Consider the following 144,179-nt stretch of genomic DNA (forward strand, 5'->3'; position numbering starts at 1 on the left):
TCATAGTTGTAATCATCATCATCATCGCCGCAGGGCGTTCGGAGGCTGCTCCTCGTCCTCTTCCTTCCGGGGTAGTGAGGGTGCGCCCGCCGCTGCCACTGCTCTTCTTGCTCCGGTGCGTCCTGCAGGCGGCGGGGCGGGAGCTGCAGTTGCTGATCGCAGCATGTGAGCTCCGGGCGTGGAAGGCTGCAAGAGGGGCAAAGGCGCTGTCACTCCGGAGACGGGTCCCGGGGTAGGAGCTGAGGGGGTGCAGCATCTATGCTGTAGGATCGTTTCGCTGGATTTTTATTTTACGGTTATTATGTTCGCTTCCGTTTCAGGGTTTCTTTGTAGTATGTACAGTGTATAGTCCCCCCCCCCCCACACATCTTTCCTAGAACGTGTGAGCGGTTTTCTCGTTTGTGCAACGCGATAAAAATTCAGAAACGTCTCCCCCCCCCCCCCCCAATACGCTGCGGGGTTCGGGTTTTATAGCTCGGTGTGTCTGCTATATGTTTCTGTATATACAGAAGAAAATAATAACAATAGTAAAAAAAAAATCAGGGATAGGAGGGGAAAGTAAATATTAGGGGGGGAGGGGATAGGGGGGTGAAGAAGAGGGATCCGGAGAAGGTGGTGATAGAAAGGGAAAACGAGAGACCATGAAGAAATTTAAGAAGGTGCTGGACGGCCTGACAGCCGTCTCATCCTCGTCATCCACGGCTTCATCGCAGCCTACCAACAGGGAGACAGACATACAGGAGACACTCCAGTCCGAGCACTTCCAGCTCTGCAAGGTGAAGTAGTGCTATTGTCATTATCTTAGGTAACTTGCCGCCTGCACCAGCCAGCCATCGCTGCCACCATCCCTCTTTCCCATCCCTCTCACCCGATGGCTGCCACTGGCTCTTTCCCGGTGGAGATGGTTGCATCTGTTTCATACCACTTTACTTTCTTGCCTGTCCTGGAAAGATGGAAAGGATTGTAATTTGCCTTTGAACGATGGCTTTTAACCTTCTCACTACCACCCCTTCCACTTTTATTTTTTAATTTCAAACCATTTGACATACGATGGCTTCTTGCCCTTTCCAACTCTCGCCTTTTTAAGGCGTTTAGCAGTTTGTACGGGCTCCATAAGGATTTATAGTGTGTACACCGGCCTGGCTGTTTTGTTGTGAATATAATGGTCAATGGAAGTACGGAATTGATTGGCTTTCAGTTTGGGTAGAAATGCTAGCCCTGGCTATGGAGAGAGGCAACAAGCGCAGCTGGTGTGAATAGTATGGCTCTTTTTCTCCTGCTGGAAGCCAGCTGCCGATCCTCCTCTGGCTGGAACTGCGGGATCCGATAATGCTCAGATGGCATCCCGGCTTTTCAAGTTTAAAGACCTAGATTGAATTTTCTGCTTTCTGCTAATTGGTGGCGCTTGATGGGCGCAGCAACATCTTAACACTGAAAACAGATGATGCGGCTCATTCGTGCACCAGCTGCAGCAAGAAGAATGAAGCTAATCTCGATGTTAATTTTAATTTTTTTGCGTAACCCTTCCCCCTTGCAAATACAAACACCTGTGGCCTAGCTGGTTATTTTTTTTCCCGGACTTCCCAGTGGGTGTGTGCTCTTTTCATCAATATGTGCAGCTTAATTTATTGAGCAAAATCCCACTATTGCTTAGACGAATTTGGATTAGGAGCCATGTTTGAAAAAAAAAAATGCAGACCGATTTCCCATTTAGTTTTTGGTAGGGTTGATATTTATCTGCAACGTAACCTTGCCCGCACCTCCCTTCTCTGGTCAGTTGCCAGCATGCTGGAGCTGCGATTGTACCGTGGCAGCTTGTAGGCATTAGGCCCAACGCTTGTGTGTTATAATGGTGTTTATCCACTCCTTCCCTCACTGTCTGTAAAGCACCAGATCGCACACCACTAACAGCCAGAACTTTTTAACATACCCAGCTCTGATGTGGATTCTCTTCATGGGGAACTTGAGAAAGTGGCTTTGTGTATCTTGTAAGAAGGAGGACAAATGTATTACTTGATAATATCAGTGTACTCCCATTGCTGCAGTTGTAGGATTGATTACAGCAATCTGAATATTAGGGAGGGGGATGGAAGTTTAAAAAGGATGCAGGGTCCTAAAGTAAATTCAAGCAGGAAGAGCCAATGAAGAATATGATTAACATTTTTTTAGACGTTATGTAGATTCTTACTGTAAATATATTATTCTTAATTTGCAAATTGCTATCTGTTCAGTGGGAGTTGTCAGGGAATCACACGTGTGTATATACAGCAACTAATCTGGAAGATTTAGTAAATTTTTATTTGTATGCTTGTTTCCCACATGAGTGAGTTAAGTAACACAAATGCAAAAGGATATACCTAGGCAGAATCTTTAGTATGACATAAGTAGCGTTATGGTTTCTGTTGCACTTGTGTAACTTTCTATCACAATTTTTTTGATGGGAGTGTTCACCTGCCAGCGTTGATGCATTGATATGAGGCAGAATGAAGGTAATTGTGAAGTGTAAATAGAATGTTTAAAATAAGATGCTAATGCATTTTTCCTTATGTTTTATTTCCATCCTCTTCCTTGTTGGGTTACCACGGTATGTTTAGACTGTCCGCCATGGATTTCCCTATCAGCCATCAGCATTGGCATTTGATCCTGTGCAGAAGATTCTAGCAGTTGGGACCCAGACTGGAGCTTTGAGGTTGTATCCTTTCCTTATAGATCTAAATCAGCATTGGGCTGAGTTGTGACCTCATCTGACTTCACACGTTGGAGCCGTTCAGACAAAGGCCAGGTATGGAAGTGTGGAGGGGGGTCCAGCGGTGGCAGCACTAGCATGCCACTGGGGTGAAGGAGGCTGGTAGTATTGACACTGATCCCTATTCTTGATGCTTTGATTACCTGCTGCACAGTCTCTTCAGAAAGGCTTCGGAACATGACTCACTGCCTTTTATTTCAGATTTTACGGCAATTAAACACAGCAAAGTAGGGCGATCATGGCTGTATTTTAACTTCTGTTTAGATACAGACTTGCAGGCTAAATTGAAGAGTCTGGAGTGTCTCACCTTGAGAGAGGTTGTGGGTCAATTCTTTGTTTTAAAACCCACAAAAGGTGACTGGCTCACCTTTGTTGAGAATATCAGAATAAAGGGGAAGATGCATTTCAGAAATGTGTCTGTATTTTTAACATTATCCTTTGTTTAGCGTTAAAACCTGTGACCCACTGATATTTAGTGAGGTTTAATAAATCAGTGTTCTGGTGTATTGCTTGTACTATAACAACTTATCCTAAGCTTAGCTATATTTCCCTTGCTCTAAGTAGATTGACACAGATGCTAAGATTTTGACAGAGACAGTTGATAGTGTACTTACGGAACAGATTTCTTAATATTGTGATTAAAAGCTTTTTGCATTGTCTTCTGCGTGCTTTTAAATAAAGGAAACTGCTGACATGGGCTTTCATAGAGGGTCTAAGCCAGTGGTTCCCAAACCTGGTCCTGGAGGCATCTCAGCCAGTCAGGTTTTCAGGATCTCCACAATGAATATTGTTGAGAGATTTGCATGCACTGCCTCCACTATGTTCAAATCTCTCTTATGAATATTTATTGTGGATATCCTGAAAACCTGAGTGGCTGAGATGCCTCCAGGACCAGGTTTGGGAACCCCTGGTCTATTCCAAGAGCTTTTCCAGTCTCAGCCTTGTGGATTTAGTGCTGTGAAGTTCTGATTCTTGTCAACGCTCCCCCCCCCCAAATGTATTACCTTTGTAGTGAATTAGGCCCCAAAGAACCATATTCAAATGCAGTTATCTTTTTCTTTTTTTCATTATATGCCTTAATTCTCTTTCATTATTTAATGTGAAAAGTGGTGTATAGCTAAACTGAAAGTCTGAGAGATCCATGTGCAATTTCTAAATTGCAGATGAAATGTTATTGTCAGAATATTTAATATTTTCATATGGCATTCTTTGTCTGTGGTGGTTGGGCTATATAAGCTAGAACAGGCTTGTCCAAGTTCAATTTTTGAGGGCTGCAAGCAGACCAGGTTTTCAGGATATCTCTACCGATACATCCATTGTATGGAGATCGATGTCTTACATATTCATTAAGGATATCCTGAAAACCTGGTCTCTACCGATACATCCATTTTTATGGAGATCGATGTCTTACATATTCATTAAGGATATCCTGAAAACCTGGTCTGCTTGCTGCCCTCGTGGACTGAACCTTGGGCAAGCCTGAGCTAGAAGCTAGTTCTCACAAAAACAGCCACCTATCCCCTCCCCAACAACAAATCCTTAAATTTGTTTTTCTGTCTACAGTTTACTTCCATAGTACTTGAATGGGGAGTATGTTGGTTAGTGAAGAAATACTTTGATGAATCTCACATACAATATGTCATGCATTCTGATAGTTCTGTTTTTTTTTTCAGAGGTCTTGAAAGACTCATTTCTGTATGAATTTTCTTGTAACATTGCTAATTATAGATGTGCATCTGCATTTTTGGTAGAAACTGTAAACTTTTAAAGCATGGTTTAGTATATTCTAATCGGCAGAAGGAGTAGTGAATGTAGCAGGGCTCTTCCACAAAATAACAGAAGGACAAGAGATGTTTCACTGCATGTCTGCTAGGATTGTGTCTTTTTAAAGACTGTTATCCTGACACCCAATCCTCATCAGTGATTCTACGTACAGACCCCTGATGTAGGCTTCACGCCGAAACACAGTACCGTGTTGGGCCTTGAAGAATAAAGATTTTATTCATTACATCTCTCGTCCTTCTGTTATTTTGTGGAAGAGCACTAAGTACATAAGTATTGCCACACTGGGACAGACCAAAGGCCAATCAAACCCAGCATCCTGTTTCCAACAGTGGCCAATCCAGGTCACAAATACCTGGCAAGATCACGAAAAAGTTCACACATTTTATGCTGCTTATCCCAGACATAGCAGTGGATCTTCCTCAAGTCAATTTAATAATGGTCTATGGACTTTTCCTTTAGGAAGCCAGCCAGACCTTTTTTTAAACCCCGCTAAGCTAACCGCCTTTCTCTGGCAACGAATTCCAGAGTTTAATTACACGTTGAGTGAAGAAAAATTTTCTCCGATTCGTATTAAATTTACTACTTTGTAGCTTCATCGCATGCCCCCTAGTCCTAGTATTTTTGGAAAAAGTAAACAAATGATTCATGTTTACCCGTTACACTCCACTCATTATTTTATAGACCTCTATCATATCTTCCCTCAGCCGTCTTTTCTCCAAGCTGAAGAGCCCTAGACGCTTCAGCCTTTCCTCTTAAGGAAGTCGTCCCATCCCCTTTATCATTTCCGTCACCCTTCTCTGTACCTTTTTTAATTCTACTGTATCTTTTTTGAGCTGCGGCGACCAGAATTGAACACAATATTTGAGGTGCGGTTGCACCATGGACCAATGCAAAAGCATTCTAACGTCCTCACTGCTACCTTCACTACTCCTTCTGCTGGTTTCCTCTTACATAGTGTCCCGTCTTATTGTAACTCCTCTTTGTTGAACCATGGTAAAAACCACACCTTGACTACTCTGTGCAGTTCTGGTCTCCCATCTCAGAAAGTAAATAGCAAAATTATTATTTGGAATGGAATAGAATATAAAATGGAGAGTATTGTAACTCCTCTCTGTTGAACCATGGTAAAAACCACACCTTGACCACCCTGTGCAGTTCTGGTCTTCCAGTCTCAGAAAGTAAATAGCAAAATTATTATTTGGAATGGAATAGAATATAAAATGGAGAGTATTGTAACTCCTCTCTGTTGAACCATGGTAAAAACCACACCTTGACCACCCTGTGCCGTTCTGGTCTTCCAGTCTCAGAAAATAAATAGCAAACTTAGAGAAGATACAAAGAAGACAATCAAAATGGTAAAAGGGGTGGAATGGCTTTCCTTGAAGAAGGCAGAGATGCTATGGTAAAAACATATAGGGGCCCTTTGTCTAAGTTGCGCTAAACAAAGTGGCCTGCTCTATGACTAGTGTGGGTTTCACGTGAGCTGAGGCCACTTTTAGCATTGCTGTAAAATGGCTGCATTTTCAATTTCCTCAATTAATGGTCTTGTTGTTATTTACCAATTAGTGTGTGGCCATTAGTGTGGGAGCCCTTACCGACACCTATTTTCCAGGTGGTAAGAGCCCCCATGTTAACCATGTGTTGGAGGTGATGGAGATAAAAATGGTAACAGAATTCAAACATGAGTGAGATAAACACAAAGGAATCCTGTTTAGAGGGAATGGATCCACGGAATCATAGTGGAGATTGGGTGGCAACACCAGTAATTGGGAATCAAAACCAGTGCTGGGCACACTTCTACGGTCTGTGCCCTGATCGTGACTGAATAGATATGGATGGGCTGGAGTGTAAATGTTAAGGAGCTTCGACGTTAACTTCAGAAATTTTAGTACAAGAATAGTGCTGGGCAGACTTCTATGGTCTGTGCCCTAAGAATGGCAAGGATAAATCAAACTCGGGTATACATATAAAGTGTCGCATACCATGTAAAATGAGTTTATCTTCTTGGGCAGACTGGATGGACCGTACAGGTCTTTATCTGCCGTCATTTACTATGTTACTATGTGCTAATCGGTTAGTGCGAGGTGATGTAGCAGCGCTACCTGATCAGCGCTGGGCATGCCTACTCTCTGCCCCTAAATGTGCCCCCCCCTCAATGCTAAAAAAAAATAAAAAGTATTTAGCAGGTGGGGGAAGCAAGCAAAGATCCGAAAACTACAGCAGGATGCCTGAGTGTGCCTCGCAGTAATGGATTTTAACCTGCGGTAAGCGCGCATTAATGCTTACCACAGCTCAGTAAAAGGGCCGCATAGAATCCTGTGTGTGTGTGGGGGGGGGGGGGGGGATAGCAAAATCTGAGAGAGTGTTTTTTTCAGTCAGTGCACGGTTAAGCTATGTACAGTAGTTTATGGTCAGAGATTTTTTCGACAGCACAGCTGGTTTTGAAAGGGTTTAGACAAGTTCCTGGAGGAAAAGTTCACAAACGATTAGCCGTGTAGATTGGCGAAAACCACTGCTTTCCATTTGAATAAACAACAATGGATCCTGCCAGGTGTTTGACCTGGACTGGCTATTGTTGGGCACAGGATGCTGGGCTTCATGCACCTTTGGTCTGATTCAGTATGGCACGTGATCTTATGTTCCGAAATGATTTAGAGAATAAAATGTGCAGATGACAGCATGTTTTCTGGTTTGAGTCTGTTGCTCCTTTTAATTTTCTTTTGCTGCTGAAGTTTCCACATGTTCTGCAACCAGGTGTTTGGACAAATGTATTATACATTTTATTGACTGCTTGTGAATGGAAGCTGTTTGAATTCACTGTACAATTTCATTGTCATTAAAGAAGTGGCCTTTTGTAGTTTATGAATTGACTTCCCAGGATGTCTTAAATGAGACCATGTTAATCCTTAAATATTTGCAGGAAGCTGCTATTTCAATTGAAATGTTTGGAAGGCATGTTGTAGAATTAAATCATTGCAGGCCATCCTTAGTCAAAGGTGTGGAGTGTGATGAAAATACATGGGTAAGGCCTATCCTGTGATTTGGTAGTTATTGCTTCATATATGACAAGGGTAGGCAATCTGCAACCTGCAGGCTGAATGTAGCCCGTTAATTTTACGAGGCCTATGAGACTGTAGGAAGCATAGGCGCTAGCTCTGTGGATGGTTGAGTACCCCCAATATTGAACAAACTCCTTGACTATGTCCAGGGATAGGTAATTTCTATTGGGTTTAGCACCCCCAATAGTTTTGAAACGTTGGCTTGTATGGTGGGAAGTAGACACAGAAAATGTCATTAACCAGAGTTTTGGCAATTTGAAATACTGGATTCTGCAAAGATTTTCAGAATAGCCACTCTAGCAGTTTGTTTCCATTGGTTTCAGTTAATTTTGTTACGTATCACAGAAGGTCTGTGGACCTCTCTGCATTTCTGGGTCCAACATTACATAATGTTGCGGCCCGCCAGGAACAGTACTGACGTTCATATGTTCCTCGGTATATAAAGGTTGCCCATCCCTGATGTATGAAGAAGTGGGACCTGGGTTTTATGCTCGACTCTTCCTCCTGCATTTTGAACAGTTTACTTTGGGGTGTTCTATTGAAATAGCTTGCAAAACGTTTCATAGGCTATTGGTTTAACTGGATCTTTAATAATAGACACTTAGGACCAAATGTTTGCTTGTGAACATAAAGTGTAGGAAGTCCCTTAAACTGCAGGCTTCCTATGACTGGTTAAAGCATTGCTGAACATTGTTCTGGCAGGAGTTGCTTTCTGCTCTCCTGGCCCCAGAGAGCCACTGCAGCATTTGGTTGACAGCTTATGTGGGAGAAAAACGGGGAAAATTCTGTCAGCTCAGCAAGATGGTTTCTAGAGAGAGCTCTGTGTGAGGAGGAAGAAGACAAGGCTGCAAGAAAGAGAGGTTAAAAAACTGCTAAATAATTATTAATGAGACCAAATTAATGTTAAATGAAACTACCACCTGTCAATGTAAGGGTAATTTTAAGCCATTTAAACTCATTAAGCGGTAAGTGGAGCTACAGGTCCTTTCTGTTTCCCATTGTATTTCCTGCAATGATTTATTACCAGGGACCCTAGCTTTCCTGTGGGTTAGTAGGTGACTCAAGTCTTATAAACCTACTACACTGGCTCAGCTCCCATGTTTTGAAGAAAACAAACCCTATTTTTGTCATTCTCTGTTGCACAGATATTGGGGTGGTTAGCTGCTTGTGAACCCGGTCTTGGCAGCTGCTAGTGAAGGGTGCTTTCAAGCAGGACTGAAGTATGATTTGAAGTAGGCTGCAGAGGGGTGTCTGTCACTGCCACTCGTAAATTAATTTTTAACTTTTTCAAAAAGTACAAAGATTAGGGGACACTCGAGGAAGTTATTACTTTTAAAATGAACAGGAGAAAATATTTTTTCACTCAACGAATAGTAAAGCTCTGGAACTCATTGCCAGAGGATGTGGTATCCGCGGTTAGTGTATCTGGGTTAAAAAAAAGGTTTGGACACGTTCCTGGAGGAAAAGTCCATAGTCTGCTATTGAGCTAGACGTGGGGAAAGCTATTGCTTGTCCCTGGGATCAGTAGAATGAATCTTGCTACTATTTGAGATTCTGTCAGGTACTTGTGACCTGAATTGGCTGTTGTTGGAAGCAGGATACTGGGCTAGATGGACTATTGGTCTGATCCAGTATGGCTATTCTTATGTTCTCTATTTTAGAAAGCATGACTGAGCCAGAACTCACTGATGAGCAGGACACGTTTTTGTAATCCACTTTGCATTCTGTTGGACAAAGTGGAGGAGTGGCATAGAGGGGCATAATCGAATGGGGGCACCCATCTCTAAGGGCGGCGCTGCGGAAGGGAAACCCACATTATCGGAGCCTAGATGTAGGTATAGTGGGTTTTTGGTGGGTTTTGGAGGGCTCACATTTACCACCACAAGTGTAACAGGTAGGGGGGGATGGGCCTGGGTCCACCTGCCTGAAGTGCACTGCACCCACTAAAACTGCTCCAGGGACCTGTATACTGCTGCGATGGACCTGAGTATGGCATTTGAGGCTGGCAAAAAAGTATTTTTAAACTTGTTTTTTTATGGTGGGAGGGGGTTAGTGACCACTGTGGAACTAAGGGGAGGTCATCCCCGATTCCCTCCGGTGGTCATCTAGTCAGTTCAGGCACCTTTTAGAGTCTTGGTCGCAAGAAAAAATGGACCAAGTGAAGTCGGCCAAGTGCTTGTCAGGGTCGCCCTTCTTTTTTTCCATTATTGGCTGAGGACGGCCATCTCTTAATCACGCCCCAGTCCCGCCTTCGCTACCCTGCCGACACGCCCCCGTGAACTTTGGCCAGCCTTGCGAGAAGGATGCCCATCTCCTGATTTGTGTCAAAAGATGGGCGTCCTTCTCTTTCGAAAATAAGCGTGATAGTGGTTAGAGCACCGGTCTTGCTATCCAGAGGTGGCCAGTTCAAATCCCGCTGCTGCTTCTTGTGATCTTGGGCAAGTCACTTAACCCTCCATTGCCTCAGGTACAAACTTAGATTGTGTGTAGCTGAATGTAACTCACCTTGAGCTACTACTGAAAGGTGTGAGCAAAATCTAAATAAGTACATAAATAAATAAAGGTGGAATATAAGTCATATAATATAATGTTGAAAAGGGCGCTTGTGGGAAAACACCTGAAACTGAGCAAAAAGTGCTTTTTTCTCAGGTCGTGATTGTGGTATTTTTCTATGTTTTATTCACAGTACAGTTTTGTTCAGATACTTTTAGTAGTGTTGCAGAAATATTTGGTAGTAGTAAATTATTGGGCTAGACTTACTAAAGTTAGTGTGCTACCATGATCGAACATGATTAGCAAGTAGGTAGCATTGCATGGCATGGGACCTACAGTAAATAGACCGTGCTGTGTGTCTGCTCACTTAAGGATGTACATAGGGCAAGGATCTACTAATTGGTAAAAGGTTTCACATCCTTATTGGTAAAAGGGGAAGTATGGAAGTATATTCCACCTTTTCCTGGTTGTAAGGTACATTCAGTGTCAACTTCTTAGTGGTGCTATTATGGTGGGCACTGTGGCACTTTGCATCCAGGGGTGGGGCCAGGAAGGCAGTATAGCACGGCACTAAACAGTGGTGGAGATTTTTTTTGTTTTGTTTAATTTCTCAGATGTTGAGTCATGGGAAAACCGGCCAGTTCTATTTGTTTTTAACTGCTGACACACAGGTATTTTACGTATGTTATCGTTTGTTTTATAGAAGTAATCCAGGATTAGGGCTGTAAAAGGAAGAATGTAAGAGGTTATGGTTAATTGTGCAGGTGTAAAGGCAGCTTTTCAGGGGAGTGGACTGGGAATAGGTAACCTGGTACGTCTCAGAGTTAAGCACACCGTCAGTTTTCTGCAACTGAACTGGGAAAGTATTGTCTTTCCTGTTTACATAAGTTATGAAAATAATCACAGAATGGCAAATAATTTGCATATGAAGTGGTTCTATTTTCTGGAATATTATAACTGTTTGAGTCTTTGTTGACTATATTGCTCTATTGTACTGGCCCCTGAAAGGAAGATCCTTTCCCCCAAACTGGAGAAAGGCACTGTGCCTGGAAGAGTGAGTCAGGTACTGAGTGGACCGGACCCCCTTGCCCAGAAGAGTTCTGGGAGCAGGGGTGAGGAGGGGTTAAATTTGCTATAGCTTGGAAGCATACTGGTTTGTGGCCCTCAAGGACCAGGGGTGGGTACCATAGAGCTTTAAGTTTGAGTCTTACCTTTGGTAGTAACTGACAAATGGAAGTGGAGTATTTAGTGACATGTCTATGTTTGGCGATGTTAACATTTTAGACTTCAGTGTTTGCTTTATTTATTTATTTATTTACTGCACTTGTATCCCACATTTTCCTACCTATTTGCAGGCTCAATGTGGCTTACATAAACCTGTTATGGCATTGCCATTCCAAGGTAAAAGATACAATTAGAGGCATATTTTCAAAGCACTTAGCCTTCCAAAGTTCCATAGAAACCTATGGAACTTTGGAAGGCTAAGTGCCTTGAAAATATGCTTCTTAGTGTTACAAAGTTCAAGGATAACAAAAATACAGTTGGTGTTACAATAGATCAAGGATAACAAAGAGAGCTATCAGATAGTTATAGAAAGAAGAATTTCAGGGAAGGTTGGAGTGGTGAAGTGTTATAATTAAGCTATGAATTCTCGGGGTAGGCTTTATTGAAGAGGTATGTATTCAGAGATTTGCGAAAGTTAGTTATTTCGTTAATTGTTTTCAAGCTAGCTGGTAGTGCATTCCACAGCTGCGTGTTCGTGTAGGAAAAGCTGGTCGCATGTGTTAGTTTGTATTTTACTCCTTTGCAGCTGGGGAAATGTAGATTAAGAAATGTGCAGGCAGATTTTTTAGCATTTCTGGGAGGGAGGTCTACAAGGTTTAGCATGTAGGATGGGGCATCTCCGTAGATAATTTTATGAACAATCGTACAGATCTTGAACGTGGTACGTTCTTTAAGTGGGAGCCAGTGTAGTTTTTTTCTTAGGGGTTTTGCACTTTCATATTTTGTTTTTTCAAATATGAGTCTTGCTGCGGTATTCTGGGCTGTTTGAAGTTTCTTGACAGTCTGTTCTTTGCATCCGGCATAGAGTGTGTTACAATAGTCTAGGTGACTTAATACCATTGACTGTACCAGGTTGTGGAAAATAGATCTTGGGAAGAAAGGTTTTACTCTTTTGAGTTTCCACATGGAGTGGAACATCTTCTTGGTTGTGTTCTTCACGTGGCAATCGAGTGTAAGATTTCGATCAATGGTCACTCCAAGAATTTTCAGAGTGTTTGAGACTGGGAGGGAAACGTTTGGTGTGTTAATGGTAGTGACCTTCCAAGTGTTGTATTGTGAGGTGAGTATAAGACATTGCGTTTTTTCTGCGTTGAGTTTTAACTGAAATGCGTCCGCCCAGGAGTTCATGATTTGGAAGCTTTGGATGATCTCCTTGGTGATTTCCTTTATATCATGTTTGAATGGGATGTAGATCATGACATCGTCTGCATATATGTATGGATTGAGGTTTTGATTGGTTAGTAGCTTGGCTAGGGGTATCATCATTAGGTTGAAGAGGGTTGGCGAGAGAGGGGATCCTTGGGGGACTCCATATTCAGGTGTCCATGTGGCTGATATAGTCGAATTAGCTGTTACTTGGTATGTCCTTGTGGTCAGGAATCCTCTGAACCAATTAAGAACGTTGCCTCCAACTCCAAAGTATTCTAGGATATGTAGTAATATTTCATGGTTGACCATGTCGAAGGCGCTGGACATGTCGAATTGTAAGAGAAATATGTTGTTGCCAGTTGCAATTGTTTGTTTGAATTTATTCATTAAAGTCACTAGTACTGTTTCAGTGCTGTGGTTCGACCGAAATCCTGATTGAGATTCATGAAGAATTGAGTGTTTATTTAGGTAGTTAGTGAGCTGTTTCGTCACTTCGCCTTCCATAAGTTTGGTTATCAACGGAATAGATGCCACTGGGCGGTAGTTGGTTAAATCATTTGTACTTTTCTTTGCGTCTTTCGGTAAAGGGGTAAGTAGAATGTTTCCTTTATCCTTTGGGAAGAGCCCTGCTTTGTGTAGTTGAGGGGCAGATCTTATAAGGTTAGTGGGGCAGATGTCTAATTTGCATTGTGATTTGGTGTATCTTCTGAGCGATTGAGAGATATTGTCGATCGGGAGTATGTCAAAGTTGGTCCATGATCGGTCTGCTGGATGTTCTCCTGGTATTGGGTCTAAACACTCGAGGAGGTTTGCATAATCAGTTGTGTTGTTAGGTATCATAAGTCATAGCTATATAATTTTTTTCTTTGAAGTAGTTGGCAAGATTGTTTGCTGATGGGGTGTCTATGTTGTTAGAAGTAACCGGTGTGGTGTTTAATAGTTTGTTTACGAGTTGGAATAGTTTGTGTGTCTTTGTAGTCTGGTCCGATTTTAGTTTTGTAATATGATCTTTTAGTTTGTCTGATGGTGTATTTGTATTTTCTTTGTAGTTGTTTCCAGTCGTTGAGTGCAGAGTCATCTTTTTTCTTATTCCATGCTCGCTCTAGTCTTCTGACTTGTGTTTTTAGTTCTTTTAATTCTTCATTAAACTAAGCTGTATGGGAGTCTGCCACCTACATTCCTGTCAGTGGGGATGGGGGGGGGGGAGTGCTGTTTCATTATCACATTTTCAATAGCAAGGGATAGGCAACTGAAGAACTCTAGAGGACTTGCCTGACTGTAGTGATTGAAGACACAATATTGAAGCCCCCCCCCTTTGCAGGAATGTAATTGGAGGGAACATTGCTTCTAGGTTTTAGATTATTTACTCCCCCCCCCCCCCGCCCCCATGTCACGGCTCTGGAAATATTCCATTGAGATCAGGGCCAGCTGACACAGACACTTGAACCACTGTGTATAGCTGTGTAGCTCTCCAGCTAAGAAGAGCTTTCTTGAACACTTACCTCATCATGTGGGCCGTGAGGGTACTGTGGCTTTTCAGGATCATTGTTCTGGAGTTCCAAATTACCTTCCTTCATGTTACACTGGCACCTTGTAATAATATTCTAACCTTGATTATTTAATGTTTGTATCTAATCTCATGTGGTTTTTCTGAGTTAGCTTTATTCCATACAAAAAACCAAAGCCTTAAAAAGAGGTGGGGGTCTCTTTTTAAGGCTTTGGTGGGGCGCTATACTTCTTTGGAAGTATACAAAGAAATTGTATACTTCCAAAGTCTGAAGTATAGCACTTCACAATGTGTTAAATGTTATGGGGCCGATAATCAATGGTTTTCAACACTCAGTGGGATATTCCAGGATATTCATCAGCATTTAACTGCACAGTGCTTCTGAATAACCCACTCTGACCACTGTGACACCATGTGGTTATTCCTGGAGTAGTTTGTGGGCAGAGTTGAGGTGAGCCAACAGTTATGCTGGCATTGGCCATATTCCGTGTCGATGCCTGCATGCTAAGCTGGCAGATAGCACTACACAAACGACAGTCCTGTCTTTTCCCGTTTGCTGCGTACTAATATTGGCTGGCACTTGCTTAAATTCTGGGTCAACAGCTAACGTGGATATTCAGCACCAGTGCCTGGACACAGTCTGGCATTGCATGTGTGGGTTTAATTCTGCCCACAGTTGTCGGTGGTTTAAAAACTGCTGATTGCTGCAGGCTGAATATTTGCCCATATATTTTTGTTTGTGTTTGGTGTGGTCTTGGTCCATCCCTTTTTTTTGTGCAAAAATGTTTTTAGATGTCTGTGCAATTCTGGGAATCACGTCTTCAAAAAGTTATAAACAGGATGGAGTCGGTCCAGAGGATGGCTACTAAAACGGTCGGTGGTTTTTGTCATAAAGCGTATGGGGACAGACTTAAAAAATCTCAATATGTGTTCTTTAGAAGAAAGGATGGAGGGGGGATATAATAGAGACATTTAAATACCTACATGACATAAATGCACAGGAGGAAGGGAACAGATTCAGAAATAATGTGAAGAAATATTTCTTCCTGGAAAGTGTGGTGAATTTGGCCTCCCAGTGGAAGTGGTGGAGACAAAAACTATATCTGAATTCAAGAAAGCTTGGGCCAAGTACATAGGATCTTTAAGGGAGAGGAAAGGATAGTAGATGGCATGGATGGGCAGACTGGATAGGCCAAATAGTCTTTATTTACCTTCATTTTCTCTGTTTCTATTCATGCCTAACTTCTACGTTAAGCCATGGAACCAAAGTGCTTCCACTGATTTGTCATATTGGTTCTGGTTGTCTTTTTATTTTTTTATGCTGAAACCTTTGTGTGATACTACCATCCTGTGGTCTGAGGCCCAGCAGTGGTTCTCAGTGTAATCCTCAGGATATCTAGCCAGTCAGTTTTTCAGAGTGTCCACAGTGCACTGCCTCCATTGTACTCGAATCAGTCATGCATGTTCATTCTAGATATCGAAAACTCGACTGACTAGGTGTGCTCCGGTTGGTGGAGAGTTACTGTTATAGCTATTTTTCTGAGTTTTGTCACTTGTAAAGCCCATGTCTCTTGTGAATTCTGTCTGCGGCCGTCTTGTGTGAGATGAGAACTGGGCTCCTACAGTTGGGTTTTGCTTGGAGTCCTTTCAGGGACATCTTTTGCTTAACCTAATTTCTGGCCTGTAGAATTTCTGGTTTGGTACTGCCTTTGTGCTCTGACATATTTAAAGAAACTGATTTTGTTAGCTAATAGTTTTATTCAAGGGTATCCTGTGAGGGATGGGGGGGCATTGCTTGTCAGTGGGTGCTGAAATGCAGGGCCATGTGTCGAAAAACAGTTGCTTAATGGTAGGGCAAGCCCTGGTGCTATTGATACATTTATTTGGTGTATTGGGTTGAGATAATGTAAAGTTTAGGGGCCAGGAGGCATTGAATTCTGTACATTTTAATCTTTTAGAAACTGTCCTTGTGAACAGTGATGCAGGATGACATTTTCTGTAAAAATAGATGGCTAGACAGGTCATGTGTCATTTCAGCAAATCAGCAAAATCAACCATTCTTTTTTTTTTTTCCTCTGCCTGGAGGCAAGAACCTGGACACTGGCCATCACAGAGTCAGAAAAGATTAAATCAGGATAAAAATATCCAATTTTGCCCTTTAATAAACTTAACATAATCCATAAACTAGGAGCCACAGCGTCCACAGTAGTTTTATAGGACACAATTTAATTTTTATTTTTTTTTCCATGATAGAACGCAGGATTGTATCTCTCGACAGACTCCGCCGTTAAGAAACAGAAGTAGGAGTAACCATTGTCTCTCGTTCGGAAGAAAGCAATGGACCTGTCCTGCTGTATTTGCATTAGAACCATTCGTGTTGAGGTTTAATTATTGCTATATAAATTTATTTTGTGCTGCTTCCAGTTGCAGGGTGGGGGAGGAGGACGCGCAGGTAGCTTTGCCCGTTAATTACAATCAGCAGACAAGCAAAGGTGCTTAATTTGCTTTTGTCATCTTGCGTTACTGTAATTGGGTATCACGTTGTGAGTACAGTAGCAAGTTCTGTGATTAGTGCATGCAGTTTTGGCAAAATTAATGTACTTAAGCTTTTTAGAATGTTTCCTCTGCATTGAATTGCTCTTTCTTTTTATGTGTGCTGATAACGTGCTTGCGCCATGAGTGCATTTTATTAAGAATGCTGATCTGAATGACTGATTAGGATGTGCATGGCATTTTTGTGGTGCTTTTTTGCCTATGTTACAATTGATTTTATTTGTGTGTGTGTGTTTTATTTGAAAGTGGAATCAAAAAGGGAAGTTAGGACTGAAATAGGTTTCCTGCTGAGCTTTGCTGTCATACTAAGTAAGATTATTCCCACTCTGTCTTTTTTGAGTAATCCTTTCTTGTCCTAGCAGTGACTCTGCTCTTTTCACAGCAGTGCCCTGTGAAAGGTCCTTGTAAATCCAGCAGCATCCACTAGCACAATAGCTACTGCTAAATTGCTTTTCTTTCATTTTTTTCCGCTCTCTATACCTTAGAGGTGAAATCTGTCTTAAAGCATGCTCTAGAGGTAATCGATGTGGGCAACTGGGCAGTCCGTTATTGCCTTGTTCTGTTTCTTGGACCCATGTTCAGAAGCGACAGGTTTAATAGGAATATAAAATGGCTGAAGAATCTGTCCCACCCTGAATTTTCCATTTTTTCATTCAACAAAAGAGCAAGTCTTTTCATTTGGTCTGTTTTCAATAATAGTTTCCAATAAGCCAACATACTTTTATTTCTGCGGTCACTCAGCTGCAGAGTGTGAAAGAAAACTTCCCCAAAGCCCCCCTCCCTCTCTGGTGACATAAAACATACAAGATGGCAAAGGAGGAAGTAAGGTTTTACCTTAGCCACCTAGCAGGAATCCCTCATTTTGTCAGGTCAAAATTTACGTTGTGCATAATACAATAGAGTACCATATTTGAGCCATCATTACTGGTTTGCTTTTTATTTCTGGAAGAAGAGTCCATAAATGGTTATTAAGGTAAACCCACTGCTTGGGTTAAGCAGCATGAAATCTATCTACATTTTGAGATCTTGCCAGGTATTTGTGAACTGGATTGGCCACTGTTGGAAACAGGATACTGGACTTCGTGGGCCTTTTTGGCCTGACACTGTCACGATTCCGGCCAACCGCTTCGTTGTTCTGCCATTGCCCCGCCCTCAACGTCATGACGTTTGACGCGAGGGCAGGGCCCGGAGCGATTTCGCAACCCCCCCCGCCTCCCTCCCTGTGAACCCCTTCGTTCTGGTATCAAGGTTTTCGTCGGCAACCCCCCCTCCCTGCCTCCCTGCCTGCCTGCCTGCCTGCCAACCCCTTCGTTCTGGTATTGCTCCGCCCTCAACGTCATGACGTTTGACGCAAGGGCGGGGCCCAGAGCGATTCCCCCTCCGCCTCCCTGCCTCTCTCCCTGCCAACCCCTTCGTTGTTCTGCCATTGCTCTGCCCTCGAGGGCGGGGCCCGGAACGATTTTGGTGGCTTCACCACCACGAACCTTCGAAACTTTTTGAAGGAAGTCAGGGCTTGGCTTCACTGACGTCACTGTCTTCAGAACGTTGAGGGTGAGTTTTATATATATAGATTATTCTCTGAGGCTTGAGTCCTTGAGGAATTTCTTTACAAAAAAGAACATCATGATCCCAGAGCACTGAAGGTTATGGTGACGATATGATGAAAAAGATTTCAAGATAAGTCAATTTAAAACTAATAGTATAATGATATTAATAGTTAATCTAATGAGTGTGGCAGTTAACTAAAGATACACGTGAAAGTATACTGGTACCTCGTTTTGATGTTTATGCTATATGAGCCTGAGTTTAGTTTTTCTTTTCATTAAAAATTGTTCACATGTGGAGCCAGGGGGCCAAGGTCATGACATTTTTCACAGAGTTCTTCTTTTTTTTTTTTCTTCACTTATATTGATTGGATTTTTTTTCCATTTATATTGATTGGATTGAGTTTAAGAATAATTTCTTAGGTTCTTTAACAGTTCTTTATATGAGTAACCTATTGTTTAATTTTCTGTAGTAACGTTTTCAAATCTGCCACATTATACATTGTCTGGAAACAGTCTGTCTGCATGGGCTGTTCACATTGGTATATTTGCATGGTGTAAAGCCTAAGGAGCAGCTTCATAGGGAGCTGAAGTCCTCCTTGATAAAAGCTCCATTATTGTCACTGAAACCAAATCTTCTGAGCTATGTCAACTCTCGTACAAAGTCCTGAGGAGGAAATAGCTTTACCTTCTTGTTCTACTGATAGCACAGCAAGAAAGTCAATGCCTAAAGGTGAGAACTAGAAATACCGTATTGAGAAAATTATGTTCTTTACAAACTGTTCATCATTCCCAAACCATAAACTGCAGAACATCTATTAAATCCATTGCTATAGATGGTGCAAGGGCATTCACCATAATGAGTCTTTACCATAGCTCTACAGGAGATAGCAAGATATCAGGTTTAGTGACTATCCCATCTAGGCTTTTGCCAGGGAAACTCCAGTAGCAAGTGGGATACTACATGGATACAGTTAACCTTAGCAAGCATGATTCAGAAGCATCTTATGTTAGAGCCTCTACTGTATTCCAGATAAGAGGATCCAGACGTGTCCTCAATTTCATTCTCTTTGTAGTAGGATCACTTCTTGGGGGCATCACCACAGTGGTCAGATGTGGAAGAGTTGACTAGTCTGCCTTATGTATTGTTTCCCATGCCTAGGAGTGTTTGAAGAGCGTAACTACTTGAAATTAATCCAAAAGGTGTCTGAGGTGGTGGTATCAATGATATAGGAAGATCAGACCCTGTCACCTCTCTTTTGGTAGAGCAAAATTAGCTGTTAGTATCTTCAAGAATCAAGTATAGGATTTTTAAGCTTGGCTACTGTGCTTTTTTTTTTTACTGGTTCTCCATCCTATCTGGATTCTGGTCTTATCACCTACAGTCTTAGTCATTTGTTAAGATCTTCACAAATGAATTTTCTAGTGATTTTCTCCCCTTCTAGGAGTAGACGAGGCCCTTTGTCATGCAGCCTTTTTTTTCTTGCCCCCCTCCCATGCTAAATTCGTCCTAGACATCAAAATAAGACTGTTTTATCGCTCTCTTTCCACTGTAAAAGGTCCTACCTTAAATTTAGTGTTGTCATTTTATTTATTTAAACTAAATGTGATATGGTAGATGATGGGAATAAAAAAGAAAAGTTAGAATCAATACTATTTTTCTTATTGCCTTTTTTTTCTCTGGTATTTTGCTTCATTATGGACTCTTGCAAGGTCTAGGTGGATTTTTCCTGCCTTTTTCCTTTACTGTGTTCTCCTCCTTATGGATTGATTGTGTTGTCTTCCTGCAGTTCCATACTTTGGTTTCTATATTTTTGCACTGTCCTACTAGTCAGTAGATTGAAGTCAATTGGAGAAAAATAAACCTTCTGAGAAAAATGCCAGTATACCAACAGGCAAGGAGCTAACAATATTAAATGGTGTAGGAGGGAAGATTTTTCAAGGAACCATCCTGAGTTACACTATTGCAGTGCACCAATTATACGTGTTATCGGTTTCAAAAGTTCAGTGGCAGCCACCTCTGCTCTTCTCTTTGCTATCCGTGGCCTGGCAACCTTTACCTCGGCATCTTTGCTGGTGCAGCAGCGATGCACATTCACCGCCTGTATCAGCCCCGCAAGCAGTGGATGTGTGTCATTGCTGCACCAGCAAAGATGCTGAGGTAAACTGGGAGAGGAGGGTTGCTGGGCCATGGGCACGGGGTGGGGGGCAAATGCTTGATCTGGGGGCGGAAAAGAGGGGGAGAGATGCAGGACAAAGGCGAAGAGGAATTTTTGGAAGGCTTGTCGATCTTAACTGTGGGCCACCCAAAATGATTGGTCTCGCTACGCCACTGCATGGTGTAGTACATACACCATTGTTTATAAAGAATCTCTCCTCCGCAAAGACTAGGATACATTTCTTGAGCAGGCAGCTAATGCCAAAGAGTGTGGCAAACATAAAATCAAAATATGAATCCTTGGACACTGTAGGAGGAAGCTAGTAAACTACTATGCTATGGACAGCATAATCATATATTTACATGTAATTTGTATACAGCGTACACTTTATTCTTTCTTGTGGTTATTCTAAATATGTTCACTGGTTCCTGTATTGAATAAAGTAGTTCATAGAGAATTGTGTGACTCTGTTGTCTACTGTTCATTAAGTTGGATGTCTGCTCAATACGATGACAAGAGATGTAATGCAGACTGGTTTCAAAGCATTGTAACACATCAAGGTGATCTTGGGTTGTGTGAGACCTTATACCTGGAATTTAAGACTAGTTAAAAGCTTTTTTTTTTTTAAATGTCATTTGGACTAATAAATCTTGGCTATGATTTTACATGGTGAAGTGGGTGGAGAGTCTTGGCGTGCATGTCTTCATAATCAGGCTGAGGACCTCCAGTATTGAGCAAACTGCTTCACTGGTATATCAAGAATCTCATAATCATAAACATTGAAGGGGTAATTAAGAATTGTGTTTGGCACCCCCAATTATTTTGAAATGTTGGCATTAGTGCAGTCAGATGAATCTAGGTTAATCTAACCTGTACTCTGTGATTACGGTGAATTTTATGTTTCATTTCATTTCTCTTATGTTCTATGTGTTTTATGCTTTTGCAAACCACTTGGATGGCATTTCCAATGCGCAGCATATCGCGAAATAATGAACTTGACTTAGTAGCTTGTGAATCCTGTGTACTAGAGCAGTCTTTCTTTCCATTGTGTATTTTTTAATCACTGGCTGGCGCTAGCCTTCTTGCTTGACTGCAGTGCTGTTTACAGAATTTTTGTCTACCAGGGTCAACAGGCCTTGAGCATATTCTAAAAACATTACAGGGGAGAATGATTGCTGCTGCAGGACTTGACTCTTGCCCTCAGAATAGCAGTGAGAAGTCTAGGGTTGGAAGAACCATCCCCTCCAGCAGTGATGAAACCATAGTCACCTGGGGCTTGAAGGCAAATCAAATTTCTAATACTAACTTCAGAAATATTTCTGTGGTTTTTGACCTGCACTTCAGTGGCCTTTAGCATATCATCTAACTTTCTTGTATTGGTAGTTTTGTTGACGGGTTTCAAGAGAGTTCATCTGATATGGAAAGGTGGTTAGAGTTTTGAAAGTAGATTCAGTGATTTAGTGCATTGTTACAAGAAGCAGGGCTCCCACTAGGTTTGTCACATGTGTCGTGTCGAGTCTTTGGATGCTTGAATAAAGTTTCTGTATGACTTACACATCATCTAGCTTTATTTTTGGTGTCACCTTTGCAGTGTTTGCTTGGCAATAATCTGAATGTCATCAGCATATATATAAAAGGTCAAGGGACCGAATCAATAAGGCAAGTGGAGAAAAAAAATGTTGAAGAAAAGTGGTCCTACGATAGAGGACTGATGAGCTGAGCGGTCAGGGATCAGAAAGTGCTGAGATACAGTACATCCAAAAAAATCTGTCTGATAAATAAAATGAAACCAAGCAAGAACAGTTCCATAAATGTGGAAGTCGGCCAGGAGTCTGAGAAGAATGATTTATTAAATCAAAAGCAGACAAGTCAAGCTTAATAAGAATGGCACCCCGACCACTGTTTGAAATAAGTTTAATAGAATTAACAAGACCTAGGAGAGAATATTATGTAGAATAATGACTATGAAAACCAGTTTGTCTAGGATTACTTTTCAAAAAATTGTATAATTTGTTCAGACACAAATCTTCTCAATCCATTTTAGAAAGAAGGGGGAAATTATAAATAGGACGACAGTTTGAAGGGGAGGAAAAAAATCACCCTTAGAGGCATATTTTCAAAGCACTTTGGGAGGCTAAGTTCCATAGGTTTCTATGGAACTTTGGGAGGCTAAGTGCTTTGAAAATGAGCCTGATAAGGTCTTTACAGTGTGGCAGAGCTTGGTAATGGATCAGGATCCAATGCATTGGAGGAAATGTGGAAGAGTTGAGAGGAGAGAATGTGTCACGCAAAGTATTGCCCTTTTGTGAAAAATATGTTTCTGGTGACTTTAGTCACCTTTTCCCATAGATGGTCACGTTTTTGTTCTGGGTTTCCAAGATGTGTTAAAAAAAAAAGTGCACACCCGATGTAAAATCTTAAACTTTGCAGTTGCCCTTATTATTTTTTTCCTAAACTGTTTTCCTCCTTGTAGCTTTCCCTTGAAAGTGAACTGCTAATGCAGTAATATTCCTTAGTGTCCTTTCTCCAGCTAAGACAATGTTTTTTAACATTATGATCACCGTTGGATGTGGTCCTACTTCTATTGTGTCTTGTAGAAAATCATGCATTCTACCATGGGGTAGGTCTGAAATAGCTCCCGTCCTGTTAGTTCCTGGGTCACTTGGTTAATGAAGCAGTAACATCTAGAGTCTTTACTTCCCTAACATGTCCCTGATGTGACATTTACTTAATCAGTAATAATGTCCCTAATTTCTGTTAGCATTTCATTGTCTGTCCATTCTTGCCAGGTGGATGATAGTATGCTCCCACCACTATTTTGTTCCCCATTGTACATTGAATTTCTATCCATTAATATTCCACAGTACATTTTGTTTCCTGCACAACTTTTATCCTGTTTGACTTTTGCTGCCTTTTAAAAAATCCATATGGTTTGGCAGCACCTCATTGCTGCCTTGGGCACCTGCGGGGTGCCATAGGGATCCATACTGTAGTCAGTTTTTATTTAATAGAAAAGGTTTTAGTAGCTTTATATTGTGTGCTAATTTCATTCCCTTCCATTTGAATATTTTTGTGTGATTGATGCCTTGTTTATTTATCTTGTTTGTATGTTATATATATATTTTTTCTTTTTTTACCTGTTTTGCGTATTTGGTTGTAAATTGCTTTGCTGCAGTTTTATAGCAGTATAACAGAGCCCTGCAAATGATATAAAATCTGACTCAAGCCACTAGCTGAGCTGATTTGGTTAATGTACCCAGTTCTACATTTGTGCAGCTGACATGCAACTACTCATACCAATTGAACCAGACTTAGCTATATCCCTGAATAAACTGACTGACTGTCTTCCAGGAATTCAAGAAAGGGCTAAAAAAAAAAAGCAAACTTTCTCTGAACCCAAGTAAAACAGAGCTCTTGTGAGTCCCTGACACAGGTGGTCAAATAGCCAACATCAAAATCTCTTTTGAGAGCTATGAAGTCCCCTTTAAATTACAGCTCAGAAACCCTGGGGTACAGTTGAACGTCACATTTATGCAGATCCCCCAATTCCAAACAACTTTCAGGAGTTGTCCCTCTACCTGCAACAAGTGTGCTGTCTCTTTCTCTAAATCAGTGATTCCCAAACATCTCCTGGGGAACCTCAGTCATTTAGAGTTTCAGGATATCCTCAGTGAATATGCATGAGATAGATCTGCAGATCAATGAGGGAGTATATGTAAATTGATCTTATGAATATTCACCATGGATATTCTGAAAATCTGACTGGCTGGGGTTTCCCCAGATCAAGTTCAGGAATTGCTGCTCTAGATTGAGAAGGCATAGCAGGGCCTAATTTAGTCTTAGAGAGAAAAAAAAAAAAGAGAGAAAAGCAAGCATTACTGACTAGTTTCCACAGAGGGGAATAATGAAATGGCGCCGGCAAAATAGATTGCCGGCGATCTATTTTGGCGGCGCCGGAACCGTATTATCGAAAAAGATAATACGGTTTAGCCCGGCCAAATGCCGTGGAGTTCGCCGGGTTTGTTTTTCAGCGATAATGGAAAGTTATGTCGGCTATCTCAAACCCCGGCCAAATTCAAGGCATTTGGCCGTGGGAGGAGCCAGCATTTTTAGTGCACTGGCCCCCCTGACATGCCAGGACACCAACCAGCCACCCTAGGGGTCACTGCGGTGGACTTCATAAAAACTCCCACGTGCATAGCTCCCTTACTTTGGGAGCTGAGCCCCCCAACCCCCCCCCCCCAAACCCACTACCCACAAATGTACTGCACCCACTAAAATTGCTCCAGGGACCTGCATACTGCCTCTAGGACTTATTGCTGCTGTATAACTTTGGCACACCAGTTCACACCTGAAGACTAATCTCTCTGAAAAAGTCCTTTCTTGAAATAACCATGTTTACTCACAGTTAACTGCAGATCAGAGGTTGTGCCCCACTGACAAAGAGTCCCCTGGTACTAAGATTAGCAATAGGTCAGAGCTGGCACAATGGTGTACAATGCCCTCTTTCAGCACCATGCAAGGTAAGAACTACGTTCTCTAACGTGGGTAACACAGGAAAGGGAACTAAAACTGGCTTACAAAAATGGCCACTATCGCATGGACTACAACAGGAAACAAAACGGCACACTCTGACCCAGTTAGCAGGGGGGAAAAGCACCATGGGAGTAGAGCCCAGTACCCTACACCCACCACAATGCATTGCTAATAAGCCGGCCATCTGGTAGCCATGCCCATGCCCGCCCATGTCCCGCCTTCGCGTATCTACCGATACGCCCCCTTGAACTTTTGCCGGGAAAGCGGCGATGCAGTCAAAAATGCCACTTTCGATTATACTGATTTCGCCGCTTTAAAAAAATCGCTGGCTATCTCCCGATTTGTGACATAAGATGGCCGGCGATCACTTTCGATTATAAGCCTGAAAGTGTACAACCCTTTCCCCATGGTTTTAAAATTAAATTTTCTCTAGAAGTAGATACTTTTCCCATAGTTTTAAACTGAAACTCTTTCTAGAGGTAGAAACTTAACAGCCAAAGAACTTTTAAAAAGGATAGTAGGAAGGCTCAAATCTTGTTCTAAAAGACAGTTATTTTCTGTTCTTTGGTTGCTGGAGAGGTAGCATTGCTACTGACCTGATTTATGTGTTAATTAAGGTATGAGAAAGTAGAATATTTGCAAAGGGCAATCTGATTGCTGAGTTAGCTTGAAAGGGTCTGTTGGAAGTAGTTCCCTTAGATTCAAAACTATATAAAGAGGAAATGTTCCACTTAACTTACTTTCTGAGAAGTTCTGAGAGCAGAGGACATTTCTCTGGCAAGTGAGCATTATTTTGCTTTGTGTTTAGGAACTTAAAGATTGGGGTTTAAAAAGGGAATTGTAGTTTAGTGATAGGCAGAATAAAAATATAAAAGAGCAAACTGTATCAACTAATCTCCATACTCCTTTTTTTCCCCTAGTTTTAAAACAAACTTTGTACCACATCAAAGATAGGTCCTGCTGTAGCTCTATCAGGCACAGCAGGACCTAGTTTAGTTTTCATCCCGCCCACCCCTAGCACAACTCTTTATTTATATTCAGTTATTCTAATTAGGATAACAAGCGAGGAGTGCTTTTATAGAGTTTTAATTACATTTCATTACTTTCTAAGAAGAAAACACTAAATAAATCACACAATATACCACATAAGCTAAAGACATTTTTATATTAGACTAGTATCCTTAAGCAAAATTATTGAAAAACTCAAAAATACTAAGATGGAGACAGCAGGCCAGCAGTGAGAGGTGTGCTATCCAGTCTTTTGCATTGAGTGTCACATGTATGATTCTCTCCCAGTTGGTGAGCGGTTATATGTGTGTACCCGATGCAAAGAGCTAGCTCTTGGAGAACGGGTCCGTTCTCTTGAAGCTAGAGTAGCAGATTTGGTGGAGCTGAGGAGACAGAGAGGTACATAGAGGAAACCTACAGGGACGTTGTAGAGAAGTCCCACAGGTCTCCTAGAAGGAGAGCATCACCCTGGTGAAGTAGGTTCTGCCCACCAGAGGATGCAATGTCCTCTCGCACTGAGGATATGCCTCAGAACTTCTGCCCAGGCAGGAAGGGTTAGGACAACTGTTGTAGTTTGTGATTCAATCATTAGGCATGTAGATAGCTGGGTAGCTGGTGGACGTGAAGATCACCTGGTTACTTACCTGATTGGTGCAAAGGTGGCAGATCTCGCGCGTCACCTGGACAGGATCTTAGATAGTGCTGGGGAGGAGCCAGCTGTCTTGGTAGATGTGGGTACTGGTGACATAGGAAAATGTGGGAGGGAGGTTCTGGAAGCCAAATTTAGGCTCTTCGGTAGAAAGCTGAAGTCCAGATCCTCCAGGGTAGCATTTTCAGAGATTCTCTTTCATGCGCAGGATCCAAAAGGCAGGCAGAGCTCTGAAGTCTCAATGCGCGTGGTTGAGACAATGGTGCAGGGATGAGGGATTTAGATTTGTTAAGAACTGGGCAACATTCTGGGAAAGGGGGAGACTGTTCCGAAAGGATGAGCTCCACCTAAACCAGGATGGAACCAGGCTGCTGGCGCTTTTAAAAAGGAGAATAACTTTTAAACTAAAATTGGGGGGGGGGGGGGGGGGGGGGGGAAGCCAACAGTTGCCCGGGAGCGCATATTTTGGTGTGGAGTATCCTTGAAGGATACTATTGAAACGGGACATTTAGGAAATCCCAATAGAGAGGTTTCAACATTGCTGAAAGTAAGCCAGGTGTGCTTAATGAGAGAGCAGGATAAAGGATGCAGGTTATCCCCTTCAACTTCTAAGCAGCTTGTAGATCAAAGTGAAAAACACAATTTGAAGTGCTGTACAGAAATGTTAGAAGCCTAAAAAAATAAGATGAGAGAGTTAGAATATATAGCACAAAATAATGAGGTAGATATAATAGGCATCTCAGAGACTTGTTGGAAAGAGGACAATCAGTGGGACACTGTGTTAACAGGGTACAAATACTTTGGCCTGGATTTCGGCTGAGATTTCTGGTGTGGAGAGGTAGATCTGGGAGTCATCAGCATAAAGTTGATACTGAAAACCATGGGATGAGATCAGAGTACCAAGGGAAGAAGTATAGATGGAGAAAAGAAGAGGTCCCAGGACGGATCCCTGAGGTACACCAACTGACAGTGGGATAGAAGTAGAGGAGGATCCACTAGAATATACACTAAAGGTACACTGGGGGAGATAAGAAGAAAACCAAGAAAGAACAGAGCCCTGAAATCCAAGTGAGGACAGCGTATCAAGGAGTAGGCTGTGATCAACAGTGTCAAAAGCAGCAGATAGATCGAGAAAGATGAGGATAGAATAGAGACCTTTGGATCTGGCCAGGAACAGATCATTGGAGACTTTAGCCAGGAACAGATCATTGGAGACTTTAGCAAGCGCTGTTTCAGTTGAATGAAGGGGGCGAAAGCCAGATTGAAGTGGGATCAAGAATAACTTGAGATGAAAGAAAGTCAAGGCAACGGCGGTGAACAGCACGTTCAAGTATCTTGGATAGGAAAGGGAGGAGGGAGATGGGGTGTTAGTTGGAAGGACAGGTAGGGTCCAATGAATGTTTTTTAAGGAGTGGTGTGACTATGGCATGTTTGAAGGTATCAGGAGCAGTCGCAGTGGACAGTGAAAGATTGAGGATATGACAGATAAAAGGGATGACAGTAGGAGAGATAGTGTTAAGTAGATGGGTGGGAATAGGATCAGAGGAACAGGTAGTTAGTTTCAAGGAGGAAATAAGATGTGTAGTTTCCTCAGCTCAGCCACAAACCAAAGAACAAGATGTAAAAGGGGGTGGGATGACTTCCCTATGAAGAAAGACTAAAGCAGCTAGGGCTTTTCAGCTTGGAGAAGAGACTGCAGAGGGGAGATAATGATAGAGATCTATAAAATACTGAGTAGAGTGGAATGGGTAGACGTGATTCACTTGTTTACTCTTTCTAAAAATACTAGGACTAGGGGGCACACAATGAAGCTGTTAACAGAAAATTTGAAAAATCGGAGAAAATATTTCTTTTCTCAATGTGTAATTAAACTCTGGAATTCGTTGCTGAGAATGTGGTTTAAAAAAGGTTTGGATAATTTTCTAAAGGAGTCCATAAGCCATTATTAATAAGCAGTGGATTTTCTCAAGTCCTATTTCTAGGATAAGCAGCATAAAATCAGTGTTTTACTCTTTTGGGATTTTGCCAGGTACTTGTGACCTGGATTGGCCACTGTTTGGAAACAGGATACTAGACTTAATGGACCTTCGGTCTTCCCAGTATGGCAATGCTTATGTTCTTACGAGTGACAGAGGATGGTGGTAATGGAATTTGCTCAGAGGAAAGAAAGGTGAGTAATGGTGTGCATGAGCACTGGTACTGGGGTTGATTCTGTTCAATATATTTGTGAGTGGCATTGAAAAGTGTCTTTTTTTCAGATGAGAAAAAGATTTGCAACAGAGTGGACACCTCAGAGGGAATAGAAAACTAGATCTGCAAAAGTTAGAAGAATGGTCTAATGTTTGGCAGTTAACAGAAGTGCAGAATAATGCACTTGAGATGTAAAAATCCAAAGGAGATGTATGTGCAAGGGGGCAAGAAGCTGATATGCACGGACCAGGAGAGGGACCTTGAGGTGATAGTATGTGAGGATCTCAAGGCTGCGAAACAGTGTGACAAAAGTGGTGGCTGTAGCCAGAAGGATGCTGGGCTGTAGCGCTATAGAAATGATTTGTAGTAGTAGTAGGAATCATTAATAGAAAAGGGGAGGTGTTAATGCCCTTGTGCAAGTCATTGGTGAGGCCCTATTTGGAATATTGTGTTCAGTTATGGAGGCCATATCTTGCTAAGGATGTGAGAAAACTTGAAGCAGACCAGAGGAAAGTGATATCAGGATTGCGTCAAGAGATGTACGAGAAGAGATGATTTGAAGACCTGAGTATGTATACTCTAGAGGAAAGAAGGCATAGAGGAGATATGATACAGACATTTAAACACTTGAATGGTATTAATCTATAAACCAATCTTTTCCAGAGATAGAGAAGCAGAGTGGTAGACTTAGGAATAACATCAGGAAATACTTTTTCACAAAGAGGGTGGTGGATGCCTGGAATGCCCTCCCGTTGGAGTTGGTAGAGACAAAAACAGTGACAGAATTCAAAAATGCATGGGAGAGGCAAATAGGATCCCTAAATAGAAAGAGGATAGTATCAAAACAAAACTTAACACATGAACAGATGTGGAGGAGTGTTGCTTACATGGCAGCTCCAGCAGTGGTCAGGTGAAGCCAATTCGGTATGAACTTTTATAGTCTGTGTGCCGTATATGACAAGGCAGATCAGGATGGGCTGGAATGGGTTTCAATGGCAACTCCAGGAGCTGGGAAGTAGGGCCACTGCAGGGCAGACTTTTTTTTTAATGGTCTGAGCCCTGAAAAATGGCACGGACAGATCACAAGCAAGTATGCGTACTTTATAGCACATTCATTTCGTATGAGTGTGGGTCTGGTATATCTCAGTGGGGGAGGGGATGACATTGTATAATGGAACTTCATGAGTAAAGTGTTGTAATAGGAATAAAATGGGCCCTGTTGCAGATAACTCAAGCTAAGCTTTAGTAAAAGACTCCCTTTGTTCCTTTAAATAAATGATGTAGTATCTTAAAAACTGTGATATGTATTTACTATACTTACTCAGGTTCCCTTTTTCTAATACTGCATTTTGTTTAAAGATCAGAAACCATTCAACGATGACAATAATAGGGGAAACCAGGAGGAGGGGGGCAGAAGATTTTTCACATCACTGTAGTTACACAGTACTATAGTAAATGATGGCAGATAAAGACCAGTATGGACCATCTTGTCTCCCAGTAAGGTAGCTAGAGTTGTACCTGCTGCTTCATGCAGTTTACACCCTTCTCTGCCCTGTTTAGAGTGTGAAAATCATTTTAAGTTAATTCCATCCTCTTGCTGGGTAGGGGTTTCCTGGTTTATCCCACGCATTTTTGATTTCTGTTACTATTTTTGTCCCCAACATCTCCACCAGGAGGACATTCCAGGCATCCACCACCCTTTCCATTAAAAAAAAAGTATTCCTGATGTTACTCTTAAGTTTACCTCCTTGAAACTTCAATTCATGTCCTCTCTCTCTACCACTTCCTCGTTACTTAAAAGATTTGTTTGTATGTTAATGCCTTTTAAGTATTTAAACATCTGCATCATATCTCCCCATTCCCTTCCTTCATCTGTGGCAGGGTTTCTCAGGCCAGTCCTCAGGGCACACCTAGCCAGTCTGGTTTTCAGGATAACCTTAATGAATATTCATGAGGTAGATTTACATACAATGGAGGTAGGGCATGAACATTTATCTCATGAATATTTATTGTGGGTATCCTGAATACCTAAGTGTGACCCAAGGACTGGGTTGAGAATCCGTGATCTAGGGTATATATATATATTCTCCGAGGACAAGCCGGCTGCTTGTTCTCACTGATGGGTGACGTCCACGGTATCCCCCTCCAATCGGAATCTTCACTAGCAAAGACGTTTGCTAGCCCTCGCGTGCCCATGCGAACCGCGCATGCGTGACCGTCTTCCCGCCCGAACCGGCTCGTGTTCGTCAGTCTTCTTTTGTCCGCGCTCGGGACGGTCGTGTTTTGCCGCCGTTTCATGCCCCTCAGAAGACCTCGCGCGTCTTTCGCGGTTTTTCTACTTTTCTGTGTTGTTAAAAAAAAAAAAAAGAGAGTAGGTTCCCTTTTTTCCCGTATTTCTAGCTTTTTCCCAGCGTAAGTATCCTTTCGCTTTCGGGAGCGGCCTTGTTGGCCGCCCGTACGGGTTTTTCTCCCTTTTTTTCTCGGTGCCTATTGTCATCATCGCGAATTTTGATTTTGCCGGCACGATTTTTCCGCCCATGTCATTGAAGCCTTCCAGTGGCTTCAAGAAGTGCACCGAGTGCGCCCGGATAATCTCGCTCACTGATAGGCACGCTTCGTGTTTTCAGTGTCTGGGGGCTGGGCACCGCCCGCAGGCCTGTAGTCTTTGTGCTCTTTTGCAAAAGAGGACTCGGGTAGTGAGATTAGCCCAGTGGAACGTTCTGTTCTCCGGCGCTTCGACGGCAACAGCATCTCGAGATTCGTCGGGTGCATCGGCGTCGGCAGCATCGAAGTCTTCGGAGATCGCATCGGCGTCGACGGCATCGAGGCGTCTTCCTCCTTTGTCGTCGGTACCGAGACTTCGAAAAAGTGCATTGGCATCGGTGGTACCGGGACCCCCGCTGGTGCTGATGTCGTCGGACGGTGGTGCTTTGTCTGGAGTGTAGGTGAGGGCTGTCCATTCCCCTGCTGGTGGCGGTGAGCCTTCGGGTAGGTCTCCTGCCCTGAGGGCTCCTGAGGTACAGCCCCCCCCCGGGATCGACCATCTTCGGCCCCGGCCCCGAGGAAGCGACGTCTGGATTCAACGTCCTCCTCATCAGTACCGGGGAGCTCCGGTGACATGCTTCGCTCGAAGAAGTCGAAGAAGCATCGTCACCGGTCACCTTCCCGTCTTGGTACCGGGAGCTCTGGGTCGCCGAGGGAGTCGGCACCCAGCAGGCATCGGCACCGGGAGGACCGCTCACCCTCCATCCAGGAGGTGTCGGTGCGCTCTACCCCGGACAGCCCGGTACCGCCTCCGTGCTCGGAACCGATTCTGACCTCGACGCCTGCACCGGCTTCTCAGTCTTTCTCCACAGCCGCTCTGCACGAGAGTCTCCGTGCCGTTCTTCCTGGCATCCTGGAAGAGCTGTTGCGCCCTTCTCCTCCGGTACCGGGGATGCCTGCGCCACCGGTGCTGTCGAGTGAGGCGACAGCTGGCCCTTTGCCCGGGGTGAGGTCCCCGGTGCGGTTTCGGCTGCCTCCCAGGTGGACTCCCCGACGACGTCGGGGGAGGGAGCTTCGCCGCTGCCGGCCAGGGAGTCCACCTCTCGACGCTCCAACCGTGGCCGTGGTTCCACGGAGTCGGGACGGGCACGGCTTCAGACACAGGTCCGTGAACTTGTGTCTGATATCGATGATGAGGCCTCGTGGGAGGCAGAGGAGGACATCAGATATTTCTCTGATGAGGAGTCTGATGGCCTTCCTTCTGACCCCACTCCCTCCCCTGAAAGGCAGCTTTCTCCTCCCGAGAGTCTGTCTTTCTCCGCCTTTGTCCGGGAGATGTCTACGGCCATCCCCTTCCCGGTGGTTGTGGAGGATGAGCCAAGGGCTGAGATGTTCGAGCTCTTGGACTATCCTTCTCCACCTAAGCGTCCACAGTACCCATGCATCATGTCCTGAAAAAGACATTGCTGGCGAACTGGACCAAGCCACTAACTAATCCCCACATTCCCAAAAAGATAGAATCACAGTATCGGATCCATGGGGACCCAGAGCTGATGCGCACTCAGTTGCCTCACGACTCTGGTGTGGTGGATCTGGCCCTGAAGAAGGCTAAGAGCTCTAGGGCGCATGCTTCGGCGCCCCCGGCCAAAGACCCCAGAAACTTAGACTCCTTTGGGAGGAAGGCCTGTCATTCTTCCATGCTCGTGGCCAAGATTCAATCTTACCAGCTCTACACGAGCATCCATATGCGGAACAATGTGCGGAAGCTGGCGGACTTGGTGGACCAGCTCCCTTCTGAGCAAGCCAAGCCGTTTCAGGAGGTGGTCAGTCAGCTGAAGGCATGTAGGAAATTTCTGGCCAGAGGGGTATTTGATACCTTTGATGTTGCGTCCAGGGCCGCTGCTCAAGGTGTGGTGATGCGCAGACTCTCATGGCTGCGTGCCTCCGACCTGGAGAATAGGATCCAGCAGCGGATTGCGGACTCCCCTTGCCGAGCGGATAACATTTTTGGGGAAAAAGTCGAACAGTTGGTAGAACAGCTCCACCAGCGGGATAACGCTTTCGACAAATTCTCCCGCCGGCAGCCTTCAGCATCTACCTCATCAGGTAGACGTTTTTATGGGGGAAGGAGGGCTGTTCCCTACTCTTCTGGTAAGCTTAGGTACAATCCTCCCTCTCGCCAGCCTACGGCCCAGGCTAAGCCCCAGCGCGCTCGCTCTCGTCAGCAGCGTGCACCTCAGCAAGGCCCAACAGCTCCCCAGCAAAAGCAGGGGGCGAGCTTTTGACTGGCTCCTGCAGAGCATAGCCGATATCAAAGTGTCCGTGCCGGTCGATCTGCCGGTCGGAGGGAGGTTGAAAGTTTTTCACCAAAGGTGGCCTCTTATAACCTCCGATCGTTGGGTTCTTCAAATAGTCCGGCAAGGATACGCCCTCAATTTGACCTCCATGCCTCCAAATTGCCCACTGGGAGCTCAGTCTTTCAGCTTCCAGCACAAGCAGGTACTTGCAGAGGAACTCTCCGCCCTTCTCAGCGCCAATGCGGTCGAGCCCGTGCCACCGGGGCAAGAAGGGCTGGGATTCTATTCCAGGTACTTCCTTGTGGAAAAGAAAATAGGGGGGATGCGTCCCATCCTAGACCTAAGGGCCCTGAACAAATATCTGGTCAAGGAAAAGTTCAGGATGCTTTCCCTGGGCACCCTTCTTTCCATGATTCAGGAAAAGGATTGGCTATGCTCTCTGGACTTAAAGGATGCTTACACGCATATTCCGATACTGCCAGCTCACAGACAGTATCTCCGATTCCGTCTGGGAACACGTCACTTCCAGTACTGTGTGCTACCCTTTGGACTCGCCTCTGCGCCCAGGGTGTTCATGAAGTGCCTGGCTGTGGTAGCAGCAGCGCTCCGCAGACTTGGAGTGCACGTGTTTCCTTATCTCGACGATTGGCTGGTGAAGAACACATCCGAGGCAGGAGCTCTATAGTCCATGCAGATGACTATTCGACTCCTGGAGCTACTGGGGTTTGTGATAAATTATCCAAAGTCCCACCTTCTCCCAGTACAGAGACTCGAATTCATAGGAGCTCTTCTGGATTCTCGGACGGCTCGTGCCTATCTTCCGGAGACAAGAGCCAACAATCTGTTGTCCCTCGTCTCCCGGGTGCGAGCGTCCCAGCAGATCACAGCTCGGCAGATGTTGAGATTGCTTGGCCACATGGCCTCCACAGTTCATGTGACTCCCATGGCTCGTCTTCGCATGCGATCTGCTCAATGGATCCTAGTCTCCCAGTGGTTTCAGGCTGCTGGGGATGTAGAGGACGTGATCCACCTGTCCACGAGTTTTCTCGGATCCCTGCACTGGTGGACGATTTGGTCCAATTTGACTCTGGGACGCCCTTTCCAAATTCCTCAGCCGCAAAAAGTGCTGACTACAGATGCGTCTCTCCTGGGGTGGGGAGCTCATGTCGATGGGCTTCACACCCAGGGAAGCTGGTCCCTCCAGGAACAAGGTCTGCAGATCAATCTCCTGGAGTTACGAGCGGTCTGGAACGCTCTGAAGGCTTTCAGAGATCGGCAGTCCCACCAAATTATCCAAATTGAGACAGACAACCAGGTTGCCATGTATTACATCAACAAGCAGGGGGGCACCGGATCTCGCCCCCTGTGTCAGGAGGCCGTCAGCATGTGGCTGTGGGCTCACCGTTACGGCATGTGTCTCCAAGCCACATATCTGGCAGGCGTAAACAACAGTATGGCCGACAGGTTGAGCAGGATTATGCAATCTCACTAGTGGTCGCTCAACTCCAGAGTAGTGCGCCGGATCTTCCAAGTGTGGGGCACCCCCTAGGTAGATCTCTTCGCATCTCGAACCAACCACAAGGTCTCTCAGTTCTGTTCCAGACTTCAGGCCCACGGCCTACTGGCCCGCCTCCCCTTTGGAGTTGTGTCTTCCCTTGTCTTTGTCTTGCTACATACGGGACTGACGAACACGAGCCGGTTCGGGCGGGAAGACGGTCGCGCAGGCGCGGTGTGCATGGGCGCGCGAGGGCTAGCAAACGTCTTTGCTAGTGAAGATTCCGATTGGAGGGGGATGCCGTGGACGTCACCCATCAGTGAGAGCAATCAGCCTGCTGTCCTCGGAGAATACCTTCTACAGGTATGTAGCATTCGCTTTCAGGTCTTCAAGTCTCTTCTCATACATCTCCTGACACAATCCTTATACCATGATTGTTGACTTCCTCAGAACAGCTCAAGTTTTTTTTTTTTAATATCCTTAGTGAGATATGAACTCCAAAACTGAACATTATGCTCCAGGCAGGGCCTCACCAGCACTGCTCACTCTAATCAGTGTGAGAGTCCTCCCAGTGCGTGATGCTGTTTCACTGCCACTGGCAGTAATGCAATTGGAAGACTCCTGCATAGTTTAGAGGGAACAGTGCTTACCAATGACTTGTACAGAGGCATTAACAGTACCTCTCTCTGCTAGTTTTGCCTCTCTCTATATAACCTAGCATTTTTCTTGGTTTTGTCATCACCATCTTGTCGCTTTGTTTTTGCCACCTTGAGATTCTCAGACATTATGACCCCAAGATTCCTTTTCTGGGCCATGCATATCAGCCTCTCACCTCCTATCACATACTGCTCCTTTGGATTTCTACACCTGAAGTGCACCACTTTGCACTTCTTCACATTAAATTTGAGCTGCTAAACATCAGAACATTTTTGTAGATTACTTCTCATGTTGTTTACTCCATCTGGGGTGTCCTTTCTTTTGCAAATCTTGTGTCATCTGATTCATTTGGCATGATTTTCCTTTGGTAAAATCATGTTGACTCAGATCTTGCAATCCGTTGGATTCTAAAAGGTTCACTATTCTTTCCTTGAGCAGTGTCTCCATTACTACTTCTTAATGCTATATTGCTATAACTCAGTCTTGTCACCGACAGGACTTAGTTATAGCAATAAGAAGTCAAAATGTACTGTTCTAGGTAAAGTGTGGTCACAAAGCTTCAACAGCTAGCATAAATTATTCCCATGTAATAGCTTTACCAGTAGACTCTCAATTCTTAATCTAGCTGTTCTTTAATGTAGTGATCATAGCAAGCAAAAAAAAAAAAAAATCAACTTACCAGTTCAGTTGCTTGGAAAGAATTGTTGCCTTCTGTAAACAGAGTCCGTGTCTAGTCGCCTCATAGGCAAGGACATGGCCAGAACCTCAACCCAGCTGAGAGGAAAAGCTGTAATACTCAAAGGGGAATATATGTGGAAATAACGTGGTGAAGAATATTGATGGAATCACAGTAGGTTAAGAGAGGGATCAGCCCCTAGTACAGCTTCTGATATCAAAGGTATACTAGGAAAACTCTATACAGGGAGAGAGAGAGAGGGCTGGCTTTGACCTAGAACTAAGAGCTGATGGGAAAGCACACAAGGAGTCAATCACAGGAAACTGCAACTATAGGGATAGCAGCCCTAGTACACAGTGAGGTGTATTTTCAAAGCACTTAGACGTACAAAGTTACACAGACAATGCAATTGAATTCAAATAATACTCATGCATAACAATGCACCCTTCTTCTATGAATATGGGGGCAGAACACAAAAGATAAGTGTTGCTTTGTAAGATTTTGCAACTGTATGGGACTTTAAAAATGTTTTGGTTAAACATCTATTTTGTTGGAGGTGTTTTGCCTATGAAGGTTTTCAAAAGCAACTGTGCTTGTTAATTATAAGCAACGGCTGGTCTGAGGCTTTTTCTTCCAAAATTCTTAAAAATTGTTTTCTATATAAAAATTGTATTTTCAAGATCATTAAATAGCACCTGTATTTGTGGTAGTTGTAATTCATTGACATCTCATCTGGCCTTATGGTAGTGAGAAATATATACATTATATTTGTAGGTGTTTAAAGGGTGGATTGGCAGATGACAGCAGTTGTGTTCAGGAAGACACTCCCAGCAAAAGCAAACTGTGAGAACAGTGGGGGGAAATAACAAAATAATCTTAACCAGGGCCTCAGAGACAAAGCCGGGCCCGGGGCAAGCGCTCCCCCTCTGGGCGGGCCCATGCCCACCCGCCCACCCCACTTGTCCTGCTCCTGTCACTGTGCGTGGCAAAATTCCCCAGGGCCTGGCACTAGTATGGCTCGCCTGTTCTGTGCATGGCAGCGCCACAGAGCAGAGTACTTCCTTCCTGTCTGTCACATCCAAAGAGGTTGTTTGGAAGCAGCAGGAAGGAAGTACTGTGCTCTGTGGTGCTGCCGCGCACAGGAACAGGGCCCTGGGGAATTTTTCCCCCATGCCCCCCCCCCCCCCCCCTTGGCGGCCCTGATCTTAACAAATAAATTAAAAAAAATCTTAGCAATGCACTTATTAGCAACAAAGCAGAAAGGTATAAGAGGCAAAAGGCTAATCAAAAGACGAGAGCGCCAATAAAATATAGCTGGAAAGCAGTGAGCAGAAAGACTTGTCTAAATCTAGTGTCCTTCCAGTGACTGAGAGCCAAGCAGCTCCACCACTATTAATTCTCACATCAAGTTCCTTTCTCATCTATTTCAGGACCAGTAGCTCCATGAAGCAGACACTTATAATGTCTAGAAGCATTTGCCTGGATTGCCTCATTGAGAAGTTTTTACCTAATGAATATTGGGGTAATAGACATTTTTACTGTGTTGACTCTGCAGTTCTTCTTTCCTATTTTTGTTCTCCTAAAATCCGCAAAGGACGTCCTCGTACTGCCCCCCCTCCCACAGTCATACACCAATGTCAGGCCTCAACAAAGGCATCCCCCTGCTCCTCTTTGTGAGTCTCCAAATCTGTCTGCGAATTCAGGTGTTTGATCATTATGGAGAGCATCAATTTTTGCCAAGGTACTTTGCATTTCTTTACGCTTTCTGTGCAGCCCTTTAAAAGCTGAAGTCAGGACTGAAGCTCTGCATGCTCGTTCACCTGTTCTCTTTCTCACTTGGCAGAGCCATCTGCTGAGTCTTGGCCCACCCCACATAGCAGGGTGGTAGGCCTCGAACTCATTAAGTTGCCTGGACTCTGAAGCTGCAGAAGAGTCTCTTTAATGTCGCCAGACTTCACTTTATGTGCCATCAGAAAGTGTCACACACTTGCTAGGGAAGGAAGATATCTATTTAGAAAGCCCAGTGAGGAGGGACTGAGGCCAATATTCCAGGAAAGGTCTGAGAGCTCAGTTTCAAGCATCCATTCAAGAGGCTGACATCACTTCTGTTCCTTCTGCATTTTTTTTCAGACTGGTAACTGGTAAATTGTTGGCAGGAGAACTTTAGGTATGGATTGCTGTAATGGTACATCACTGCTGCTCTGCTGTTAGCTACTTGTGAATCTGTCCTTCAGGTCATAGTAGAGCACATCACTTTCACTTTTTGCCTTATTCTTAAGAGTTCTTTTCACCTCGATACCCTTATTTTAAACAAATATGAAATAGATTTGGTTTGAGACTATGGGAATGCATTCCTGTAAGCCAAGGCATGTATTTTGGATGCTATGTTTTCTAATGACTCTACATTTTTAGTCCATATGTTCCAAAATGTATTGTAATCTGGCAGTGGATTTTGAAGCTGGTTGCATTTCCTTTGTGTTCTTTTAATAGCTTTTTGTGAGCTGTATTGTATATTATTTAAATTCTTTCATAATGAATTGGCAGCCTTTGTGTGGCTCAGTGTGCAGCGGTGGATGAGAAAGGAAATAGAATGTTAGGAATTATTAGGAAAGGAATGGAAAACAAAAATTAAAATGTTATAATGCCTTTGTATCGCTTCATGGTATGACCACACCTCGAGTACTGTATGCAGTTCTGGTCACCGCATTTTAAAAAAGATATAGTGGGATTAGAAAAGGTAAAGAGAAGGGTGACAAAAATGATGAGTGGGATGGGAGGTCTTCCCTATGAGGAAATGCTAAAGTAGTTAGGGCTCTTCAGCTTAGAGAAGAGACAGATGAAGGGATATATGATAGAGGTCTATAAAATACTGAGTGGAATGGAACAGGTAGATGTGAATCACTTATTTACTTTTTGCAAAAATACTAAGACTAGGGGCATGCAATGAAGCTGCAAAGTAGTAAATTTAAAACAAACAGCAGAAAATATTCTTCACTCAAAGTGTAATTAAACTCTGGAATTTGTTGCTAGAGAATGTGGTAAAAACAGTTAGCAGGGTTTAAAAAAGGTTTGGATAATTTCCTAAAAGAAGAGTCCATAAGCCATTAAAGATGGTCTTGGGGCAATCCACTGCTTATTTCTAGCATAAGCAGCATAAAATCTGTTTTACTGTTCTAGGATCTTACCAGTTACTTGTAACCTGGATTGGCCACTGTTGGAAACAGGATACTAGGCTTGAAGGACTTTTGGTCTGTCCCAGTATGGCAGTACTTATGTTCTTATGATGATGTATGCATGAGAATGGGTTTTTCATTTTTTTTCTCATGCTGGAGAACTAAGACATTTGAATTACCTTGATTATCGGGAATTTAAATTGGGCATGTCTTGGGAGAAGAATAGGAAGATACGTTTCAGAATGTGTTAGAAGATCAGCCTAGCCCTTTTCACGGCATGCAGGAAAAACAAAATGAATCATGCCTGCTTGACTTTATGATCATTATATAAATACGTGTTGGAATAAGAAGCCATTCTTTGTAAGGAAGTACTGCTTTTATTCTTTCAAACCCAGCAGAAGTTGGAAATTGTTCAAAAGGGATCGAGGATGTCTGTCTCTGTCCGTTTGGGGGCAAGCTTGGCACATGGAATGGACCCATAAAAAGACACAGCGAGAATCCAAGATGGCCGCGCTCTGTTAGTATGCTCTGAACTTTGCTCCTATAGAGATGCCTAAACGCAGAGGGAGAGTAGCGGGCAGAGCTTCCCCGCTTCCATCCCCTTCACCGGGTCCTATTGACCGATTTATGAGGCCACGGACAGTTGTACAAGAAGGCGGTAGGGAATGCTGGCGAAAGGGAGATTTCGGCTTCCCCCGGTCTAGAAACAACTTTGAGCCCCGCTGCGCGTACTCCACCTCCTCAGCCGTTCGGCGCAAGCTCCTTCCTCTTTGACCCGACAAGGTCCCCCTTGGAAGAAGGTATGGGCCCAGAAGAACGTCGGGGAGAAGCATCACTTCTATCCAAGGAAGGAATGGAGGGCAGTTTGCCCACAGAGCCGGTGCAGAATGATGGGAGAGAAACTGAGAGTCAAAGTGTGGATCGTGAACAGTCTTCAGCAAGGTTTGAACTCCCTAAAGTTAGCGGTCAAACCAAAGGAAGTGACCCTAGACGTTTTGTGGGACTAATGTCTAATCTGGGACAACTTTTTCTTAAGCAGATTAACGAGGTTTTACCAAAAGTAAAGCTTATTGTGGAGGAGTGGCCTAGTGGTTAGGGTGGCGGACTTTGGTCCTGGGGAACTGAGGAACTGAGTTTGATTCCCACTTCAGGCACAGGCAACTCCTTGTGACTCTGGGCAAGTCACTTAACCCTCCATTGCCCCATGTAAGCCGCATTGAGCCTGCCATGAGTGGGAAAGCGCGGGGTACAAATGTAACAAAATAAATTGACTTACAAAAAAAGGAGGAAGAGACTAAAGTTTTAAATGAAAAAGTTGGAAAATTTGATCAAAGGATTATGAAGTTGGAAACGTTACAAACTACGATGTTAAAAGATGTGACGAATCTCAGGCAAAAAATGGAGGTGTTTGATAATTTCACTAAAAATCATAACCTGAGATTTGTCAACTTTCCTAGGATACAAAATGTTCTTCCTCTTGAAATGTTGAACCGTTCTGTGAAGTTTTGAATATCTTGGAAAAGGATTTTCCACCCTTTTCCCAAGTATACTATGTCCCAGAGAAGAATTTGAATCAAGAGACTGAAAAATCGATCTCTTTTGCTTGAGACCTCTGACTCTGAGTTAGCGACGGCCGCTACTTTGGTGGTGACAGTCGCATTAATACCTGACAAAAATTGGATTTTCCGTCTGTTTTTCCGAAATAAGGAGAAACCCTTTTTGGGTTTTAGAATAATGTTATTTCCTGATGTCTCTAAGGAGACACGACGATGGAGGGAAACAATTTTTGCTCCTTAAGCCGGAGATTTTGCGCCTGGGAGGCACCTTTTTTTTAAGATACCCCTGCAAGTGCATAGTTAGGCTTGGGGGTAAGAAGTTTGTGTTTACTGAACCTGTTCATGTATCATCACTAATAGCCTCAGTTAAAATGGAGAAGCATTAAAGAAGGTGTACAATATCTTAGCAGAGAAAGAATTACCTTATAATTTGTCCCAATGTTATATTTCTCCCCTAGATTATTAAATCTTGGATCTCATGGACTTGAGTGTTTTAGGATTTTGAATGTGTAAAGATTTATTTACTCTTTCTTTTCTTTATTTACCTATGTAAAAATTCCTAATTAACTGACACTTTCCTAAGCAAGATGTTTCTTGTAAATATTGATTAAATGAATAAATGTGGAGGATTGGCCTAGTGGTTAGGGTGGTGGACTTTGGTCCTGAGGAACTGAGTTCGATTCCCGGCACAGGCAGCTCCTTGTGACTCTGGGTAAGTCACTTAACCCTCCATTGCCCGCTGCATTGAGCCTGCCATGAGTGGGAAAGCGTGGGGTACAAATGTAACAAATAAATAAATAAATAAATAAATAAAAAGACACAGTGAGTTTGAAATCCAGGTTTGATTCCCGTGGTAGCTTCTTGTGATTCTGAGCAAGTCACTTAAACCTGCATTCACCCGGGTACAAAATAAGTCCCTGTAACCACAGAAAGGCGGTATATCAAATGCTATACTCTTTCACTTTTGCTGAAAATGGGCCATGCTGCACTGGGGAGTCTGGAGAAATAAGCCCCTCCCCAACTAAATAGCCCAGTGTGTTTCTACAGGAGAAGAAGTTCAAGCTTCTCTAGCATAGCAGCTAAGGGATTGGTGATTTTAAACTACCTCTCCTTGTTCTCTGATATCCCACCCCCAGTCCCTTTTACCTACCTTCCTGCAACTGCTTAGTCATCAAACAGGCGCGTACCTAGGCCCTAGAATTTTATGGTGACTCCTCTCGGATATGCTCTGGACTCAGGAGGCTAGGATTGGCAACTGTTTTTTCAGGGTTCTACTGACTTTTTATATTCATGTCTGGAAGCTTGAAGGATGGCTAATTTGTCTGGACGTTTTCAGAGTTTTTTTTTTTTAAACTTCTTTTCTGTTTGAGTGAGTCTGTCCTGACAGTTTCCAGAGTAATTAGCAGCAGAGACTGTAGGTAGAGCCAGTTAATGTGAAGCTTGTGAGGATGGAGCACTGGAAGACAGTTCTAGTCACAGAAAAGGAGGGAGTGAGCTGGGCAAATTCATTTGCTGTAGAAATGTAGTAGGAGATGGGACAGAAATGAAGCCACCATCCCCAAGTGGGAAAATTCACAGTAACATAGCAAATAGGCAATTATACCTTTCAAACGGCCACCCCTTCTTAGCTCTTTTCCCTAATTATAGATAGACAGATAACCAGAACAGATATGAGTACACCCAGGAGTTTTCTGAGCCAGACATGCGCTCTGCGACACATCCCCTGGCACTCTCAGCCAACCCCATCACTGTGTCACAGCCAAACAGGGGAGACAATGGATAGGGCACACTTCTAGCACCCCACCTTTCTTACACCCTTTGCAGCTGCACTGCCTGCCTGCATATAGCTTGCTTCTGCCTGAATACATCCCCCTGACACATGCAAACATGTGAAGACATGCATACAAACATACATGGGTTGCTACACAGATGTGCATACATATTGACATGTACAGACATACCAGCAGAGGGGTTGGAAAGAATTTTGTGTGCTGTGCTGTGCTCTGCTCTGCATGCTTTCCCCGCTTGTGAATGTGTCACAACTGCTATGGGGAAAAATAATTTGAAATGTGGTTGGCAATGTGCAGCACTTGAGATACGATTAACTTACTTAGTATGGCTGCCATTTTCACTGCAGTCATATTAAGGGTGATGCACACTAGCTTATGGTGGAATGATAGTATCTTCAGTAATGGCATTTGGCAAGATGATAATAACTCCTCTAGACCTTATTCTTTTTTATGGTGGGCTCAGATGAGTTATGAATGTGACTGTTGGGCAGACTGGATGAACCATGCAGGTCTTTATATGCTGTCATTTATTATGTTACTATTAAAAACTAGGCTTCCAGTATCTAACACTTAGGTTGGTAAGCAGATGGATAAAGTTTTATGTATAAAAATTGGGGAGAAAAATTTCTTCACCTATAGAAGAACCTTGCACAATTAAACTATGGTGCTATTCCACTGCTTTTGCAGCTCTAGGGAACTGTATCTTCCTTGAACAACAAAGTAATTGTCATGAAATCTCAGGGGCCACGTTGAGTATCGTGACAAAGTTAACTGGATAAAGGTATCAGGTTAACTTTAGGACAGTCTGAACTGGACACCTCTAGTGTATAACAAAGTTTATCTGCACTGCACTAATAGTCAGTACTGTGGTTAATTTTGAACTGTGCTCCCAGAATGCCTCAAATGCCATCTCTTGTGGCATTGGCTACATTTCTTCTGACTAATGAGCTGGCAGCATAAATTTTGATCATCCAGCAGTTAGTGACAAAGGGAAGAATGGTAGATTTAGAAATGCAAAGATTTCTCCCAGGTGATTCTCAGTTAATTAGACAAAGCTTTTGAATATCAGTCTCTTTGTATTCAAACCATCCAGCAGGCATTCCTAGTAGGTGACGTACATCTAATGTGTTTCTACCTTGAACTGACAACTTTGTTAATTCAACATCAAACAATCCAGGGAGAAGGTGGTAGGTGTGTTTGCTTTGAGTTCATTCCACTGTTGGTCAATTTAGAGCCATTTACACAGGCAATATTGCTTTGCAGCATGTAAAATAAAATATTAACGCAGTCTATGGGTGTGTTAGGAGGCTCATGGCCAAACACTGAGTGCTTTTAGCTGTAAGGATGTCGGTCCTTTGAGTATAGAAATTTCAATGGAGTCAAGAGTACACTGTGATGTCATATGCACTGTTAAAATGCTTTGCCATCATGTTTAATATGTTAATTATGTTTAATCAGTTTTGTACTGGTCACATAATGTTGTCTGACAATTCACATTTCTTGACTTTTTCCTATAAATATTACAGCAGATATTAATAGACAAAACCTCTGATATGTCTCTCTGGAGATTTTATTTCATGTAGTGCATTGGTTAATATGGACCCTTGGTTAAACGCATCAGTTCAGGGTCAGATTCTGTGGCAGGAGTTAGAAAATGCTGTTGCAGTTCTACATAATTTGCATAAATTGGCAGAAGACCATAGGCTGCTTTATATGAGCAGTCAATTTAAATCCCAGTTCAGTTCTTTTTTGTGTGAATAACTTTTCCTTCTTTTCATTAAACATTTGTTTTTAATATCATACTTTTTTTTTTCAATCCTCAGTTTTTTGTTCATTTTTTGAAAACTTGTTATTCCCTCATACCTCATATTCTGACTCAAGGTTTCTCATTTCACTCTACCTGTCTCCACTCCCTGCACCCTATTCTTTTCTTCCTTTCCCTACTTTCCTATTCATCTATTTTATGGTTTTTTTCATATTCTATTCCTTTTGTGCGTGTTTTTCTGACCCCTTATTCCTGTGAGTTGCCGCTGCCTTCCTCCTTTCCCTGCTTTCCAACCATGTAATCATTAGGTCATAACTGCTGCCTCCCCCTCTCCCTCTTTTCATCCCTTCAACCCCCACCTGGTGACCTGCTTCTCTGCTGCTGGATGGGGATAGTACCATCTTGCACTGCTCTTTATGATAAACAGAACAATGTGGTTCTTGTGTGTGTGGGGGTGGGGGGAGAATGTGGTACTTGTGGGGGGGGGGGGGGAGGCCACTTCCACCACCACCACCACCACCTTGCTGAGTAGGAGATAAGAGTTGGAGGGTGCTATAAGAAAGTTAAAAGCTGGAGAGATAGCAGATACTCAGGAAGAGGCTAATGACTGGGGGAAGGGGGAGGGGGCACAGAACAGTCATTTCTGGTGGAAGAAGGGATAATTAATGGGAGGAAACAGCTGGCAAACTAGGCAAGACAGGCAAGAAAAAGTGAATTCTGTGCACTCACATATCAAGTTTTTTTAGGTAGAAGCTAATTAATGTGTGGAAGATTTTTTTTTTATATTAATCATTTATAATTCGCTCTAAGCAATTCTAGGCAGCTTACAAAAGTACATACACAGTCAGGTGGAGGATAATGGACAATGAAATGAATATGAGAATATTCAATTTGGAAATTGGTCCTGAGAGTGTGAAGTCCATAATGATGCATCTCAAAGGGTTCAGTGAGGGACGTGAGCCGAAGACAAGTACGTTCTGCCACTGGCACTATCAGTGCTGCTATTGTAGACAGTTCTTAGCTCCACCCACCTCAGAAGAGCCAACAGTGGCTGACCAGGCCCTCCGATGACTAGACTGCTTCCAGACAGGTACAGCTGTAAATCGGGCACTGCAGTATAAGATGTATATGCTTATACACTTTGAAAAGTAGGAGCAGCCTAGTGGCTGAGAACCAGGGAAGCCAAGGTTCAAATCCCATGACTCTCCTTGAGATCTTGGGCAAGTCGGTTACAAGCTTACATTACAAGCCAGTAGTTACTAAACCTGCCCTTGGGGATTTCCACCCAGTCGGATTTTCAGGGTATGAGTAATGAATATTCATGAGATTGATATGTATCCTCTTCTTCCACTGCATGCAGATGTCCCTCATGCATATTCATTGTGGATATCCAGAAAACCTGACTATGGGGTTCCCCCAGGACAGGTTTGGAAAGCCCTCTAGAGACAAATGTACTTTACCTGTGAATGTCAGCTTGTCTTGAGCTATTACTGAAAAGGTGATTTCATGAGTACAGCATTGAAATGGCAGCTGGTGCTGGATATTGGAACTTCTTTATTGAATATTAAGATTCATGGGTTGGGGAAAGCAAAGGGCAAATTGTTGATATTGGGAATGACAGTTGCTTGACTCATACTGGTAGTATACTAGAAACGTCTGGATGCACCCCATATAGATAGGGTACAGGAGAAGCTTACTGCCGTGTTTGAAATGTATAGGTTGATTGTGCTAAGAACTAATAGATGCCAGCAGTTTGAAAAATGTGGTAATATTATTTGGAGTGGGTAGGGAGGCAGTAAAACCTAAGGGTTAGGAGGGAAGAGAAAATTGGAAGTGGGTGATAAATGAAAGGGAGAGACACTGTATGGATATAGTGGGAGAGTTTGTGGGAAAAGAGAGGAGGGTGGAGAAGAAAAAGGGGGGGGGATGATTATGGAGGAAGTGGGTACATACAGTACAGAGAGGATTCACATGAAAAGAGTTGTGCTGTCTTGGTTGTAACATTGCTAGATAATGCTAAGGTGACAATGGGACTTGAAGAAATTTAAGTTGAAACACATTTGGGTTATGAGAAGTGGAAATTTGGGATTGGAAGAATACCAACAAAATGTTTAAATGTGTCACTTGGCTTAACATAAGAGGGGTGTGTAGGAAGTTCTAGATTGTACCTACCTGATTACACTTTGATGAAAGTATGTGGCATCCTGTACAAAGATATGACTGTTCATCCTTCTCTCCCTTTGAAAGCTGATGCTGTTGCACTTCCCAGCAGTTGGGGCCATCACTTAACAGTATTGTCAGTGTACGCGTTTCTGAAGTGCCATGATTGTAAATCACACAGGGATTCTGTTTGGATAAAAGACTTTTAGAAATGCAAATGATCAGTATTAATAATGCAGAGCCTCTTGTTACCTTGTCACAGAATGGAAATGTCTGATGATGCATTAGTTATATCATGCCTGTTGGCTCTAACCATGTAGAATCCTGGTGGTGATCCTGATGGCACGGTAAGGAATCGCTCTGAATGCCGTTCTGGTATAATCCCACTCAATAAGGTCCTCCTGCAGCTGCGTCATCTGGCAGATATTATTATTATTTCTGCATTTTTACCCAACATTTTCCATTCGAAATTGTTGGTTCAATGAGGCTTACATTTTACATCAGTACATTTTATATATTACATTGTTGTTGGAAGTATCTGTGTGTCCTTATCTGGTTTCTGATGTTGTTCGTTGTTTGTGGTATTTTGTTGTTTTTTTTATTATTGCAATTGATATAAAATCGCAATTTGCTGAACAAGTGGGATTTCAGGTGTTTTCGGAAAGTTAGGTAGTTGGTTGTGCATTTTAGGACTTTCGGTAGTGTATTCCATGTCTTGGGGCAGATGTATGTGAAGTTGGTTGAGCATGCAAATTTGTATTTTATGCCTTGACATTTTGGGAAGTGTAGGCTTTTATTGCGTTGATTATGGGCAGGTCTGAAAGGTTAGTCATGTATTCAGGTGCAAGGCCGAAAAGTATTCTGTAGGTTAGGGTGCAGATCTTAAAGGATATACGTACTTTGATGGGTAGCCAGTGAAGTTTTCGGAGTAGTGGTTTGCGCTTTCGAAATAGATATACACAAGATACGTGTACAGTATGCATGAATCAATAGTTTTATGTACTCACCCAGTAAAAGTAGTGCCATAAAGCCAATTCTTACTCTACTATGTGCATTTGGTTATTTGAAAGTTATGAACAATCAGTGTCTGAGTGAATAGTGTTTCTATGTTTTTTTTTAGTGGCTGTCACTATATTTTTATATGGATCTTTACTGTTGTGAATACATTTGTCACATTTCTATCTTTTAGTTGTTTATCAGAATAATAATACACTTTTTATTTTCCTAGGGTTTTTTTCCCCCTACTTTTCTTTTCCCCCTTCGTTTTCAGTGGGTGCCCAACAGTTTATAGTCAGGAGTGTGCATGGCCAAAAAGATGTTCAATTCATGCTCATTTAAGCATATTTTCCTAGATTTGGAGGCATTTCTTTGTGTTCATTTGATCTATTCAGTTGGTTTTTTTTTCAGGGGTGAGAGGCATGTGTTGGTTTGAGTACAAGAAGTTAAAAACGTGCACAGTTGATTGTACACACGTTAATTCTCGTATATGCATGTATGAGCCATTTATATGCATTTTAAAATTTTAGGCACACAAGTAAACTGAATGCGTATTCATGAATGCACAGTTTGTTGCTGAGGCGTGGTAGGTCTAGTGGCCTGAACATTGCCTTCTGCATTCAACCAGTTTTCTTTCACATGCCACCCCTCTGCTAGTGTGTCACCTGTCTTCCTGTAGAATAAATTTACATAGATAGGTGATGTAGAGGTCATACTCTGGCAGGCAAATTAACTCTAGCTTAACGGGACCCAAGAAAGCTGGTTGAATGCAGAAGGCAATGTTCAGGCCACTAGACCTGCCACGCCTCAGCAACAAACTGTGCATTCATGAATACGCATTCAGTTTACTTGTGTGCCTAAAATTTTAAAATGCATATAAATGGCTCATACATGCATATACGAGAAAATCCTGGGTTAAAAATGACACTTTTAATTAAAAAACACACACACACACACACATCCATATAAAAATCAGAAACCTGGGAAAGCAAAATCTTGAGCTCTCCTTTTGAAATGCCAGATATTTAGTGTAAGGTCTAAGATTGACAGGCAGCATATTCCAAAGTCTAGCTCCAGCGATAAAAAGGGCACGGTGACATGTTGTTGCTAGGTGATTTGTCTTAAGTGAAGTAACAACCAGCTGAGAAGATCCCATAGTCATCAGTTCAACACTGACAGCCAAAGCTGCTTATTATCTGATCCAGCCACCAGTAGAAAAAGTGAATTTTGGATGCTGCATTTAACACAAGAATTATAAATGTCAGTAGAAGATATGGAGAAGGGAACCTTGTCGATTTATCTCTGTTCTATAACCAGGTTAAGGTCTGCGTTATGAGGTTTTGTTTTTTTTCTTTTCAGAATTTTTATGAGATATTTATGGCTCATAAAGTATAACTGTACTGTGACATCTGTAGAGGAATACAGCAAAAGAAAAAGTCTGAGGTACTGTGAAGAACTTGAAGAGGGTGTTTGTGTTTCTCACTAAATGTGAAATTTAGTTTCAAGGTTTTAGAATATTTGGGAGTGGGGTGGAGGAAAATATTTCAAGTGATCTATGTTCTGGTTAATGACCTCTGTAATTCTGAACTTTTTGCCTTCTACTTTATGGTATGCTTTGGAGAAATGAATCCTTGATGGAAGTTGTCAAGGATCGTTTTTTTTTTTTTTTTGTTCTTTGAGTTGCTATTTTGTCTCTTTGTTTCTCTTGATGCTATTTTGTTTCCACATTTTGAGAATGTAAACTAATGTAGTAGTTCATATATGTCTTTTCTTTCATTTAGGTGTATGTTAAAGTTTTGTTTTCCTCTTAAATATGATTTGGATTCAAAGTTTTAAAAAATATACAAAGAACAACACAAGTGTACAAGGAAAGGGAAAATTAACAGAAGTATATATGTGACGAGTAATGTTATTTACTGTGTTTTGTTATGGAAGATTGATTTGTTCCTTTCTACCCCAAAGCCTGTAAAAGTTGTTTTACACTTCAGGTTGAATATACATTTACCAGCTGGCCTATTGGAACAGTTTCTAATGGACAAAGCTGGATTCTTTGTCAATTGTAATACTTTCTAGTAGGTGACATAGGTTATATAAAAATCTACATGAACTGTTTAGCCATATCAGTTCAGAACTCCTGGGTAACTTCTGACTAGTGCCCTGATAGTCCTTAATGACAGATGTTGTGGAGATTAAGAGAAATTGTTGGAACTCTTTTGAAGAAATGAAATGCACAAATTAACCAAGTATAGACCTGTGGCAAATTGAATGGGTAGGGACAATACAGTTTTCATAGATCTTGAAGAACAGGAACCTCAATTTAGTACAGTGATATTCTTGGTGACTCTGGTGGATGATTTTAGGTCAAAGCCTGGACAAGGGTCAAGGTTTTTTTTTTACCTTGCTGGATCTGTCATTGGTAATTCTGATAATGCTATTATTATTTCATTGTTTATTTGGATTTTGCTCACACCTTTTTTCACTAGTAGCTCAAAGTAAGTTACATTCAGGTATACTAGGCATTTCCTTGTCCCAGGAGGGCTCACAGTCTGTTTTGTACCTGAGGCAATATAGGGTTAAGTGACTTTCCCAAGATTACAAGGAGCAGCAGTGAGATTTGAACCGGGCACCTCTGGATGTCAAGACCGGTGCTCTAACCATTAGGCCTCTCCTCCAGTATTGAGGAATTTGGGGTCATGTGTTGAAGTGATTTGACTCCTTTCCAGCTGAAAGAAATTAGAAGATAGTGGGGAATAGGTTCTCCTGCTCAATAGAACTAGAACCAGTGTTCCCCCAAGATTCAGTTCTCTCTCTTAGTTTAATATTTATGTTCAATCTCTATGGACTTTCTTATGGAGGCTGGTTGTAATTGTTTGTGTGCACAGATAAAATTTGTGCAGAAAAAATGAGTCATGTCATGGTTTTCTAATGAGAATACATGCTTGTTTGTTGCCATTTCCCTCCTGGCTGAATCCCAAGCTTGAACTTGAATGCCAGTCAAGCTGAGATTTTAGGGGTTAAGCTCTCCATAATGTCTCTTATGCCACCTGGTCTGTCATTAGAGGGCATTGTGTCTTGTGGTCTAGTTCTTTTCAACATTTTCAAAGTGCTCCAGAAGGGCTACTGGGAAAGTTTTATTATTGAAGGTGATACAGAATTTGCAACAGGCTAGATATCCTAGAAGGTGTGGAAGAGATGAGGAGGGGTCTACCAAAGCTTGGTCTAGAATTTAGCTGCTAAGATTTTATGCTGAAAAATGCAGTGCCATGCAGGGCTGTGGATTTGGAGTTGATGGAGCTGGAGTACCAACTCCAGCTTTGGAATAAAAACTTGCAATATTATATGGTAAATTAATCATTTTATATTTTTTTTTGGCTCAGGTTCTTTGTTCAGACTTCAAATAAATATATTTTGTGATCTGTTAGTCCTAATTGTGTACATCAGGAAATATCCTACATTTCTGTAATTAAATTTCTCTTAGATTTACCACCACAAGTGTAACAGGTGGGGGGGGGGGGGGGGGGATGGGCCTGGGTCCACCTGCCTGAAGTGCACTGCACCCACAAACAACTGCTCCATGGACCTGCATACTGCTGTCAGGGAGCTGGGTATGACATTTCAGGCGGGCAAAAAAAACAATTTTTTTTGGGTGGGAGGGGGTTGGTGACCACTGGGGGAGTAAGGGAAGGTCATCCCCAATTCCCTCCGGTGGTCATTTGGTCAGTAGGGGCACCTTTTTGAAACTTGGTCCTAAAAAAAAAAAGGGACCAAGTGAAGCCGGCGAAATGCTCGTCAAGGCCGGCTTTCTTTTTTCCATTATCGAGCGAAGCCGGCCATCTCAAAGCACACCCCCGTCCCGCCCCATCCCGCCTTCGCTACCCTACTGACATGCCCCCTTGAAGTTTGGCCGGCTCCGCGATGGAAAGCAGTTGGCACCGGCCAAAATCGGCTTTCGATTATACCGATTTGGCAGGGTTCAGGAGATCGCCGGCCATCTCCCGATTTGTGTCGGAAGATGGCCGGCTATCTCCTTCGAAAATGACCTGGATAGTAACCTTTGGATTTATGTCTAAATGCTTGGAAAATGAGCCTCTAAAAAAAGATGTTGGGGAGTGGGACTTGATTAATGTGGTGAGTTGAATTTGACTGCTGTTTTGAACTTCTTTGGTGGCCACCTTTCAGAGCTTCTCTGAGAAAGATTTGGTGTTTTGTTTAAGGACCCCGTTAATGCCTTTCCATGGGCATACTATATGTGTATCCTGATGTCTCCTTGGATCCAAGTGGTCAGGAGGGAATGTTTACAATTGCTACCTAGGGCTTTACTTCTAGACATTTTCTCCCCCCCCCTTAAATTCCATAGTAAATGCTTGATTATGTATTCCTGCCATTGAAATGTATTTTTTGAACCTAGAATTGCTATAGATCCAGAAGGTATTATCTAGCATTTAGTCCTGCTGTCACTTTATAGAATTCTTCTGATAGCCGATGGTTTAGGCATGTATGAATTGATCTCGGGTTAATATGTTGTACGACTGTCTTGTGTTCTGGTGTTTTTCTTTGAATGTTTCACTCGCCTCCCATGTTTATGTTGGTGCTATGAGAGATGAATGATTTCTTTTGATATCTTTACTCTTTGCTAGTATGGATATATATAGTCCTTTTTTCCCCCTTTTGAATTATACTTGTGAGTTGAATGTTGGAGAGTACTTTTGTAAAATTGATACATATAAATGTTAAAAATAGTCGTGTTCTAAATGTGGCAATAATCTTTGAAAGAAGCCTTGACTTTAAAATGATTTATACACAGTTTGGGTAATCTAAGGTTTATGCATTGAATTTTAAGTCTATTATGTATATATGGAACACAAGAAACCATACAGTTTAGGTGAGTGTCAACAATAGGTCATTATGCATATTTCATAGATTTTAAAAGTCAGACTGGAATCAAATACAATTTGTAAATATAAAATTTCTGAAAGAATAGGCAACTGATTAAAGGTAATATGGTCGTTTACAGATAACCAAGTTTGTTATACAAACAATGTCAAGCTTAGAGAGAGATTCAAGATGGTGCCTATGGACTAGATGTTGCTACAGGGAGGTCCGTGTTACTGGAAATTTTCTCTCTAATTACTTTTTCCAGTGATGGTGAAATGGTAGGGGGAAGACTAAAGGGGTATCTTAGTCTTCCATCCTTGACCCAAATGACCAATCTCCAGCTTGAGATGCCCATTCTTCAGCCAGTGTAGGGTCAGATTTAATTTGAAGTGATCTGACCAAGGAATTTCCGTCCATTTGTGGTCAATGTCTTTAATGATTTGGTCTGAAGCGAATTTATGGGTTAGCAGGTCAAGTGTGTGGCCTTTTCTGTGGGTGGCATTCGGATGTGGCCATTCAAAATCCCATAGTTGGAAGAATTCCTTACAATCTTGGACACCAGTTGAGTTTGGCTCTTCTAAATGAGGGTTTATGTCCCCAATGACTAGTATGTTTCAGTTAGATGTACAAGTGGCTGAAATGAAATCCATTAGGGTTATATGCTTCGCCAAGTGCCTGGCGGTCTGTATAATAGGATGCAATTTAGATTGCCGGCTACACTTTTATGTTGCAATCTGATTGAGGCAATTTCTAGTTGAGGTGTGATTGATTCAGCAGTGGTTTCTAAAGTGAGAAGGGATCTGTAGATTATGGCAATACCTCCGCCTCTTTTATCTATTCTGGTCCAGTGTGTAATGTTGTATCCCGGAGGGCAAAGGTCCAGAATTATCGGATCTTTTTGGTCATGGATCCAGGTTTCGCTGATGAAGAGTAAATCTAAGGTTTCCGATGTGATCCAATCTTTTATAATTTCTGTTTTGTTTACTGTTGATCTGGCATTGATGTAACCTATTTGAATTGTAAGGTATGGATTTTCCATAATGGTGAAAGTGGGAACCTTTATTAGTTGTCGTTTGTATGTCGATTTGGATTTATTAGAGCTTTTCTGTGTTGGTTGTGCAGTTTGTTTGTGAGATAATGCTTTGCTATTGCAAGTTCTGTTGCCGGTTTGGTTGAAGTTGGTGTGTCTGGTAATCCTGAATCGCCTGTGTATGGTGTTATAATCATCGAGAGGTGTGGCTAACAGTATTTGGACCAATGTTAAGGAGTAGATTCCTAGGGGAAATTTCATTACGTTCATTCTGGCTCCTTTGTAATAGCGAGTGCTTTCGGTTTTGCACTTTCACAGGGTAGCCTATGAGATCTGTTGCGTGTTAAATGACTTCTAAGAATGAACTCGTGAGAGAGAGTGGAGTGTTGTTAGGGGTAATGTTTTTATGAAGTGAGGTTTATCTGGACTAAGTTCATGAAGTAAAGGAGGAGTGTGCGTGCAAAGTATGAGAATGATGAAGGAAGAGGATATAGAATTCTTGGGTGTTATGATATGGTACCCAGTTATGCTCTGTTTCTTTTTCTCAAGGGTGTATCCAGTTGACTGGTAATTGTGCTGTTTAGTGTGTGAATGTATGAAGGTGAGTGTATGTTGGAGTGTTGATGTGGTTCGAGGACAGTCAGTCGTGGACTTTTGCTCTTGGGTCCACGGTCATAGATGCGATGATCAGAATTGAACACAATATTCGAGGTTCGGTTGCACCATGGAGCGATACAAAGGCATTATAACGTCCTCATTTTTGTTTTCCATTCCTTTTGCTTTCTTAGCCGCCGCTGCCGCACACTGAGCAGAGGGTTTCAACATATTGTCAATGACGACGCCTAGATCCCTTTCCTGGTCTGTGGCTCCTAACGTGGAACCTTGCATTACGTAGCTATAATTCAGGTTCCTCTTTCCCACATGCATCACTTTGTGCTTGCTCACATTAAATATCATCTGCTATTTAGATGCCCAATCTCCCAGTCTCGTAAGGTCCTCTTGTAATTTTTCACAATCCTCTTGCGATTTAACAACTTTGAATAACTTTGTGTCAACAGCAAATTTAATTACCTCACTAGTTAGTCCCATCTCTAGATTATATTAAATAGCAGTGGTCCCAGCATAGACCCCTAAGGAACCTCACTATCTACCCTCCTCCATTGAGAATACTAATGGCAGTTGTGCAAATAAAAACAAAAATTTGGGCAGTGTCGTGTATGGTAGCTACTCTGCCCCACTAGGTTAACCAAAGAGGCCTCCAGGAGTCTAAATCCTGCCACACCTGCTTAGTAAGACGGTCATAGTCTGCACAGCTATTAGAAATAAAAGTTCCCAGATAAGGGAACCCCTGGTCTGCAACTTTAAATGGGAAATGAGAAAAGCCTGAGGCCAGCACATTAAATAATAGTGTCTCCGTTTTATCAATGTTAGTCTTAAACCGCAAAACCTTTTCGAATTGCTTAAGCTCCTACAATAAATGGGGCAGCGAAACTGGGGATTGGCCATAAAAATCGGAGTATCATCCGCATGTAGCAAGATCTTATATGGATCTCTACAGACTGTAATAGGGGCAGTAGAGGAGGTCATTCATGTACAAGCTGCAAAGGGCTCTACAGCAATGGCAGACAGCACGGGAGGGAGACATAGGGTATCTCTCCGAAACGCAGACTCCTCAGACTGGATATCATTCACCAAAATGGCACTTTTAGGGTTCTCATAAAGCGAATGCACTGAAGCCCCGTAAGTTCCTTCCAACCCCAACTGCTCATCACATCGAACAGGTAGGAGCACTTCACCCTATCACATGCCTTTTCAGCATCTATGGCCACACACACCGCTTTTTCCTTTCGTCTTTCTATGTGGTCAATTCAGTTTATGGCCCGCCTCACATTGTCACCCAACTGTTTTCACTGTTCAAATCCAGTCTGATCACAATGAATCAGCTTAGGTAAGATATGGTCCAACCTGTTTGCCATGACCTTGGCAGAGATTTTCATTTCATTATTTCGATAGCTAGCACACTTAGAGGGGTCTTCCCTGGTTTAGGGAGAACTGCTACGTTAGATCTATATGTAGAACCGGAAGAGGGACACCCTATAACACTTCACCAAATATTCTAGCCAGAATGGAGAAACTGCATAATTCATCAGTTTATAATATTCAGTGGGAAAGCCATCCTCTCCTGGAGATTTACCTCTAGGAAGCTGAGCAATTACTTTGCTGCACTCCTCAGCCATAATCAAGGAATTTAATATTATTGAGTCTTCTTCACTAATCTTAGGGAGGTCCAGCCCCTGAAGGTATGCCTTTATGTCTGCCTCTGAGCCAATGAGGAATATAAATTCTGGTAAAAACATCTTGACTTCCTGGGCTATCTCCTCATGAATAAATTTAATGCTCGAGATACAATTTTAGTAACCCATTTTTCGCTTTGTCACTTTTTAATTTCCATCCTCTAAATACTCTCACTTAGTGTGTCTCATCAAGTATTATATATGGCCTTTATCTAGGTCACTTATCAAAAGAAAAATTGCTCTAAACTATGATTTTAACCCAGAACATTATATATAATGTATATAGTTTTAAATAAAGGAAACTTGAAAAACCTGGGATTACTACAGAGATGGTCTTCTCCTTCAGTTGGCTCTTATCACAGGTTTCAATAATCCTCTGAAACCAACTGCAATGGAAAACAGCTCCTTAATAGAGAAAAAAAACCTTTGCAGCACAAAAAAAAAATACAGAGGAAAAGATTAAACAATTATGTTCCGGGTTAATGTCCTAACTCCTGAAAAAGGTCATATACAGAACAGCATGTGCACAGAAGAAAAAAACCGTTTTCACTTAGCTTCTCCACCTGGGTGGTCACCATACATCCAGCCGGGATGAACTCCAATTAAATCAACTGCAGCATCATGTGATTTCCTTGACAAGGGACTCCCTTGTTTCGCCTCTGCCTCAGGAGGAATCCACCGAAGAAGAAAATATCTTTCAGTCTTACAATTTGGCAACTAAAATGGTGATGGTCTAGATAAACGCTCTCAAAAGGGACCGCCCCTTTAAGAACGTCACAGCAGGAACCAACCATTAAGCAGTAAATAAAGTTTAAAGCCAGAGTCTGATAACATCCCTCCTGCTTCAATAGAATGCTTCCAATTTAAAAATCCATTTTTGTTCTTGTTGATGCAGGCAACGAGAAATATCTCCTCTACGTCCATTATCCATCTGCTGTTCAAGGACCATACAACGTAACTGTTCAAAAGAATGTTATAGAGTCAAACAATGTTTCACCAGAGGCATATGCATGTTTTCAGTATTAATGCCGATTTATGTTCAATCAATCTGACCCTTGATCCTCTTGAGTCTTTTTTCACTAGATTAGAGGGGTGTCTTTCATTAACCATATGTAACCAGCTGTTCCACCAAATCTTGCCATTTACTAGCCTGCCCAATTACCACAGAATTAGCACGTGAGCCGTTACCACCTGTTAAATAGTTGGCGGTAAGGGCTCAGGCAGTAAATGGCTGCACGCTAATTTGATATTAGCGTACTGCCATTAGCAATTTTTAAAAAAAACCTTTTTCCCACCGTGGTAAAAAATGGCCTGGTGCGCAGCAATCCCACATGCCAACACTACCATGGACCGCTTTTTACCATGACTTGGTAAAAGGATCCCTACCTGTTAGCCAAATATATTATTTACAAAGTAGCAAGGTATCAGTATATTTAGATTTGTCCTTCAGTGTCTCTTCTGTTTTTCTTTATTTTAACTAGTTATTTTTATGTAGTCATCATCTCCCTTTGGTGTTTCTGGGATCTCTCCATACTGTATATATTGGGAACTTGATTAGTGATTTCAAGGTTGAATGTGATGCTTTTCTTTTTCTCTGATTTTATATATTCTTATTTTACATTTCTGGCAAAGATTGTATTTTCTAAAGTGCATAAATAAAAATGTTAAAACGTCAGGCTTAGAATCGATATTGTCAAGCACTATTTTAAGTTTAGGTCTAACAGATCATGCATTAATTAGATAAGCACTTAGCAGTTTCATTACAGTTTATTTATAAGTGTGTATTACATGTATAATAAAATTTGTCTCCTTTGGAAAACATGGTGCTGTTCACAACGTTACACCATAAAGTAGTATTTAAAAATCAATAGACTACATTAAACAATTACCACCACAGTAAAAAGCATGCTTTATAAAGTTTCCAAAATGATGCCTGCATTTCAGCCTCTTTTAGTTCCTTTGAAGCCCTGTTCAAAAACATTGGACTGACCCAGAAAAAAAGCCTTTTTAGTCTTACTCAGTCTAGTTCTTATAGGTTCTAATGAAACAGATTGTAATGAATGAACAGCTTGCCAGGTACATAGAAGTGAAGACACTTTGTCAAGTGGCCAGGGCCATGACCGTACCATACCAAGCTGTACTGCTCTGGGTGACTTACCTATTGGTTCCTCAGCTGCTTTGCCTCCACCAATAACAGGAGACAGCTGGGATCAGTTTTTGTACCCTTCTATTTTTGCATCCTGTGTGGCCATACTGCAGGCTCAGCCCTTTGTACAGTGCTGGCCAAGACCATAACTTTTCAGTACCTTTAGTGTTTAAAGATAAGATCCTTAATAAAATTCTGTATTTTAGTTGGAGGCAATGCGATTATTTCTTTACCAGGCTAATAGGCCTTAGCATTATTGCCCCTGTCAATATCCTAGCTGTGGTGTTTTGTACTAGTTGTAAACATCTTGTGTGTTTCTTTGGTAGACCCACATAGAATGCATTTGAGTAGTCCACCTGCTGTGTTGTGCCCCTGATCAACTATGAATTACCCCAAGAATATTTTTTTTAGCTTCAGTTTTCATGACTGACCTTGAAATGAGGCGTGAGATGACACTCAGGTTCCCAAACTTACCAGGGGCGAATAATTCTTTTTTTGCCTTGGTCTGCTATATTACTATTACATCCTTTTTTGCCCATAAATGACAGTATAACAACCTGGATACATCTCTTAAATGCCACCCTAAAAGCCTCTATCCCAGGTAATGTACTGTAGTTCAAAGCAGGTATAGTCTTTTATCCTTTTACCCATTTTTGCTACTTGCATTTTTTACTCCCATAAAAAAAGTTTCCTGCTATGGAAAACCTTTCTTCCTTTAACTAAGAGGCCGCAGAAACCTTTCTGATTGGAGGGGCCAAACCAATCTCCAGCCCTTAGTTTAATGTAAAGCTGAATCCCAGCTGTAAGACTTTTCTGTGTTGATGTGTTGTTGTAATTCCTTGGTGAGATATTCTTTTGGCCAGGAACAGTTTATGGTTATAATAGTCTTGATCTTGTTCTACAAGCTGCAAACTGCCTAATTGCACAACACCGTTTTGAAAACTCCTCAGGCAGGCCTGATAGGCTGAAACATGACTTGTGTTGAAATCTTTGGATGTTAATGAATAAACTTTTATACTTTGGAACATCTTCTCATTATTCTTGAGTCACTGTCACTGCATTGGTGTTTCTTTTGTGACTGTGAGGGCTTCTGCTCTTCTGTATTCATTTCAAAAACCACATTAAAGACAGTGGCAGACAGGCAGACATCTACAAGGAAATGTCACTAGACGTAGCTGTTTCTCTCTAGATCTTTGGCCTACATAAGAATAGTTGTACTTGCGTCAGACCAATGGCCAATCTAGCCAAATATCCTGTTTCCAACAGTGGCCAATCCAGGTCACAAATACCTGGCAAATCCCAATAGTAGCACCATTCCATGCTACCAATCCCAGGGCAAGCAGTGGCTTCCTCATGTCTACCTCAATAGCAGTCTACTGACTTTTCCTCCAGGAACTTGTCCAAACCTTTTCTAAACCCAGATACACTAAACCACTGTTATCACATTCCTCTGGCAACTAGTCCAGAGCGTAATTGCTCTTTGAGTGAAAAAATATTTCCTCCTATTTGTTTTAAAAGTATTTCCATGTTCATTGAGTGTCCCCTAGTCTTTGTACTTTAAAAAATTGATTCACTTTTACCTGTTCTATGCCACTCAGGATTTTGTAGACCCTCAGTCATATCTCCCCCTCAGCTGTCTCTTTTCCAAGCTGAAGAGCCCCAACTTCTTTTTTTACTTTTCCTCCTATGAGAGGAGTTCCATTCCCCTTTATCATTTTGTATGCTCTTCTTTGAACCTTTTCTAATTCTGCTATATATTTTTTGAGATAAGGCAACCAGAATTGAACGCAGTACTTGAGGTGTGGTTGCACTGTTGAGCGATACAGAGGCATTATAGTATTTTTGGTCTTATTTACCATCCCTTTCCTAATAATTCCTAGCATCCTATTTGCTTTTTCGGCTGCCGCCGCACACTGGGCAGAAGATTTCAGCTTATTGTCTACAATGACACCTAGATCTTTTTCTTGGATGCTGACTCCCAAGGTGGACTCTAGCATCAGGTAACTATGATTTGGATTATTTTTCCCAATGTGTATCATTTTGCATTTGTCCACATTAAATTTCTTCTGCCATTTGGATGCCCTAGTCTTCCAATTCCTAAGATCTTCCTGCAATTTTCACTGTCCGCATGTGTTTTTATCAACTTTGAATAGTGTTTGTCATCTACAAATGTAATCACCCTCACTTGTTGTTTTGATTTCCAGATCATTTATAAATGTATAATAGCACTGGTCCTGGTCCCAGTGGCACAACCACTATCCATCCCTCCATTGAGAAAAATGCCATTTAACACTACACTCTGTTTTCATCAAGTAAACCAATTTCTAATCCACAACAGAACATGGCCTCTTATCCCAAGACTTAATTTTCTCAGGAGTCCTCATGAGGAACTTTATCAGAAGTTTTCTGAAAATCTAGATACATACATCAACAGGCTCACCTTTATCCACGTGTTTATTGATGCCTTAAAGCTAATGAAGCAAACTGGGAGGCAAGACGTCCCTCAGCTAAAGCCATGCTGACTCCTGTCTCATTAAACCATGTAGTCTATGCGTTCTGTAATTTATTCTTTATAATAGTTTCCACTATTTTGCCCCACTGATTAAGGGAGGCTTACTGGTCTCCATCAATCAGTGAAGCATACTTCTTGATTTCTTCCACCTGGTAGGTAAATGCAGTGTACCCTGTTCTGACTTCTAGAACAGAACGCAGTGTACCCTGTTTGTAGGAACAGAAACGGGCACCTCAAGTGATCTAGTTTGATGCTCTGAGCCCAACAAGCAAAGTGTTAAGTAGAGAAGAGACTCACTTGCTTTCTAGCTGCATTCATGAGACCCATCAATAGTTTGTGCAGACTTTGCCCTTATCACACCCCAAAGGTAAAAAATGAGACATGGTGGATGTCATGCAGCTAGGAGAAGGACCCCGTCACGAGTGGCGCTTTCCTCATGATCAGGTACAGGGACTGTGGGAAAGCTGTGGTGGAGTGATTGATTGTCTTTGCTGCTGCCAGAGCAATGAATTTGAGCATACGGGGGTAAATTCTATATTTTGGCCCCCCTAAAAATTGGTGCTGAAAAAATGCGCTATTGTACAAAACTCGTTTAAAGTTAGGCATGGTTGTAGAATAGCGTTTACACCCAGGAATCATGCCAAAGTATAGGCACAGCCTATTGTACCAACTAAAATGTGCAGATACTTGCACGTGAATTTAGGCGCAGATGCCCCTTATTCTCTAACTATGCACCTAACTTAAAGGAACACCCATGACCCTTTCATTTCTACACCTCCTTTTTTGACTTGCGTAAATTTATGTACAAACATTTCAGTTAACTCTAATTAGTGCTAATAATTGCTTGTTAAGCCAATTATCAGCGTTAATTAGCTAGTTCAATTAATATTGCGCCAAACAATTGGGCCCAAATTTGCATGTACAACTTTTAGCAACTTTTATAGAATTAGGGGAATGGTGCCTGAATGTTTTATACTATTTTGTGCCATGCTAGTATGGTGTGTTACTAGCTTTTATAAAATGCCAAGGTCTGTATTTGCTTCCTAGATACAGCTGAGAGGCATCCTGTGCTCTTTGATTCCAAAAAGTAGGCTGTTAGAGAAGAGTCAAGGAGAGGGTGTAGAAACAGGCACTCTTTGACATTCAGATGCATCCTTTTCTGTTAGTTTCCATAGTATGTCTTCCCTTCATGGAGCAGCGATATGAGTCTTTGTTCAAAGTAATGGAATTTGTGCTGGTTGTTTAGCTTATCTCAGTCATATGTGTGATGGATTGTAGAAAGGTTGTAAGTGAGGTGTATTAAAGCATCAATACTTCAACCAGAACTGAGATATCAAGTCCTAAATATTCCAAAGAACAAAATACAAAAAGGTCTTGTCCAAAAAACAGTGAACAAAAATTTACAACTATTTTCTTAACTATTTTTACTTTTTTTATTCAAAGAGAAAGGACCTCAGAAACCACCACTAATGACATTAATATATATTTGTCTACTTAGCGATAATGTGGTTGGATTTCATTCACTGGTCTGAGGTCCTTTCTCTTTTTATATAAAAGTAAAAATAGTAAATAAGAAAACAGTTGTACCTTTTTGTTGACTGTTTTTTGGACACGACCTTTTTGTATTTTGTTCTGTGTTTTAGAGCATTGCCCTCTCTATTATGTGAATAGATAGGGATGGACTGGAGTGTAAATTTTAAGGAGCTTCGACATTAGCTTCAGAACTTAGTACAAGAACAATGCCGGACAGACTTCTACGGTCTGTGCCCTGAGAAAGGCAAGGACAAATCAAACTCGGGTAACATATAAGTATCACATACCATGTAAAGAGTTTATCTTGTTGGGCAGACTGGCTGGACCGTACATGTCTTTATCTGCCGTCATTACTATGTTACTTGGGGTATAAGGTAAGAGATGCAGTGATGGATCCTGTGCATTGTATCAGGTGAGACTCAGATGGCTTGATTGAAAGGGGGTCGTGAGATTGTCAGGCTATGACAACAGTGTTGTGGTGGAGCATTGCATGTGTAAGTAAACAGCATGTGTATAATTTCCTGTGTCCCTTTGAGAAGAAGATGGCGGAGGGCAGTAAGCTAATTTCATACAGGGAGGCAGGCCTTATAAAATCTTGCAAGAACTCATTGTTGTTATAATTTCCTGTCCAGCTACTCGTCCCCTGCCAGGCTTTGGGTTTTCAGAGTTTATCCCTCTCGTCTCACATCCCCTCAGCCATAACGTTTTCATTATCTAAGCACTCTGTGCTCAATATCTCTATTTTTCTGTTCCTCCAGTCATTTGGTCTTGTTTTTGGTAGTTGTCTTATCTGACATCTATATGCTGTTTTTCCTGTCTCTGCTTATCAAGCGCCTTGGTTAAAATCTTGCTTACACGCACATGACACATCACATGTTCAGAAACAAAACAAAAAGTACCAAGGGCCTTCAAAAAAGGGGAAATAAAAGTCTTTAATCATATATATTGATGAAACACTGCTTGAATGGTCCTGACACGGTCCGTGTTTCGGCGCACAGCGCCTGCGTCAGGGGTCGCAAGGAACAGCTGACAACGCTCGGCGGTATTGTAAAAACAATACATTTTGAATGGTAATGTACTGCTACAACATGTGATCCCTTCACACACAAAAATAAAGGAGAGCATACTCTCCTTTATTTTTGTGTGTGAAGGGGATCACACGGTGTAGCAGTATATTACCATTCAAATTGTATTGTTTTTACAATACCGCCAAACGTTGTCAGCTGTTCCTTGCGACCCTGACGCAGGCGCTGTGCGCCGAAACACGGACCGTGTCGGGTCCATTCAAGCAGTGTTTCATCAATATATATCCCCTTTTTTGAAGGCCCTTGGTACTTTTTGTTTTGTTTCTTGGCTTTTTGTGCTTTTCTCCCTCTCTCTGTTATACTACATTCACATGTTCACCATCTCTGTTTGTGTCACACTTTGACGCTGTGGAGGAAAAGCAAAATCAACACTAATATATCAGTAATAAACTTTTGAAAAAATAAGTATTTCAACAGTTTTTTTTACAGTGTCTTAGGTTTTAATGGTTTAATTCAGCAAGACATGTTTTTTAATGTAGTTCTCACAAGGCAAAGCTAGAGCCCAATATTGAGAGGTACATGCAAATTTTAGTTGTCAAAGGTATCCCTGCCCAAGGTGTAGTTGCTAAAAGCACCTAGTTAACCTTCCCTTCCTTCTGCCTCCCCTCTCCCTCTCCTTTTTCCTATTGCCTGCCTTTTTCCCTTCTTCCCCGCCCTTTTCTTTCCTTGCCTTTTTCCTGTTCCAGTTTCTTCTGCCTTTTCTTTCTTTTCTTTTCTTCTCTTCTTTTTCTCCTTCTTTACTTTTTTATATTTTTGTAGGGTTGTTTGTAATATGTATTGATTCATATTGAACACATAATTGCAGGTGTGTTGGATACAGTAGTGTACAACAGTTGTTATATATGCCATACTTCTAGATTATGTCAGATATGCTGTTACGTACAACAGTGGTTTTGTAGCAGATGCATCTTTTATACTGATAATTGCACTATGTCATTTTTATTGTTTGTTGATTTCTTTACCTGTAGGGTAATCTACTACTACTACTACTATTTAGCATTTCTATAGCGCTACAAGGCGTACGCAGCGCTGCACAAACATAGAAGAAAGACAGTCCCTGCTCAAAGAGCTTACAATCTAATTATTATTATTAGTTTTTCTTATTTTATATCTGTGGTGAGCCTTATTGCTTTACACTTTTATTCCTCTGGTTTATCATACATATAGAGACATGTATTTACAGTGTTTTTATACATATTTATCGTAGACTCATGATGCAGGCCATATAGCCGAAACACAGCCCGTGTTGAGTCAGCTTAGAAGTCAGTAAGATAGCTGTACACGATCAGTGTCTGCTTTGCCTTTACTGGTCTCACCACTGTGTTAAGATCTGTGGAGTGTGGCTCTAGGAAGTGATCAAAAACACAGATATGACCCAGGGTGGTAAAAATCTTGGCCAATACAAAGAAACTAAGAAACAATTCATGGAGGGCAGAACAGTACAAGAAGGTAATAGCTTGATAGTGGCTGCTGTGTCTTTACTGGTCATTTCCACTATGTCCTTTCTGTTTGATCACTTCCTGCCACAACTTATATTGTTTGTTTGCTAGTCCAGTAGCAAACTCTTCTGAGTCAATGGTGGTATCAAAGGGATACACACTTGGGTGTGGTTGTAGTATACGGTGATCAGATCAGACGAAGATTCCAGTATATAGTTTTTATACAGCCTTGTGTGCATCTTCTGGAAGTATGTTGTACCAGTTTTGTGAAATGGTTCATAGCTTTCATTGTTGGGTTCTGTGTCCCTCTCTTCCCCTTCCTACCAATTTATTTGAGGTAATCTGCAAAATTCTGACAGTTAATGTCTTGGAAGTTGAAAGGACAGCTGAATAGTGTTACAGGTGATGGGATGATGCTAAGAGAGTGATATTGGATCCACGACAATCTTGTGTTACTGCCTGCAAACTTATATCTGAGATCATCGGGGGAAAGTGCGGTAGGATTGTGCCTGGGCATGCACTAGAGTAAACTACAAAATCTAATCAATAGTGAATTATATTTTTATAAAAGTTTTTTTATGGGGATCATCAGATCTTAATGCAGCTCACACCATTGGTACATATCATTCTTTCTTCATATAGAGGAAAATGATTGCTATGCAAATCGTCATTAGATCACCCTTGTTTTTTTAAGCTTATGTTTTATGCAGTGTATCATAATTGTTCACAAAAACATGCAATACAGCACATCACTTATCTTTGTAAGACGGCAACAGTGCTTAATAGCAGGAGAACCTCCACCGACGTGGCCAGGTTTTGCAAAAACTTCCTCAGGGAAGAGGTTCCGTAGAAAAAATTAAGAGCATCTCAAATATTCACTATTGATTAGATTTTGTAGTTTACTCTCCTGCTGTAATATCAATGTTTGGGACAATATATATATGATAGTTATACTTTAGTCCCCACATTTATACATTTTTGGTCGACTAATTGGACTGGGCATGCACTAGGGCACAACCTCCCGCACTTATTTTACAGGTCTGGACCTGTCAAAACACAGGAGCTTGGAAGTCTGTGGTACCCCCCCCTCCAAAGCAAGGCCCTGGTGGCCTTGTGTCCCCCCCCCAAGCCCCCACACTCCCCCATACACCTAACCCCACACCAACACTAGAGCATGGGGGGCTGGAGATCCCCCCCCCCCCCACGACACCAAAAAAAATCCCTGGTGTCCCAGTGAGATACATACCCTACCCCCACCTGCCCTGGTGGTCTATCAGCCCCCTTTTCTGTACCTTCTTATGTGATGGAAGAGGGAGTAGCACTCCCACCTCTTCCAGCATTGCCTCCAAAATGGTGGCACCCTGCCTGCCCAGTGCATCCCCTGCCCAGTGCATCTTGGGATGCGCTGGGCAGGGTTTCCCTACTATATAAGGGAGTTTCCAGCCCCCCATGTTGCTGTCCGGGGGGATGTGGGGGGCACTAGGCCACCAGGGCCTCAATCATGGGGGGTCCACTGCACTCCCAGGACTAACTGTGGCAACCCGGACTGCCTAGCATGGACAGGAGAAGGAAGAGCCTTCATCCTAACACCAGCACTGAGCATGCGTAGGGTCAAGGCGCTATTCAGCCCATACAATCAGAATGCAGTGCTCTGATCATATGGGCAGAATGCTGGAGAGCTCATTTAAATATACTTTAAATGAGCTGTGCGATATTCCTTGCACGCTCATGCTGGATGCCCTCTAATCATCCGCTCTGTGTAAATATGGGCGCTAGTGGCCTCTAGCGCCCGTGTTTACTTTTGATCATCAGCCTGCCAAGGTACAGTGTTGGAGTGTGGGAGCCAAGGGTCATGAATTGAGCTTTGTTGGTTTGCTTCTGGCCAGGGTTTAATTGGTTCTGTTACAGCCTCAGTTTATATTGTGGCTAAAAGGCACCTGTGACACATTTTGAGTTTTTGTTGTGTTGTATTCAGAAAATCCAGATTTCATATTGGATACTTTTTTAGACTGAGCTTGAGATCTTGATTTTAATGTTTAGAATCTGTATCGTTTTATAACGGTTGCACAGATGTAGCTGTATTTCTTTCAGTTCCATATGAGGCATTTGTGATCGATTTGTTAATTTGCCTTTTGTGTATCTCTTGCAGACACAATTTCTACTCTAAATCCTTGTTAGAGCACGTTTTGAGGTAGCTGTTATTTGAAAGAGGCCCATGATGCTGGGGACAGGCCTTCAGACATCTGTAGTTATCAGTGGTGTACTATAGAAAAGTTAGCCTTTTTCTAATGTTCAAGTCCAGACCAGCGTATGAGCTCTGATCTCAGCACTTTGCAGCAACAAGAGACTTCAGCAGGAATTCGTCTGGGAACACGTGTATAGTAAACATACCTTTCTTCTTCAATTTAGCATGAGCTCTGGAGTGTAATTCACGGGCAGTGTATAAGGAATAGATAACCAGGCCCTGCTTTGTGCAGCACACTAGAGAACTGAATGAGAATGGGGATTGCGGGAATCCCGCAGAACTTGCAGGGATGGAAGAAGTTGCCACAGGATTCCTGCGGGGATGGAAGATGTTACCCGGAATTCCTATGGGTGTGTAGTCAAAATCTATGGCAACCCTAGAATGAGACTTGGAATGCCCAGAGAGGCAATTGAAGCACCAGAATGAGACTTAGGATGCCCAGAAAGGTAGTTGGAACACCAGAATGAGGCTTGGAACACTCACTGGTTGAATAATGAATACCACCCAAAAAACCACGGGAGGCTGTTGGGGTCATGAGGAACTGGAGGCCTGTGAGCAAGTAAATAATAGCGTCCGCTCTGGTGGGTATGGGTGGGGATGGAAGAGATTAATTGCAGGGATGGGTGGGGATGGAATGTATTTTAGTGGGTATGGTTGGTATGGGTTAGACTTCAGTGTGGATAGGTGAAATTTTTCTCCTTGTTCAGCTCTACAGCATGTCCCATCACCTCCTCTTCCTTTCCTGAGTCACCTCTATTGAGTCCTTCTCTCTGAATCTTTCATTGCTTCTCTATGAATTTTTTGGCTGTACAGATCCCCTGCCTTTGCTCAAGCTGTCTGCTTGATGAGGTTGGGAAGACTTGCTGCAATCAAGGGACTCTCAGCACTGCAACATGGATGCTTCTGCTCTGATCCCCTGGAGGCAGTGGTGTGCTGGTAAATGTTTAACAACAGGCTCTCTCCCCAGTCCCCCTCTACACCCCCCCCAAATTGCAGAGCTGGCTATAGCCGGGGAGAGAGCCTGGGTGGGGGGTGGCAATGCATTACTCCAGGAAAAAAAATTAAATGATCCCAGATTCCAATCTAATTCATGTTTAATGTGCGATAAAATGCCACAAATAAATAAATATAAACTTTTAATGTTGAGCACCTGATTCTCAAAGTGAACATATTCCAAACACTATAATGAAAATAAAATGATTTTTTTTTACCTTTGTTGTCTGGTGACTGTTTTTCTGATCATGCTGGCCCAGTATCCGATTCTGCTGCTATCTGTCCTCTTAACTCCGTTTCCAGGGCTTCCTTTCCATTTATTTCTTTCCTTTCCTTCTTTCTTTTTCATTTCTGCTTCTCAGCTTCTGCCTATTTTCTTCATCCATGTGCAGTTTTTCTCCTCTCTTCCTTTTCCCTCATCTCATCTCCTTCCTCACTCTTCCCTCCCCTCCATCCATGTCCAGCATTTCTTCTCTCTCCCCTCCTCTCCATCCACCCATGTCCAGCGACCCTTCTCTCCCCCTGTCCTCCATCCACCCATGGCCAGTGACCCTTCTCTCCCCTTGCCCTGCATGCACCCATATCCAGCGACCCTCCTCTCCCCTGCCCTCTATCCACCCATGTCAGTGCTGGCAGCGGGCAGGCAAGACTGCCTGCCCGAAGAATTTGAAGGACAAGTCAAGTCGGTGAGGGACCAGATCCGGAGGGAGGGAGGAGAGCAGAGCCATTCGCGCTTTTTAACAACCGGCAAGTCAGAAGAAAATTTAACAACCGGCTCTTGCGAGCCGGTGCGAGCCAGCTCCAGCACACCACTGCCTGGAGGGAAGTGTTTTTTTTTTTTTTTTTTTGTAATTTCCAAAACTTTTTAGGTATTAATTTTTATGTTCTGAATCTGTGCAGTGCTTCTACTCATCTCTTTATGGCCTCACCAGAAGTGATTTTAGAGTTGGAGTACTTAACTTCTCTGTGATATGGCTCCACTTTATGCATAACAGTATGTGGGAAGAATTGCTTTATACTGCTTTGGGATCAATTTTCCATGTGATACTGTCTTCTTGTTTGTAAATAAATAGCTGGAAGCAGTGCAGTAATGATATGCTGCTTAAAAATGAGGAGCTTTAAATCAGCTTAAACTGAAACTTAGAAATCCCAGCTGTACACTTTTTCAGTCCCACTTGTTTGGTTGTTTTTCTTAAACAGATCAGAAATACTGTAAACCAGTGCCTGGCCAGGTCTGTATCTTGCACTGCTAGCAGTGAAGTGGTCAAGTTAGCTCACTTACTTCTTAGTTCATTAGCATGCTTAGTTCATTAGCAAGCTTGCCAGGTGCCCTTGGCCTGGATTGGCCGCTGTCGTGGACAGGATGCTGGGCTCGATGGTCTTTTCCCAGTATGGCATTACTTATGTACTTATGTATTTTCGAAAGAGAAGGGCACCCATCTTTCAACACAAATCGGGAGATGGGCGTCCGGGTGTCCTTCTCCTAAGGTCGCCCAAATCAGTATAATCGAAAGCCGATTTTGGGCATCCTCAACTGCTTTTGGTTGCAGGGACAACCAAAGTTCACAGGGGCATGTCGGAAGCATAGCGAAGGCGGGACTGGGGCGTGCCTAACACATGGGCGTCCTTGACCGATAATGGAAAAAAGAAGGGCATCCCTGATGAGCACTTGGGCAACTTTACTTGGTCCATTTTTTCTTATGACCAAGCCTCAAAAAGGTGCCCGAACTAACCAGATGACCACCGGAGGGAATTGGGGATGACCTCCCCTTACTCCCCCAGTGGTCACTAACCCCCTCCCACCCTAAAAAAAAATTTTAAAAATATGTTTTCCAGCCTCTATGCCAGCCTCAAATATCAGCTCCATGACAGCAGTATGCAGGTCCCAGGAGCAGTTTTAGGGGGTACTGCAGTGCACTTCAGGCAAGCGGACCCAGGCCCATCCCCCCTACCTGTTACACTTGTGGTGGTAAATGTGAGCCCACCACAATCCCACTGTACCCACATCTAGGTGTCCCCCTTCATCCCTGAGGGCTATGGTAGTGGTGTACAGTTGTGGGGAGTGGGTTTTGGGGGGGGGGGTTGTGGGGCTCAGCACCCAACGTAAGGGAGCTGTGCACCTGGGAGCAATTTGAGAAGTCCACTGCTATGCCCCCTAGGGTGCCCGGTTGGTGTCCTGACATGTGAGGGGGACAAGTGCACTACGAATGCTGGCTCCTCCCATGGATTTGGTCGTTTCTGAGATGGGTGTCCTCGGTTTCCATTATCGCCGAAAATCGGGGACAACCATCTCTAAGGTCAACCTAAATGTTGAGATTTGGGCGTCCCTGACTGTATTATCGAAACGAAAGATGGACGCCCATCTTGTTTCGATAATACGGGTTTCCCCACCCCTTTGCTGTGAAGCTCTGCGAGGACGTCCTCAGGAAAACTTGGGCGTCCCGTTCAATTATGCCTCTCTACGTGGAGTAGATGAGCTGACAGTTGGTTTTAGCTGGAAGATGCTGTGTTGCAAAAAGAAGCTTATTTTTTAAATTATCCAGAGACCTTCCATAAGTCCAGTGATACCAAACTGGGCTCCACAAGCTCTTTTCAGGGGTTCCCAAACAAGGAGGTTGGTGGCTTGCTTCAGCCACCGACACTGGCAATCCTGCACGTTCTCAGTTCAGCAGTATGAACTGAGTATGTGCATAAGTGTATCGGTGGCTGAAGCATGCCGTTGACTTTCTCGCTGCTCGGGCAGCATAGACATGTACCTCTTCGGCTAAAGAAGGAAAGATTAGCCCCTTCAAAGCAGAATGATGTCGGGGGAGGGGGAAGGGAAAGATTCTGCATCAAGGGTGCTGGGGAGGGGGAGTGAGAAAGAAGAAGAGATGCCATATCAAGGGCAGGAAGAGAGAAGGAGAGACACTGGGCCCAGAGGTGGAGAGTAAGGGGAGCAAAAGCTGGATGAAACTCATGACCCGATGAAGCAAACATGGGCGCTAGAGGCTATTAGCATCATACTAGCGCTGTGTTTGCTCCCTACCCATGATCAGAGCTGGCGCTGACCGCAAGTAGCATGCATATGCATGCTAAACAGGGCATAAACTATTCCTCCCCAGTACACAGTGGGCAGTGCGCCAAACAAGTGTGCTGCTGCCGTGGCAAACCTTACGCCAGCTTGAAACTGGTGTTAGAGTTTGCAGAGCACTTGGGAGGAATGGGGAGTCCGGTTCAGCAGGCATATGCATGCTTGCAGGCCCCCATCCCACTCTGGACACAAGGGGCTGGAGGTCTGGTGGACCTCCAGCCTCCCTCCCCATCTCTGTCCCCCTGACAGAGAGCTAGAGGAGGAAGTCTGGCAGACGTCCAACCTCCCCCACAGTGGTCTAGTGCAGTATTTCCCAAGTCCAGTCCTGGAGTACACTTTGCCAGTCAGGTTTTCAGGATATCCACAATGAATATGCATGAACTTGATTTGCAAACACTGCCTCCAGTATATGCAGTTCTTTCATGCATATTCATTGTAGGCATCCTGAAAACCTGACTGGCAAGGGATACTCTAGGACTGGACTTGGGAAACACTGGTCTAGTGCCCCCGAACCCCTCCTGTACCTTGAAGACTGAGGAGGGAGTAGCACTCCCTCCTCATTCCAGTACTGCCTTCAAAATGGCAATGCCCTGGCCATTGCATCCTGGGATGTGCTGATTAGGCTTCCCTACCATATAGTGATAGGGAAGCCCCACCCAGCATATCCCAGAATGCACTGGCTGGCAGGGTGCTGTCATTTTGGAGGCTGCATTGGAAGAGGGAGGAGTTCTACTTCCTCTGTCTTCAGATACGATTGTAAGCTCTTTGAGCAGGGACTGTCTTTCTTCTATGTTTGTGCAGCGCTGCGTACCGCCTTGTAGCGCTATGGAAAATGCTAAATAGTAGTAGTAGTATAGTAGAAGTTTTGGGAAGGGCACTAGACCCTCTGTCCGGAGGTGGGGAGTGACCTCCAGCCTGTTGCATTCGTAGTTTGACATGTCCAGAGCTTTATTTATTTAGTTTATTTATTTTGAGAGCCCAGACCTGTCAAGCAGCTTTGGCGGGAGGATGTGCCATGATTGATGCTATAGCGTGCATAAAGTTGCATAATATTAGCTTTGATCTTAGTGGGCGCTATTTCCACGTGCTGTTCCGATGCTATTTTATAGCGTTGTTTGGAACAGCACAAGGAAATTGATCATCGGGGCCAGGGAGGTGAGGGGAAGTTCCTTGGTGTCTGAAAAAATGTGTTGGGGTTCTGCCATAGTAAAAGGTTTGGGAATCACTGGATTAAGTTACATTTAGTTAGTTATACTTCTATTTATATAGAATTAGCTGTAGCATTTGGTGGGTAAATGCTGTTTGAAGAAATAATTTGGGAAAGGTTACTTTCACATGAGAATCAGACAGCTAGTACCCTGTGATGCCAGATTTTTCCCACCTATCTCGGTAGTATGCTGTGTTTTATAGACTGTTAGCTCAGTTAGGAAGTTAAGCCCCTGATGCTTCTTGGCGATCTTGGGCAAGCCAATTTATCCTCTGTCTCTTTAGGTGCAAAACTAAATTGTAAGCTTTCTGGAGACAGAGAAATACCTACAGTATCTGAATGTAACTTGCCTTAGCTACTAATGTACAGGTATGAGCTAAACAGAAAAAAGAACCAATCAGGTTAGTGACCCTCACACTATTAACAGTTTCGCAGGGGCTATAAATTAACATAAATACTCCAAGAAAATTTAAAAGGCTTTTCAGTAGATTAGGCATCACTCCATTAGCAACTTTTGTTAACTGACAATTCAACAGTGTTAAGCAGCAGAAAGATGGGGGCTATCCAGTCATTTGCACTGAGTGCTACATGTAGGATTATCTACTATTTGGTGAGGGGTTAGATGTGTGCGCTTGGTGCAAAAAATTGCCTATTTCAGAGAACAAATTTGATTTGAAGGATAGTGTGGCAGACTGGAGGAGCTGAGGTATACAGAGGGAGGAGACCTTTTTTGGAAAGTCGTAGATCAGTTCCACCTCCAGTTTGTTAACTGCTGTGTTGCTTTGGAGGAGCAAGGTCACCTGAAAGGAGACAGTCACTTTGGTGTGTTTTGCAAGTGGTTCTTTAATTTGGACTTCCTGATGTGTTATGATTTCTTGCACCAAGTATCTGTCTCTGAGGGCATGTGGCTAGAAGAGTAGAAGATGACATTATAGTTGTTGTTTCAATCCTTCAGAAGGTAGATAGATGGATGGCTATGGACTTGAGGATTGCCGGGGTAGTGTGAAGGTGGTACATCTCACACATCACCTAAATAGGATTTTAGAGAATGTTGACAAGTAGAAGGAAGGTCTGGAAGCCAATTCAGGCATCTAGATAAAGCTGAAATCCAGAAACTCTAAGGTAGTTCGATTTGTCAGGGGCATTCAACAAGGTAGACCATGACATTCTTACTGACTCTCTGGCTGACTTGGGAATTAGGGAGATTGTTTTAGACTGGTTTAAGAAATTTTTGCAACTCAGGTCATATGCAGTGAAAGTAAAGGTAGATTTATAACAGTTTTGGTCCACAGATTGCGAAGTCCCTTAGGGCTCACCCTTGCCCCTGTTATTTTTAATATATATATATATATATATATATATATATATATATATATATATATATATATATATATATATATATATATATATATATATGTGTGTGTGTTCATTGAAATCAATATCTTTCTAGAAGTTTACTCTGATGTACAGATAGCTCTTGACAGATGTTGCACCTGTGTTTTTAAAATTGAAAAATGGGCACTTACTGTGATGTCATTTGAGCAATGGTAGCTTAAACCTGGGACTCTGATCAGGTTCCTTGGGGTTTTGTGAGTAATTAGCGCACCCATGACTCCCTCTGACATCGAGTGCGCTCCTGGGCTTCCTGATTGTCTCCTGTCATTGCTCACCTCGTAATCTCCCATGTCACGACGTTGCCCCAGTGAAATAAAACAGTACTTAGCGGCAAAGTCATGTGATGAAAATAGTGATGCCATCGCTGGGTCTAACCTGTTTGCTCCATTGATAGAAGTGGGTGATTTACTCTCCCACAGATAGAGATCCCGGCATCAGATCCTGGAGATGTAGCGGACCCGCTCACCAAGCAGGATGATGCATGAGTTAAAAAAGTCCTGCAGGCAGATACAGCAGTGTGCAGTACTGAACTTCAAGTCCTGATGCATGACCTTCGGGAGGGCTTGGAGAATATGGGTACATGCATGGAGGAAGCAGAGCACACCTTTGAGACACAGGTGGGCCACCCAGCTCAATGCAATAGTTGCTCAATTTCCAACTCTTCAGGGCAAGTTTGATGACTTAGAAAATAGAGTTGGGTGCTCCAATTTGTGCTTCCCTGAGCTCTCTGGGGAGAACTGCCTGAAACTGGTACAAGCTATTAGTTTACAAATTTTGATTACCGCCCTGAACTTTGCCGCTTTCTATTGCGGGAGCTGAGGACATAATGGTGAAGAGAGGTCACAGAGCGTTGCCCCCCCCCCCCCACCCCCCAAATAATAAAACATGAGATATTTTGACCTGTTTCCAATCTTTTGCGGTCAAAGATCACATATTTTAAGCTGCATGAAAAAAGACCTGATAATTTTTTCATGGGGTGGAGGTCACCCTGTTTCAGGACTTGTCAGCGCTAACATTGCAGAAATGCCATGAATTTCAGCCTATTACTCAACTCTTGCAGTGAGAGCACATTCAATATCACTGGCTGTTCCCATTTGGCGTGTCATTCCTGCTTAATGGAAAGCTTCATCGTGTTAAGATTATAGGAGAGGGCCAGGATTGCGTGAGATGTGTGGGCCTCTGGAACCCTCCTGACTTTCTTCCACCTATGTACATGTCTATGGCAGCACGGATAGAACAAAGTTGCAGCAAGTATCACGACCTCCTGCCGCCGGCAGACCCCAGGAGTCTGACATATGGACTCTGTATCGTGACTTCGCTGACCTCATTACATTTTGCTCCCCGGCTTACTTGGATTTCAGAGAGCTGCCTGAGTCTTGGTTTTCTCTACGCTCTGGGGGACCTGATTGTCTTCAATTCCTACTTATGTCTGTTTTTGATGGGGGGAAGGGGATTGGGGGTTGGGGATCAAGAAGGGGTGGGGGGTTCGGATATGTTGGGGGTTTTGCTTGCACTGTTGATGTGTGCCTGATGATGCTGAACAAATTGCTATTTTTGAATGCTAGGTTTTGTATTCTAGGGTGGTCTAAGGTGCTCGGATACGTTGGTGGTGATGGCCCTTAATGATTTCTCCTGGAATGTTTATAGGGTGAACTCCTCCATTAAGTAAAAAAAAGATCTTGGCCTAGCACCACCAGGGGACAGGGGTGGGTCTTTTGCAAGAGACTTGACAGCTGTGAAGCTTCAAAAGCTCCAGATGGAGTGAGTTGGACACTGCTTTTATTCCACCCCTCCTATTTCATGTCAGGCTGGAGTGGTCATTGTAATTAATAAGATAATCCCTTTCAAAAAGTATCAGTGTTGTGATGAACAGGGGCAATGGGTGATTTTGTATTTCTTGTTATATGGGGCCCCATATATACTGGTCTCCTTGTATGCACCTAATCTCTATAACTGCTCTTTTTTTCCAGCCTTGTTGAAGTTGCTACTGGCCCTCCTGCGTTGTGCAGTGGTGGTTGGTGGGGACTTTAATGTGGTTGTGGATCCTACTGTAGACAGGTCTACGACATCTCAAGGTCGAGATACGCTGACCCGTTGGGGAGGGGGGGGACTTGCTATGTTCGAGCCTGGATCTGCTTGATGTTTTGGTGGACACTCCACTCCAGGGAGTGCTTTTATACTCATGTTTCTCAAGCATCTCTCTGCGAGTTATATAGACTATATCCTTCTATCTACCATTGCATTCCCGGAGGTGGAAGTGGTGGATATTGCACAGGTTGACATTTCTGATCATGCTGTGGTGCATCTGGCCCTTTGCATCCTGAGAAAGGAGCCCCGGCTGATGCAGTGGATGCCCCATTATTTGCAGGGTGATCCAGACTTTGCATACTTTCTATCCCAGAAATGGAAAGAGTTTCTTGACCACAATGCGACCCATAGGTCTGCCTCGGGGTTCTTACGGGAGACAGGAAAAGCTGTCATGCGAGGGGAAATTTATCTCGTATCTTGTCTCCCACAGGAAACAATTGAATAGGCAAATTGTTTATTATTATTTTATTTATGACATTTATATCCCACATCCTGAAAACAAGCTCAAGTGCAGTGTGGCTTACAGTTTAGATTAAAAATTCAACAATAGTGAAGTAGTATGATGAAACGGCTGAGTAATAGATTAGCAAATAAACTACAGATAGTGTACCAGGGGCGTATCTGTAATGGGGCCATGGGGGTCAGGGCCCCTGTAGATTTGGCCCTGGACCCCCCTACCGACGGCCCTCGCAACCCCCCCTCCCGCCGCCAACCTGCCGTCACCTACCTTTGCTGGCGGGGGACCCCAACCCCCGCCAGCCGAAGCCGTCTTCCTTCGTTGTTTGATTCTTCTTTCTGAGTCTGACTCTGATGTCCTGCACATACACAACGTGCAGGTCTGACGTCCTGCATGTTGTGTACGTGCAGGACGTCAGAGTCAGACTCAGAAAGAAGAAACAATGAAGGAAGACGGCTTCGGTTGGCGGGGGTTGGGGTCCCCTGCCAGCAAAGGTAGGCGACAGTGAGCGGAGGGTCGGCGGCGGTTGAGACGGTCTTCGGGAGGGCCACGGAGGTGGTTCTGGCGGCGGGGGGGTGGTGGCAATGGCGGCGGGGGGCGCCGGCGCTGGCCCCGGGGGGGGGGGGGGCTAAAATGTGCCCCTTCACCTCGGCTCTGGACTCCCCTACTGGCGAAGTCCAGATACGCCCCTGTAGTGTACATATTAATAGATTCGCAATACAGAAGAGACAAGATTATCAACTGGTTATTGTTATATTGACTAATGTAATGAATTACGATGGCAGCTCCAACTTCACAGAGCCCAGGTGGATCTGCCCGTAATCTCGCTCTAAATACCAAAGAAGAGTTTCACCAGCATCATGTTGCACTGATTACCTTGATTCATCAGTGTACCCTGACTAACCTCTGTTTTAGCTGACATTGATTTTTTTCGCTACAGGACCCACATGGGCACGTGTTTGGCCCATTTAGTCTGCAGATCCACAGAGCTATGTTTTATTCCGGTCATAAAGGACCCTACAGGGGCCAGGCTTTTGGATTATTGTGCGATCAATCATATTAAAATTTTTTTATAGCACTTTATATACCGTTTCAAAGGATTTGGCAGTCATCAATTTTCACTTTTTAAATAGTTTGCCGTGTCCCCAAGTGAATCCGGAGGATCTTGAGATTTTGAACGAATCTTTACATTTGGGGGAGCTGCAGTATGCGATAAAAACCTCCCCGTTTGGAAGACTCCAGGGCCGGATGGCTTGCCCCTAGAATTCTTTAAATTGCTCAGCCCAACCCTCTTCCCCCTTCTTGAAGGTTTATAATGTGGCTTTGTGGATGGGTCCTTTCCCAAGACCATATGTGGGGGCCACAGTTATCCCTATTTTGAAATTAGGGCAGGATCCACATCTCACTAGTTCCTGCAGACCCATTTCTTTATTAAACATTAACTGTATGCTAAAATCTTGGCCACCTGGTTGCTCTGTCTGATCCCTAATTTAGTGACCACCCATCAAATGGGTTTTATTAAGGATTTGTGGATTAATATGGATAAGTCCGAGGCCCTGGGATTTGAGGGAGGAGGGGATGGAATTTAGAGGCCCGGTGTACATTTTCCATTGCGCTGGGCTTGTACTGCCTTGAAATATTTGGGCCTTCTGATTCCCAGCAATTTAGCGCACTTGCTTGTCTTTGGCCAATAAGGCCTTCCCTCTGGGCCAACAGGACCCTCGTTTCTGGGCGTGGGGTACCAGGGGCCTGACCATAATACACCACATCTTGAAGAGGATGAACCAGTTCTGCTGCCGTATGATTCTGTGTGTAACACTTATGGTATACGGCCTTGTGACTGGTTCGCCTATCTACAAGTGCGTCATTATGTCTCCTCTTTGCTATGGGATTATCACCCAGCATTTGTGGAGTCCCCTTTTGATGGCTCCTGGCCACTTTCTGCTGTTACAAATGGCTTGGTGGGGTGTTTTTATGAAATTTTACTTCCGAGATTACATCCCTTGCATCGCATAGTTTCCTGGTAGATTACAGACTGGTTATCAGGACTTTAACAAATTTCTAGGTAGTCTACAGTCTGCACCTTTGCTAGTGGAGAGTATGCAATTACAGGAACTTTAAGTTTTTGCTACATATGTATATTCATTCTTCTCATGCAAAGAGCGGAGGAGTGGCCTAGTGGTTAGGGTGGTGGACTTTGGTCCTGGGGAACTGAGGAACTGAGTTCAATTCCCAGCACAGGCTGATCCTTGTGACTCTGGGCAAGTCACTTAACCCTCCATTGCCCGCCGCATAGAACCTGCCATGAGTGGGAAAGCGCGGGGTACAAATTTAACAAAAAAAAAAAAGATGGGATTCCCCTCTGATGGTGCCTTTGTGAAGTGCAGTGCACCGGATGCTTCCCATTATATTTGCGATTGTACCACTATTTTTCCCTTCTGACATTCGGTCTGGCAATGCTTGGCCAATTTGTATGCGAATAATTGGATTATGACACCCCAGGCTTCTTTATTGGACAATGTTGCTATGATCAAGGAAGACACGAAAGTCTTGGGCCTCTTTTTGCGTAAAGCCTTTCTGATTGCAAAGCGGCGTATCCTCCAACAATGGATCCAGCCGACCCCTCCCACTCTGACGCAGTGGAGAGGTCACATGTATGATATTTGAGAATGGAGAGAGACTGTGTGCACTTGAGAGACCCCCAAGCAAAACTCAGATTCTTGAAGCTTTGGCCACTCTTTTTGACTCACGTAGTCAATTTGCACAGTTTTGAATGATCTGGATGTTTAGTGTTGTTGGGCATTTCTCCTAGTCATGGGGGGTGTTTTGTAGTGGAGTGCTGTGGGGAAGGTTGGGGGGATTTGGGGATTGAGGGGCATTTAAGCATTGTCTAGTGAACTATATGGTACTAGCTTATGGTTCTTTGCTGTTATATTGTGTTGGAAAATTCAATAAAGACATTTAAGTAAAAACAAAATTGAAAAACGGGCCAATTGTAACGGACTAAAATTGAATCCTTCTGAGACCAAGCTGCTGTGGCTTGGAGCACAGAATTCTTCTGTCCTTTCCTAGTTGTTTGATCTTAAATAAGGAGGACTGTATGTCCATTGACTTTTCTTACAAAGTTATGGGAGTTATTTTGGACTCCATGCTAACATTTCAGCTACAGATAAATGGGTTAATGAAAAAATGCTTCTTTAAACTAAGACAACTAAGATCTATCATTCTCTGTTTAACCCTACTCATTTTGCTGTATTAGTTCAATTTACAGTCCTATCACAGTTTGATTATTGCAACCCCCTCTATGGGGGCCCGGCTCTCTATTTTTGCTGGCTTTTCCCTCCCCTCTCTGCTGGGGGTCTCTGCTCTCTGTATCCCTATTTCTCAGTCCCTCATTTCCTTTGTGTGCTGAGGGGTGCAGCCTGACGTGTTTCCTATAGTTACCTCTCTTAGTTCATTTTTCCCTTGAGTCCTTAGTGAGCACTTAGTGTGTTGGTGCTCTAGTCCCTGTGGGGACCCCTCGTTTTTTTCTTTCTCCCTTCCCTGGGTTAGAATTGGTTCCGGTTAGACTGTGAGGCCCGTATGACTATATTCTGAGCAAGTGGGTTCCTTATAGGCCATGAGACCCGCCTGAATGCCCTATCTTCCCCTTTCTGGAAGTGCAAGTTGGTTATGTGTGTGTGTGTGCAGGGCTTGGTAGCTGGTGTAGCGTATAGTACCTGTTCGGTCCATCCTAGGCCTTGGCCTTAAAGCTATACTAGGCCTCAGCCTAGGCTCAAGGGCTCATGACCAGTCTGACAAATCCAAAGTCTAGCACCACATCAGTCTTTTGGCTCTGAAAGTAGCATTCACACTTGAGGAAAGCAATCCTGTATTGGGTTTACTAGTTGAGTCCTTGAAGAAATGAAACACACTGTTCTGCTATTTCAGCCAGGATTATTTTAAAAGCCTTGGCTTGCCAACCCTTGTAAGTATTGTTCTTTAGTCCTGGGCTGAAATCTGGATTGTCCAAAGTGACAAAAAAGGAGGAAATATGCTAAAGATTAGATACTTCTGATATCACTCCCTGACTGCAGCTGGAGGAGTGGCCTAGTGATTAGGGTGGTGGACTTTGGTCCTGGGGAACTGAGGAACTGAGTTCAATTCCCACTGCAGGCACAGGCAGCTCCTTGTGACTGTGGGCAAGTCACTTAACCCTCCATTGCCCCAGGTATAAATAAGTACCTGTATATGTAAGCCTCATTGAGCCTGCCATGAGTGGGAAAGCGCGGGGTACAAATGAAACAAAAATAAAAAAAAATGAAATCACCAACGAGATCAACCAAAGCCTCCAAATAATGCACACATGGGCAGACGCATTCCAATTAAAACTTAACGCAGAAAAAACACAATGCCTCGTACTCACCTCACAACATAACACAAAAAACTTCAACACCATAACCATACCATACTGTTCCCTTCCGGTCTTAGAAAACTTGAAAATTCTTGGAGTCACTATCGATCGAAATCTCACTCTTGATACCCACGTGAAAAACACGACCAAAAAGATGTTCTACACCATGTGGAAACTTAAAACCTTTCTTCCCAAGATACATCTTCCGTACCCTGGTACAGTCAATGGTAATAAGTCACCTCGACTATTGCAATGCACTGTACGTTGGATGCAAAGAACAGACAATCAAAAAACTCCAAACTGCCCAGAATACGGCCGCCAGACTCATATTTGGAAAAACTAAATATGAAAGTGCAAAACCAATAAGAGAGAAACTTCACTGGCTCCCAATTAAGGAACACATTGTGTTCAAGATCTGCATGATTGTACATAAAATCATTCATGCAGACGCTCCAGTATACATGTTAAACCTCGTGGACCTACCTCCCAGAAACGCCACAAGATCATCTCGCAAATTTCTCAACCTGCACTACCCCAGCTGCAAAGGACTGAAGTACAAACTGATGCATGCCACTACCTTCTCGTACAAGAGCACGCAATTATGGAATGCATTACCCGCAGACCTGAAAGCAATCAACGAAACAACTAGCTTTCGAAAATCTCTGAAAACATTCTTCTTTAACAAGGCCTGAACACCTATAATCACTCTAAGGCACCTCACCAACCCGCTCAGTTATGAAAGGTCATCTTATACAGCTATCCTTATCACTACCTTCCTTCTCCCTCTTCCCGTCCTTGATCGTCACACATTACTAACTGTATCTGATATATTGTTACGATAATGTCAACAAATCTATGTAAGCCACATTGAACCTGCAAATAGGTGGGGGAATGTGGGATACAAATGCAATAATAATAAAAATTCCACCATATGGTGCTGATAGGAGAACAAAACAAAACATTTTTGTCTGACTGTGGAGCATGGTGGTAGAGGGTTATAATGAGCTATTTGCCATCATTGAATGAGTTCTTTTTATATATAAGAACATTCTAGAGAAGTATGTCAGACCCAGCTGTCCACGAACTGACAGTGTGTTGCATGATTCAAAGACCCTAAATATTCAGTAAGAAGAGATTTTATTTTCTGTTGGTTAAGTTGAAGTTCTGACTTAAACCCTATTGAAAAGTTATGGCAAAATGCAACTGTTCCTGCAAGGAAACCCTCAAATGCCAAAGTTGAAACAGTTTTCTATGGAAGAATAGGCCAAAATTCCTCAAGAGCGATGTGTGAGAGTGATCAACAGTTAAATCAAAATATATTCTTTGTCTCTGAGTTGTCATTTAATAGGGCTAGTTTTTACTTGTAGGGTTCAATTAGAATCTAATTAGATTTTGAGCATACATTGAACTAAAATATGGATGATTTTAAGAGACTTCACAAACGTTCCCTGTGTAGTAGCTGTCTGTTGTTGCAATATGAAAAGCACAAAGGGCCTTTAAAAACGAAAAGGAACAACGTTCTTTCATAAAAAAAAACTTTTTAATAGTGAACTTTGATGTGTGTGAGCTCTGCATTTTATTTGGAGACCCCTGACGCAGGTGCGGTAGCACCGAAACACGGCCCGTGTTGGGTCTTCCTTCAATCAAAGTTCACTATTAAAACGTTTTTTTAATGAAAGATCGTTGTTCCCTTTCGTTTTTAAAGGCCCTTTGTGCTTTTTTTTGCTGGGATTTTTTCTGTACTTGGTTCCCTCTCTCTGTTACTTTGTTGTTGCAATATGCAAATCTTTCTGGAATAACCTAATGGAGAGTCTTAAAAATCTCATTTTGTCCACCCTGCCCATGATTCTACATTTACCTGAGGTTGATAAAGTTGATATTGAGGTGTATAAGGGAATTATAAACCCAACATGGAATAAATCTCAATTGGTTAGATGGGATGGGACATTTTGGTCCTTATATCCACCATTTACTATGTTAGTATACCTAAGCTGTAATCTTGCATCTTATTTCTCAACATCAGAGACAGTGGTTTTTTTTCTTTATATAAAAGGATGTTGCCAAACATATGTGGTTTTACAAAGAAAATGTTGATATTTTAACTGTAGCGTTGATTAGAGTGCCTTGATGGTTTCTGATGTTGCTGATTTGTGCTGACATTTAGAATCAAAATGAGACCTGAAAGCACATGAGATTTGAAAGCTGTTCGCTTTTCATATGCTGTGTGCACCTTTATCCATTGAAATGCAATGTATTAAATGTTTGCCTACTAATAAGCAGTATCTAAATGGGTGTCCTGTTGCATTTGCATGTTGAATTTCTAGTGTTGCTTGTATGAAGTAAGTCTGATTAGGCTATTAACATTCCCTCATCTCTCCTCCCTCAAGTCCAATAAAATAGATAAAGTGTGGTGGACAATTTTCCATCTCTTTTTTAAGACAGAAAAGATCTTCTCTTCATTCTATCATAGAGGCCATGAAAAGATGCAAACCATACATATTTCTAGTTTTTATTTTAATACAGCTATTTTGCTTTTCTTTAGCCGAGAGCAGACTTAAGAGTTGCAAGACAGCTATAAATGTGCTTTTTCTGAAAGCTACCCTTCCAAGGTTGTGATCTGACATTTGACCTATGCTAACTTGTGATAAGTTGCTGGTCAGCAACTAAGACAGAGACTCCTATGACTAAGGACATGTTCAGTAGCCAGATAAACAATGAAAAGGAGAAGTAAGTGGCTGTGGGTAAAACTATAGCCTTAGCAAGAGAGTGGGGGCTGTAACAGTACCCGTTATCTAATGAAAACTTACATGACAGGCTCTGTCAATATAATAAGGGAATAAATAATAGAATTTAATGGAACATGCTGGAATTGCATTAATCTTAACAGGAAACAGAATATTCTGGAAAGATGCATATTCATTAGGTAGGAAGGGTAATTATAATTAAGATAATGAAGAAAGGAAGAAAAAGGTATTTAAGAGGAAACAGAACTGAGGATGGCAAGCCTCAGTGTGTCCACTAGCAGGTGGACATATTGACAGCTTCCAGGGAAAACTCTGTTGTTATTTGCTACATATTATACTGTATTGGGATGTTATTTGTTAATATTTTAATAATTACTGATTGGCTTCTTTGACAATTTGAATAAACATTTATTATGTCTAATAGTTACTTCTGTCTCAGATGCAAGACAGCAAGTAGACTATATATATATATATATATATAAGTGGCCTAGTGGTTAGGGTGGTGGACTTTAGTCCTGAGGAACTGAGTTCAATTCCCACTTCAGGCACAGGCAGCTCCTTGTTACTCTGGGCAAGTCACTTAACCCTCCATTGCCCCATGTAAGCCGCATTGAGCCTGCCATGAGTGGGAAAGCGCGGGGTACAAATGTAACAAAAAAAATATGAATTGTCAGGAAGGAAAATAAATGCCATCTGGAATAGGTGTTTTAGCTAGAGATGGCATGGATATTCAGCAGATCACATTCCATGACTGTCAGATAGTGATCCTTGCTTAATTTTGAAGATAGTAATACTTCTTCCAGTTATTGATCTGCACTAGAGGAGTCTCTTCACTCACTGTGTGGAGGACCATGGTCTGTGGTTAATTGTTCATTTTCTTTTTCCCATGTTCCCCTTTAGTGTGCTGTTCCTCATTCTCCCTAAATGCTGGGGTATACTAATTTAGCTATTGACAGTACTTCTGTTTTTTTAGACTATCCATTTTAATATTTTTTTTTCTTTATCATTCTACATCTACGAGCATCCAAGCCAAAATTCTGTTTTAAAACCATTCTTTATGAGAAGTTAAATCTAAAGTACAGCATCTTAGTTGCATAAAAAGTGAAGCAATCAATCTGGTTACCTGTTGTAGCCATAGAAGGGGGAGCGCCTTGGGGTAATTGAAAAACTCTATGGTTAGGGAAGTAGTCATCTATCTGTATGCGTACCTTTGGAAGATCTTGTGGGGAGAGGATCCAGTATATCACTGATGGCATCCTCTTCAAAGACACCGAGAATGAGTTTACAATGCAACCAACATTCTTCTACCTCTCCTTTTGTTTTGAGGTATGGGTGACCTATCAATGATTCCATAAGTTCTTGAAAAAGAACTAGCTATGATTAATCTGAAGGATCCTCTACACCAATCACCGCACAAGTAATGTGTTTTTGAAGTAGATGTTATTGTACAGATTTAATTTATTCTCAGCTAAATCAGATTGACATTTTGCATACGATATCCCAGGTATTAATCTTTAAGGTTACTCATGGTCAGAGATCTTATGGTGATGGCAGGAAATGCTACAAAGACAATATAAAGCCCTACCCCAAGAGCAAGTTAGTGAAGAAGACTAGTGGTACAGTAATGTCCACCTAGAGGTGGCCCACTTTGAGATGAAGCATAGTGTACTTATAGTAAAGAGGAGATGGTAGAAAACAAAGAGTTTCAGATCTTCAAATTGCTCTCTCCTATGGAGTAGTCTATAACTTTTCAGTGATTTCAGTTATTCAAAGATTGGTCACCTAAGCAATTTCAAAACTCATCAATATACCAAAGCTGAGGCCATCTTCAAATCGAAGGATTGCCTACTACTGTTGTAGTTAGTTTAGTTTATTAAAAATTTGATATACCGCCCTTCACAGGGTTATCAGAACGGTATACAAACAAATTAATTAAAAACAGGCTAGAAAAGATCTACAAGTTATGGACAGGAAAGAAGAGAAAAAAAATTAGGCTGCTCTTTCAGGCTAGGAGTATCGAAAAGGGCAACAAATGGAAAGGCAAGTCTTAAAAAAAAAGTGAGCTTTCAAGAGAGCTTTAATGGCAAAGGGACCATTCTAAGTGGAGGGCTAATGAGAGGGCGTTCCAAAGAGTCGGGACCAGATAGAAAAAGGAAGAGTGATGGGTGGATTCCAGAAGGGAAAGATGGACAGGGGGAATAGCAAGACGAGAGGCAGAAAGGGACCAAAGAGAACGGAAAGGGGTATAGGTTGAAATAAAGGAGGTGTAAGGTAAGTGGGGGAACCAAGGAGCCTTGAAAGCCAAAATCAGGAGTTTGAATTGAATCCAGTAGGGAATGGAAAGCCAAAATCAGGAGTTTGAATTGAATCCAGTAGGGAATGGAAAGCCAGTGATGGTTGGCAAGAAGAGGGGAAACGTGCAGATCTATGTGCTTGAATAAGAAGACAGATAGCAGTGTTTTGAACAGTCTGCAGATGGGAGAGAGAGACCTTAGGAACACCAGCGAAGACTACAGTACAGTAATCGAGATGGGAGGTGACCAAAGAAAAAAAGTGTAGCACTGATTGGTGAGAATCATTTATTAGGCTTTCAGATGTGTTAAAGCTAATGTTAAGTTCTTTTGCAAATAGTGTCAGTCAGTTGGGTAGTTGGCCTTCTGCAATCGCATTTTCTTATTAAGAGGTCAGATGTGATGTATCCTAGAAATTGATTGAATAGACTGAGTAACAACTTATGAACTCTAGCAGCTAACATATAAAGATTTCCTATAGCAAAATTTGCTATAGGAAATCTTTGTAAACCTCAAAGAGTGGAGTGGAACCGGTAGACGTGAATCGTTTGTTTACTCTTTCCAAAAATACTAGGATTAGGGGGCATGCGATGAAGCTACAAAGTAGTAAATTTAATATGAATCAGAGAAACTTTTTCTTCACTCAACTTGTAATTAAACTCTGGAATTCGTTGCCAGAGAATGTGGTAAAGGTGGTTAGCTTAGCAGGATTTTAAAAGGATCTGGACGGCTTTCTAAAGGAAAAGTCCATAAACCATTATTAAATTGACTCATGCAAAATCCACTGCTTATTTCTGGGATATATATTAAAAAAAATAGAAAAATGACAATGCTCCACCTTATTGATATTGTAGAATACACAACTAAAAGTAGGGAGAGCTATTTACTACATCAGCAGTGCATTACCTATAAGGAGACGTCTCATACTGTCACGCAGGCACTCTGTGTCATGCTTGTATCAAGCCTCTGCAATAGTGACTTTTTATAATCATAGACTGCCCCCAACCTCCAGTAGTGCGCACAACTTGCTATTATTGTGTTTAATATATATAAATGTCTATAAACATCACTGTGCACACTATCATACCTGTGTAACTATTGAGGTAATTAAATTTGCTGATGACACAAAGTTATTCAAAGTTGTTAAATCACAAGAGGATTGTGAAAAATGAAAAGAGGACCTTACGAAACTGGGAGACTGGGCATCCAAATGGCAGATGACGTTAGAGCAAGTGCGAAGTGATTCATGTGGGAAAGAGGAACCCAAACTATAGTTATGTGATGCAAGGTTCCACATTAGGAGTAACTGACCAGGAAAGAGATCTAGGTGTCATTGTTGATGATTTGTTGAAACCCTCTGCTCAGTTGTGCGGTGGCAGCAAAGAAAACAAATGTTAGGTATTATTAGGAAAGGAATGGAAAAAGAAATGGGGATGTTAATGCCTTTGTTTTGCTCCATGGTGCATCCTCACCTCGAATACTGTGTTCAGTTCTGGTCACCGCATCTCAAAAAAGATATGGTGGAATTAGAAAAGGTACAGAGAAGGGCAACGAAAATGATAAAGGGGATGGGACGTCTTCCCTATGAGGAAAGGCTAAAGTGGCTAGGGCTTTTCAGCTTGCAGAAAAGACGGCTGAGGGGAGATATACAGGTATATAAAATAATGAGTGGAGTGGAACGGGTAGACATAAATCTCTTGTTTACTCTTTCCAAAAATAGTAGGACTAGGGGGCATGCAATGAAGCTACAAAGTAGTAAATTTAAAACAAATCAGAGAATATATTTCTTCACTCAACTTGGAATTAAACTCTGGAATTTGTTGCTAGAGAATGTTGTAAAAGCAGTTAGCTTAGCGTGGTTTAAAAAAGTTTTGGTTAACTTCCTAAATGAAAAGTTCATAAGTCATTATTAAAATGGACTTGGGGAAAATCCACTGCTTATTTCTAGGATAAGCAGCATAAAATGTATTGTACTATTGTGGGATCTTGCCAGGTACTTGTGACCTGGATTGTCCATTGTTGGAAACAGGATGCTGGGCTTGATGGACCTTCGATCTGTCCCAGTATGACAACATTTATGTTCTTAGGTTGCACTGGCTTCCTCTGAAAGCACATGTTGCTTTTAAAATAGTCTGTAGTGTACAGCGCTGCGTATGTCTAGTAGTGTCATAGAAATACTAAGTAGTAGTATTTTACAAGGAAATGCTCCAGCATCCAAATTGTGATTTTCGATACCTGATTTTAGGCATTTTGCTGCACAGTTCATCCAAATGTCAAGGGGGTATGGTGGGAGCTTGTTTTGGGTGGCGTCAAAAGATAATACGTTTTTTTGCAATAATGGAACAAAATGTTACTAAAAGGTGTCCTAAATGACCACAAGTGGGATTAATGCATAAACCCCCTTACTTCCCCAGTGGTCACTGACCCCCCCCCCCCCAATCCCCTAAGATGCGACAGTGGCAGTACACATACCAGGTTGTATGACAGCTTCACATATGATGCCCATTCCTGTTAGAGCAGCAAGCAGGCCCCAGGAGTAGCCTAGTGCTAAGTGCAGTGCACTGTAGAGAAGGGGGCCCAGGCCTATATCCCACTCTAACTGGTACAATTGTGATGGAACATGTGAGCCCTCCAAAATACAGTAAATACCTACTGTAGCTACATATAGGTGACACCTGCAAGCTTGAGAGCTATTGCATGGTGTTCAGTGAGGTACAGTAGGTATTTTTCTGCCCCTGGAGGGCTCACCATCCAATATAAGGGGGGTTATGGTGAGATGTCCACAGCAGTGTCCCCTAGGCTGCCCCACTACTCTTCTTGGAAGTCTGTGTGGCCAGTCTAGTTAGAATTATGGCCCCCAGACATCCCAGTGGCTGTTTTTTGGAGTTTTTCCCTTGAACGTTTTGTTTTCCAAAATGGTCCCAAAAGAAAAATGCACTAAGCACAAAACATCTAGGAAAAAGGCGATTTTTGAACAAACAAAAGAAATTTGAAACCTGAAAAACATCTATGTTCATCACTCAGTTTTTGAACTTTTCTGGCAAAATGTCCAAAATCGCATAGATGTTTTATCAAAAATGCCCCTGTAAGCCTAGTTCTGTTAGGATGATTCCAAACTGTAGTTTAGGTACTATATAAGGATTTTGCGACTAATCAAGTCCTATAGTAGATTAGATTACATTAGAATGAGAGTCGATTGTCTGGAATTCTTTTTCCTCCTGGACTTGGGTGAGGTGGTCAGAGAGAATTTTCTTCAACTCCAAGGCTTCACGTTCTGTGGACATGTTCTTTCACAGCACTCTTTCTTCCCTCACCTGTAAGAATCCAAGGTCCACTCCAGGTTTTGGATGAATAAAAAGTAAGGTCAAAATTGGAAAAATATTGTTCAGATTACAATAATATGTTTCAAATCTTTGGTCTACATCCTTTAGAACCTTGTATATTATCTTTCTGACCTTTGTTTTTTCTATGAAACTTTGGACTCCCTCTTCTGTTACCAAAGCAGCATGCGCGCCTGTTTAGTCAGGTGGGTCTCTGCTCTTTCTTCTGTAGTCTTACCTCTGGATGATCCACTCTAAACAGAACCCCCAAAAAAGGGTCCATGACATTGGTCTGACAGTTTGTCTAATGGACACTTGGTCTAAAATATACAATGGCTAATGAGTGAATTGGTCTAAAAGACAATTGGTCTAATGGTTCAATTGGTCTAAACAAAAGAGGAGGCAGGATGCTGATGCAAAAAACAGTGTAATTTTATAAGAAACAAACTACAGCAAGATACAGAAATTAGATTAGCACACAAACTTTATGAAACAAGTTAATTTTATAAATTTATATATATATAAATGAGTGAAGAAAGTTAATATGAGAACATTAAAAAGCACAAAAGATTGTCAGTGTTGTTCTAAAATTGCAGATTGTGGACAATGCCATGTAGGAAATCCAGAAGATTGTAGGAGGCTTTATGTGTAAAAACAGACACAATACGATTGTTGCAATTTGGTGAACCTTTATACCGAAGCCCTCATCTGTTGCATATTGATTTCAGAGTCCTAGGCCCTGTTTCTTCCTATATATACTTTGCACAGAAGATAACCTTGGTCAACTAACTTTTCTTTCCCCTTTTCTGAATCATCCATATATCCACAATAACATTTGCAATATAACCAAAATATTTTACTTCAAATATCACTTTTTGCGCTAACTGAACATCAGCTGCAGTTCTGGATTTTATTATTATTATTAGCATTTGTATAGCGCTACCAGACGCACACAGCGCTGAACACCTGATACAAAGAGACAGTCCCTGCTCAAAAGAGCTTACAATCTAAATAATACAGACAGACAAGAGGGAAGTAATGGGAGCTAAAAAGCAGCAGTGAAAAGGTGGGTTTTCAGCATAGATTTGAAAACAGGTAGAGATGGAGCTAGACGTATAGGTCCAGGAAGTCTATTCCAGGCATAAACTTTTATAACAGTTTATACCTTTTATAGAATTGTAACATACAATTTCAGTTTACAACTTTTGTTGTCATCTTATTCACAAACAAACTTCAAAGTCGCAGTCATATTAGTTTATTTATTTATTTTTGTTACATTTGTACCCCACACTTTCCCACTCATGGCAGGCTCAATGTGGCAGGCAATGGAGGGTTAAGTGATTTGCCCAGAGTCACAAGGAGCTGCCTGCGCTGGGAATCAAACTCAGTTCCCCGGGACCAAAGTCCACCACCCTAACCACTAGGCCATTTGGCTTCCTAAACAAATTTTTTAGTAACTTAATGCATTCATTCATGAGTCTTTACTCTTTCATATCAAACACTCATGACTTTGCAACTCTACTGAATTCAGTTAAATTTTTATCTATTGTATTACAATACCAAGTGGCTCCCAGGGATAATGCCTTGATTAGATTAAAGCATGTGGTGTGTGCTGATTATTGACTTTAATAAAGTGATCTGCCACACGATAAATGTATGACCACATCTATATCTTGATTATTTAATTTTTAGACCAATTGTCCATTAGACAAACTAACTTTTGGACGAATTATACTTTACACAGATTGTATGCTTAGAACAAGTGCCATTAGACCAATTGCACCAAACCCTCAAAAAGACAAAATGTCAAAGTTAAAATCTACCATTCTTCAGTCTGTTAAATAGAAACCTTGACTCTTAGGATCCCCTCTGAATAGTCCAGCTGCTCTGATCTTGAATGTTTACCTTCCTCTGAATAGTCCAGCTGCTCTGATCTTGAATGTTTACCTTATCCAGAAAAATTCCCTACTCTTTCAAACCCCTTAGATAATGTCTTCAAACCTTAGGGTTCCTACCACTGGGCTTCACTTCAATGTCTGTCTATTCCAGCAGGGAAATGCCAACCTTCCTTTGAGAGGGAAGAAGGGAAGCTAATTCCATTTTTTTCCTTTTGTCCTTAGACTGGTTTGCTAATTTTGACAGCTGCCTTTCTGGGCTTGAGAATATCACTCTGTAGCACAGGTTGGACCTTGTAGCCTCATGAAATGGTGCAGGATGGATCTTCAGGGCAACAGTGTACAGGGTCCACACCATTTCCTTTTGTCACAACTTGATATCTTTTCTCCTTAAATTCTCATGTTCTGTTACCTTCCCTGCTCACTCTCACTTTACATTTGTTTACCTGTGTATTGCACATATTTTGCACATGCCAATAAACATTTTCTCATGTATTTACTTTTCATATTCTCTTTCATTTAGCACACATCCCTGGCAGAGTGGATTCTTCACAACTGAATGGATATCAAAACTAAAAAGACCAAATATTGACACATAGCAGTTGTACACTTATAAGTATGAATCACTCTCACGGACTGCTTAACACCACATAATGCTAGTGCATATAATTATCACATGGCCTTATTCCTACATATGCCACTTGAACTCTTCACATAACAACGATTTATGCATCACTATTCATATTTTCTGCCATATATGGAGGTGTATTTACAGGGCACTTAGACTTACAAAGTTACATAGGTTCCTGTGGAACTTTGTAAGTGCTTTGAAAATGAGCCCCATAGTGTTTTTGAACATATGGCATTATTAGTGGAATGGATCTTTTAACAGGAGCGTAAAGTGAATATAGGCAGAGACAGGGAGTCAGTGTTCTAGGTAGAGAAGTGGAGTGACATGGTTGAAGCGATTTGCACAGTGAATGAGGTTAACAGCAGTTGATTGAATCAGTTGGTGTCACTTGGTAGAATAGAGAAGGAGACTAGCTATAGAGAGATGCAGTAGTCAGTGCGGGAGATAACCATAGCCAGAATAAGAGAGCAAATAGAGCAAGATGAGAGGAAAGGCCAAACAGAGTGGATCCAGTGGAGAGCAAAGAAAGCGGAATGGACAACAGAATCAATTTGAGCTTTGAAAGTGAGCTTAGTGTCGAAGAATACTCCCAGAATTCTGATTGACTCTCTGAAGGGTAGCTGTTGGTATCAAGGACAGGAGGTAGTGGAGAGTTGGGGCTGGAGATGGCTTCAAACTTCAAAGAATTGAGAAAAAGACCATTATCCTTGAGCCAAGTGGAGACAGCAGAGAAACATGTATTTAAAGTGGTCAGAGGAACGGAAGATCAGAGATGTGGAAAAGAATCTGAATATCATCAGTATAGCAAAAAGGTAAACAACCCTGTTCCTGTATAACAGTGAGAAAAGGTGCCAAGAAGGTTTTGAACAAAGTGGGAGAGAGAGTGGACCCCTGGGAGATCCCGGACTGAATAGGAAAAGAGGAAGGCTGACAAGAATGATGAGTGAGTGGGAAAGAGAGAGCTGGAAAACCAGGAAAGAACTGTACCAGAGATACTAATAAAGCAGAGCCGATGCAACAGGAGCGAGTGATTGACTAAGTCAGATGCTGAGGAGAAGTCAAGGGAAATAATAACAGAAAGGCGATGATCCAAGACAACATGGATAGTGTCATATAAGGACACGAGAAGGATCTCTGTGCTATGATTTGCACGAAAACCTGACAAAAAGGTTGGAGAATATTGGAATTTTCAATAAAGGAGTCTAGTTGGGGAGGACGAGTTTGTTGAGAATCTTGCCAAAGAAAGATTAGAAATGGGGCGTAAGTTAGATAGAAGGGAAGGATCTAAATGAGGTTTTTTTTCCAGAAGGGGAGTGACTAGAGCATGTTTCCATGGGGCAGGAACAATACCAGAGGCAAAACAAGCCTGAAGTAGTGGAAGAAGGAGAAGGACTAGTGCAGGAACAAGGTGATTCACTAAGAAAGCAGGTCAGGGATCTAAGCTAGAGGAGGAGGGGTTAAGAGATTGTACGACCTTGAGGAGTGTGGTGGCAGAGAGTGGATTTAAAGAGGACCAAGAGGAAGAGACAGAATGGGAGGCCTCAGAGGGGGAGAAGGGGAGGGAGCTGATGGGGGGCGTTAGAAGGTGGCAGGGGAGAGAGGAGCAGAGAGAAACAATTTTAGCTGACCAGGCATCTGTAAGGGTTGACAGCAGGAGATGGGGATGGGTCATAGGAAGTGGGTAAGGTGTCGGTGGGTGAGAGTCAGTTAAATGCTTGAAAAAGAGCTTGTGGCATGTTGAAGGCCATGGCAACGTGACAGTTGAAATACTTTAGCTGACTTATTGGCTGAGTGGTAGACATGGAGGTAGGCCTGATAGCATGAGAAGGATGAAGGAGAAGTGGACTTGCACAAGAGTTGTTCAGTGTGGCGCAGTTGAGACTTGAGAAGATGGAGATCCGATGTGAACCAAGGGGAGTGAAAAAGGAGTGCTAGGAAGCGTACTTTAAAAGGAGTATGATGATTCAGAAGTTGCTCAAGAGCTGAATTAAAATCACAGGCCCAGTCGGTCACTGAATCTGTGGGGCAGAGAGTTAGAGAGGACAGAGCAGAAGCTAGATGATCTACGGTCAAGTCAGAGAGAGGATGGGATGCAACAAAACCTGGCACAGTAGTTTGAGGGACGTGGAGGGTGGGCAGGGAGAACAAGAGCAGAAAATGATCAGTCCAGGGCTGGAGGTGGGATGTTAAGGCACAGAGAGCAAGCAATGAGATGGAGGATGTAAAGACCAAGTCTAAAGTGTTGCCAGCTGAATGTGTAGGGAAGGCAATATGTTGGACAAGTCCCAGGATAGAAGTAACAGAGGAGGAGGACTTGGTGGCAGAAGAGGGAGGAAGGACTTTAGTGTCCAATGTTCCCGTAATAAGCCATATGGGAACAGATTGATGGGAACATTGGACACTAAAGGGTTATTAAAGTCCTCGAGAAGGACTAATTGGGGGGGTGAAGACCAGAGCATTCAGCTGTAAAGGCAGAAAGCTCATCGAGGGATAAGGAAGAAAGAGAAGGGGGATGGTTAAAGGAGGGCCAGGTAGAAAGAGGCCAGAGGAGAGGAGACACGTAGAACAAGAGTGTCAGAAATAGAAATAGCTTTAAAAGAACATTGGGTAACTTTGAGGGTAGAAGAAAACAGACAGTCAACCTCCCCACCCCATTGAGAGGGACAGCGAGTGTGAACAGAAAGAAAATCAGGGGGACAGGACTCAAGTAGGGACACCGTGTCACCTGGTTGGAGCCACCTTTGTCAGGCAAAGGATGGCTAAGAAATGCTACTGGACAAGATCTGAAACTAAGGTGCCTTTGTGGCAAAGAGAGCAGACATTAAGGAGACCCAGATGCAACGGAGACATAGAGCAATAATTACAGGGCCATATGTAAATGCTCCTTTTCACATTACATAACCTTCCTTAGTATATCCCAAACACAAGTGTGCATCATGATTGAAGTCTAAATACAGTCTAAATATTGTCCCATATTGAAAAGCAATCCTTGGAGAAAAGCCAACAATAGATACAAATTTAGAAAAGAGGGCTGATAACATATCTGTATCAAAATAAGTCCCGGGTCGCTGCTCAACAGAAGCTTTGATTTGGTTCTTTTTCATCAGGACCAGTCCCCGAATTACACCATATACAACCTGCAACTACATTGGTGTCCTCCATCCATTTTCAAAAATGGCATGAGCTTTAAAAAAAAATGGTTTGAGCTTTAAACTAAAAAAGTAGACTTTTCTGGAACGTGCTCCGTTCCTACCTTGCAGACTGTTAGTATATTTTTATTTAGTTCTTAAAATATTTTTCCATGTTGCAATAACATCTCACATAAAGTGACAAAATACCAAAAAGTTATAATTATGTCAAAAACTGATAAGAAAAAAAGCAAAAGCAAAAGAAAAGAAGTCCTAGACATTCATTACAAGTTCACAGATAGGAATCCAATTTGTCAAAAAAAGAAAAGAAAATATTTTGCAAGAAAAGAAAAAATTAAGGGGTATGTTTACTAAGGTGCATTAGAGTTTTTAATGTGCCGGTAAATTTAAGGCGTGTTAAACACTAACACGCCTGTACATTTCTATGGGCGCATTAGCGTTTAATGCTCGTACACCATTTATGCGCGTAAAAAATGCTAATGTGCCCATAGCGCCACTTAGTAAACCTAGCACTAATTCTATTCAAGCATGCAGGGGGAAGTGTTCAAACACAGACCAAACTCTTTCAGCCGATGACAACCTATGTAGATCTAGAATGCAGGCACAGAGTTACTGGCTGCCTTCTTATTACTCAAGAGGGCAGTCTGCTGGGAAGGAAAAAAAAGTGTATTTTACAGATTGGTGCTTTATAACACGCATTTACAGGGAAATTTCTAGAAGAAAAGTGCCTCATCCTAAAGGACACCAGACCTTAACAGGGATGCACAAGTTCAGTCTTTGAGGTTCTTTTCACTGTTATTTTAATGACCATTTTGCCATATTCTTCTTTTCTACTATAATGCATATATACCTATAAAGGAAAGAAAAGGTAGGTAGATTTCTATCCTAGAACTGTTGGTTAACTTGTGAATTTGATTGATTTTGGTCACTTAATGGTATACCACCAATGAATGTGCATGAGATAGAGTTGTATACATTTAATCAACTAATTTGTTTCTTTACATTATTTGGCTATTTCAAAAACTTAATGTTGCCATGAGAGTGGAAATTGAGAGCCGCTACATTATAGTATCTACCACCAAGGTGCAGGGCAGGAACACTGTTGATAGGAAGTGTTCCTATCAACAGTGTTCCTGCCCTGCACCTTGGTGGTAACTCCAGAGTTAAAGGCTAGTTTCTGCTGACACAGTGCTTTCCTATTTGTCTAAGCAACCCTTGGTTCTAAAACGGATATAGGAGAAGTGAAAAACAGGGGGGAGCCAAGTGATACCTGAATACTGGAGAGCTGTCGCCGCCTTGGGTTCTAGAAGTCCTTTAGTGGTGCTCCACATGCATCTTAAATAGTTGTGGTGTTTATTGGCCCGGTATCTGGTGTCATAGGCTCAAAAGTGTAGGTTTTCTCTTTACCCTAAATCTCAACCATCATAGAGGTTAATATTAAATGGAAAAAATTTTCAAAGGAAGGTCTGTGCCTTCAAAGGTAACCCAATGAGCAACTGTTATAATCCTATATAATAATTCTCACTTCCAACGTTCTGTGCCTGGGACCGTAGCTCCCTAGGCTGGAGGTGGTCTGCTAGGCAGACACGCACTGACGTCATGACAGCTGATTCCAAGGCAAGGGGAGGAGTAGGGAAACACGCGCAGCGTGTTTCCCTACTCCTCCCCCTGCCTTGGAATCATCTGTCACCCCCCGCGCTATGGCCCCCTCGACCCCTCCCTCCACGAACCTGTGGCCCCCCCCCCCGGACCGGCAAAAACCGCCCCCCGCCGCCGTTGTGTACGACCTGTGCTGACGGGGGACCCAAACCCCCGACAGCTGAAGTGTTGTTGTGCCCTTCGCGTTCCTTCCTCATCTTCTACTACTACTACTACTTAACATTTCTAGAGCGCTACTAGGGTCTGGAAGTTCCTCTGTGTGCGTCTGACTGCGCACATCTGCGCACGTCGGACTGCGCACGATGCACGCAGAGGAACTTCCAGAGAAGATGAGGAAGGAATGCGAAGGGCACAACAACACTTCGGCTGACGGGGGTTTGGGTCCCCCGTCAGCACAGGTAGTACACAACGGCGGCGGGGGCGGTTTTCGGCGGTCCAGGGGGGGCGATAGGTTCGCCGATGGGGGGGAGAGGGGGCCGTAGCGCGGGGGGGGGGGGGGGGAATTGCCTGCCTAGGGCCCGTTTCCTTGCCTTCAGAAACGGGCCTTTTTTACTAGTTTCCAATAATAGACACAAAATCAGATTTTTATAAACAAATGCTCAGACTTCAGTTGAGTGATCTGCATGCAACTGTTTTCCAGGGTGGATGAGTTATCAGGCAAATGCAGCATGTTGAGATCATGACCCAGGAAGGCTGTCTGCCCCCCCATATTTTCTGTATTCCTACTCTGACATTTTTTTAATCCTATTTGTTATTAAGTTTCTGAAAGCCTTGCTAACTTATTAAAACTAGGGCAGAGATTCAGCTAGACTGTATAATAATTATTTGAAATATAATTTGAACTGTGTGGTCATTGATTCAGCTGAGTTGATGGAGCTAAGCTTGGCACATTTCTTGCTTTGTTTTTTGATTTTTGACAGTTCACTTAGTCATACTTACATCAAATGAGAAAAAAAAGCACCTTATTTTAAATTTAAAGTAATACTCCTTATAACTTCTAGTATTAAAACTTTGTGGGAAGTATTTTGTAAATTTTGTAAAGCCATTCAGGTATCCTACACTCACTTTCAGGTATGATTATATTTTTATTTTAGTGTATGTAGGTCATATCAATGGGATTTTACTTGTGTACTGAATACTGTTCTCTTTGACTATTGTTGTGTATGATCTTCTGTTATCCACTTTGACCCAGAATAGAAATAAGTATATTAAACTAAAATGTTAAACTTTACCCAGTGGTTCTTGTTGTTGTTTGATGAGTAGTAAGTAAACTAATTTTTCCTCTCTTTTTTTGATTCACGAACAATCTGTTTGGCTGACTGTCTCCCCCCACCTCCCCCAAGCAAGGCATAGAGGAAGACTGGATCACCTTTCTGACTTGAAAGAACTCGAGGGTCCTTCTTAGATACACACATAGTGCTGCTTATTAGCTAGCAACCCAGGCACTGATCACCCTCAATAAGCTGGGATCTGAAATTGCATCTCCTGTGCCAGCCCATAGTGTGATGATGATGTGTTTGTTTCAAGCAGTACTCTAATTCTGAACAAACATGAGAAAGATTTACTGTGGTCCACTGTGTAACGGTGGATATCAGGTTGCCATTGCCAAGCTTTGTTAGCCTAATCTCATCTCTGATGGCTAGCCAAGAAAAGGAGGAGAAGTTTTGGTACTTCTTACAACTCTGTGGTGAGACAAGATAGCCTGTAAAGTGACGCATAGTGAGATCCCCTTCTCCATTTTACCACTTCTTTGCTTGATCACGTTGCCAGAAGTCAGTAACACGATTTGATATTAGAGGGATTGCATTTGTTAAATATCATAAAGGATTTTGCTGTAAATCACACACATAGAAATTGGGTTCATGCTCAATTCAAAATCAGAACGCACAAATTAATAATGACCTTCCTATTGCTTAGATTTTGTTAGTAAGATTTTTTTAAATATATTTATTTTAGGTTAATAGAAACATTATTCTAGTGTAACTCTTATGTTCTATATTGCATCAACTTTAATGAAGAAAATAAATCAATGACATTTTTGTACACAACTATGTATTCTTACATTATAGTAATTTGGGGAGCAGGGAAACCTCTTTTTGTGATTCAACCTGGATAGTTAATAATTTACTATACACTTCCCTTATTTGTATCTCATATGTGGGAGGAGGCACTTTTGGTTAATCTGGAATGAGGGAATGCAATATCTGTGTAAATTGATTTGATATAAAGTTCTCCTTCACAAGCAGAAGAGGGACAGATTTAATTGAAGACATTAACAATATTGCCATGAAAGGGGAAGGACAATTAATAGGTGATTTCAATATGCCAGATGTTGATTGGGACATATCTGTTTCAGTGTCTTCTAAAAGGTGGGGGATCCTGGATTCTGTGCAGGGAGAACTGTTCCCAGCAGCTGGTAATTTTTATTTTTTTATTTTTGTTACATTTGTACCCTGCGCTTTCCCACTCATGGCAGGCTCAGTGCGGCTTACATATACAGGTACTTATTTGTACCTGGGGCAATGGAGGGTTAAGTGACTTGCCCAGAGTCACAAGGAGCTGCTCGTGTCTGAAGTGGGAATCGAACTCAGTTCCCCAGGACCAGAGTCCACCACCCTATCCACTAGGCCACTCTTCCACTTATGTGATAAGTACATAAGCACTGCCACGCTGGAAAAAGACCAAAGGTCCATCAAGCCCAGCACTCTGTCTCCGACAGCGGCCAATCCAGGCCCCAAGAACCTGGCAAAAACCCCAAATTTAATAATGATCAATGGACTTTTCCTTCAGGAATTTGTCCAGACCCCCTTTAAACTCAGCAAGGCCAGTTGCCGTCACTACCTTCTCCGGCAATGAGTTCCAGAGTCTAACTACGCGCTGAGTAAAGAAAAACTTTATCTGATTTGTTTTAAACCTACCATATTCTAATTTCATCTTGTGTCCCCTAGAAAGTGTAAACAAACGCTTCACATCTGTTCGCTCTACCCCACTCATTATTTTGTAGACCTCTATCATATCACCCTTCAGCCGCCTTTTCTCCAGGCTAAAGAGTCCTAGCCGTCTTAACCTCTCCTCATAGGGTAGTTGACCCATCCCTTTTATCATTTTTGTCGCCCTTTTCTGCACCTTCTCCAATTCCCTTATATCTTTTTGGAACCTATATAGGAGTGGGCCATACTGGACTTGAATCTTTTGAACGGTGAGAGTATTTCTGTTGTTGTAGGTGACTGTGAGACTATCATTAGGGGTCACTGACACCAGCAGGGACCGGAGTTACTGGAGATCACTCCTGCCCCAGAACCTGTAGGGATTCTAAAAGGTAGGCAGTAGTGTGTGTATGTGTTTGCGGGCGGGGGGGGGGGGGGGGGGGGGGGAGGAGGTGTCTTTTGATGAAGTTTGTGTGGGGGGAGGGGGGTCCTGGGGAGAAGAGGAGGGGGGATGGTCCTGGGGGTAAGAGGAAGCACTTTTCAACATTGAGAAGCTCAAACTGCTTTTAAGCAGGCTCTTAGGGAAAATGAATAGTGCAACTTGTGAGGTTGAATGCAAGTTGCATTATTCATGTTCTGCAGGAGTCACTGACACACTACAGGTTAGTGACTCTCATGGTAAACTAAAGTGCAGTAAAATGTCAACTTGTACCATGCTTTACTAGTTTACCCCCCCCCCCCATGGTCTTTATCTGCCTTCATGTTTGTGTTTCTATGTAGAACCACATGTTAAAAGTTTTATACTTGCTCTTGAGTGAGTCTGTGTAGGTGTCCTCTGAAAATAAGTGCAGTGCTGTTTATATGTAAACTTAATGCTTAGTGCCTTTGGGAGAACTGCGAGCTTTCATTAATAAAAGAGGTTATGGCTTCATTTGGCCTTTGTGGCAAGGTAGTGCTGTTGATTTCTTTAGTCCTTTCGACTGCCTTTCATCTGGTAGATCATTCTGTCTTGCTATCTAGGTTTGTTTCCATTGGGGTTTCGGATGTTGTCCTTCTGTGGTGTACCTCCTTTCTGAAGGGCAGGTCACTTGCTGTTTCTGGACCCACAGCTGTTTCCACTATCTGTTCTCTTTTCTGTGGGGTACCTCTAGCCTCACCCTACTGTTTAACTTGTTCTTATATCTCTTACCAACACTTGTACAACAACACTGGATCAAAGCGTGTTCTAATGCTGATGGCATTTGACCCCTCTCACATAGATCTCTGAGGAATCCAGCATTGTGTAGTGGATGATTTTGCTCTAACCGTATGGTTCTTAAACCTTCAAAAACTGTGTCCCTTTGGCTCTCAAATAAAACGTCTTCTTCTCACACCCCCACTTTAGATGGTACCTGTCAGGTTCTGTCAGGTTCTGAGCCCGCGGGACTGGGCTCTGGAGCAAACGTGAGCCCTTGGGCTGCTGACGAGGAGCGACAGCAGCAGGCAAAACCCACCAACCAACACTGGGTAAGCACAACGGCAGGGACTGCAGGCACTGCCCAGCGAACCGGAACACCTGGACTGGAATCCCCCGGACTGGAGGACACAGGACTGGAACACTGGACTGCAATCCCTCGGACTGGAACACACACCGGACCGGAACACACTGGACTGGAGCACACCAGACTGGAACACACACCGGCCCGGAACACTCTGGACTGGAACCCGGACTGGACCTAGGCTTCACCTACACTTGACTGCCTACCCCCTCGGGTTGAGCCTTCAGGTTCTGGCAGCCGGTAGGACTTACAGGGGCAGCAGGAATGAAGATCCAGGGGTGCCCCCTGGCACCTAAGCGATGGCAAGGCAGACAGACAGGGAATGTCCGGGTTCTGGCAGTAGGTAGGTTCAAAGCAATGGTCACAGAAGGGCTGGAAGCCCACAGAGCAATAAACACAAAAGGGCAGGGAACCTACAGAGCAGTAAACACAGAAGGGCTGGAAACCCACTAGCGATAAACACAGAAGGGCTGAAAACCCACAGCGCAATAAATACAGAAGGGCTGAAAACCCACAGCGCAATAAATACAGAAGGGCTGGAAACCCACAAAGCGATAACCACAGAAGGGCTGAACACCCACAGCGCAATAAACACAGAAGGGCAGGGAACCTACAGAGCAATAAACACAGAAGGGCTGGAAACCCACAAGCGATAAACACAGAAGGGCTGAAAACCCACAGAAGGGTAGGAGACCCACAGAGCAAATAACACAGAAGGGTAGGAAGCCCACAGAACAATAAACACAGAAGGGCTGAAAATCCACAGAGCAAAAGACAAGGAAAGCAAACGGTGCTAACAGCACACTAACCTCAGGACCTAAAGCACTGCGGAGGGAATGGCAATGCAAAGGCCAGGACTGTAGTCTTCAGGTGACTAATAAAGCCCATCAAGACCAGAGCCACAGCTGCAGCAATCACCTTGCAACCAAACAGAGGCTTGACACACAAAGCAGTCATTCCATAGGAAGGAACAGCGGGAGCCATCTTGGAAACTGGCAAGGAGGAAGAGGCGGCAGCCATCTTGGAAGAGGCATAGCCCACACAGGTGAGGTTCAGTAGGGCAATCAGCACACAGAGCCAGAGAGAAACTAAGACAGAGACAGACACAGAGACAAGCAGAAGCCAGCACAGCCACTGACTCCCAGAAACAGGGTAAGTATGAGGGTGGTCACGGCCACAAACGTGACAGTACCCCCTCCTCAAGACCCCCCTCTCGGTCCCCCTGAGGAGTTCAGGTGTCCAGGGGTAACTATGGTGAAACCTCCTGATGGGTCTCAAAAGCCCGACATAGATCACTGGACTGGAAGTCACAAAGAAGTTCCAAAGTGGCAGACAGGAGCGGAACTTGTCAACAGGAGGCTCCTTCCAATCCCCGCTGGGCCAACTCAGGAACTTGGAAGCATCAAGAGGAACCTCATTCAAAAGGCACCCTTCTCCGAGGGACCCCAGACTGAACTCAGGAAGCAAACCGGGACTGGGACCCGGACTAGAGTCAAAAAGCAAACCGGGCCTGGGACCCAGGTGAGCGTCAGAAGCTTGACTGGAACTGGAACTCAGAGCAGGCTCAGCATCTTGGCTGGAACTGGAACGGACTCAGCATCTTGGCTGGAACCGGAGCTAGGAGCAGGCTCAGCATCTTGGCTGGAACTGGAACTTGGAACAGACTCAGCATCTTGGCTGGAACTGGAGCTCGGAGCAGGGTCAGCATCTTGGCTGGAACTGGAACTTTGAACAGGAGTTGAACCGGGACTGGGACCCGGACTGGAATCAGAAGCTTGACTGGCAGGGCCCCTCAAACTGGACTCAGGAGCTTGGCTGGGAGCGCCCCGCGAACTGGACTTTTACTGAGGCTTGGCAGAACACACCCTTTGGACAGGGATCGGAGGCTCGAGCGGAAGCACCACTCGAACTGGCCTTCGGAGCTTGATTGGAGGTACCCTCCAGACTGGAAGCGGAGGTGCCACCTGAACCACCCTGTGGACTGGCATCGGAGGCTTGGTTAGAAGCCCCCCTCGAACTGGACTCAGTGGCTTGACTGGACGGGTCACTTGAACAAGAACCGGAGACTTGACCCGAAGCGCCATTTGCACAGGAATCTGACGCTCCATCGAAGGCTTCCCTCGGACTGGACTCGGAGACTTCAAAGGGCGTGCCATTTGAAGGAGGACTGGAGGCTCGACCCGAAGCGCCACTTGCATAGGAATCTGAGGCTCCGTCAGAAGCACCCCACGGACTGGACTCCGAGACTTCAAGGGGCGTGCCACTTGAACGAGGACTGGAGGCTCGACCTGGAGCGCCACTTTATAGGAATCTGAGGCTCCGTCAGAAGCACCCCACGGACTGGACTCGGAGACTCGAATGGAAGCGTCACCTGAACTGGCATCGGAGGCTCGGTCAGAAGCGTCCCTCGGACTGGACTCTGAAGCTTGGCTGGACGTGCTGCTCGAATGGGACTGGACCCCTGCTGGGCCCAGAGCATGGAATTCCCAAGACGTCTCCTCTCTGCGACAGCTTCAGGAGTATCCCACAAAGCTGGATTCAAGACCAGGCTGCGGCGATATTCAGCGAGCGTGATAAAAGGGTCCATATCTGAAACTGGGTTTTCAGCGATTCCAAGCCACCGGACACGTTTTCTCTCAGCTGCCGCTTCAGGGGTCTTCTTCAAAACAGGATGAGACAAAAGTTTCCCACGATACTGACGAAGAGTCATAGAAGGATCAAGAACAACGATGGAGCTGGACCCCAGCTGGGTCAGCTGGGTGGGGGTTCTTGCCGGGCTCATGGCCTTTGCATTCTGTCAGGTTCTGTCAGGTTCTGAGCCCGCGGGACTGGGCTCTGGAGCAAACGTGAGCCCTTGGGCTGCTGACGAGGAGCGACAGCAGCAGGCAAAACCCACCAACCAACACTGGGTAAGCACAACGGCAGGGACTGCAGGCACTGCCCAGCGAACCGGAACACCTGGACTGGAATCCCCCGGACTGGAGGACACAGGACTGGAACACTGGACTGCAATCCCTCGGACTGGAACACACACCGGACCGGAACACACTGGACTGGAGCACACCAGACTGGAACACACACCGGCCCGGAACACTCTGGACTGGAACCCGGACTGGACCTAGGCTTCACCTACACTTGACTGCCTACCCCCTCGGGTTGAGCCTTCAGGTTCTGGCAGCCGGTAGGACTTACAGGGGCAGCAGGAATGAAGATCCAGGGGTGCCCCCTGGCACCTAAGCGATGGCAAGGCAGACAGACAGGGAATGTCCGGGTTCTGGCAGTAGGTAGGTTCAAAGCAATGGTCACAGAAGGGCTGGAAGCCCACAGAGCAATAAACACAAAAGGGCAGGGAACCTACAGAGCAGTAAACACAGAAGGGCTGGAAACCCACTAGCGATAAACACAGAAGGGCTGAAAACCCACAGCGCAATAAATACAGAAGGGCTGAAAACCCACAGCGCAATAAATACAGAAGGGCTGGAAACCCACAAAGCGATAACCACAGAAGGGCTGGAAACCCACAAAGCGATAACCACAGAAGGGCTGAACACCCACAGCGCAATAAACACAGAAGGGCAGGGAACCTACAGAGCAATAAACACAGAAGGGCTGGAAACCCACAAGCGATAAACACAGAAGGGCTGAAAACCCACAGAAGGGTAGGAGACCCACAGAGCAAATAACACAGAAGGGTAGGAAGCCCACAGAACAATAAACACAGAAGGGCTGAAAACCCACAGAGCAAAAGACAAGGAAAGCAAATGGTGCTAACAGCACACTAACCTCGGGACCTAAAGCACTGCGGAGGGAATGGCAATGCAAAGGCCAGGACTGTAGTCTTCAGGTGACTAATAAAGCCCATCAAGACCAGAGCCACAGCTGCAGCAATCACCTTGCAACCAAACAGAGGCTTGACACACAAAGCAGTCATTCCATAGGAAGGAACAGCGGGAGCCATCTTGGAAACTGGCAAGGAGGAAGAGGCGGCAGCCATCTTGGAAGAGGCATAGCCCACACAGGTGAGGTTCAGTAGGGCAATCAGCACACAGAGCCAGAGAGAAACTAAGACAGAGACAGACACAGAGACAAGCAGAAGCCAGCACAGCCACTGACTCCCAGAAACAGGGTAAGTATGAGGGTGGTCACGGCCACAAACGTGACAGTACCCCTATAGCTCTTGTGACAGAGTTTAGGTATTTAGGGGTGATCGTTGATCAATACATTATGTTCATACCTCAGCTGCGTACGACTGGCAGCGCTATAGAAATGATTTGTAGTAGTAGTAGATAGGGAATCTTTTTGTTAAATGTTTTGTGGGTTTACGAATGTTTTGTAATGTACGCTGTTTTTTTTAATGTTTCCTCCCAGGTGACATTACTTTATGCTTTTCTCGCTTCACTGCTTGATTATTGTAGTAGTATTGTATTGTTCAATATATATTTTGCTTTTAACATGAAGGATGTAAAGGGGATTACATGTAAAGAACAACATTGCATTTGAATTTACAACAATCATATTCTGTCAGACAGATTACATAGCAATAATTTACAGTTTTTGACTCAAATATATAGGTTTTAAGTGCAACAACTTTTGTAGATCATACATGCTATCTTTTAAAGTAAAAGACTCCATTTTAAGCCAATGTAATTTATTCAAAAGAGAAGCAGCTTCATGAAATTTTCCCAATTTAAAAATTAATCTTGCAACGATTGCAACTTTCTCCTTAATTTTACTTTACAATTAAGGAGAAAATTGCAATTGTTGCAAGATTAATATAAGGAGTTGCAATAATCTTAGTGAGGATTTAGTGTAGCCTGAGCTAAAGCTCTGAAACTAGTGGGGCTCAAAAAAGATCTTATGTCTCTTAGACAACGCAAACGAAAGAAGAACTTTTTAACAAGTTCATTAATCTGAAATTCGAAAGTCAATTTTGAGTTGAGAATCATTCCATGAACTCTACATTTTCCCTCTAATTTCTGGGACACTCCCATTGACAATGTAACCTCAGATGATAAAGCCCGTTGTAAATCTCCAAACCACAAAAAACAAAGTTTATATGTATTTAGTTTAAGAAGATTAGTTTTTGCCAAATTATCTACAATGGTTATACGATGCTTCACATAATGTCACGTATCATCAATAGTCTCTTGTTCCGGGCAGAGAACAAAAAAATATCATCTGCATATGACAAAGAGAAAATATTCAAATCAACCAAGTATCTACTTGAAGGATATAAATATTTGTTAAATAGTTGTGGGGACAACGGAGATCCCTGTGGAACCCCACAAATCGAAGGCCAGGAAGACGATTCTTTCCCATTTGTTTATAACATTATAGAAGTGATTCTTCGAAAAGACCTCAAGCCAAGTAAGAACTGCTCTAGTAATTCCCATTTCACTTAATCTGTACTGGAGCGGAGGAGTAGCCTAGTGGTTAGTGCAGTGGACTTTGATCCTGGGGAACTGAGTTCGATTCCCACTGCAGCTCCTTGTGACTCTGGGCAAGTCAGAACCCTCCATTGCCCCTGATACAAAATAAGTACCTGAATATATGTGAACCACTTTGAATGTAGTTGCAAAAACCTCAGAAAGGCAGTATATCAAGTCCTATTTCCCTTTCCCTAAACAAAGAGTGATCAGCAGTATTGAAAGCCGCCGGGATATTGGATCATAAAAGAATAACATTCTTTTCCATTGCCAAGAATTTCCTTATTTCTGTTACCAATGTAATAGTATTTATGCAGGCCTCCCTCAGTGTACTTTGAAACGCTTCAGACAGTGCAAAACACAGCAATAAGAATCGTTTGTCGGGCTAAAAGATCGGATCATGTTTCTCCCCTATTGAAAACACATCATTGGTTACCCATTTGTGTTAGAGTGGAGTTTAAAATTCTCACCATTGCTCACAGGGTGCTTTACACTGTGATCCCTTCCTATCTTGCTAAACTGATTTTCACATTCCCTCCAGGGCGCTTTATTCTCTGCATGCTGGATGATGACTGCAGTTACCTCTCCACAGATGGCTCATTTAAATGCTACCTGAAGCACTGCATTTTTTTTTTGTGCTGCTCCACTATTGTGGAACTCTCTGCTGTTGTGTCTGTGTACAGAACTGAGCTTACTCAAATTTAAATCTGCACTGAAGACTTATTTTTTTGAGAAAACATATGGCAGTCTGCAGTAGGTATGGATTGTTTGTGTACAGGCATTCTTGATTGTTTTCTTTGTTTTGATTTTGGCGTTCTTTTCCTTTCCTGTTTTTTAATTGTACACCGCTTTGTTATGCATTGCAGGAATGATGATGTATAAAGTGAAATTAACCATAATGGTTGAAGTGTGTGCACCAGGATCATAGAAGGAACTGGATCCAATTCTGAGGATGTGAAATGTATCTATAGTAGTAATTTTTTTCTAAGCTGTGTCTATTCAGTCAATTGAAGCTCCATTAGGACTTATTCAAACTTAGTATTTCTTTGTTCTTTCTCATCAAATTTGGCTTCTAGTAGTTTTGGGAAGCAGTTGTGATGTTGGTGTGAATGTAAAGGATTCCTGTAGATTTTTAACCTTGGTAGCAATGTTGCTAGTTGGTCTGCTGACACAGCAAAGCAATCTGGATCTGTTTGGCCAGACATTTCTTTAGTTCTTTGAAAGATTGTTTTGGTTGGACATATACTATTCCCAATTTGATGAATAGTATACCTTCTTGGCAAGTTTTAATTCTCTTAAATAATACTTAGTACATTCAGCATAGCAAGTTTTTGCTAGCTCAGACTGTGTGGCTCTCCATAATCTCATAGCTTTCCTAACTTTTTTTTTAAGTGTTAAGCCTGCATAGTACCAGTTAGCATTGGTCCCCATAGGGTGTTTGGAGGCAAACATTCCTCCTCTCTCCTCCCCTCCCCCCCCCCCCCCCCCCGATAATTAGCAAATGTTCAAGTGCTAATTGCATTTGAGCAGTTCATTTCTTGCTTGTGCAGATCTGCTAAACATTTCAAGCCCCGTTTATATTTTATTACCTTACTTTCTGGAGGAAGAGTTATAAGTTCACTAGCTTAATGAGGCACAGCTAACATGAATTTAGCAGAGGGAAGTTGTACCATATTAGTCTGTTAGAATTTTTTTTTTGAAGGAGTTAACATGTGGATAAGGATGACTGGTTCACAGTTCATTTGGCTTTTCAGAAGGCATTCATAATTCTTATAATTCTGTGTGTGTTGGTGTTTCAGTTCATGGGACATGGATGAGTTGGGTTTTTGTTGGCGAGTTAGTTTTAATTTTATGTGTTATAAATTGCAGTGATTAACGTTTAGCCAAATTGGCGGTATATACATTTTAATAAGTGAAAAGAGAAGTCATTCATGAGAGACTCTTTTTTTTTTATTAGAAACTGATTAAAAGATAGAAAGTAGGGTAGGTTTAAATGATCAGTTTTGTCATTGGAGAATAAAACATACGATTATGGAGCTCATTTCCAAATGAGAAAAACATCTCAAGAAATGCATAAAGTGGCATTTGGATGTATTTCTCTGAAAAACATTCAAATTGTGATTTTCAAAACTCAGATTTGAGACTTTTTTTTCCGCTGCAGTGCATGTAAATTACAAGGAGGAGTGTTGGGCTGGGATTTGGGCATTCCAAAACTTTGACATTTTTTTTGCTATAATGGAACAAAGGAAAAACTTCCAGGGCTAAAAATTGTCATTTTGGTCTAGACCCGTTTCAATCATGACTAAGTCACAAAAAGGTGCCCTAAAAGACCAGATGACCACTGGAGGCATTAAGGCATGACCTCCCTTACTCCCCCAGGGGTCACTGACCCCTTCCCACCCCCAAAGATATGATAGAAACAGTACGTACCAGCCTCTGTGATAGCTTCAGATGTTATGACCAGTCTTATTGGACCATCAAACAAGTCCCTGGAGGAGCCTAGTGGTTGATCCAGTGCACTCTAGAGAAGGGGTCCCAGGCCGATATCCCACTTTAACTGGTACACTTGTGGTGGAACGTGTGGGCCCTCCAAATCGTACCAAAAATATACTGTACCTACATATGGGGACACCTCTACTGTAAGTTCCTGCTTGAGACCAGAGCACCTGTACTGTGAGTTATTGCTTGTGACTGGAGCACCTCTATTGTGAGTTCCTTCTTGAGACCAGAGCACCTTTACACACTCAGCAGTGTCATGACCTCATTTGGAAAGAAATTTGGTGGCTCTCCTTAAACTCATTGGATCCAAAGTGGCCCAGCTTAAAAATTAGTGAAGCTTTCTGGGCTAGATCGTACTGGGAGTTGCAGAGAAATAGTCTCCCTAAAAATGGTCCAGTGGAGTTCTAGAGGAGAGGGAGTTTTCAGCATCTGCCGCATAGAAACACAAACATTGTGGTTAGGGAATTAGGCCTTTCAAACTGTGCCTCCCTCTTTTATCCATGTCAGAGGCACACATAGAGCTAACATACACTTAGATATATCTACTGATGTACATGATGCAGATACAGGTATGCATGCACACAGATACAAATGCACAAACATCATGGTGGTTTTATCTGTTCCTATTATTTGTTTTGTATAAAGTATTGTGCATGTGAATATGTAAAGCCTTTAGGATGGTTTTAACCAGTGCTTGTGTTCCTTCATATGCCAGCATTACAGAATTCTGCTACTAAAGGTTATCTGCTTGGCAAACAAATTTGTCTGTTCACTGATCATCATAAACATGACTTTTGAAGTTCCTTCTATGGGTTTTCCGGTTTTAGGGTCATTGCCTGGACTTTGCTACAGTTATTCTTAATTGTGTTTGACTGCTGAGTTTTTAAGACTTAGTTTAGGATTGCATTTATATTTGTTGATGTATTCATTTCTGTTCTGTTTGTATTTTACAGATCATTTTTGTTTATTAACAAATTCATAACTATAATTACAAACGTTATTGTACATCACTCTGAGGCTTCACATACCATGCAGTTCAAATTTTTTTTATTAAATAAACCTTTAAAGTTAGTGGCTCTTAGTGATTCTGGTGTGTTTTGTTGGGTAAAGTGGTGTGGTAGCTGTATTAGTCCACTTTTAAAGGTATAAATAGAAATAAACCAAAGAAAATAAGATGATACCTTTTTTATTGGACTAACTTACTAACTTTTTTGTTGTAAATTCTACTGGGAAATCTAGTGACTAAACTTTTACTTTTCTTAGTGGTTGCTATATTCAGTGACACCAAATGAATTTATCTGCTGTTTCCTGTGTATATGGCTTATTAGTGGTGGTGAAGAACAGCAATACCTGCTGCCTTGTTGTAGTGGCATCCTGTCTTGTACATGTGCTGCCCGTTCTTTGAAATCTGTTGATGGCGACATCTAATTACACACACACTCACACTCTCTCTTTCTCTCTCTCTCTCTCGCACACACACCCATGAAAGGGTTAGAATGAATTCATGAGCTGTGCTTCATATGCTTTTCTGCTTGTTAGAGCAGTGTTTTTCAATCTGCCAGGAGTTTTTTGTTACTCCTGACCAGTTTGCTAGTTCTCATCACAAGTTTTAACTAGATTATTATATAGTGATAATTCTGTGACATTCAGATTCTGTCCGTTTAGTATGATCTCATTAATTTGTCATTACGAGGATAGTTCTGTAAATCTGTGCCTGGTGGAAGTTTATTATAAAGAAATTTAGGCCTACAGTTTAGATGCAGTGAAGGGATGTGATCACCACCAGCACTGGTGGTGGTGGTGAGGGGGTGTATTTGCTTTAAAATTGTTGTTTTTGAATGTATATTTCTGGCTGATTTCGTTATCTTTGAAGTGTATTTTTGCCCTTTTGCCAACTTGTGTCTTCAATAAAAATATTAAACTATAAAGATAACACAGTGATTAAAAATTGTTTAAATTATTTTTATTAAGATCTGTTTTAATATAGGGTTCAGAGACCTCAAATCTGACTCCATCTCTAAATAGCACTAGTACTGAGGTAATCAAGAAGTTGTGAAGTTCTAAAAGGAATTGCCACTAAGAGAGACATTAGGTCTAAGGAAAAGATACCAGCCTTATGACAAACTGGATTTAGATTACAAGTTATACAATGCAGCGAAAGATAGCCTGATACAGCAAAAGCGTTTATACTTACAGCCTTTGATCATTAAGTGAAGCCCACAGAACATCATTTGGGATGAGGAGTTTATTTGCCAAGATACAAGTCAAATCAGTGATTGACAACAGGCATGTACAATCAATTAGTTATAGGAATATAATAATCCAGCTGCAAACAGGTGCTATCTGAATCTTAGCCGTTTATAATTTCTTTTACCAATTGAAGGTTTTACAAGGGAAAGCAATTAGGTAATTTGTCAATTCTGCTGCTCACATTGGTTTCCCTTGGAGAGAGAGAGTGGCAACCCTTCTCTCTAGCTTAAACCAGGAAATACCCTGATTTTTATAGGTGCCCTCAGGATATGGATAATATGACAGTAGATATACCTGATTGGATCTATGCTAATGTCATGGTTACCACTGATTGGCTCATACCAATGAGTAGCTTTTATCTTGCTAACATGGTTTTGTCTTTAGCTCGCTTGACCACAAATCTTAAGCAAGACCCTGCATCCAGCTACACCTTTCCTTTCTCACACCATGGCTGACCACAATGTCACTCTGTCCTTTAGACCCCCACCCTTGTGTTTCCTGTTGTTCTCTGCAGTGCTCCAACACTACTACTACTACTACTATTTAGCATTTCTATAGCGCTACAAGGCGTACGCAGCGCTGCACAAACATAGAAGAAAGACAGTCCCTGCTCAAAGAGCTTACAATCTAATAAGAGCTTACAACACTGGGAGTTCACCAAAAGCCACACAGGCCTGTAAGCTTTTCCCTCATTTTAGAGCCTGAACCAAAGTCTAGGCAGGGGACCAAGGCTCATAGCTGTAGCATTTTTATACAGATCAAAACAGCAAAGAAGGATAACACGCAAGTAGAATGCAAATGGTCAATAAATGTTTACAGCTGTTACTTGCCCCCACCCCACTACCCATACAATAACTCCCACAAAAAAAACATAAGAAGACAAAGCAAAATCAAGAGGCCTATATTCTTATGACCTCCATGATATATCCAACTCCCCCCCCTACAACCCTATAAACATACTGCACTGGAGTACCTGAGAAGTCTTCAAAGTGTATTAAGAACCTCACTGCGGACTGTGGGTGACAGACTGTATGTATACATCCCAAATATACAAAAAGAAGCTTTTTTTTTTTCATTTAATGGAACCTCTAACCGTAGTATGCTCTAAGAGCATCAGAGCATAAAATCTATTACACCAGGCCTAAAAGGTGGGAAGTCAGAAAACATCCAAACTCCCAAGATAATTTTCTTGCCCACAAGGCTGGCTTTCTGAATTACCTGATATCCATTTTTACCTTCAGCACATCCAGGTGACATTTTTGGCAAAGTGGAGATTCCAACTTTATTATTTTAAACAAATGTTCCGAGATAAGCTCGGTGCAATAAACGACACTGATGTTCCCTCAAATCAGCATTAACAGTAAGAGTTGGAGTTCGCTTTACCAAAGCTAGGAAACCGAAAGAGGTGATAGGGCGCTGTAAGTCCAGACACCACCTACCTATAAGATCAGACAAATCTCAATCAGGAAAAAGCGGAAGAAGCAATTTATGAAGAACAGACACTGAAAGGCGATTCTCCCCTGCTCCCTAGAAAAGTGCACTCACCTTAATAGTATGCTGGGCTCACAAATCTGCAGAATCTAGAGAGGCAATGTAGTGAGAGAGCTGATGGTATGCAAAAGTATCACCAGATTGGTTAAAGAGTCCTCACCAAGTTGAGCCACAGATTTCACATTACCATCAGCTCCCAATACCTGAAATAGATATCGTTTAGCCTTAGGACCCCAACGGCCAGAAGTTATATTATCCTGCCATGTAAGAAATTTCTGCCGTTATATGCCAAAGAGCGGTAAGTTTCCTCACTAGACCGAATCACCAGGGATAGGGTTCAGAAGGGTGCATGAATGAGGTATCGGAGATGCCAAGGAAGAAAATAGTATTTGGCATCTCAGATACCTCATTCATGGACCCTTCTGAACCCTATCCCTGGGTGCCTTAACAAACATGCTCTATTATATTTCTTGAGATCTGGGAGGCCTAAACTCCCCTTCGTCCAAGAACCCAGAAGCAACCTAATCTCATTTTAGGCTTGGTTCCAGCCTAACAAAACTTGGCTAATAATTTAGATAACCTCAGAAGTCCCGATGTAATAACTTTAAAGGCAACACTTGAAATATGTACAACCAATGCGGAAACTCCATCATTCTAAAAAATTGTATCTGACCATGTAAGTTCAAAAGGAGATGACTCCAACAAAACAGAGCATCAGAGGTGGTTTTCAACAGATGATCTATATTAAGATGATATAAATTCGGTGTGCATCAAAAGCTGAATGCCTAAATAACAGAATGAAAAGTTAGCCCACGTAAAGGGAAAGACATCGTCTAAATGCCAATGGCAAAGATTTGGAAAAATTTAGCTTAAACCTGGAAAAATCACTATATTCTGCAAACATTTCCATCAATGTGGGTAAAGATATCGGAGGGTTAAGCATATGAACCAATAAGTCATTGATCGAATACTGAAATCTTAAAAATAGAAGCACCAAAATATATTCCATGATCTATGGATGAGATTTGATGTCTCTAATTAAAGAATCTAGCAGAGATAGAGGGCAACCCTGTCTGGTTTCCCGTCTAATAGGAAAGAGGTCAGAGAGAGACCCATTAGAGGAAATGAGGGCTTGTGGATTGGAATATAATATTTCGAGTGCTTCAACATAAAAAACATGAATACCGTATGCTGCCAGACCTTTAAATAGAAAACCCCAAGAAACCTGGTCAAATGTCTTCTGCATGTCAAAGCTAATAAGCAGAGAACGCAAGTCCTGATGTTGGACATTGTCTAAAGAGGCCAAAATAGATAGAATATTCCCGAATAAAGCCAACCTGGAAATCATGTATGAGATCAGACAAAAGTCGAGCCAAACAATTAGCTAAAAGTTTGGTCAGGAGTTTGGTTTCATAGTTCAGAAGTGAGATAAGATGATGGGAGTAGGGGATCACGACTTGGTTTTAGCCATTTGAAAAGAGCCCGGTATCTGCCTGTGATGGATCATCTCTGTAGACACTGAGTCTAACTGAGGGTCTATTTCCATGGAAAGAATTTTATGGAATTTAGCTCTGAATCCATCTGGTCCCAGAGCTTTTCCAAGTGTACTGTGCCGAATGGCCACCTGAACTTCATCAAGAGTAATAGGGTTATTGAGAGAAGCTAGCTGCATAGAAGACAATGATAGGAGGTCTAAGTTATTTAAGTTTACAGAGCTATCAAATCCTCGGTGTTCTGGTCATATAAGGCTACATAAAACTCCAGAAAGATTTACATATTAGCATCATCCGAGTTTATTAAATGGCCATTAACACCTTTCAGCTGAAGAATCTGTTGAGAACCCATTCATTGATGTATCAAGAAAAGTTTCCCACTCTTATTACCTTGGAGGAACAGCTGATATTTGTAATAAGTTTGCAACTTAACCACCTGCTGATGCAATACTCATTTACTTCAGCCTGAGAGGCAGGAAGATTAGCCATATGGACCGGTATAGAAGACATCCCAGATAAGGCCTGTTCTTTAAGAACCTTCTGCTCTAGACGCAGAGTGTTCCTATCTTGTATTTTGCATTTATGGTGTACATAAGCAATAGTTTCTTCCCGTAATAAGACTTTAGCTGCCTCTCAAAAGAGAGTCGGCCGATTCAAATAAGCTTGATTGTGTCCATATTTTTCCTGCCACTTTTTCCATTGACCCATGAGTGTCATGTACCTAGCAAAGGCTTTCATTGCAAAGCTTGTGAGCCAGTGGTGGCTTCTAAGGACCTTTAGTGTAGCCCCCATTTTCATGGTTTTATTTGTGAGAGTGGGAGCTCTAGCAGCCTGGCAAGAGAAAGGAAACAGGATTTGTCAGTGGGAGATCTCTTTCTGATGACACACTTTCTGTTGTAACAACCCAGATCTTCTGCATCCAGCCTTACCCCTGGGCTGCCAAAGGACCCAATATTTGAGAGGGAGATTTTAGTACACGCCATAGCCTCGCCCCACTTCACCCTAGTCCAGCTTACTCCACACAAGTCCTGCTAACTCAACTTAAAAATCCTTATGCCTCTCCTGAACTTGGAAAGCAACCCCAATTTCGTTTAGTGTAATTTTAAAAACTGAATGGGTTTGCTGCCACAATAAAACTCCTGTTCTGACAAAAACAAGATGGACTCAGCAACCACAAAATATCACCTAGTAACCAGACTGTTGCACACAGTATCATAAAGACAGCAGATATACTTCACAAATTTTGACATTCCAATACAAAATTGAAAATAAGATTGTGTGTGGGTTTTTTTTTAACCTTTGGCTTTATAATTTTTCTAAATTTTGTAGGTCCCAGTCTTGGGTTACTGCTTTCCTGTCTTCTCTTATATCTCTTTCCAGTCTCCTGTTCATTTGCTATATTTCTGTCATCTCCTGTTGTCTTCACTTTTTTCACTACATCCATCTCCAGCACTGATCTTTTTCTTTCACCTTTCTTCTATGTTTTAAGTTTCTGTCCATTCATTCTCACTATCCCGTATTCAATCTCCCCTTTTTCATTCCGTCTACCTACAGCTTTCTATATCTTTCCTCTCACACTAGCACTCCAATTCCCCTTCCTTTTACTCCCCATTCTCTAATTCTTCCCTCGGTCATCAGCTATCCAGGATCTTTCCTCCCTCTCCCCCATATTATATAGCACCTCCTTCTCTCCTCCCTTCCAGCATCTGCCTCTTCACTCACTGTTTCTTTCCACATTATCTCCTCTCTCTTGCTGTCCTCCCTCCCACTTTAACCTCTTGCTTCTTTTCTTGGTCAGCTTTGGCAAAAGCAGCAGAAAAGACACAAGCTCAGGACATGTGCACGTTGCTGCTAGTTTTGCCTGTCCCACCCTTCAGACACAAACATCCTGTGTTGGAGGGAGTGGGACTGGCAGATCTAAGAGTAGTGAGCGCAGAGAAATGATCCTGTGCTTGCATCTTTTCTGCTTCTTTTTCTGTTACAATTGCCACTTCAGTGCTGAGAAGGCAGCGACGGCTACAGGAGAGGGGGAAGTTTGGGTTGGGGCTGAAGAGGCAAGAGTCTCCTGCTCAGTGCTGCAGGCTTGGCAGGTCTGTTACCCCTGGACATTTACTCAGTGGCAGGAGCTTTCCTGCTGCTCTCCACTACTCTCATCCTCGCACTACCGGATTGTCTTCCTTGGGCCGTACCTGGAAGAAGCACTTCAACTCTGCTTTATTGGGTCATGCCCCTCTGTGGTTCTGTGCTACTTTCATTCAAATGGTCATGGACCCTGGAACTTATATATAGCAGGTGAAGCTGTATCAGACTGTTCCTCAACTGTTGTAGAACTTATTTCTCCGCATCCTTGCTCCATTAGTCTCAGCGCTCTATTGCAGGGCAGGATGAGCTCAGGCAACACCCTTTGTCTGCCTTGTCATGGACCCCTTTTCTCTGCTTTCTCTACCAGGACCAGGATTCAGGAAATCTCTCCATGGCCCCATGCTCACCAGAAGACATAAGACAAGTGGGGGGGGGGGGGGGGGGGGGGGGGGGGGGGGGAAGAGTGCTGGCACAGGGTGAGAGAGAGAGAGAAACGTGGGGGAATATATCATCATTGGTATGCACCAGTAAATAGAGTTGTGGCCCCACATGGGAAGATGATTAGCTGTCTTTTGACTTTTTTTTTAAATCAAAGCAGCCTCCACTTTAGAATTAGTGATCATAATTTAATTTACTGTGAATTTCTAAATCTCTTTAGCCAGTTACATAGTACAAGGCACATCATAAACCATGTTATACCATGCAGCTATTTAAAGATTCACCTTGGAAGCCATTTTGGAAAGCCAAATTATTCTGAGTGTTTACATTATTCATCTTATTTTTTTATCAGCTGCTGAAAACTCAGGCTTTCTTCCAAATGAACCTTCCATTTTTGAATTATTGCTGTACTGCACCAAGAGGCTTATTAGGATGCAGTATTTCAGGAACTGGGTGCACACAAACAGATAATCACTAAAATTGGAAAGGAGATTTTCATAGTTTTCAGATGATATGATGTGTTTGACATATGTATACAGAAGTAATTGTATAACATATAATAGGAATCATAAGAACTTGAATGAACGAACAGTACAGAATACTGGCCTTTTCCATTCTGTGAATCTGCAGCTGCTAGATGCAGTAACTGCTTATTCCCGTGAAGGGACTTGGTGAGAAACATGTTCTGGTTTGGTTGTAAGGTTTAATTAGCAGTAGTTTTATGGAACTTGAGAAACTGATCACATTTCTTTCTTGATGTTTGTTTTGCGCTTCTCAGTACCTTGTGGGAACTAATTTTCCATTTAGTGTTGCTGTTCTAAATAAATTACTCTATTTAAACAAAAAAAAGACAATTTTATAATAATCTTCCTGGACAAAGCAGCTGATGATAGAGAATACCCATCTGGAATCATTAATTCTGATAGATTACTACTTCTGACACCACATTTGTAATTTCTTTCAGATTGGGTTTAGGCAAGTATATTTTATATTGTATACAATAGTCATTTTTTCCTCCAGTTTATTTTTCTTACTTAAAATCTTTTTTTGGTGTTTGTTTAGATAAAAAAAAACTTGGAGATTTATAAGATGATGTTCTACTAGCTGTAATGTTGGAGCTCGCTATCAATTAGCCCTCCCCAAAAAGATTTGTAATTTCATACTGGGATATAGATATAAAAAGAAAGGGCAAGGCAAGGGTTTTTCCTTCTGATTGGTTGGCTTCTCTCCCCTGCACAAGTTCTGCAGTTGATTACTAAATGTCTGTCAGATGCACCGGATCTTATATGACTCAGTCTTATTGCATGGAAGGCTTTGGGGGTAAGAGCATGCAGTAGAGCCATAGAGGGAGATTGGTCTGATTCTGGAAACATTCTAAAGATCAGTACATTATTTTTCAGTGGACTTGTTTCACCCGGGAGGGCAGAGGGGAAGTTATGCTTCCTCTTTTGGCCTTTTGGTACTTCATCTGACTGTCAGTGCCCTAATTGAACTTGCAGCCATTTTTTTTGGGAAGCAGTTTAAATTGCCATAGAACTTCTAGAGAAATTTATTTTCTTACTGTGCTGAGAGTTTAGGTACTATGTTGGCAAATAGAAATAGCAAGGTCCTAACACAAGAAAACCATAATTGATCTGTCTGTGGAAATTGAAAAAGGGCAAAAAACTGAGCAGTGCCCACTCTTGCTGCAAGGCAAGAGTGATCACTAGTAATACAATTCAAATAAGTGAGAGACTGGAGAGGGAATTAAGAAAGCTCAAGATGAGGTTTATAAACTTTCTCCAGGTCCTGAAATGTCTCACCAGTGGAGATGTATAAGAAATGCCTTTTGGACATTCAGAGGGAGATTCTATATATGGCGCCTAAAAAATCAGCACCGAAATCAGTGCTGACTAAGCGTATTCTATATAGAATACTCTTAGTTGATATCTTGGCGCTTAAAACTATGCCATCCATTTACACCAACGATAACGGAACACCCACAAAACGCCCATTTCCCTGCCCATAACCAAGCCTCTTTTTGCCTGGACACTTTAGAAGTTTGGCGCGCTTCATTACAGAATACGCTTAGGGGTCCTTTTACTAAGGCGTGGCAAAAAGTGGCCTGCAGTGGTGTGGGCGCGTGTGTTTGGTGAGTGCTGGGCCAGTTTGTACCGCATCTGGGAAAAAGAGCTTTTTTTCAATGGGCTGGGAATAGGGTCTGTGGTAAAACTGAAGCCAGGGTGTGCCTCTTTACGGCCTGCGCCCTTAATGCTATCCATTGATCCAGCAGTAAGGACTGACATGCTACACACGTGGTGACCGGTTGGCGTGTGTCAACTGCTGATTAATGCCGGAAACAATGTTTGTGGTATGAAATAAAAGAAATTATTTGTCACGGCATTTTGGGTGCATGCCAAATCCAAAGTTACCACCAGAGGGGTGTGCTAGCCTGGCGGTAGACTACTTTTGGCACACACTGCACGTGCGTAAAACCTACCACACCTTTGTAAAAGGATCCCTGAGTGAGTTGTGTGCGTAAATTCTAATCAGTGCCAATTAGTGCTTTAAGTGCTTTTATCAGCGTTCATTAGCTTGTTAAGTTATGCTCATTGTTATAGAATCTGCTTGGATTTCGGCATGAATCTCTAGGGCTATATAGAATTTGGGGCTCAGCGTATACCACTAGAAACATTATTATCAACCTCTATGATATATTTATCCCAGCTTCAGTGATATGTAGGAACAGTTCCCCTTGCACCTATTGTTGCTAACCTGAACCTCATATCCTTGAAGGCTCACTAGAAAATGAGATTACCAGACCTATCTTTTTGGTGATCTGTGTTTCAGAATCGAGTAGGACATGGACTCGTAAGCTGTTATTTAAAAACAGGGATAAATTGTTTTGGGGAAGTTTTTTTCCTGATGTCTATCATAGTACACAAAATAAAAGTGGTTTTTTTTGTTTTTTTGGTGATGTGCTATGAAGCTTTTGCCTTTGATGCTTATTTCTTTTTGTGTTTTCTATTTAAATGTTTTGAAATATGAATATAAGTGCTATATCTTCTATAAGCATAAGGTGCTTTCTAGTACAGCTACCATTAATGCTTAATCTGGTGTTGACCCAGAATGTCACTATAGATTCAGGTATAAGCGGCTATGTTAATAAGTAGATTGCCACTTGTTCCTAGTGATGCTATACAGTTCTTATTTGATTTGGATTATAATTCTGTTCTCTCGTAGCCCATGTTTTGTCTCTTTATTTAATCTTTCCTTTGGAGTTATTGCGAACCACTTAGATATATTTTTGATTTTGCTGTATTTCAATGTTGATGATGGTTCTGCATGACTGTCTTCCCTTACATCTTAATGGATATCCTCACCTGATTTGGAGCTTAGAGGAAGATATTGGAATAATTAATTGGGTTTCTTTGTTTTTATATCTTTCAAAATATATGAATTAAAGTTGAATAAATTTAAAAAGAAATTCTTGGAAACACTTTGCTATGCTGCAGAACACATAAGTTTAATTTAAATAGTTATATTATTTAATTAAAAGTTTGTAACTGCCTGTTATGCAAAGCCCCAGGGTAATGTACAATAATGGTGACAATTCTGTAAATTGGCACGTTAGTTTTGGCACCCCAAATGCCTTGTGCTTAGTGCCTTGTGCTTAGTGCCAATTCTATAATGGCATCTTGGCATCAACATTCCACTACAGAGTACTAGCATAAGTCAGCATTGCTGTACTCATGTTCAGGTGCGCACCCCCTTATGCCATGTCAATGGCAGATGTAAGTTGGTATGCTTAAGTGCATCAAGTGATGTGCATAATTTATAGAGGGGATGCTCATCTCTAAGGACGTGCCGCCGAAGGGGCGGGGGAATTTGTATTATCGAAACAAGATGGGCGTCCATCTTTCGTTTCGATAATACGGTCGGGGACGCCCAAATCTCAATATTTAGGTTGACCTTAGAGATGGTCGTCCCCGGTTTTCGGCCATAATGGAAACCGAGGACGCCCATCTCAAAAACGACCAAATCTAAGCCCTTTGGTCATGGGAGGAGCCAGCATTCGTAGTGCACTGGTCCCACTCACATGCCAGGACTCCAACCAGGCATCCTAGGGGGCACTGCAGTGGACTTCACAAATTGCTCCTAGTTACATAGCTCCCTTACCTTGGTTGCTGAGCCCCCCCCCCCCCAAACCCACTCCCCACAACTGTACTACTACTACCATAGCCCTAAGGGGTGAAGAGGAGCACCTACATGTGGGTACAGTGGGTTTTGGAGGGCTCACATTTACCACCACAAGTGTAACAGGAAGGGGGAAAACTGCTCCAGTGATGGAGCTGGGAATGAAATTTGAGGCTGGCAAAAAATGTTAAAAATTTTTTTTTTAGGGTGGGAGGGGGTTGGTGACCACTAGGGGAGGAAGGGGAGGTCATCCCCGATTCCATCCGGTGGTCATCTGGTCAATTCGGGGACCTTTTCGAGGCTTGGTCGTGAAAAAAAGTGGACCAAGTAAAGTTGGCCAAATGCTTGTCAGGGATGCCCTTCTTTTTCCCATTGTTGGCCAAGGAAGCACATCTCTTAATCACGCCCCAGTCCTGCCTTCAGTATGGTGCCGACACGCCCCCATGAACTTTGGTCGTCCCCGCGACGTAAAGCAGTTGAGGGCGCCCAAAATCGGCTTTCGATTATGCCGATTTGGGCTACCCTGAGAGAAGGACGCCCATCTCCCGATTTGTGTCGGAAGATGGGTGCCCTTCTCTTTTGAAAATTCCCCTGATAGTATTCTGAAAATTTCCGAAGTAATTAGGGGACATGTCCATGGTCTGCCCACATCTGTGCCACCCTTGCAGCTAGGCGCTATCCCTGGGATTCTGTATATTGAGCTGAGATTTCCACATGGAAATCGAAGCATATTCCATAACAACGCGCAGAAGCTAATTGGTTAGTAAGCTAATTTACACACACTACTTGCTAAGCATATTCTGTATTGTGATATGTGTAAATTCTAAGTCGCATAGTTGAAAAGGGGGGGGGGGGTGGCTATGAAGTGGAATGGACAGGTCATGGGCGTATCTAAAATTTATGCGCGTTGTTATAGAATAAACCTGCTCCGTGCCTAATTTAGACATTGGGATTTATACCAAGGTTTACTTGGCATAATTGGCCATGACTAAATTTTAATTGGGTGGATCGGTGCTTGGTGTGTTCTATAAACTGCGTGGAAATTTAGGCTTATTCTATAAAGTACGTCTGAATTAAGGCATACTTTATAGAATACGCTAAAGCAAATTTCATTTTATCACCAAATATTTAGGCAAGATATATAGAATCTAGTCCTATGACAGTTAGGTGTTACCTTATAATTTTAAAATAGCTCCTGTCAATTGAAATCTGTTCACTGGCTTTCAGTGGTCTTCATATACAATTTAAAAGCCTTTGTTCAGGTTTTAAAGCTTGTCAATTTAGGGGAATGTTTACTAAATCACCCTAAGCAGCAAGCCAAAACCAACTAGTTCAGCAAAAATCCCTCACTAGCTGCTTTAGTGTAATGGGTATGGGCAGGATCTGGGCGGGTAGCTGCCGGCAACAATAGTCCTGTCGATTAAATGCAGCCATGCTATCTATAGTCGAGTCTGTTACTATGGCCTCGTCATGGTACAAAACCCATCTGATCCCCCACTTCCTCCCCGGGTTTCCCTGATAGTCTAGTGGGCCAAAGCGGGAACATCCCCTTGTGCTTCTACCCTGGTGCCGCTCTGGGTTGAAAATGGTGCCTATGACTCCCAGCTGTAGTTATGTGGTATTACCAATGTGGATCGATCAGCCACATAAGGAACAATTTTGATCTTAAGATGCTCCTTAGTGCAGCTTACTTGCAAACCTGTTTTTCTTTTTACTAGCCTTCATGTATCCTGAAGTCAGAGTTTTCTGCTTAACACCCCTTCCTTGAATAAGTATCGCTGAACAGGGCTGATGATAGATATGCATGCGACCAGGGCAGAAATTTGGAAGGGGTTTTTAAATTCCACCAGTAGGCTTTATTTCCTTCAGTTTCAGGTAGTCTTGAGTTCCATCCTATAGTATGGGGAACCCAGGGCAATTATCCTGGTTTCTTTGTCTTAATGCTGGCCTTGTGGCTGATATCAGTGTGTGATGGGGCCTGCAGTTGTCTGGTCCTTATCTTCAGAAACTTTTGGGATCAGATCTTTCTAGGTTTGTTTGGCTTTTGGGAAGGCTGTAAAAGATGATTCATTATCTTAGCTTCTTGTTAAGTTACACTTTGATCAGGAAGATTTAAATATTTTTTTATAATGGTTTTCCTTTATTTTATTATGGTTTACTTGCCTTTATTTTTATTACTTTTTCTTTTGGGTATCTGTTTTTTTGTTTTTTGTTTTTTTCTTTTAGTATTAAGTGCTTTGTTGCATCATGTTTATAGCATGCATATTACTATGTGGTAGCTAAATTCAGTTAATAAACAGGCATAGTTACTAATGTCCTGTTAGGTGCGTGTGTGCATGAACATGGTTAATGTACATCATTTTAATAACTAAGAGCTCCTTTTACAAAGTGGCAGTAACCCAATGTGGGCTTACCGCTTGCTGAAAAGGAATTACTGCCAAGCTACTGCAGCAGCCCAGCAGTAGTTCCCACCCCCAGTGTGCCGTCATATCTGGTGCTGTAAAAATATTTTTATTTCTATAGTGCTGGTGTGTATCCGGCAGTAATGGGACAGTTCCATACGCTGCCTAGTTACCACTGGGTTAATGTGGGAGCCCTTACCGCCACCTCAGTGGGTGGCAGTAAGGGCTCCCTGCCCCCCCCCCCCCTCTGAAATGTCCGCGCGGCAAGGCTTCACTTACCGCATGGCCATTTCCTGAAAAAAAAGAAAGATCTACTTTTTTACCCGCTACAGTAAAAGGAGGCTTCGGCATATATCGAAAAACACACACCAATGCCAGTGCAGGCCTCCTTTTGCTTCAGCTTGGCAAAAGGGGCCCTAAGTCCCATTGTTTAAAATGGGACTTGCAGTAAAATAACAAATGCTAACTATATTGATATGCATTACTTGGTAATACACATTAATAATACTGGAATCCAGCATTACCCAAATCTCTTAACTTGTAAATTAAATGTCCATTGATAATTAGCTGGAAAAAGACAGATTAGCTCACTAGGACATCTGTACTAGAAAAAAAAAATTCCATGCCAGTTGTAATTAGCTTTCTTTTTGTACACCATGGCCAGGGCTGAGCTTTTGTCACAGATAAAAATGGCTGCTGACAGTTTGTGTGCTGCAAACTAGCTCCAGGCAGTGTAGTTGGTCATTTCCAAGGTTGCAAGTAATGCTGAAGCATAAACAGAGACTGGCAGCAGATGGCCTTTACTGTTGTTATCTTGTCTGTCTAGCTTACTTCCTTTTAGAAAGTCATAAGACCCAGTTTACATCTGGCATTCCCTTTCCAATGTAAGGTATGCTTATTCTATACTCTCTTGAATCTTACTTGGTTTATTTGTATCATTTACTATATCACCATTCCTCAGATATTAGAGGAGTGTACAAAAACCAAGCTGAACAGACTATAAACATAACTGACCAACCAATATACACATAAGTAAGATTGACACAAAAGGAAAGGTAATGAATAGCAGCCCATCAGTAGCACCAATATAGTGCTTATAAATTGGAACAGAACACACAAAGTAAAAAGTAGACGGCCTCCATAGAAAGTTTAAATGAAAAAGGCAAACCAAAACTCAACTACTACTACTACGAGTTATGATTCTAGGTGCAGATTCGGGGGGGGGGGGGGGGGGGGGGGAGCTGATTCCAGAGAACAGGAGCCACACACTGAAAAACAGAAGACTGGGAAGAATCCAAACCTGTTAATGAAACTGAAGGAAGAACCAAAAGCTTTGCATTCGAGAAAGGAAGTGAACAACCTGACAGTAGGGAATAAGTAGAGATGACAAGTAAACAGGTTGTCCTGTAAAGAGTATCTTGTGAGTAACAAAATTTTATACAGTGTAGACCTGGAAATAGGAAGCCAATATTGGGCTTACAATAATAGTGTAACATCATCAGACTTTTAGGCACCGTACATTAATTTAACTGCTGTGTTTTGCACTATTTGAAGTCCCCTGATAGGTTAGAGATGAACCACCCACTATGAATGAATTACAGTAGTCTACACGATGTAAAATCCAATGAGCTAAGCGATGTTTTGAGTGCTCACCATTTGCTTCATTTCTTTGAAGGTGTGTATAAACATGTCGATAAAGGTGAGCCTGTTGATGTAGTGAATATAGATGTTCAGAAAACTTTTCACAAAGTTCCTCATGAGAGAATCCTAGAAAATTAAAGGTTATGGGTTAGGAGGTGATGTTCTGTTGTGGATTAGGAATTGGGTATTGGACAGAAAACCAGAGGGTACGGTTAAATGATCATTTCTCTCAATGGAGGAGGGATCTGTACTGGGACCAGTGCTATTTGACATATTTATAAATGATTTAGAAATCAGAACGACAAGTGAGGTGATTAAATTTGCAGATGACACAAAACTATTCAAGGTTGTTAAAATGCATGCAGACTGTGAAAAATTACAGGAAGACCAAATGCCAGATGAAATTTAATATGGACAAATGCAAAGTGATGCACATTGGGGAGAACAATCTAAATCATAGTTATCTGATGCTAGGGTCCACCTTGGGGGTCAGCACCCAAAAAAAGATCTAGGTATCATGGACAATATGCTGAAATCTTATGCTCAGTGTGTGGCAGTGGCCAAAAAAGCAAACAGGATGCTAGGAATTATTAGGAAAGGGATGGTAAATATGGCTGAGAGTAGTATATAATGCCTCTGTATTGCTCCATGGTGCGTTCATTTCTGGTCGCCGTATCTCAAAAAAAGATATAGTGAAATTAGAAAAAGTTCAAAGAAGAGCGACCAAAATGATAAAGGGGATGGAACTCCTCTCATATGAGGAAAGTCTAAAGAGGTTAGGGCTCTTCAGCTTGGAAAAGGGACAACTGAGGAGAGATATAATGGAGTGGTGTAGAATGAGTAGAAGTGAATTGATTTTTTACTCTTCAAAAATATACGGATTATGGAAATGTACAGAATATGGAAATTTAAAGCAAATAGGAGGAAATATTTTTTCACTCAACAAATAGTTAAGCTCTGGAACTTGTTACTGGAGCGGTTATCATATCTGGGTTTAAAAAAGGTTTGGACAAATTCCTGGAGGAAAAGTCCATGGTCTGCTATTAAGACAGACATGGGGAAGCCACTGCTTGCCCTCGGATTGGTAGCATGGAATGTTGCTACTATTTGGGTTTCTGCCAGTTACTTGTGACCTGGATTATCTACTGTTGGAAAAAGGATATTGGGCTAGATGACCCAGTACGGCTTTCATACGTTCATATGTAATGCCTGTAGATCAGATGAGAAAGATTGGACCTGGAGAGGAGGGTGGTAATGAATGCTCTTGTTCTTATTCTTATTCTGAATTAGTTAAGGATATTATAGAGTCTTGAGAAGAATATGATCTCTCTGTGCTGGGGCAATGCCTGTTGAATGAGATGACATCATGCTGGGTTAGTGCTGGGTTAGTACTGTACATGTGTGAAGTCTTTGCAGTACCCTTTTACAAATTCATTAATATTTTTTGCAGGCGTGAATGTATCTTCTCCAGATGAGGCAGTGACAGTGCAAGGATTTGTCCAGTACTATCACTTATACTGGAGAGGCTTTTGCGCAGATGCATGCTGAGGAACTGAGAACATCTGAGCTGGGGCAATGCTGTGTGTGCTGAAAAGATTCTGTGCTGTGTGTGAAGTCTTTGTGGTTTGTGTTGCAGTTATACTGGAATGGTTGCTCAGAAGTAGATTTTAATTGTTGATACTTGGTAGAAGTAAGTTGGGCAGAAGATTTTTGATGAAGAGTTTCAGCACTGATATACTTTGTTCCTCAAGCACGTTAAAAGGGGTTGAGGATGATGCCTTCCCTTTAGGACTTGAAGGACTCTCAGAATTTACATGTTAGTTTAGGTGGCAGTCGTCAGAGGTGACTGGACTTTAAAAGCTATTGTGCTGGGAGGTTGAAAGTAGTTCTGTGCAAGATTTTTGACTTTTGCATAGCTAACAGGAGTTTTGAAGATGATTCAGATGATGCCAGTGGGCTCGAGTAGATCAGATATTTGGAATGTATGTCAACATTCTATATTTTTCTGCCGCCTTCGGGCATGGTATGAATCCTGTTTTTGGCAACATGGCCAGAAAAAAGAATATACAGCAAACTGAAGAAAATAAACAAAAGAAAGCTAATGAAAACAATGTTGGAAAAATAAACAATGCAATTTTAAGCAGAATTTGGAGAGAGCTTTGTTTAGTGTCCATTCGGCTGAGCAGACTAAACAAAATGGATGAGCCTGCTGTGTGCAAGAAGGGCTGTAAATGCTCAGAACTTCAAATTCTGAGCTCTGGAAGAGCAGTTTGTTCTGATGACATTCAGTATCACCACCTGCTTTGGTGCTTCATTCAAGCCTTCTTGTCGACAGAAAATGCATTAATTGCTTTCCACTGTAGCCTTCTATGTGGGATGCGATCCACAGCTTTGCTAAAATCCAACATATGGTGTCATCTGTGTACTCCTGCTTGAATTTGGCGGTCACTTTGTCAAAGAAAAAGAAATAAAGGGGACAAACTAATTTTAAGTCAATATAAAAAATAAATTAAGACAAAAGCAGAGACTTGCAGTTATCAGCATTACACAAAAATGAGCTACAAATTCACAGATCAAGGTAAATCCTCCTGAAGCAACTTCTTCACCTAGGTCATCAGTATTCATTTCTGGTTCTCAAGGGCCGCAGAGAGCTCAGGGTGTTTAGGCTTATGAATATGCATGAGAGTGATTTGTATCCATGCTACCTGTGCTGTGCTCAGTCAGTTTCATTCATGTTCCCTAGAAATATCCTGAAAACTCAACCCATTTGTGGCTTTTGAGGATTGGTTTGGCTAATGTTGACGTAGGCGTTACACACTATCATGCTAGAAGATAATGTAGCATCACAGAATCTCCAGCATACCTCTAGTGTTTCCCTGCTCCCACGCTTTTCTGTCTATATTGTAGTTCACCTGTTATCCCCCTCTATCGTGTCTTGTCTGATCGTATATATAATTTCTCTCTGTCTCTTATTAGATCGTAAGCCACTCAAGATGGTTTGTCCGTGACTCAAATTTACTACTTGCCTAGAAAGGCAATCAGTGATTTGGATCAACAACAAATGGAACAATCATTGGATGTCTCAGCAATTTTAGAGACTCCGACTGCGGATTTGACAACATCAGCAACTCTATTAATAACCTTGGCATTGTCTATGGATAAAATGTTAATTATGAAAAAATTCTTCCAAACAAAAGAAAGGGAATTTTTGGGATTCAAAATCTGTATATTCCTAGATGTATCTAAAGACACCCAAAAAAAAATGAAGGCAATTTCTATTGTTAAAACCAGGTGTGCTCAAGTTGGGGGCAACCTTTTTCTTACGATATCCTTGTAAGTGTATAGTACACCATCAAGCGGTTAAATATGTGTTTTTTGAATCAGTTCAACTTTCTGAATTTATTACAGCCAGAACTCCTTAGAGGTTAGCTCTGAATGGACTATAGACACAGATATAAGACCGGTTTAATTTTCCTTTGAATTTATCCAATTTAATTCTCCAAATAGTTAATCTTGGATCTACAATTGTGGACTTGAGTGTACCTAAACAAATTTAAACATTAAAAAAAAAAAAGATGGTTTGTCCGATGGGCAGGGTAGAAAGTTCTAAATAAACTTGAAACTTGATCCTAAAAAATGCAACTATTTTAAACACATTTGATTAAGCAGCAATACGGAAACAAAAAGGAAATTTTGCTCCAAGGGATAACACTTCTTGGCCTTTAGACTAAAATATTCTTCTTCTATACTTTCATTGTAAATCAGGAAAAGGCTATAATTTTTGGATCAAAAATACATCTTCGAGACTAGACATGGAAATTGTTTTCCCTATACAAGCTGGCTTCAAGGCAAATATAGCCAACAATGTAGCAGTGGATATTGCCTTGTTTACTGTTGGCTGAAGGATCAGGGTAACATTTAAACTGCTGTAAAGTTGACCAATTTTGGCAATGCCATGCCTTCTACTACTAGGAATGTTGTACACATCTGTTAATTTTTGAACAAGACAGCTGGCGAGATAATAAAAAATCTTCTGAAAGCAAGGCACCACAGTTCCATATGTTAGATTGGTTTGCCAAAGATTTCAAGTTTGTTGCAAATAGCTGAAATGTCCTATGGAAATGGCTGGCTAGTAGCTTATGACACACTAGTTTGATCCTTCTCAGAGTGTCTTGATATAGCCACAGGCTGGGCGTGGGCTTGGACTGTGAAGGCTAGTGGTTAAAACCTCTGGCTCTGTAACTGCTTTTGAAGCAGATAACTCTAAAGCAGTGACTCTGATCCATATTATCTCCAGGGTAATAACTTGGAGCCTCAGGAGGATGCTTTTCTGGTAGGTAGGTATCCTCACAAGTAGCAGAGGTTCCTTTTGCAATTTTCTGTTAGGTAATTAGATTCTGCTGGCACTGTTCTATGCTCGCTAGCGGTCCCAGCTGACAAAGCACCCACTGAGAGTCTGTCCCACTGGTACAGCATCTCCATCACTCACAGGTTAGCTCTTCAGCAGGGGGACTGAAAACACCCGCATTATCTCCTACGCTGATCATAGCTGTGGGTGTGTACCATCATCTGCTGACACAATCGATAACACAGCAGTTTGAAAACATCCTGCATCAGGAGGGGCTGCTCAGTAATCGTGGCTGAGTGGTACCAAAATTGCAGCCAGGGAGTTTCACCTTGCCTAGTAACAAGTCACAGCGCCAGTATCCTGATCAAAAAAAGGAGTAGCTGTAGCCGTTTCGTTCTCTTTCCTTTTTAAAATCATGGTAGCAAAATGTGGATAAAGGTGAGCCGGTTGATATTGTGTATCTGGATTTTCTAAAGCATTTGAAGGCGATGAAAATGATAAAGGACATGGGATGACTTCCTATAGAGGTCTATAAAATATTGAATGGAGTGAAACGGGTAGACGGGAATTGTTTATTTACTCTTTCCAAAAATACTAGGACTAGGGGGCACGCAATGAAGCTAATAAATAGTAAATTTAAAACAAACCAGAGAAAATATTTCTTCACTCAACATGTAGTTGGACTCTGGAATTCATTGCTAGAGAATGTGGTAAAAGCAGTTAGTTTAGCAGGGTTTAAAAAAGGTTTGGCTAATTTCCTAAAAGAAAAGTCCATAAGCTATTATTAAGATGGACTTGGGAAAATCCACTGCTTATTTCTAGGATAAGCAGCCTACAATCTGTTTTACTGTTCTGGGATCTTGCCAGGTACTTGTGACCTGGATTAACCACTGTTGGAAACAGGATACTGGGCTTGATGGACCTTCGGTCTGTCCCAGTATGGCAATACTTATGTTCTTATGTTAAAAGATTTAGCAGAAAAAGTAGGTTTTCGAAAATAGAATGGGTACTGAAATAGAGAAAGAGACTTGGTTTTAACTCATGCCTGTTCAGTACTAGATCAAAGCACGCTAAATTTAGATATAGGAGGAATATCTTTGTCCCCAGAAAGCTTGTATCTGAGGCAGTGGGGTTAAGTGACTTGCCCAAGATTATAAGGAGCTGCAGTGGTATTTGAACTGGGCTTCTCTGGTCCACGAATCTAGCTATTAGGCTATTCATCTACTCTCAGCTAGCACCTACAGCCTATACTTTGTCCTTTATGAAAATTACCAACATCATCCTTTTCCATACTTCTAGAAGCCATTCTGGTCTTTAAAGGTCTATTGAACAGATAAGTCTGTGTAACAAGCAGAACCTGTGTGAGCTCCCTTAATATTGAGGGATGTAATACATCTGGGGCCTGATATTCAACCGGCGGTGATCAGTGTTTTCCTGATCGCCGCTGGTGCTAAACCTGGAAATTTAGTGCCAGGCCCAGTCTGGGCACTGGCATTGAATTTCCAGGTTTGTGGAGCCAGCTATCACATAGCCGGTTAAGTGCGATATTCAACACTTCACCAGCTATGAATTACTGCATAAAGATAGGGCTGACTTTCATATGGTCCTATATATGCGGTTAACCTGACCAGTTATGTTTTGAATATCAGCACTTAACTGGCCAAGTGCTGACTCCACCCCTAGAACGCCTCCAAAATAGCCGGTTTTCAGTTCGGCGCTAACCAGTTAAGTGCCACTGGACATGACTGGTTAACCATGAACAGGAAATTTAACTAACTAGGAGCCATTTCTGGCTTGTTAAATCACATTGAATATTGACCCCCTGGTCCCTTTCTCTTATCTTTGCTTCATTGGTTTCATACTAAATGTAGTGATGTTAGTTATTTATCACTCTGCAATATAAGTATCTATCAGTGGTTTTTCTCAAAATTTCTAATTTCCTTGGTATTAATTCCTAGTCCTTGAGGGCTGCCTATGGGCCAGGTTTTCTTGGTATCTCAGATAGATATGCATGAATGAAATGTGCGTGCCTGCTACCTCCATTGTATACAAATATTTCATGCATATTTCATTAGGGGATATCCTGAAAACCTGTCCTGTTGGCAGCCTTAGAAGTCTTGATGTGAGTACAACTGCCGTTTCTGATGCACAGAGAGCACAAATGGGAGTCACCCTCAAATTTAAGATGAACTTTTCCCTTTTCCCTTATCTTTTTCTATTCCTGAGGAAGAAAGAGAATAAGAGAGAGCCTGTTTTCAGGAGGGGGTCTGTAAGAAGGGAGAGCTGGGGCTTTGCTTCTTTTTTCCCAGAACTACTCCCATGCATGGGTCTCTCTCTGGTTGACTAGACTAGCAGCTGCTGAACTATGTCCAGCAGAGGTGTTGGTGATTGTTAGACCCTACCCAGCAGGTCCTGTGGCTTTGGCCTGTGTTCCACACCACTGGAGGATAGAACAGTCAGTGAACATACTGCAAACAGATGAGTAGAAATTGACTGCGTAGTATCTTTTTAATTTGGATATAGTCCCTGGGGTTATGACACACTCTGCAGGGTAGGAAGACTCTAGATCAGTGGCTGATATTGAGTGGTGATAAAGTGTCAGAATCCCATTGGAGAACAATGTTGTGAAGGCTGGTAGAAGACTGCATGGAAGCCTGGGAGCAATAGAAGGGCTTATTTCCAAAACTGCTAAGTCCATATTGGACTTAGAGGGTTTTGGAAATGTCATTCAGTTGCTATCTGCCTGCTCCTCCCCACCTCTCCACACTCATACACCCCTTTCTTAAGATTTGTGTGTGTTTTATATCGATGTTTCCCAAATCGGTCCTGGAATACCCCCCTGCCAGTCAAATTTGCATACAATGGAGGCAGTGTATGCAAATCTATCTCATGCACATTCATTGTGGATATCCTGAAAACCTGACTAATGAGGGGTACTTCATGACTGACTTATGAAACACTGTTTTATATGACAAATGTCTAAAAAAATAAAAATAAAAAAAACCCTCATCTTATATTTGGGCCCTGGGACTTGCTGGCTGGCAGTAATAATGATGCAGAAATTCACAGATCACAGTTAGGGAAAAGCTTCTCCAGTCTGACAGTGGAAACAGTAAATTGTGAAAGAGAAATTAAATTAAATTCTACCTACAGACTGAAGGAAATAGTTTTTCCTGGCTTGGATTCAGTGCTTTGTTTTTGCTTCCTTGCTGGACTTCTCAGCATCCATGACACTTGCAGCTGCTCAGTTGGATGCAGAGCTTTCATATTGACACTAAAGAATCAAAGAGTCATGACAAGCACTTCTGAGCTGTTAAGCATCCTTGAAGTCACATGTTACAAAATTCGAAAGACAGCAGAAAATAATGAACTATCAGTTACCTCTACCAAAATGAAAATGAAAAAAAAATGTATTGTATTGTTTATGCAGATGTGCTTTTTGAGTAATTCACTTGACATTGAAAGCTAAGTCAGTGAATCGTTGCTTTGGTTCTGATTTTTATTTCTTTCTTGATGGGTATGGAATAGATAGTTTACTACTGACTGTGTTTGATGGTCTCATCTTACGTAGCTGCTCCCACCATCATGAATCTAAAGTAAAACATAGTACTACAGGGACTATCGAAGAAAGAGCATCTGGGGGGGGGGGGGGGATTAGGACAAATTTTTTAAAACATGGGGCATGAAACTGAAGCACAGTCAGCTTTGGCTGCTGCTTTAATTATACCAATACCCTCAGTTATCACCATGCTTCATAAGATCAAATATGTTATCTGTTGAATCTCAAATAGAACATGACATTTTCATACCATCTGATCACAGTAATGTTTTATAGTACTAAAAGAAAGCCTGGGTCTGCTATCCATGTATATATATATCTTTGTGTATGAATTGATAGACCCCAGGCTTTTTTGTTACTGTGTAATGTTACTGTGAGAAGGTTATCTGAAAATGATTATGTATATTTAGAGAGAGAGAGAGATCATTTGCTTTAAATAAAAAGAAAACAAGGATAAAACCATTTGACTACTTCATTTTAACTAGGATTGTGATGTTTAACCTTTGTTTTTGTTCTCTGGACATTAACACCATTTTTGAGCATGGAACACTGATTATTTCTAAATGGGAACTTATAAAATTAGTTTACTCCTAAAGTATGTGTGGTCATATTGGTGCATACTTGTCCAGTTGGCATACTCAGAGACAGAGTTTGTACAGTTTATACATGCACATTTTATAAACTAATGTGTAATTGCAGATATTGTACTCGCACACAGTTAAATCTGTGCTCGAGCATGTGTAATGTGTGCACCTTCAATGTAGGCACAATTTCTACAAGATTTGTGCGTTGAGCACCGCCCACCTGAAGGTGTGGGCGGAGCATTTGTGAAGATCTGGTATTAATCCAAAATTATGGTTCGCCCACAATTCCGCTGGGGTAGTCTGGTACGAGGTTGATCCCGTATGCCAGTGTTTCCCAAGTCTGGTCCTGGAGTACCCCTTGCCATTCAGGTTTTCAGGATATCCACAATGAAAATGCATGAAAGAGATGAAAAATTTTAAAATCACTGTTTTATGGGAATGTTTTTGGGGGGAATTTCTCAGAACTAAGTAACAGCATAATAATAAACAGTCTGATAATGCTTAGGAGGGTAGTCCACAGAATTAATGTAAGGCATTGTAAATTTTGTTAGCTTGCTTAGTTACAGCATTTTGCTATTCATGTTTATTCTGTACTTTTTCTTTTATGTGCCTTTCGTCTACCTCAGTATGTTACCTAGTTTCAATCAAGCAAACAAATTAACCAATTATAGCCCCCTTTTCCTAATAAGGATTTCCATTACGTTCATTCCCACTGTTCCAGGACGAGTGGGTAGTTATGTCCATCGACCAGCAGGTGGAGATAGAAAATACAAAACTGAACACCACTACGTAGCTCCCTGCTAGCAGCTCAGCTTCTCAGTATCTTCTATCTCCAGCAGGTGGATGGACAGACTTCCTCTGGTTCTGAGGCTTTGCTCCTGGTCCAGTTGGTCACCTGGTTCCCAGTCAAGCACAGTGAGCAGTTGACAGGCATACTGGTGGTGCTGGGTCCCTGCCGTGCCTTCCTCCTGGGGTGTTCTGCACCTTTTCCCTGTTTCTCCTCTGTGTGAGAGCCTGCTCAGCAATACTCAGAAGATGAGGAGTCACAGGCAACACAGTGAGTCTGGCAGGCCGGTGCTGCTGCCGTGCCCTGCTCTGAAAGGGGGGGGGGGGTGACTGTGTCACCGGGTAGTGTGGACCCAGGGTGGTGGGTCCTTTCTGCTGTGCATCAGGCCATGGGACATCGATGGGAGCACTGTGTGTCGGTGCTACAAAAAAGAAAAAAAACATGGAGGAAGTGGAGGAGCAGTTTAATGATTAGATCAGTGGAGTGAGAACCAGGGGAGCCTGGTTGAAATCTCACAACTGCTCCTTGAGGTCTTTGGCAGATACAAACAGACTGTGATTCCTCCGAAGACAGAAAACTGCCTAATCTACCTAAATGTAAAAATTTTTTTTTTTAAAAAAGGACATATTTTTGCTTGTTTGTGCTGTGCACCAGTTTAAAAAAAAAGCGGGTGTGTAGCGCGGTGCGCCACATGTTTTCCCGCACAGCGGCAGTCTCTGGCCATGGCAAACCCCCGCTTAACCTTTATACCTTTCAGGAAATCTAGACTGCCCCTATTTGACTGACTGTACATTTGTCCTTTAGATTGTAAGCTCCTTTGAGCAGGGACTGACCTTCTATGTTAAATTGTACAGCGCTGCGTAACCCTAGTAGCGCTTTAGAAATGTCAAGTAGTAGTAGTTAGAGTGCGACCTGCTGCCCGTCTTGCAGTGAGCGGTATTCCTCCTTGGGCCACTGCACGGTGTGCAGTCCGGTTCCCAAGTGGAGGAGCTGATTCGGGGCTCGCACATACAGGGCGCAATCAGTCACAGCGGCGCGTTTCTTTTGGCTCGGGTTCCCAGTGCAGGGCCTTGGCGCTTCGCCTCAGAAGGAGGCAGGAATGGTGGCCTTTTGGTTTTTTTGGCAGAAGTGAAACCCCTGCGCAGGCAGCTGTGTAGGTGGGGGTCCCCTCGGGGGGGGGGGGGGAGGGCTCTGGGTCAGGGCCAGCCCTTCATCTGCTCTACCGGGCCTTGGGCTGGTGCTAGGAGCCTCTTCTCCAGCAGGCCTGGCAGCTCTGGAGAGAGAGAGATGGGGATCTCCTTGCCTGTTCCCAGGGGATCACGACTGCTGCCCCGTGGAGACTTAGTCTCAGATTTCGCTGCAGTTGGGCTGCTGGGAGGCGGCCTTCTGATTTCAGAGGCACTTGCAGTGCTCCCTTGGGGAGTTTCTGGAAGGTAGTCAGGCGGCTAGCCTTATGAAGAGCCTCAGGGGCCCGTCCAGGGTATTTTCTCATTCGCCTGGACGTTCGGGTCCTGTTTGCCGCAATGTGGAGTGCGTCTGACACAGGCCTACTGGTTGGGAGGACCGTGGCCCATCCTTTTTTTCTGGTTCTAGAAGGAGGAGATGTTCCCTTACCTAAGTTGGACTCGGTGTCTGCAGTCACCTAGAGTACTACCCTCCTGGTAGTTGGTGGCCTTGCCTTGAGGGATCTACTAGATAGGAAGCCGAAACGGGCTTTGCAGCACACCTTGAGGTGACTGCTTTGGAGCTGCAGGCTTCTATTTGTAGCCCCTTGGTGGCACAGGCCTGTTTGCAGTGGCATCAGCAGTCCTTTTCCCGGGGCAGTCCCAGGCTGCCTGGATGGAGTGGGCTTAGCCTGTCTGATGGCCACTGTGTATGTCATTCTTAGTTTTTCAGCTACAGACATGTCATTGACGCTGTCCGCGAGGCGTCAGTTATGGCTGCAGGCGTGAGTGGCCGTTGCCACTTCAAAGGCCTGCGTGGTCAGGTTACCCTTTTGAGACACATTTCTCTTTGGGAATGACCTCAGAAATTTGGTTCAGGAACTGGATGAGTGGGCCCCAGCATCCTCCAGAAGACGTTCCTTGTTCCTCTGCTTGCCTTGCGGCCTCAGCAGGTGCCCTGTTTCGTGACAGCTCCATGTGTAGGTCTGGTCGTCAGACCTTTGGCCAGTTTCGGACCCGGCTATCTTCCTTCTGGGGAACGGAGAGCTGGCAGGACACTGAGAGTGAGTGGCTGCTGTCTCCTGGTAATCCCAATGTAGCCAGGCTGGATGGTCCCTCCAGGCCTACAGGGGGCCGCTTCAGGCCTTTCGGGATGTATGGCCTACCTTTTCCTCAGCTCTGACGCTGGTTATTCTAGGTGATGGCTTCCAGTTGGAGTTCTTCCCTCCTGTTGCTCCTCTCTTCTTATAGTCTCCTTGTCGGGGGCCTCTGGCAGCTCAGAGCAGAAGCTCAGTTGAGGTGCTGCTGGTCCTTCGGGCCATTGTTCCCATTTCTCCCGCCAAGCGTGGTCTGGTCGGTTCTCCTCCTATTTTGGGGTTCACAGGAAGATGGGAGCACTGCAACCCAATCGGGATCTCTAGGGGTCCACCGGTGTCCATTTTCGAATGGTGGCCTGAGGTCTGTGCTCCCGTCCGTTTAGAGAGAGAGTTGTCTCTGCTCTTGAGACCAGGGAGACGTAATTACCTTCCCCTTTGTGGGCTGCTTCTGCATTTCTTTTCCAATTCCAGTCCCGACCATTTGGTCTCCTCATGGGCCCGGGAACATTTTCCTAGGTCGTGCATGTAGCGGTCTTTCTGAGGGACGTAGGTTTCTTTTCCTCCTGCACTTGGACAGCTGACTAATCAGAGCCTCCTCTTCCCAAGCCTGTATAGAGGCTCCTTCTACAATAGTTTGCCTCCTGTTTTGTTTTTTTCTGGTTTGGATGTTCAATTTCAGTCGGGGCGTCTGGCGCCAGCACACCAACTTGGAGCATCTAGGTGTTCTTTTTGAGTCCCTGTGAGCTTGAGTGTTTCTCACAGAGGGACGGGTTCTTTAACTTAGCGCACTGGATTCTTCGCTTCTGCTTCGTTCCCAGCTTCCAGCCTGGGATTTTTGTGCAGCTCCTTGGTTCTGTGACAGCAGCCCTGCAAGTGGTACCCTACCCTCTGATGCGGCCAATTTATAGGGCCCTGTTCAGCTCCTGGTCTCCGATTTCAGAGGGTTACTGCCTCTGGCTTCTTTGCCCCTGGCGGTCGGACAGACCTGAGGTGGTTGTGGCTTCACCAGTCATTGACCCTAGGGAGGCCCTCCCCGCTCCTGCCTTGGGAAGCGGGGTCTACGGTTGACAGATTCTTGGGCTGGAGGGCCCTTTGCGGGGGTCCCCTGGCACGGCTCTTGGTTTCCAGTAGAGGCACATTGGCCCTCTATCCTCTGGAGCTGTGAGTGGTGTGCTAAGCTCTGGAGGCTTTTGCTCCGCTGTTGGGAATGCTTTGGCTTGGGCCTTTTCGGACATTGCTTTGGCACTGGCCTCTTCTTCTAGCTAGGGGGGAACTCCTAGCAGTCTGCTGGCTCTGGAGCCCAGCTGGTTAATGGCCGTGGCAGAGAGACACCTGTTGTGCCTTTTGGCTGTTTTGAGGGGGGCCGTGGGGGCCGACCTTCTTAGCAGGGGCGTGTACTTCCAGCGATTGGGAGCTGTTGGTCGAACCATTACAGCTGCTGATGTGTCGATGGGGCTTAGTTCTCTTGGCTTATTCCTATGTCATGGTTCATCGGTTCTTCAGCCATTGCAGGGAAGAGGACTCTGGGTCTGGACACCCTGCTGCATTTGCGTCTGAGCAAGGGACTCCTGTAGGCCTTCCCCCGTGCTGAAGTTAGGCCGGGAGTGGGGGAGAATGGCAGACCTTTGGGATACAGTGCTCCTGTTCTCCAGCCTGGACATGGCTCCAGTGCTATGCAGATCTCGTGAAGCTCCTAGTTGGGGAGCTACTGCGATTCCCTCAGGTTCGAGGTTCTTCTGTTAGGGCCTGGTGGTCATGGAGGATTCTTCTACCTTTGGTCTTACGGCCTAGTTCTTGAGAGGGCTCAGCTGAGGAAGAAGGATTATTGAATTCAGACCTGGCTTTCCTGCTGCAGGCTAGGAAGCGCTCTTAGTCCTTGGCGCCTGCCAGTACTTTGCTTCCTCCCTGGGCCATTTCCTGGCATTTTTGCGGGAGGGAGTATCAAGGGCTAGCACTGGGTTCCTTGTGCGTTCCAGTGGCAGCCCTGGCTTGTTTTCAGGGTCGTTTGCAGACCTCTTCTTTAGCGGCTCTTCCGGTTGTGATTCATTTTCAGAGAGGTGTGGGTCGCTTATGCTGCCCTTTGCGTGCCTTTTTTCGAATGGGATTTTATGCTGGTCCTTTGGGTGCTGCAGTACTCTCCATTTGTGCCCCGTCGCTAAGTGATCCTGATAGTTCTCACGTAGAACTCGGTGTTATTGGGGCGCTTCCGTTGGCCTATTGCTTTTTGCAACTTCAGGCTTCTTTTTAGGCCCTTTCTCCGTCTTTGTTTTGGTGGCGGGGGTCTCATTTCGGGCAGTACCATCCTTCTTGCCTGAGTTCTTGTTGGTTTCTTTTTATTTAGTTGTCTCTATGCCTCTTGCAGGCTTCTGGACTTTCACAGTGCTCTCCTGTGTTTTTTTGAGATTCCCGATGTCTTCCGCCTTTTGTATGGACCTTTTGTGCAGTTTGGTAAACAGCAGTTGGGTCTCATGGCATCCAAGGCTTCCTTTGCCCGGTGGGCGAAGGTGGCTGTGGTCTCGGCCTGTATTCTGGGAGGATTTTCTCCTCCTCGAGTTGGAAGGCACACTCTCCTGGGCGTGTGACTACAGGGCCGTGCCAACACGGTAAGCGAGGTAAGCACAGCAGGAGAGCGCCGTCCTCTGGGGGGCGCCCCGCTGCACCATGCTTACCTCGCCCTCCCGCTCCCATGTCCCAACTGCCCGCCCTCTTCTCCCCCCCAACAAGATCCCTTTTAAATTTACCTCCATCCGGCAGCGAAAGCGCAGCGTCAGTGAAGGAGGTGGCACTCCCGATGTCTCTACTAGTCTTCACTTCGTTCAGTGTTCTGCCTTCTTCTGACGTCAAGGAAATGACGTCAAGGAAATGAGCGAAGGGAAGACTAGTAGAGACGTCGGGAGCGCCGCCTCCTTCACTGACACTGCGCCTTCGCTCTCCGGACGGAGGTAAATTTAAAAGGGATCTTGGGGGGGAGAAGAGGGCGGGCAGTTGGGACATGGGAGCGGGAGGGCAGGGGAGAGAGGAGCGTGGATGGGAGGGCAGCGATCATTTTCACGGGGGGGGGGGAGGGGGCGCGCGCGCGCCAACTGTTCAGGGGTGCTGGGGGCGCCAACTGATCTTCTGCAGGGGGGCGGCCCTGTGTGACTACGACTTGGGCAAAGGCTTCTCTGCTTTCCTTCAGTAGCATGATGGTATAGCGGGGGCCACACAGGCAGCGGCTGCATTTGGGGTGTCAGTTCTGCTTGTGACAGGTTCAGCTTCCCACCCTCATAGGAATAGCTTTTGAACATCCCACTCGTCCTGGAATAGTGGGAATGAACGTAATGGAAGGAGAAATTAGGACTTACCTGATCATTTTCTTTCCATTAGTTCTTCACACTATTCCAGGAGCCTTCCCGTGGTTCGACGCCCTGATTGGTGGCTCTATGCACAGCCTTTGTATCCTGTTTTCCAGGGACCTTGTCTTTGGATGGTTCTTGGGGCTGGATGTGTTGGCTGCTGACCATGCTGCTGATTGGGCGTTCTTTCTTCCTTGCTTGAGGACTGATACTGAGGAGCTGAGCTGCTAGCAGGGAGCTATGTAGTGGTGTTCAGTTCTGTATTTTCTATCTCCACCTGCTGGTCGATGGCCATAACTACCCACTCGTCCTGGAATAGTGTGAAGAACTAATGGAAAGAAAATTATCAGGTAAGTCCTAATTTCTCCTTTCTTATTGAGCTCAATGTTTTGCATTACCATTAGGCTCTGTTCATTTATGTAGGGGTTTTGTTTTGTTTTGTTTTAAATTCTCAAATATAAAATATAATTTAAAAAGAGGTAGAATTTTATTTTGCTTTCGGGGTACATCTGAGATCAAGGAAACTATCTTTGTTTTACAACTTCTGTTTTAACTTGGTGTTTGCTTTGAAGGTTGTATGGATACAGTAGTGTGGCTACTTGCAAACAAAGACCAACAAATAAAGTTGCACTGATGCCTTTACTGTGCTAACTTAATACACGTCTGACTCATTTTTGAGGTGGCTTTGTATTCTTTATCCAAGAGTTGATGAAGGGTGCCTGACCTGTGAAAATCAGCCACAAATATATTACGTTAGTCTGACTAAACAGTTATTACTTACACCTTGTGTGACCTTTATTTCAAGTGTGTGCGATAAACTAAGTTAAACACTTCTGAGCTTAAAGGGAACTGCTTTCGTATTCTGTTTTCCTTTCGTATATTTACATGTTTGACTGTTTTATGGTCTTGAAAGCTGTTTCTGACCACATCCCTATAAGCAAATGTCAAACTGCTTGTTTAAAACCTTCAAACCATAATTGTACGTTTCTTCCTCTTCTTTGGTGCTTCCTCTTTAGCTAGTGGCTGTACAGGATCCAGGAAACTGACAAAATAGTTACATCTGTGATCGTTTTGCCCTGATATATACGAGGGAGCAGGGCAGGCAGAGTGCAGCGTTGCCCTGTGTCGCCCTTTGAGGAAAAGAGATGGGAAGGAAAAAGTCAGAGGTGTGGCCATAATTAAAAATCAGCTCTCTTCATTTTAAAATATGTAGACATAAAATATTTGGAGAAATAAATTAATAAAGGTTGGATAATACTGCTGCATTATGTTAAAAACAAACCCCTCTCCTCCCAAATTCCTCTATTCCCAGGGAAATGTGTGGGTGTAATTGAGAGGGTCAGATATGGGAACCATGAAAAAATTTTGACCTTAACATTAAGATGATAAAATACATTTTACTGGTTCACAACAAACCACTGGTGCCACCAGATAGTCCCATTATATATATTTTTCCTGGGAGGAACAATTAAAAAGTGTAGAAATAATAAAAAAGTGTGCTCATAATTGACGTAGATACTTAGTCTGAGAGGAAGAAACCCTTTCAATTTTTTTGATCACCCTGTTAAATGTTTGGTATTGTGTAACAGCTGCTGTGGCTCACAAAAGAGTAGAGTACATTCACTTTATATTGTAAGTGTTAGTGCTGGGTATTGAGATAAGAACTGGTGTGTAAATATTAGCTTGCTTACCTTTTAAGAAATACCAACTAAGCTGAGGTAAATTGTTTTTCAAGTGTTCACTGAATGCATTGTGGTAAACTTTGCTAATCTCTGGAACCCAGGTACCCAACCTTTTCCTTCACAAAATGCAGATTAACTGGGGAAGTTACTATTTGGGCTAATGGCATTCTGCTAGTTTGTGTATTCTTGTCTCAGTTGTGTAGACTTTCTAGCTAGCTAGTAGACACACACATTTGCAACACTGTGGTAGGAGCAGTTAGTGTATCCGGTTTAAAAATTGTGGACAAATTCCTGGAGGAAAAGTCCATAGTCTGCTATTGAGACAGACATGGGAAGCAACTACTTGCCCTGAGATTTGTAGTATGGAGTGTTGCCACGATTTGGGTTTCTGCCAGGTACTTGTGACCTAGTTTGGCCACTGTTTGGATCATTGGTCTGACCCAGTATGGCTACTCTTATGTTCATATGTTCTAACACAGACTAATCTGTGTTCCTTGCCTTGTAGTATATTTTTACCCAGTACTGTTACACTGAGAAAGAAAAGAAATCTTTACATGTGCTTTGATAAAATTACAGTAGTTTACCTCGACTAACTTATTTTCCCTTTCTCCAGATTTTAGAAGGGACAGCAGGTTTTAGAACTTGCGCTAGCATGTTTCTAAAGTGATGGTCAGTCTGGAATCGCCTGCTATAAAACAAGCTTAGCATTTTACAGTCTGCATTGTTTGGTGAAGGAACCTGCATGTTAAAACTGAGCTCAGTTCACCACTGCTGGAGATATGTTTAAGCAACATATGAAAGAAACTAGTAAAAAAGGCCCGTTTCTGACACAAATGAAACGGGATCTAGCAAGGTTTTCCTCATTTTGCAGTTGCCTGTGAGGTGCGATGCCCCCCCTCCCGGCGCCATCCCACCCACGGCGATGCATCCGGCCGCAGCCATCCGACCCACCGTGCCCATCGCACCCACCTTCGCGTTGGTTTGGCGGTGGGGGACCCGGAACCCCGCCACCACAAGTCCTGTGTGCTGACTATGGCGTCATCGTCGGCGTTGGTAGCTGTGCAAGCGGAGTTCTGTGCGTCTGACGTCCTGCACGTGCAGGACGTCAGACGCACAGAAGCCCTGCCTCCACAGGCTAGGAACGCCGAAGATGACGCCGTAGTGAGCAGACAGGGCTTGTGCTGGCGGGGTTTCGGGTCCCCCGCCGGCAAAGCAACGCGAAGGTGGGTGTCTCAGGAGGGGGTTGTTCCGGGGGGGGGGGGGGGGGCGGGGTGCTGGAGGTCCTTGTGTTCAGCTGCAGCTTTAGGGGGGGGTCTACGAATCTGTGGGCGGGGCTTGTATTTTTAGAGGTTTGGTGCGCGGGGAGGGGGTGGTGTTTGATGTGGGAACAGCTTGAATGTTTTGAGGTTTGGTGCGCGGGGGGGGGTGTTGGATGTGGGAACAGTGGTCTCCGGAGTCATTTGCACTCCGGAGCTTTGGAGGTGCGTCCCCTTTCCGCGGGTGGGTTGGCAGGGGGAGGAGTAGGGAAACATGCTCCACGTGTTTCCCTGCTCCTACTCCTCCTCCCCCTGCGTGGGTGCGAACCGTTTGTTTAGTTGAGTTTTTTTTTCCTGCCCTCGACGTCATGACGTTTGACGCGAGGGCGGGGCACGGATCAGTGGGGTGGCTTCACCACCATGAATCCACGAACCGTTCTGGGAGACTGACTGACTTCAGTGACGTCAGTGTCCTCAGAACGTTGAGGTTGCTTTTTATTATAGTAGATACTCGCAAGTCCCTGAAAAGGCATTTCCCTTCAGTACAGAGAATTTATTATTTGTCTTCATCTAAAAAAGAAACTTGGATAGCTCAAGGGGCCTTGGGAACCAGTGTTGATGCTTTGAGTTTTTCCAGAAATACTGGAGACATCAGGTATAAAATTCATTACTTTTGCACTGCCTTTAGACTGAGATTGGGTGCTTTGAGTGTTTTTCAAGAAAAAGGATGTACCTTTTCTTGGATCCTAGGTCAGGTTGTTTCCAGACCTGACTAAGGAGACACAGAAAAGAAGGAAACATTTTTTGCTTCTAAAACCTGGTATTCTCCAGCTGGAGGCACTGTTTTCCTTAAAATACCCTTGTAAACATATTATTAAGTTGACGTCTGTGAAATATGTTTTCTTTGAGCCTTTTCAACTCTCGACGTTCATTGATAGCAGGAAAGTTGTGAGCAGTCTATTGGAACAGGTAGCAGAATAGACTCGCTTAATAAGTTTAGATAGAAACACCATAACATTTGCCGGTTTTTCTTAGCCTGAAATAGTATTTTATAATTATCTCTATTACCATGAATTTACAACTGATGGGTCTTTCCCACAATGTCGTGGACTTTGATTTAAGTAATTATATCCTGTTATATTCTTATAGACTTTCGTTAGATTTATGATTTCTGTATTTTTGTACAAGTGACTCATCCTTGGTTTGTAATTGTTGAAATTCTTGCTAAATTAAAAAAAAAAAAAACACATCTGAGTTTGGCAGTTCTACAGTGTACCTGGTATCAATTGACTTAGCTTCTGTTAAAAAATTGTTTTATTCAAGGTCTATAAATTCTATGCAGCTTTTTGCTAACCCCGTTACTGCTCCATCTCTTGTTCTTAGCTGTAAACTTTGTCAGTGGTTCCTAAACAGAATTTTTTGTAATTTTTTTGATACTGTTGCTGCACTACATGTCTTTTTGAGTAGTTGGTTGTATCTACGTACAATGAACTATATCCAGATCAATACCTAGATGCGGAGTGGAGGAGTAGCCTAGTGGTTAGTGCAGCAGTTCTCTTGGAGAACTGGGTTTGATTCCCACTGCAGCTCCTTGTGACTCTGGCCAAGTCACTTAACCCTCCACTGCTCCGGGTACAAATTATAAACTGCTTTGAATGTAGTTGCAAAGACCACATTCCCTTTCCATTACTCTTTGAAGTCGAACTGATGCTTAGTAACCACACAGTGAGGGACCTCCACCCTCATCGTGTTCTTGGAATGGGAAAGGAGTGGTTTGCCATTGTTTTCTGTGCCTTGTGAAGCCCCACTATGTTGCTGCTCCCCATCTTAAGGAGGTGTG

The sequence above is a fragment of the Microcaecilia unicolor genome, chromosome 3 (assembly GCF_901765095.1).
Source record: "Microcaecilia unicolor chromosome 3, aMicUni1.1, whole genome shotgun sequence".
Lineage (NCBI taxonomy): Eukaryota > Metazoa > Chordata > Amphibia > Gymnophiona > Siphonopidae > Microcaecilia > Microcaecilia unicolor.